At 36.8% G+C, this 123,071-nt stretch overlaps 5 protein-coding genes, 1 long non-coding RNA gene and 1 other non-coding gene across 20 annotated transcripts; 3 read left to right on the top strand and 4 right to left on the bottom strand.

The window, feature by feature from the left end:
• Positions 1-1,759: 1,759 nt before the first annotated feature.
• Positions 1,760-26,049, bottom strand: LOC149650704 (bromodomain adjacent to zinc finger domain protein 2B-like). 7 transcript variants are annotated; one of them, XM_089847314.1, is made up of 30 exons: positions 25,890-26,049; positions 22,191-22,261; positions 20,886-20,994; positions 20,635-20,709; positions 19,964-20,066; positions 19,629-19,884; positions 19,288-19,554; positions 18,658-19,221; positions 18,071-18,584; positions 16,391-16,510; positions 16,038-16,324; positions 15,720-15,975; positions 15,481-15,564; positions 15,015-15,148; positions 14,847-14,891; positions 13,806-13,913; positions 13,597-13,737; positions 13,366-13,477; positions 13,132-13,274; positions 12,457-13,041; positions 9,121-11,038; positions 8,870-9,048; positions 7,649-7,924; positions 6,455-6,880; positions 6,000-6,146; positions 5,803-5,915; positions 5,678-5,720; positions 5,347-5,618; positions 4,299-4,442; positions 1,760-4,198 (listed from the first exon to the last, which is right to left on the bottom strand). In XM_089847314.1, the coding sequence occupies exons 3-30, from the start codon at positions 20,956-20,958 to the stop codon at positions 4,048-4,050; spliced, it is 7,536 nt and encodes a 2,511-aa protein (XP_089703440.1). In that variant the 5' UTR covers positions 20,959-20,994; positions 22,191-22,261; positions 25,890-26,049; the 3' UTR covers positions 1,760-4,047. The 7 variants fall into 7 exon arrangements, with proteins under 7 accessions (XP_089703440.1, XP_089703445.1, XP_089703443.1 ...); XM_089847319.1 differs by having other exon boundaries at positions 7,649-7,897; XM_089847317.1 differs by having other exon boundaries at positions 15,015-15,130; positions 25,890-26,048.
• A 1,442-nt stretch (positions 26,050-27,491) lies between these two features.
• LOC149650703 (dymeclin) lies at positions 27,492-31,713 on the bottom strand. The gene is made up of 13 exons (XM_089847309.1): positions 31,391-31,713; positions 31,166-31,312; positions 30,964-31,094; positions 30,824-30,896; positions 30,619-30,744; positions 30,221-30,327; positions 29,957-30,145; positions 29,589-29,893; positions 29,412-29,525; positions 29,120-29,320; positions 28,623-28,805; positions 27,979-28,092; positions 27,492-27,905 (listed from the first exon to the last, which is right to left on the bottom strand). Exons 1-13 carry the CDS (start codon positions 31,528-31,530, stop codon positions 27,750-27,752), a joined length of 1,986 nt encoding a protein of 661 aa, XP_089703435.1. The 5' UTR covers positions 31,531-31,713; the 3' UTR covers positions 27,492-27,749.
• A 51-nt stretch (positions 31,714-31,764) lies between these two features.
• Positions 31,765-79,677, top strand: MCU (mitochondrial calcium uniporter). Of its 2 annotated transcripts, none has more exons than XM_089847313.1 (8): positions 31,765-31,852; positions 32,398-32,908; positions 75,152-75,251; positions 75,527-75,697; positions 75,770-75,874; positions 75,942-76,102; positions 76,349-76,552; positions 76,633-79,677. In XM_089847313.1, exons 2-8 carry the CDS (start codon positions 32,837-32,839, stop codon positions 76,846-76,848), a joined length of 1,029 nt encoding a protein of 342 aa, XP_089703439.1. In that variant the 5' UTR covers positions 31,765-31,852; positions 32,398-32,836; the 3' UTR covers positions 76,849-79,677. The 2 variants fall into 2 exon arrangements, with proteins under 2 accessions (XP_089703439.1, XP_089703438.1); XM_089847312.1 differs by lacking the exon at positions 31,765-31,852 and adding an exon at positions 31,927-32,048.
• Positions 31,893-32,056, bottom strand: LOC149650702 (U1 spliceosomal RNA). Its single transcript, XR_016371392.1, has one exon. It is a non-coding gene; the product is annotated as a U1 spliceosomal RNA (small nuclear RNA).
• On the top strand, positions 45,874-49,371 carry LOC149650701 (uncharacterized). Its single transcript, XR_016370937.1, has 2 exons — positions 45,874-49,038; positions 49,129-49,371. It is a non-coding gene; the product is annotated as an uncharacterized LOC149650701 (long non-coding RNA).
• An 851-nt stretch (positions 79,678-80,528) lies between the features above and the next one.
• On the top strand, positions 80,529-94,164 carry garz (Sec7 domain-containing protein garz). 6 transcript variants are annotated; one of them, XM_089847293.1, is made up of 26 exons: positions 80,529-80,776; positions 82,708-82,768; positions 84,625-84,789; positions 84,863-85,061; positions 85,823-86,050; positions 86,123-86,229; positions 86,294-86,629; positions 86,698-86,784; positions 87,595-87,772; positions 87,923-88,143; positions 88,214-88,312; positions 88,378-88,572; positions 88,640-89,223; positions 89,281-89,404; positions 89,480-89,688; positions 89,753-89,816; positions 90,038-90,484; positions 90,550-90,813; positions 90,882-90,997; positions 91,055-91,652; positions 91,728-91,953; positions 92,007-92,345; positions 92,522-92,754; positions 92,826-92,939; positions 93,007-93,630; positions 93,783-94,164. In XM_089847293.1, exons 3-26 carry the CDS (start codon positions 84,688-84,690, stop codon positions 93,822-93,824), a joined length of 5,736 nt encoding a protein of 1,911 aa, XP_089703419.1. In that variant the 5' UTR covers positions 80,529-80,776; positions 82,708-82,768; positions 84,625-84,687; the 3' UTR covers positions 93,825-94,164. The 6 variants fall into 6 exon arrangements, with proteins under 6 accessions (XP_089703419.1, XP_089703417.1, XP_089703420.1 ...); XM_089847291.1 differs by having other exon boundaries at positions 82,708-82,830; XM_089847294.1 differs by lacking the exons at positions 80,529-80,776; positions 82,708-82,768 and adding an exon at positions 84,061-84,208 and having other exon boundaries at positions 91,055-91,625.
• Positions 81,004-83,907, bottom strand: Mppe (Metallophosphoesterase). Of its 2 annotated transcripts, none has more exons than XM_089847310.1 (8): positions 83,718-83,907; positions 83,376-83,630; positions 83,154-83,316; positions 82,963-83,094; positions 82,464-82,580; positions 82,343-82,393; positions 82,088-82,268; positions 81,004-81,977 (listed from the first exon to the last, which is right to left on the bottom strand). In XM_089847310.1, the coding sequence occupies exons 1-8, from the start codon at positions 83,762-83,764 to the stop codon at positions 81,802-81,804; spliced, it is 1,122 nt and encodes a 373-aa protein (XP_089703436.1). In that variant the 5' UTR covers positions 83,765-83,907; the 3' UTR covers positions 81,004-81,801. The 2 variants fall into 2 exon arrangements, with proteins under 2 accessions (XP_089703436.1, XP_089703437.1); XM_089847311.1 differs by having other exon boundaries at positions 83,376-83,591.
• Positions 94,165-123,071: the final 28,907 nt, after the last annotated feature.

The following is a 123,071-nucleotide window of genomic DNA, read 5'->3' as shown; positions in this document are numbered from 1 at the left end:
TTAGGTTAGGTTAGGTTAGGTTTGGTTAGGTTAGGTTAGGTTAGGTTAGGTTTGGTTAGGTTAGGTGTGGTTAGGTTAGGTTAGGTTAGGTTAGGTTAGGTGTGGTTAGGTTAGGTGTGGTTAGGTTAGGTTAGGTTAGGTTAGGTTAGGTTTGGTTAGGTTAGGTTAGGTGTGGTTAGGTTAGGTTAGGTTAGGTTAGGTTAGGTGTGGTTAGGTTAGGTGTGGTTAGGTTAGGTTAGGTTAGGTGTGGTTAGGTTAGGTTAGGTTCGGTTGGGTTAGGTTAGGTTAGGTTAGGTTAGGTTAGGTTAGGTTTAGCCGAAAATAAGCAGTCGACATTTTTTATAGCATAAATTGTGCCATCTTCTACCCAGGGCAATTAAAATTAAAACTAGCTCTATCTTCCTTAATAATTGTTTGCCCCAAAAAATTTTTGCACCATAATTTTTGTCGCATTTTTCTCTTTCAGAAGAAAAAAAAATTTTTAAAATCCGTCACCGGGAGCTATTCTTGAAAACTCCCGGTGTTAATTTCGTCAAATTACTGATGAATAAATTATAACAAAAAACTTAATTTAGACTAATCACAGCAGTTAAACTCCGGTATCGTGTGATTCGTTGCAAATGAAATAGGCGATTTTAAAAAATTACCGTTGACATTTCATCAGATGGGCGCGCAAAAACGAGGGATGGGAAAACGGTTCAATCTCTGCTTTTTTAAGTTCCCGCCCCCCTACATATTTTGTATAGGCCGGGGAAAGGTCACGTGTCACCGGCGCTGGTGAATCAGAGTATTTATGAACCGAGTAAGCGATAGAGGTAGAGAGGTAGAAACTTGTAATTACGGTGTAAGAAGAAGCCCGTGACACCCAAGAAAAATCACAGAACATCTTTATCAAATACTAGCTGTTACCCGCGGCGTCGCTCGCGTGTAATAAGAACTTCCATCAAAATGATATAAAGAATGGGTAGATTTTACTGATGACTGATATTTTTGTAGCACCCTAGGAGCGAAGGCACTCGGCGTTGCCCGTCAGCCCGTCAGGACAATTTTTATTACTTTTCATGCGGATGTTATTCCATAAAGAGGGGTTTTAAGTTTCTGCCCGCCATTTAAAAAAATGGCAACAAATCGAACCCGAAAAACCATTCAGCCCGTCGGTTGAAACGCGCGGACTCTGTTGCTTAGACAAGATTTTTACTTTTCTGGGCGCCATTTTTTAAGATGGCGGCGGATTGGAAAAATCTTTCTTAGTACGCGCCTACTACTTATGAGTAACGTTCCTGCAAATTTTCAGCCTCCTAGGGCAAACGGTTTGGGCTGGGCGTTGATTATCAGTCAGTCTGTCAGTCAGTCAGTCAATCAGTCAGTCAGGACTTTGATTTATATAGATATAGATTTTTATGAGGGATCGAGTACCCGGTTATGCCTACTTGAAGTTTTTTGTTATAATTTTTATCCCTGGCTTACTAGGGAGTAGGGACTCGGGAGCCCCGGGGCGGGGTACCCAAGAAAACTGTGATTCGGAGAGGTTGGGAGCCCCGGGGGGCGGGTACCCAGTCTAGTATACTTAATTCTTTCTGTTAGTATTAATATGTTCAAAGTTTATTCAGTTGCCACAGCCGCCCCACCCGTCCTACTTGATCAGCGTTCTGATCGCTCTAAGGCGGGAATCGAAACCAAGGAGAACTGGACTACTGGAGACTGGAGTGGAAACGGCCTATAAACTTCATATGGCGGAAATTAAGAAAGCAAACGTATATAACAGAGCTAATGGCTGTTTTTATTGCAAGTAGCAAACCTGTACATTTCAATTTAATGTTGTGGCACTGCCCTATTCATATTTTTATCCACCTGAAAGCAAATTAAACAATTTTTTTTTTTTTTTTTTCCAAATAATCTCAAATTACACTTGTCTACAATTCCGGATATTTCCAAAAAAAAAAAAAAAAAGTAAAAATGGCAGAGATATTTCAGTTTTCATGTACGGCTGACTGACCTGGCTAGCAAAACAGACTGGCCACAGTTAAAAAGTTTTATTTTACTAATAAATAACCGGGGTATAAACCCCGCGTCTTTTGTTTTTGTTTTTTATTTCATTCAAATGTTATTTAATGATTAATATACCAAAAAAAGTTGGTACGAATTACACGTATCTACACGAGTGCTGTACACCATCCATAGTTACAACGTTATCCCCTGAAAATATTGAAATACACGACGGGCAATACGGGCGAAAAGTTTATCAATTGATAGGTTGTTATACATCGTCCAAAAAGTTATTTTAATTAAATAATTTTACGAACGTAACGTAAAACCGTCTTCGTCCGTTGTTCCGTTAATTTCACAACGTTACATATAAATACACTTACTATTAAGAGATTTATTTTATATATATATATATATATATATATATATATATATATTGTTCATTCAAGTACAAAACCGTTAAGTCGTCAATTTTTAGTTGTTTTTTTATGTTTATTTTGGTCCACTAATAAAAAAACAATTTTAAACACTAATAATAATAATAATAATTATTAATAAAAAAAAAATGACACCTACCGATGTTTAAATAAGTAGGCCTATATCTTACAATAAAATTACTGTACTGAAGAAAAACGGTGAAATGAGAAGAGTATTGTATTGTATTATATTAAAAAAAATAGGTCAGGGCTATGTTTGTTTGTTAGTTTGTTTGTTTTTTTTTCTTTACTTATTTCATTGTTTTTTACGTTAGTTTTTGTACTGAGGTAACGCAAACGCAAACCCACCGTGTAATGTTGTTTTTTAAGTTATTTGTTCGAAAAAAAAAGGGGGGGGGGAAACGCGGTATGTTTCTTTCTGTGAAAAATGTAATGTCACCTTGATTATCACTATATTCAACCGTTTGTTTGTTTGTTTGTTTGTTTGTTTACGGCGAATAGACCAAAAAAAATTATTTTAAATATTATTATGATTTATGGAAAACCCTAAAAAAAATTAATTAAATTAGAGAAAAAAAATAATAATAATAAACGTCCAATAATTCATTAATTTACAATTAAAAAAATTTAATGGGAATATTTTAATAAAGAAAATTCATATGGGAAGTTCAATTACGGGCAAGAATCAAAATGAAAATTTTTTTGTCTATTTGGTTTTGAGCACGATGAAAAATTTTTGTCGCAAAAAAAAAAATAAAAAATTTTTCGCAAAAAAAAAAAAAAATAAAAAATTTTTCGCAAAAAAAAAAAAAAAAAAAAAAAAATTCGCAAAAAAAAAAATTTTTAACCGTAATTTTTTTTCTTTACCACCTCAAATAAAACACAAAAATAATTAAATTATCGACCATTTAATGGTCCATTATGATGAAGTAACATGATTGATTGATTGATTGTGTAAATGCAAATAAAAAAAAACCAAAATTTCGATTTTTTTTTTTTTTTTTTAACGAAGAATATGTGACACTATCGAAAAAAATAATTAATCAAAGACTAAGTCTGAGTTAAAACTAAAAAAACGAACGAACGAAAGAAACGAACGTAGTTTTAAATAATTTACACACCTGGTCAAATTCGCGCACGCGCAGTCCATCAATAAATATGAATTAAAAAATGACCAGATTCAGAAGAATAACCATTTTTTGTTTTTTTACTCTAAGTTTGAAAGCTTTAATACGAAATATTCTTGTTTGTTTGTTTGTTTTTTTTTTTTTTCAAAGCCAGGCACTTAATCAGGCTGAAATTTAGCCGTTTATTATATCTTCCACCATCCACGTTTATTTATTTATTTATTTTAAAACACTGCGCAAATTACCCAAGTTCTAATGCGCGAAAAACATTCTTTTTACACATTTCGCATATCGGTTAAATAGTCCTACTCGCTAATCTCTAACTACAACATCAGTTCAGTTCAGTTACCGGTAGTTAAGAAAAAACGAAACGAAACCGATAATTTTTTTGTTTTTTATTTTCCCCGAGGACTAGTTCGTTACTAATATAGACGGATTAATTTAATTCTATTCATCGTGAATAAATTATAGCTCAGCGTTTTTTTTTTTTTTAATTTTTAAATCGCGCATAATTCCGCCCATCGGCATTCGAAAAATGATCGCATATTATGTCCAGCAATACCGACGGGAGAATCATCTTCGTTAAACGTTTCGCAATTATCAAATATCAATCGCGCGTCCGTCGCAAATTCTTCTCTTACCTTGTAACTGCGTGAACATATCCCCGAAGAAATATTTTATTTTATTGAAAACTTGACTTAACCATCTTACATCGTTAATTAATTAATTAATTAATTTAATTACTTACCCTCCTGATTCTAATTTGCTTTTCATTGTGCTGAGATCCATGGATTTCTTGATGAATTTGCGATAGGTGGGGAATTGTTTAACGTTAACCGGTAGCAAGAAAGGCCAAGCATCCTCGTGGCATTCTAGCTCCTCAATGATTATCCTAATGGTAATGTAAAATTTAATACCTCTTACCAATTACCATCACAAGGCCCATGCGGTCGCCATTTTTTTTTCCCGGACCTTCTAAATCGCCACGATTCTCCGCTAGAGGCGCGTTTAAGTCTAAAAAATTTACGTAAACCTCAAAGTGACCAGGTGCCCGTTCTAAGTTTCGAACCTCGAGCGAAGGAGACGGGATTTCGTGTGAATTAAGACAAGTGTATTAAAAAGACTAAAAAGCGCCATCTATCAACCACACAAGTCAAATATATATGGGTGGGGGTACAGTGACCAGGTGCCCGCTCTAAGTTTCGAACCTCGAGCGAAGGAGACGGGATTTCATGTGAATTAAGCAAAGTGCATTAAAAAGACTAAAAAGCGCCATCTATCAACCACACAAGTCAAATATATATGGGTGAGGGACCCCCTTCGAAGTGAGGTGACCAGGTGCCCGCTCTAAGTTTCGAACCTCGAGCGAAGGAGACGGGATTTCGTGTGAATTAAGCCAAGTGTATTAAAAAGACTAAAAAGCGCCATCTATCAACCACACAAGTCAAATATATATGGGTGGGGGTACAGTGACCAGGTGCCCGCTTTAAGTTTCGAACCTCGAGCGAAGGAGACGGGATTTCATGTGAATTAAGCCAAGTGTATTAAAAAGACTAAAAAGCGCCATCTATCAACCACACAAGTCAAATATATATGGGTGGGGGTACAGTGACCAGGTGCCCGCTCTAAGTTTCGAACCTCGAGCGAAGGAGACGGGATTTCGTGTGAATTAAGCCAAGTGTATTTAAAAGACTAAAAAGCGCCATCTATCGGGTGAGGGACCCCCCCCCCTTCGAAGTAAGCGTGCGTAGGCCTTGTATGTCGTTGGTAGTGATTAGTGAACCATCGCAACTTACTTGCAAGCGGCGAGATCCTTATTTCCCTGCGGTTTGGAACTCTTTTCTTTCTTCTCTTTGGAACTGGACGATTTAGTTGAGGTGGAAGTTGACGGTGTTGAGTTTGCCGATGTATCGGCGTTATTATTATTATTGTTGTTATTACTGTTGTTGTTGTTGTTGTTGTTGTTGTTGGAAGATTTTTTAGAAGATTCTTTTTCGGCAGTAGATTCCTTTTTCTCTTTGTCTGATTTGGATTTCGATTTACTACCGGAACTCTTCTTACTTGGTGACTAAAATTCCAAAATAAACGATAAGATTTTGTAAATAACGTAAAGAATAATAATAATACCTTGTGACTACAATTGGGACACGCCCATCTTCCTTTAGGGGCCCTGAAAATGACATGACCAAAAAAAAATCAGTAATGTTTCGTCACAATGTCAATTGAAAACGACTACAACTACAACTACATACTTTGTGACTGGAGGTTCTAAACAACTCATGTGAAATGTTTTGGGACATCCTTCACATTCTAACATTTTGTTGCCCTTCTTTCCACACATAATACAAACTTTATCACCAGTTGCCTGAAGAACAAAAAATGCAATTGCTTAATTCTTAAAACCGCAGTTTCTTTTAAGTTTTAACCTTCGTTCGTTGGAAGTACTTACTTTATTGAGACATTCGTAACAGTACCAATCGCCATCTGGTATAGTTTCCATTTTTGGTTTGAAACAATAAGTATGGTAACCTTTGTCACAACCGTCACAAAGAAGTAACATTTCTTCATTATCACCGCTATGACAAAACTGGCAGCTCTGAAAAACGCAAAAAACCCGGTTCGGAATTAGCCTTATTCCTGATCAGCGCCACCTACCCATAGCGGCGACTTTGAGAACTACTGTAAGCGGCAAGCCAATCAGATGCTGCTAAAATCTGGTGACGTCACTGAGGAGCACTCTCGGGGTCTTACCAAAAATGACGTCACCAGATTTTAGCGACATCTGATTGGCTTGCCGTTTACAGTAGTTCTCAAAGTCGCCGCTATGGATAGGTGGCGCTGATCAGGAATAAGCTACGCTAATTCGCTAAAAATTGCGCCGCAAGTAGTCTTAAAAAAACTTACCGCTCTCATGATTGACTTGTCCCACGCGATGCAATTTTCCAGCATATTAATACACAGCGCCAACTGCGCCGACGTGGTGCAATTTTGAACGGCTCTCCTCCATTTTATCAAACCAGGCGTGATTTCATCCGAATTGTAATTACTTTGAGAGGATGTCGTCGCGCTTAGATTAAGTTCAGTGCTGGTGCCAAGAGGTGGTCTAATGTAGCGCCTCTCAATGACGGATTCAACCTTCAGTAGACGAGTTTGGGCTACCTCAACCGGATTTAACGGAGCCCGCGCTTCGTAGTTTTCTTCCTCATCTTCAAGATCAACATCCATATCTTCATCATTTTCATTTTCATTCTTTTCCGAATCTTTAACGGAAGATGGGTTTTCAACATCATCCACATCAGCTTCCACGTCACCGTCAGCGTCAATGGTATCCTGCAAAAATTGTCTTCCGAAGTCTATAACTGGTCGAAATCATTAAGGAAGTAATTGGCCTTATTCCTGATCAACGCCACCGAGGCGTAGCAGCGACTTTTGGAACTATAATAATACGGTAGCCAATTACAGGTGGCGCTGGAGTCGATGTACTCTGATGGAGATCTGTTATTTTCTATGTATTGATTATTACCGCTTCAACTTCAAAAACCATGTTTTAACTAATTATTATTAACCGAATAATCTCCAAATAGACCAAAATCGAATGAAAACTTACTCCGAAAGTCTTATTTCATAATATTAGACAGAATAAGAAAGGTAAAATCAACTTTTAATACTTTTGAAACCATATCGCTTGTTAAGCCTTGGCTATTCACGTGATTCAGAAAGATCAACAAAACATAGAAAATAACAGATCTCCATCAGAGTCCATCGACTCCACCGCCACCTGTAATTAGCCTTATTTCTGATCAGCGCCATCTACCCATAGCGGTGACTTTGAGAACTACTGTAAGCGGCAAGCCAATCAGATATCGCTAAAATCTGGTGACGTCATTTTTGGTAAGACCCGAGAGTGCCAGTCAGTGACGTCACCAGATTTTAGCGACATCTGATTGGCTTGCCGCTTACAGTAGTTCTCAAAGTCGCCGCTATGGGTAGGTGGCGCTGATCAGGAATAAGGCTAATTGGCTACCGTATTATTATAGTTCCAAAAGTCGCCGCTACTTCTCGGTGGCGTTGATCAGGAATAAGGCCAATTGTACTTACATCCTCGCCATTTTTAATGCTTTCTTTCTCCTTCTCAGCTTCTTCGGCAGCTGCAGCAGCCGCCGCGGCCGCCACCGCGTTACTTCTCTCTAATTTTTTAGCCAACTCCAATTCTTTGGCGGCTGCTTTGGCCGAGAGATTAGATCGTTTATTATCGGGTTTTTCTTTGGGCGGTTTTGGCGTAAAAGTACAACCGGCGTTGAAGAGATGAGCTTTCTCCGATGTAAGTTTGGGTGGAACTTTCCAACCCTGTTCGGGGTGATTAAGAAGGTCCCTCTGATCAAGGGAATATAAAAAAAAGAAAGAGCGCAGGAGGAGAAGAAGAAGAAAAAGGAACCCAAGGAGGAAGAAGAAGATTTGGTCCACGGGAATGGCAATGTACCAGGAAATGGATGAAAAGGATATTTTTTTTCTAATTAATGTTACAACTCATGCAAAACCAAAAATATTAATAATAAAAAATAAAAAATATACTACGTCATGAAATAAAAATCAATATATAAAACAATAATATACATATAAACTTAAAAACATTATTAAGGTTAGCGACTATAGTTCTAGCTTTACGAAGCTTCATTAATTTTACCTTAGAGCCAACCAAGACAAGAGGTTAAGGAAAATTAAAATTTTTAATGCGGAAGGTCGTATTAAAGGGAGGGTGAAGTAGAAAATCAAGTGATTTTTAATCGATTCTTCTACCAATTTTAAGACCAGTCTGCAAATAGTGAAACATTCAGGAAATACCAGCTCCGAATGATTTTAAAATTATTTCAAATTAGGTTCAGATTTTAAGGATAATTTTAAATAAGCCCCTCCGACCAATCACGTAACGCCCTGCCTTTTTGTTAACAAAATTCTCGTGGCACGTTCCGTGTCGAATGAAATTTATCACGAGATTTGATAAAATTCGCGCGCGACGTGATAATCGTGGCGCGAGACATGGAGCATGCGTGCCACGAGAATTTTGTTAACAAAAAGGCAGGGCGTTACGTGATTGGTCGGAGGTCCCTATTTAAAATTATCCTTAAAATCTGAACCTAATTTGAAATAATTTTAAAATCATTCGGAGCTGATATTTCCTGAATGTTTCACTATGCGCAGACTGGTCTTATAATTAGTAGAAGAATCGATAAAAAACCACTTGATTTTCTACTTTACCCTCCCTTTAACAGCTGTTAGATCGAAATTTAATTTCAAATAAATGAAAGAAAAAAATCTTACCTTGATTTGCATACTAGCTCCGGCAATCTTATCCTCCAAACTCTCAACCTGTTCCAAGATAGCCAGATCTACTCGTAAAGCCACTTCGGGAAGCCAATAATCGGCAGGATCAGGGTCCGGGGCTGCTCCTATTTTCGCTGATATTTCGCGATCTAAATCCGTCAGTTCTAAATCTGTGACTAAGAAAAAGGTACGGGAAAATAAGTAATTACGTGACGTATCGTTTCGGGTGGCGTTAGTCGGACTCTTACTCATCAATTGGTTTGTATAACAAACGGAGGTAGCGTAGTTGTAGTACTTTTCTAATTGTTTATGAAAGATCTTTTCCCTAATTCCTCGACTATGTAGAGCGTCAAAGACTTCTTTTAATTGATTAACATCGGTAATACGCCACCAGCCATGTTGCATTTCTAATGGAATCGGTTTAGGTGCGTCATATTGCATCCTTTCAACCATGGCTCTCTTGGGATGATCGAGTTGCGTCGTGGCGAGATCGGCCTCCATTTGAATACTGTTAGGGGTGTTACACCCAGACGGTTTCTCCAAGATTAAACTACCACTGACGACATCTTCATTATTAGCAACCGCCGAAGGTAAAGACGAGTTCATCACCGGCGGTTGATTGGAAGGAGTGATTTGAGTGTTATTTCCAGCACCAGATTGATAAAGAGGTCCGATACCGTGAGCCGCCATGAAAGAATGCATTAAAATATTTGGAGGAATGCCGTTTAAAAGTCCCAATTGTAAATTAGCCAATGCCGAGGCGGTAATTTTATTCGTAACTTCGGGTGGTAAGATACCGAGCGGACCCAAATTCTTAAGAGCTCCTTCGTGAGCGGCGGCATTAGCGGTGGCTTCTTTTTTGGACAAACTCTTAGAAGATGATGGTGTGGACTGCTGCGATTTTGTTTTAGGGGGTTCGGTTATTGCGCTTGTGGATGGTGTGGCAGTTGCGCTTGTAACAACGGCGGTTGCCGCTGTTTCGGTGGGTACAATCGCGGAGGCGGAGGCAGCAGCGGCGGCAGCCAATTTAGCCTTTTGTCCCGGTAACAATGTCAGTGAGGAATCATCACAGGCAATCTTGGGTAAAATACTAAACCAATTTCTTTGAGGCGGTTGCGTATTTCCCGAATCGGTAAAATGTTTCATGATTTGTTCGGCAGTAATAAAATCCGGAGGTAATCCCATAAAGGGGTTGAAAGTAGCTTCAGAGGTGGCCGCGGCTGCTGCGGCGGCCGCTGCCGCTGCGTGTGACTGCGTTGAGGTGGAAGCTCCTTTAATGGGAGCGTGAATTCCACCAATGTAGCTGCCGTTTATTTCCCTTCCATGCATTAAAGGACTGTTCATTAAGAGACTACCGGTAAGAATGGACGCGAATAACGGAGAATGAAGCAACCAATTATTTTTATCATCAGGTGGAATTTCCGACGCCGCCGCGGAGTCTTTTTGATCGGGTAAAACCATAGCGGATTCCGCTTTAACACTTTTAGAAACTTTTTTACTCGAGGGAAGTGAAACTTCCTCGCGTTTTTCAGCTTCTTGCTTAATTTCCTTAACTTCCTTTTCCTTTACAACTACAACATCTGGTTTAGGTATATCATCTTCAACCACTTTCTCATCAGGAATGTCTTCCTCCTTAACAGGCGGCGGCGGCGGCGGCGGCGGCACATCTACGTCATCATCTTTCTTTAAATCCTCTTTAGGAGGTTCGGCGCTTTTCCTCTTGTTCTTCGTTTTTGTTTCATTTTGTTCAATTTTCACAACCGTATTTTCTTCCTCAACTTTCTCTTTGGTTTCCGGTTTCTCTTCCGTTTCTTCCTCCTTAACGGGTAACGGCGGTTCGTCATTTTTCTCTTCATCAACAGCTTTGTTCTTTTCCTCCTCTTCTTTGAGTTTCGCTTCTTCTTCCTCTTTTTCCGCTCTCATCTCCAACGTTTCCAACTGAAATATTTCCGTTTTCAAAATCTCCGCCGATTCTAAGCTTTCTACAAATATGCCGCCAGCTTTGGGTAAGATCCAATAGCGCCTGCGATATCTATCTTGACCCATTGTTGTGGCCCTTAACGAGTTATTCGTTTTTTGAAGCTTATTCGTTAACTGATTTTGCATCTTCGTCAATTTATCAATCTTCTTATCGAGTTCTTCGTTAGTAACCTCTGGTTCATCATCCTTTCAAAATGATAATGAAAAAAACCATTTAATCAGTCAAAAAATGAAGAAAACCCATTTACTCAGTTAAAAAATGAAGAAAACCCATTTAATCAGTCAAAAAATGAAGAAAACCCATTTACTCAGTCAAAAAATGAAGAAAACCCATTTACTCAGTCAAAAAATGAAAAATAACCATTTACTCCGTCAAAAAATGAAAAATAACCATTTACTCCGTCAAAAAATGAAAAAAAAACCCATTCACTCCGTCAAAAAATGAAAAAAAAAACCCCCATTTACTCAGTCAAAAAATGAAAAAAAAAAAAACCATTTACTCAGTCAAAAAATGAAAAAAACCCATTTACTCAGTCAAAAAATGAAAAAACCCCATTTACTCAGTCAAAAAATGAAAAAACCCATTTACTCGGTCAAAAAATGAAAAAACCCCATTTACTCAGTCAAAAAATGAAAAAACCCATTTACTCGGTCAAAAAATGAAAAAAACCCATTTACTCAGTCAAAAAATGAAAAAAAAACCATTTACTCAGTCAAAAAATGAAAAATACCCATTTACTCAGTCAAAAGATGAAAAAAAAACCATTTACTCAGTCAAAAAATGAAAAATAACCATTTACTCCGTCAAAAAATGAAAAAAAAACCCATTTACTCCGTCAAAAAATGAAAAAAAAAACCATTTACTCAGTCAAAAAATGAAAAAAAAAACCATTTACTCAGTCAAAAAATGAAAAAAACCCATTTACTCAGTCAAAAAATGAAAAAACCCCATTTACTCAGTCAAAAAATGAAAAAACCCATTTACTCGGTCAAAAAATGAAAAAAACCCATTTACTCAGTCAAAAAATGAAAAAAAAAAAACCATTTACTAAGTCAAAAAATGAAAAATACCCATTTACTCAGTCAAAAGATGAAAAAAAAACCATTTACTCAGTCAAAAAATGAAAAATAACCATTTACTCAGTCAAAAAATGAAAAAAAACCATTTACTCAGTCAAAAAAAAAAACCATTTACTCAGTCAAAAAATGAAAAAAAAACCATTTACTCAGTCAAAAAAAAAACCATTTACTCAGTCAAAAAAAAAACCATTTACTCAGTCAAAAAAAACCATTTACTCAGTCAAATAAAAAAAAACCATTTACTCAGTCAAAAAAAAGACCATTTCCATTTACTCAGTCAAAAAAAAAAAGCCATTTACTCAGTCAAAAAAAAAAACCATTTACTCAGTCAAAAAAAAAACCATTTACTCAGTCAAAAAAAAAAAACCATTTACTCAGTCAAAAATGAAAAAAAAAACCATTTACTCAGTCAAAAAATAAAAAAAAACCATTTACTCAGTCAAAAAATTAAAAAAAAAACCATTTACTCAGTCAAAAAAATATGAAAAAAATGAAACCAAAATTACAAAATTGATCTTTCTTACCTCAGCTTCGGATGGTTGTCCCGTTTCTTGAGTCTCATCACTTTCATTTCCGCTGTCAATAACTAAATCATCTAAATCGTCATCATCTTCCGTCTCTTTCGGTATAACTAACGCCGATTTCTTGGCGGCACTTTTACTCCTACCACTTGGCGTACTCTTCCCATCAGTTTCCTCGGTATTGGTACAATTACCATTATTCCCATCTTCATGGTTAGCCGCGGCTTCTTTAGCTAAATTCTCCGTAATCTGCGCTAACGCCGCCTGATTTTTGCGTTTCAATTGAATCCCCTTTAACCTTCTCAATTGCCCTTCAACAACCCATTTCTCCCTTTTCAAATTATTAACAGAGTCTATGCTCAGATCAACTTGTCGTACGACGATTTTGCTACACAACAGTTCGTGACACAGAAAAGCCAAAACTCCGGCTTTTTTCGTTGGATTGAGCGAAAGAAACGGTCTCTCAGTTAACCATCGCGCAACCTCGCAATGCCGATCAACGGCATTAACGTACAGCCTCAAAACCTCGGAAATATTGTTATTCGTGATATCAACTTCACGGAGAGTCTGTCCTAATACCGTTAAAGCCTGCGTGTAATTAATTAAGATTATTTTTAATTACAATTAAGTAGAAAATATTGTATAAATTGCGAAGAAATTTTAATTTCATGATCTTACGCTTCTTGGATGAGGAACACCGGGATCATCGATAGCGCAAACTAAAAGATGATGGACAACGGACAAAAGTTCTTCCTCGTTCTTTTCATCGTGATTGAGCAAAGCTAATTGAAATGTACTTAGCGAAGGTAAGTTTTCCATATCTAGAAAAAAGATTAATTAACATTAACGCGTCTCATCATTAAAAAACATCAAACAATAAAAGCCGACTGAAAAGGAATATAATATAATTACCAAATCCCAAAGTTTCTCCAAAATTATGCAGAAATTCAAAAACCATCAGCAAATCTCCGAAAGCTTTCGCAGAGATCTTTAAGCCGGGTATTCGATTGAGAACAGGTAATGGCTATGAAAATAATTAAGAAAGAAACAAACAAACAAACAACAGTTAACAACAAATAAATAAATAAATAAATAAATAATTAATGAATTTATTAAAATATAAATATAAATATAAATATATACAGTGGCATCTTTAAGCATCATATCGTCAACTGGTTTCTTTATTTCACGAATCAGTTGCATCTCTAATCTCCTTTGTTCCATTTTCTTCAACCTCTGAATTTCCTTTTCCTGAATTATTTCCTTTGCCTTTTTGTCTCGTTCCTTCGATACAAACAGTACAAGTTTACAACAAAGTCATTTCAGGAGAAGAAAAAACTAAATTTCAGTACCTCAATTTTCTTTCTGGTCTCGAGAGCTCTAACGAGCATCATATGTTGTCTCCGCCTTTCCCTTTCTAAATCAACCATCAGAAGCATATCGCGACGTTTTTGTAGTTCCTAACAAATTAATATTAAACGAACCACGTTAGGTCTAACACCTTTTTAAACATTTCAGAACAACAAAGCCCGATAACAGGGCTCCCACCAAAATCTCAAAAATAAATAGGGGAAAAAGGGGACTTTTCACGATAAAAATAGGGTAAAATAGGGACCTTAATTCTAAAAGTAGGAACCAAAAAGGGACCACTGGTAAAACAAAATGATATCTATTCTGTTAAAATATCACAAACAGTTAGGAACCTATTACTCTTTTCTATTTTTTCGACAAAATAGGATATTATTTCTGACTTTCTTTTGTTTATATTCTTATTCTAAGTAAGACTTGACACTGGCTCTAATGTATAAGGAAGGTTTTTTTGATTAGAAGTAACTATTTTCGTATCATGTTTACTGTTTTTGAAAAAATCCACTGAACTAGAATTTGGACCTTTACAGGGTTCGTACAAAATTTTTGGAATGAAATTCCCTGACTTTTCCAGGTTTTCCCTGACTAAATTCCACAAATTTCCCTGACCATTTGCAATAACGTACATGGCGATCATATATGAAAACCAATCTAAAACCACTCGAATAATTTTTGCACAAATTATTGTTATTGTTATAAAAATATGTCAACTATTTCGTTTAAATTTAACAGTAAGTAAATCATAAATAACCGGAGCGAGCGAAGCGAGCTCCGCGAATTTGGGGCTCTGGTCAAATCTCAGACAAGACATTTTCAGGTCACCCTTTTACTTTTTCTGAGGTTTATAAAAATAGGGTGATTTAAGGACCGAATACCAATTTTAGGGTAGATTAAGGACCTTGTAGGAAAATAGGGACTTTAGGGACTTTTAGGGACCTGGTGGGAGCCCTGCGATAACACTAATCAACTTCAGAATAAGAGAAAGGGGGCGGGGACATGAACATGCGAAGCTACATCAATCCCACCTGTTCCCTGAGAATAGCGGCTTGCTGACGTTTCAATTCTCGTTCCTGATTTGCATTTGCATTGCGTGTTAGTTTATTAAACAAAAAAATAAATAAAATCAAAGCACCCTATTGTTAATTAATCTAAAAGGCCCAAGAAACATCGAAGAAAATGACACGACACGTTACCTCTAAGAGTTGCTGATTCCGGATTTCCTTCTCCATTCTCTGTTGTTCCATCTTATCCATTTTTTCCTGTTGCTTGACTAACTTCTGATGTTCCTTTTGCCGACGTATATCCTCGACTGCGAAAAAAGAAAACTCTACTTACAATTTATTAGTTTCGTCGTTCAAATTTAAAATAATTTGGAATAAATGTATAAAGAGTATAGGGATGCAATTAGCCTTATTCCTGATCAGCGCCACCTACCCATAGCGGCGACTTTGAGAACTACTGTAAGCGGCAAGCCAATCAGATGTCGCTAAAATCTGGTGACGTCACTAACTGGCACTCTCGGGTCTTACTAAAAATGACGTCACCAGATTTTAGCGACATCTGATTGGCTTGACGATTACAGTAGTTCTCAAAGTCACCGCTATGGGTAGATGGCGCTGATCAGGAATAAGGCTAATTATGAAATTAGTTAATAAGTACCTTTTCTTCGTTTAGACTCTTTGGCAGCGTTATTCTGTTCGGCTCGCCTCAAAGCTCGCAATTTTTGATTTTGACGCGCAATTGCTACCACCACAATCACAACATTCATACAGCAAAACAATATTCGATATCATAAAGAAAAAAACGAAAAAATAAACGACAAAATTTCATGCAATGAAATGAAAATATGAAAAAACGTAAAACATCATTAAGTAATTAAATAAATGAATAATTCTTACCTTGTTGCTCTATTCTTCTTTGCATTTGAATTTCTTCCCATTTTTTCTGTTTCTCTTCAGCCTCTAAGTCTCTCTTAATGGCGGATGCGGCTTGCGCGTGCGCGGAATGAGCGTGAGCGGCGGGAATTGAGCTTATAGTAACACCCGTAAGTTTGCTAACAGTCGATGCGGCTAATTGCGCGTTTTGAAGATGTTTTCTGGCGCGTAACTCTTCAATTCGAGCCGCTACTTCTTGTTCATTCAACATAATGTTGCTCTGAAAAAAAATAACATGAGTAATAAGTTCCAGAAACCGCGGAGAAGTGAAATGATTCTTACTTCCGGTCCATTTCCAGGTAACCTTTCGTTATACTCCCCTACTATCACTTTGGGATTGAAACTAAAGTTTTCTCTGGCAATATCGTTAATGCCATTCTTTTGAAGATACTTAATAACTTCCGAGTAGCTGCGTAATTTTTTCCCGCACGGAGAATAATAACAAACTTCTCCTTTAACCCCTGATCGACTGATACAACGTATTCTCGTTTGTCGCCTCCATCCATATTCGAGCGGAATCCTGATTTCCTTATCATCAGGAAGCATTTTCTTTCTCTTCGCTCTTGATTCTAAATAATTTCAATATAACATTGAATTGCTCTTTCAGGCAATCCAAATGTTTCGATAAATTTTACCGGATCTGTCTGTTCGGTGCCTTTTAACACCAGTTTGATTGCTACTCGCTGTGCTGGATTTTCCCGTGCTGTTACTTTCACTTCCCGAATCCATGGATGATTCCGAATCGCTACTTGAATCTGAAATTCACACACACACTCAACAGTGTTATACACACACTCAACAGTGTTATACACACACTCTCAACAGTGTTATACACACACTCTCAACAGTGTTATACACACACTCTCAACAGTGTTATACACACACTCTCAACAGTGTTATACACACACTCTCAACAGTGTTATACACACACTCTCAACAGTGTTATACACACACTCTCAACAGTGTTATACACACACTCTCAACAGTGTTATACACACACTCTCAACAGTGTTATACACACACTCTCAACAGTGTTATACACACACTCTCAACAGTGTTATACACACATTCAACAGTGTTATACCAAAAACGGATTTATGGGATAAGAACGTCGGAGTTAGCGAATTCACTCCTCATCCTCGCATACTTTATTGAGAAACTTCGTCTGCTTATATTTTGACTCCACCCACAAATTCTGTATATAGCTACTTCTAGAGATCGAATTTGTGGGTGGAGTCAAAATATAAGCAGACGAAGTTTCTCAATAAAGTATGCGAGGATGGTACTAGAGGCTAAAGCTACGATCCGACGTTCTTATCCCATAAATACGTTTTTGGTGTTATACACACACTCAACAGTGTCATACACACACTCAACAGTGTCATACACACACTCAACAGTGTCATACACACACTCAACAGTGTCATACACACACTCAACAGTGTCATACACACACTCAACAGTGTCATACACACACTCAACAGTGTCATACACACACTCAACAGTGTCATACACACACTCAACAGTGTCATACACACACTCAACAGTGTCATACACACACTCAACAGTGTCATACACACACTCAACAGTGTCATACACACACTCAACAGTGTCATACACACACTCAACAGTGTTATACACACACTCAACAGTGTTATACACACACTCAACAGTGTTATACACACACTCAACAGTGTTATACACACACTCAACAGTGTCATACACACACTCAACAGTGTCATACACACACTCAACAGTGTCATACACACAATCAACAGTGTCATACACACAATCAACAGTGTCATACACACACTCAGTGTGAAACACACACTCAACAGTGTGAAACACACAATCAACAGTGTGAAACACACAATCAACAGTGTGAAACACACACTCAACAGTGTGAAACACACACTCTCAACAGTGTTATACACACACTCTCAACAGTGTTATACACACACTCTCAACAGTGTTATACACACACTCTCAACAGTGTTATACACACACTCTCAACAGTGTTATACACACACTCTCAACAGTGTTATACACACACTCTCAACAGTGTTATACACACACTCTCAACAGTGTTATACACACACTCTCAACAGTGTTATACACACACTCTCAACAGTGTTATACACACACACTCAACAGTGTCATACACACACTCAACAGTGTCATACACACACTCAACAGTGTCATACACACACTCAACAGTGTCATACACACACTCAACAGTGTCATACACACAATCAACAGTGTCATACACACAAATCAGCACAACAAACAAACGAACAACAACACTCCAAACTTACAACTGTCGCCTCCGATTCTTTCATCTTCGCGTTTACGATGATGTTCACTCGCTTGTAAAATCGCGTGATTAATAGCATCACTATGATGATCGACAACGTATCGTTTATCGAGTGTCCGACTATTACTGGCCGCACCGCTACTACTAGCGACTGAGGAGTTATCGCTCGTTTTATTTAAGGTCCTGTTATCGTTTCCGTAACTGTTTTTACTCGAAGAATTATTCACGTCTTTGTAATCGACAATCCGACTTGGCATCACTTTACAGCGTCTTTTTCGCCCGGTTGCCGCCGCGCTTGAGGAAGATGAGGAGGCGGCGGCGGCGGCTGCGGAGGCGGCGCTACTAATTCTATTCGATAAATCAGGTATCTTTAACCCTTCAATCGTACTAAACGGAGATGGTAAAATTAATTGGTGATGAGATCCCCGAGAAGCTAACGCTGATAAATTGGCAATATCTAGCGTCGGTAAACTAAAAGATTCTCCACGAGAGGAATGAGATGAATTTAAATATATCTGCGGGTGAAATGAAAAGACGCTCGTTTTCAACATATCATCTTACACCGGAAGTAAGATTAATGAACCTTACATCAGTTGTTGGTCTTCCTCTAGGAGTAGAGTGTCCCGAATGATTCGTGATCGCACCGGGTAAAGGTTTGGGTTTCCTTCCACGTTTCTTTGACGACTGGCTATTATTAATGCCGGACAAATTCAACTGAGTAGAATTGGCCAGTCCAGCGGCGTTAAAATGTAAGGGAGTACTTGTAACGGCGGAACCGCTATCGTACATTGTGAGGGACAAGGGTTGAGAATCATCTTTTCGTGTGGGAGAAGGGTCCGATTTTTTCACGCACAAATCCAAGGGCATGGAAGAGTCTAAGCTCTCTTGTTGCATGGTGACGGGTGTTGTTGTCGTCTTTTTCGTCGTTAACGCCAAAGGGACTGGTGAAATTGATGGTGGTGGTGGCGGAGGAGGTACGACGAGGGGAATAGCCGAATGGGCTAGACTAGGGATCGGTAGAGGGACTGGATTCGGTGTAATACTTTTATTATCGATATTATTATTTGATACGACAACAATACTGTCAGTGTTGTTGCTGGGTTGAAGATTCCCAGTAGTTTTTGGCAGTGTCATGGGCTGATCACCTTTGCTCTATAACAGTCACGAGAATTAAACAATCCCTTCGAAGAAACCGCCGAAAGTTAAGTGACTGACTACCTGTTTAGCAGTTGCCGCTTCGTGGTTAGCGTGTTTAAGTTTCCTAACTTCTTTCCTAAGTTCCTTGCGCTTTTCTTTCAATTGAGCAATCTGAAGCTGTCGGTCAGCTTCTTCGGCCTGTTCCTTTTTATTCAACTCTCCTTCGCTATCAACTGAGCTAGTCTCGCTGGTTGCGGTACAACCACTACTATCGCTTTCGCTACCTTCCTCTCCACTTTCGCCCTCAGAAGAGCTTGATAATTTGGATTTTTCCGTTTGATTCGAACCCTACAATTGTGTTCAATCCTTCGTTCATAAAAAGCTAACTAAGTCGAAAGAATAATATAACGCGCGACTCTTACAGGTTCTTTTTTCTTCAGTTTGGATCCATGATGGCTGGATCGTTTTTTACCATTATCTAAGTTTGACGACCTATTAGTAGTAGTAGTGGACAGCGCGACATTGCCCGTGGCATTTTGCGTATCTACGTTAGTACCATCAGGCTGTGACTTTTTAGAATTTTCCGATATGGACGACTCGGACTTTCTTTTGGCACTATCGTTTTTGCATAGCGTTTCCGACGCCCCCGAAATACTACTTTCAATTAAATCAGTATCTCTACGAAGAAGTAGTCAAAAAACCAACCGAATCAAGCCACTATAAACCAATCAACGCGAGCGGTTTTTAAAATACCTACAATCTTGGTGCCGATTTTTGTTTTAAAACGGAAAGATCATTCAAATGAAAGCTAGGATGTAATACAGTTCCTTTCGCATTATTTGAGGCAGTACCGTTAATACCTTAAAAAAACCCGTCGCGCATTACGAATAAGATTAGTTAAAAAATATATAGATAACAAACGATGAAACACTTAATTTTTAACTGATAACGGTACGCGTAATGTATAACCAGAAGTATATAATACTTCTCTTCGAGAGAAGTGTACAAGCACAAAGCTGGGTAAGTGTAACGTCATTTTTCCCAACATCGGAACACTTAGAGCAAGGTTACTAAACCGAATCACATACACGATAAATAATTCCCTCATCATTACTCTATTAGCGCTTAAATATTTGGCAAAACGCGCTTGCGCATTTTTGTCCCACGTCAAGACAATCAAGGTTTGTGGGATGATTGCTGGGGATTTAGTGCCAAACAATTATAGAATTCACCTTACGGTGCGATGCCCATTTGTAGTTTGATGAGCGGGAAAGCAAACTAAAAGGGGGAGCCTGGGAAGAATGACGTTACATAACTAAAGCATTAAAAGGATACAGAGTGTCATCCTTCTTCTATTATCCCCTTCTGGTATAACTTATTAAAATAATACTTCTAGAATTACATCTATACGCTTTAATTAGGGCCTACCTGAGATTTGAAACTCTGTGGAAGATTCAACTGTGGAGGGTTTGGCGTATAAATGAGCTAGCGTATCAGCAATGGCTATTGGGGAAAAAGGAACCCCTCGTATGATTATTCAGATTATTGATTTTAAGAAAAAAGGGAAGACAGAGACGAGGAAATAAATCTAGGAACTTTGTACCGAAGTTAAACATAGATACAAATTATCAACGACTATTTAGGCTAACAAACAGATTATTAAAACGGCACCAACGTACAATTAGTTACTCCAGCTCCATCCAATATGGTTCTGGGTAATCCTCCTTTGACCGTTTGTTCGTCTTCGTTCATGATAAACAAAGTTTACCAATGCCTACTTCTAATACTCTAAATAAAATTACATTCCAATGTAATTTAAATTCACCACGTGATTACTGCAATCTTTACGGATTTTATATTTGATTTCATAAAAGTTCAACACTCTCGAGTCGATATGAAGATAATTTAATTTAAAGCAGTACAAATCGAGTTTCAATTTAATTAAAATTAGTGGTGACCACATCACTAGTTAGGGAAGACTTACTGACCACATAACGCGCTCCTCTATAACCAGTTAGCCACCCGCGTTTTAGAATTTGGTAAACACATATGAAGGGACAAGGTAAGTGACCAAAGACGGACGGACCCGTGTAAATCTAGTTTAATTTTAATTAAAATCACTGTTGACCACACCGTGAGTAAGGGAAGACTTACTGACCACTTAACGCGCTTCTCTATAACCAGTTAGCCACCCGCGGTTTACACCTCTGTGAACACATACGAAGGGACAACGTAAGTGACCAAAGACGGACGGACCCGTGTAAATCTAGTTTAATTTTAATTAAAATCACTGTTGACCACACCGTGAGTTAGGGAAGACTTACTGACCACTTAAGGCGCTCCTCTATAACCAGTTAGCCACCCGCGTTTTACAACCCGGTGAACACATATGCAAGGACAAAGTAAGTGACCAAAGACGGACGGACCCGTGTAGATCGTGTTTAAATTTAATTAAAATCACTGGTGACCACACCATGAGTTAGGGAAGACTTACTGACCACTTAACGCGCTCCTCTATAACCAGATAGTAACCCGCGTTTAACAACTAGTTGAACACATACGAAGGAACAAGGTTAAGTGACCAAAGATGGACGGACCCGATTTTTTACTTCAGTTAATGACCTTCTCGATCAGTTATATAGTATTGTGATAAACTTTTCTATGGAATTTTTAGCAGCCTCAAATTCAAAAGAAAGTAACGTATTTAAAAGCAACAAAACTATAGGGGCCCCTTTGAATACTTCACTGTTTCTAAGTGAAGTTTAAAATACTATGGGGTGGCACACTTGACAAGAAAAAAAAAGGATTATAAAAAGATATCGGAATCGGAGTTAATTCCTCTGAGAGGAATTTAAAACGTTTCGGAATTTTTTAGATAAAATCATTAAACTATACTTGACTATACTAGAATAATACTAAACACGAACTCAACCACTTTATATCAAATATAAAATCCAAATAAATAATTGCGATTTTTAATATACCTGTGAACACATTGAGAATGTTCAAATCGTCCAAAGAATATTTATCCAAATATTTTTTTTTCACATTTTGACTAAAAATACCAGAATACCAAAATGGGGTAAACATAATTACTATAAACGCCCATTTTTAGCCACATCGTAGTATACGATGAGGCTCTTAGTTTGACCCTAGCCGTAGTAGTAATAGTAGTAGTCGTAGTTTTCGTTATCGTTATTTTTTAGCTTAAAAGGAACTCTATATTACCACATTTTAATTAGAAAAATTTTTCAGATCGCAGCCGGGAATCGAACCCGGGTCGCTCACGCAGTAGTCAGACATTCTACCATTGAGCCAGTCTTGATGGAAATCGCGGGTTTTTATAGTTTAGTTTTATCTCTAAAATGTCGGGGTGATGTGGGGTGGGGTAATTCTTAATCTGTGGGGTCGGATACTTCAGAATTTGTATGTTTGGAGTTCTTATATTTATTTTCTTTTTATTTATGTGCTAATTAAATAGATAACGATGTGGCTACTATTAAGGCCCTTGGGCCATCTTGTTTAACTATACGGTTAATACTGATAGTAATGTAAATAAAAAATTAAAAAGGAGTCTAGAATTATTTACCAACGCAAAGTGCACACACATGATACGACTAATCACTTAAGTTTATCGGTATTATTTTATTTATTAATATCGGTACAGTACTAACTCGTTTACGCTCTAAATAAATATATAGTCGTTCTAACATCTTATAGCCAAAAACTAATTGGTTTTAGGCTTCTATAGTAGTACGTTTGAAAAATAATTCAGTGTTTTCTGGAGGTTGAAATTCCAATAAAACTGGTTTTAAACGCGAAGCCCAGTCCATTTCAATATGCCAAACACCATGCATTTTAAGTTTTATTTTTATTCTACTCTATCCTAGAATATTTCTCGGTGGCTGTACGGACATTGGTCAGAAAGAAACTACTACGGGTCAGCTTTGCTCGGACCGGTGACTGCCCGGTACTGGTGGTCCCCGGGGGATCAGGAGGCCCCAAACTGTTATTTGTCGACTTTGAGTTTTGAAAATTTAGGAAAAAAATAAAGCGGGGGGTCCGAGCGAGAAATCTTGGTAGAAACCTTAGCAACAACTGGTATGGATGGGAAAAATGGAAAAAGAAGAGAGGTTCACTAAAGGATCAATAAACAGATAATGCCAGCGTGTGTAGGCAGTGGGTCCCGAAGTTAAGTTAAGCTAGGAACCCGAGAAAGACACAAGAGAGACGGGGACGGAGGGTAAGGAACGGTAGTAGTGGCTGTGGTACCAACCGAACTAATGGGTCCCCCCATAGCGAAAGAGTGCCGCGCGCCTTCCCGAGATCTCACCAAAACCTTAAAGCCGAAGCCGGCCCTCGCTTTATAATAAAGAGGAGCTTTAATGCATGCATTCGGCTGGTAGTTCCAATCGGCTACAACTTTTCAAAATGGCAGCCCTTATTTCCTTTCCTCTCTCTCTCTCATTCGAGAGTCTAGTATTTCTGCCTCATGCACCCCAGTTTCAATAATTATACTTCGCAGGTACCTTCGCGTATTTTGTTTTAAAAAAAGGCTAGCCAACAGCTTCCCTTAAGACTCTCAAAGCAGCCGTAATCGGGGAGCCGTGCAAAAAAATAACACACAGACTACTAGACCGTCGTCGCGTCTACGTACATTTTCTTATTCTTTGGTTTTATATTTGCTACGTCAAAATAAAATGATTTTGGGATAGATTTACCTTTAAAAACGGTACCAATATTGCTCGTAATTGCCTCAAAACTACTATTGGAAATTTTCAAAGGGTGGTGGTGGTCTCACGTACTTTTCAAGCAATTAATACAGTGTCACCTTTTAGGTTAGGTTAGGTTAGGTTAGGGAGAACGGGGTCACGTACTCTTTGTTAGTGAGTGGTCCTACGTGACAGTAATTTCAAGGTTGTCAATAATAATTCTGCCTTTCTTTGACCATTTTTGATCAATTGGAACTATTCTCCCTATAAAATCTAAGCTTATACAAAATTCCCCGACCTTCCCGGGTTTTCCCTGACCTGTGATATTAAGGATTAATCACGTAATGACGTCAGTATGGTGTCAAAGACCCTAAAGGTCGGACACTTCCCAAAAATCAGCTAACCAAAAACTGTTTATTCATGGGCAGATAACCAAAAAAAAAATATATCGGAGTACGAGTATATTATTTGCAATCAATCAATTTTTAGGTCAATTATACATTTACCCTTTCCTAACCCTAAACTACGGAACTACGGAAATTTTAATTTTATATATATAATTTTAAGTCTGATACTAAATTGAGTCATTAATGAAGCTCATATTTGCGCGTCTATATTACATTGGAATCATACGCGTAAAATTACGATTTAACCAAGAATTAATCCAACCAACTGCGATGCGATAAATACGTTTACAATTTTTATATTATAAGGGGGTACCGGTATGGCGTTGTTGGGGTAATTTGCCGAGACTCTCGAATATGAATTTTAAACTGGTTTTTCTATCTTTGAAAAATATACGACATTGTATATACACATCCTTTTTTCTCTTTATGTATAAGACTATCTATATATCTACGCGGCGTTGAATTTCTTATAAAAAAATATTTTACTGGGGGAACTAAAAGTAAAAATGATTGTTCCCCGAACTAACATTAAATTAACAATCGAGTTTTTTTAACTTTTATAAATGCCAACTCATATTCTTCATTATTTGAAGGAAATTTACGCGTGTTTTTATTGAGATTAGTTTGACGAAGGCTTATCAAAACTTATATTTGCTTTTCTTATTTCAATAAGATCACGCAAATAGGTCGAACTGTCAACTTTGACCCGCGGAATTTTAACCTAATCGCAAGAACAAACACTAACTAAACCGAGTTAACCCCTATAATTGCGATTTAAGTTATAATTATAGACATACGCGTACACTTACACCTGTTGCTAAATTATTTATATAATATGAGCGTAGAAACGCCTCGTGTTAAGATAATTACGGGGGTTATTTGTGTCAGATGATTTTAAAAATTAATACTTAACCGATTGAATATTACTTTCGAGTATAATTAGACAAACTAAGTAATTAAAACGGCTAGCTTACGTTAGGGAGGTGATCCGGGGGTTGAAGGCTTCAAAAACGTGATTGTTAATGCTAATTTTAAGCGTGATTTTAATTATAAAATTGAGCGTTATAAAATGTCGGCGGCGACAATGAAGAAAGCTAGCGCGGCGAGGCAAAAGGAAAGGGAGCGCCTATGTCCTAATGGTCTATAGCCGCGGCTCAACGAAAATCATCATGGCCCAAAAATCAAAGGGGAAGCCCCCCAAAATAATTTTAGATTTTGACAAGAGTGTAGCTACCCTAGGAGGAGACCCGGGGGATGCTTAAGCCTAACCCCGGCTAATTTTTGGCGTCTACGAAAGACGCGACTGGCAACTTTTCTATATTACTAACAGCGAGTTTGTAAGAAATTAAAGATTTCGGGCGTCGCTGAAACATGTCGAAATCGCTCGATTTCTAGATCTAGAAACCACGTACAACGGCATTAACACAAAACCCTAACGTTAGGCCCGGATCTAGGGGGAAAATCATCAACACAAATAACTCGCTTCGAGATCGAACTGATAACCCTATATATTGATTTTACGACCCTAATTAAGAATCTCGATAATTAATGAAAATTCACTTACGGTTTTAGACGTCCAAACCGTGATTAAAAATCCGAAAAAACTCTATTATATCGCGAAGAAATATCACAGCTAAGAGAAAACAAGTCGTCTTTGTCCCTCACCGGCTATTCGAAAATGGAGTATGTACGTTAACTGCAGGGAGGTAACAAGGAGCCTATATCTACTAGAGTGGCAGAAGGAATATTTCTCTTCAATAGGATTTACGCAATGTTTTTTTATTGATTACGATATCACACCTCGCTTTATGTCTCCACGTAAGGAGCGCATGGGGGTTTGTGACGCGTGACGTCACTCGCTTTGTATTATTATTATACACGTTTAATTCGGGGCTCCCAAAACCTACGATTTTAGGTCCATTCGTTCCCTCTCTTCGAAAACGTTTCCGCGCGTTTTAGGGCGATAATCTCATTTATATCTTAACGAAATACGAAGCGACATAATTATAAAACTGCCTTTCAAATACTTCATTCCGCCATATTTTCAAAATTAGCGCTTTTTTCCCGTAATTGGGTCCCATCCATAACTCATAATCACCCTATATGACACTTAATGAGTCTATTAATTAACGATGACGTTGAATGTAGGTATATACCATATAAAATAAATTAAATTTTTATATTTAATTTCGGAATTGAATTTTTTGACAATATGACGCGTGTGACAACAATATATACGCGTCATCTGTTTTGTTTTGGCCCCTTTAATGAAAAGGAGGAAGTCGAAAATGAAAATACGCGCGGCTTTAGTAGGCTTCATTTTAAATATTGAAAACGAACGAGAGATAATCGAGCAAACGCCATTTTGTTAAAAATCGAGATTTTAGTCTTTACTTTGCCGAGAGCATTTTTAGGGGATATATTATTCGATATTTTGTGCTAATATCATTTTCAGTTGGATGCCGCATTGGGGAAAAAAACTAAAAAAGGGGAAAGAGGGGAAGACAATATATATACATCCCTATATACAAAATCGAACCTAAACAGAAAACTAGCGGCATCTATCCAAAATGTTTTTATCTTATAAGCCACCAGATGTCGCCATTCGATAAGCCCACAACAGGGATGCCATATTGGGCTGGAAAGCCGCCAATTGGGCTTCTTCTAAAAAATATTGGCTGGAAATAAACGGGTTGGCTGTTGGCTGGAAATTGGGCTTGTCGGGGTTTTTCTTTGGCTTTCTGTACTTAAAATACCGCCAATAGGGGAAGATAATTAGAATGCCCAAAAAACTGACAAATGGTGCTGTCAAACCTTTTGAGCGGTTTATAATTCATGATTAAAAAAAATGATTTCATTTTGTTTTGCGTTTTAAAAATGGTGTCAGTATAGAATTTGCATTAAAATTTCTAAAAAACTAATTTCAAATTTTCACGATAAATTTTTGGCTTGTTTTTGGGCTGGATAGTTTAGATCTTAGGCAATTTTTGGGCTTCTTTTCGAAACACCGATTGGCGGTTTTTTGGGCTTGTTTCCAATTTCATATTGGCGGGTTGAAGGTTTTCAATCTGGCATCCCTGGCCCACAAAGATGACGTAGGCCTAGGCCTAGTTTCCCCAAAACATATGAATTAATAATTTAATTTTCAAAATCTTTTATCCAGTGCGATCATATTAAAATTATTTATTTTTTATTATCTTACCATTTTTTTTATAATTTACCAAACAATAATACAAAAAAAACACAAAAATTTACATAAAAAACGCAATTTTAAATAAAACAGTAATTTTTTTTTTCAACTCTATATAATTAATATTTATTTTTTTGTTTGTTTAATATTTAATTCTGAAAAATTTAAATAATTTCTTATATTTAATAAGAAGAGGATTATTGGTGTTTAATTAATTTCGCATCTCATTTTAATTCAGGAAGCCGAAGTTTTATTGGGATTAAATAAAATGATATTTTGAGAGCTCCAATAAAGATTAGACGAATTATAGACCAAAGACCAGATATAAGGAATAAAAAATTCCTCCGGTTGTTCTTCTTCCACGTATTTGAACTTCAACTCGGGAAATTTCTATATTCATAAGATTATTAACGAGTTCATAGCAGTTTTGTCTAATTTTGACCTACTGATGATATTCACTTACCCTTAGCCTATCTTGAGGCCAATGTAACGCCGCTTGTTGTATGATACACGAAACTTCTGATACAGAAAGATTTTTATCCGCAGCTTCCAAATGACCCGAAAAATAGGCCAATACCTTAAAATTCATTTAAAAATTAATTACGCCTAAAATAAAGTGTTAAAGTTAAACTAATTGGCCTTATTCCTGATCAGCGCCACCGAGGCGTAGCGGCGACTTTTGGAACTATAATAATACGGTAGCCAATCAGAGGTGGCGCTGGAGTCGATGGACTCTGATGGAGATCCGTTATTTTCTCTATTTTGAATCATCATCATGTGAATAGCCAAGGCTTAACAAGCGATATGGTTTCAAAAGTATTAAAAGTTGATTTTACCTTTCTTATTCTGTCTAATATTATGAAATAAGACTTTCGGAGTAAGTTTTCATTCGATTTTGGTCTATTTGGAGATTATTCGGTTAATAATAATTAGTTAAAACATGTTTTTTGAAGTTGAAGCGGTAATAATAATCAAAACATAGAAAATAACAGATCTCCATCAGAGTCCATCGACTCCACCGCCACCTCTGATTGGCTACCGTATTATTATAGTTCCAAAAGTCTCCGCTACGCCTCGGTGGCGCTGATCAGGAATAAGGCCAATTACCATATCTAAGTTTTGAATAATGTCTTGAAAAGTTGGATGTGTTCTAAAGGCTTCGAAAACGTGTCTCTTGTACAACAAAGTGTATAGAAGATTAGGATTATGTTGTAGTTGAGTCGTTAAAGTCGAATTTAGAATCTCTAAAACCATCCGTAGAACTTCTTCCAAAACAGACAGATCGTACATCTTAATTAAGATTTAATTAATTACAATTAAGTTGTGTTAATTAGCCTTATTCCTGATCAGCGCCATCTACCCATAGCGGTGACTTTGAGAACTACAGTAAGCGGCAAGCCAATCAGATGTCGCTAAAATCTGGTGACGTCATTTTTGGTAAGACCCGAGAGTGCCAGTCAGTGACGTCACCAGATTTTAGCGACATCTGATTGGCTTGCCGCTTACAGTAGTTCTCAAAGTCGCCGCTATGGGTAGGTGGCGCTGATCAGGAATAAGGCTAATTAATTCTCATTTAACGGGAAGGGGGGGGCGGAAAACTTTACAAGATCTGTCGAAAAATCCTCGTCACTATCAGATCTCGCGGCTTCGGTATTATTTCTTAACTGATCAACGATTCTCGTTAGTCTTTTGGCCAAATTTTCAAATAAACTAACGAATCTCTGACAAACGTAAGGATGAAGATTCTTAAAGTGACTGGACATATTCGCTAATGCAGCCAAACAATTTGTATGAAGATATTTATCCTATCAATCAAATTAATTAATTAATTAATTAATTAAGAATAATTAGTTTTACGGTCCCAAACAGATCTTAATTAAAAAAATGTTACCACACCCTCATTCGTGTCATATTATATTGAATGGTACGGATTACGACTAAAACTAAGAGACCACCGAGTGATATTTCACTAATCATTCGTTCGGTATACCACGTAACGTTTTTCAACATCTGAAAGTATACTTTTTTACGTAACTTTCAAATTTGACGTAGAATAAATTACTTTCTCCTTACAATATCGTGTACACCTTCGTTGTACAAATCATCTTCGCTTAGTATAAGCAAAATAATTAAGGTCATGTATATTAAGTGAGAACTTTTCTCTTGAGCTTGATAAAGCACTTTTAAAATTGGTACAACCAACGCTTCGATGTCCATTCTGGACAAAATAAAGTTTTTAAAGTAAAGATTGCGATGCAATAAGAGGTAAAATAATAGCGTCGTTTGATCATCTTGAAGAGTTGTACATAACGCTTCGTATAATTTCTGGTAATCAAGTTTAAATGCCGGTATCGCGTCAGCCGGAGTCATACTTGGGTCTGTAAACGTAAAAATCACGTCATTCCAACTGCTAAATCAAACTCTCTTCATTCAAAAGCAACCTTGAATATTCCCAAATGAGAATAACGCTTCTCTATAAGGATTGGGAATAATTTTTTCATTAGTGCAGTGATTGACTAATATGAGCAACATTAACAACGATTGCTTGGCTAATGTCATTTCTGTCGAAGGATCCGTTACATTGGCGCCTTTTTGGCCATATCCCAATGTTAAAACGCTCCAAAGCCCAGCTGAAAATGTTTAAAGTAACTTTATAACATAAGTTCCAATTTTAGACGTAAAGTAAATTTTGATCGGTTGCTTACAAGCAATTCCTAAAATAATGCTTCCACCCCTATCGTTAGTCGGAGGTTTTTCTTGCTTTATAAAATGATTTAGTAGTGTCTTAGTCAAAAGGAAGGCGTGTATCGAGCTTCGAAGGAAATAAATGTACGTTAATTAGCCTTATTCCTGATCAGCGCCACCTACCCATAGCGGCGACTTTGAGAACTACTGTAAGCGGCAAGCCAATCAGATGTCGCTAAAATCTGGTGACGTCACTGACTGGCACTCTCGGGCCTTACCAAAAATGACGTCACCAGATTTTAGCGACATCTGATTGGCTTGCCGCTTACAGTAGTTCTCAAAGTCACCGCTATGGGTAGATGGCGCTGATCAGGAATAAGGCTAATTTCAGATTTTTTTGGGAATTTTTATTGACTACCATTTTCCGTGCATAAAGCTGCGATAAATGGTTGATTTGGTTGGCGATCTCATAGAAAACATTTGAATGGAGAGAAGAACTAACAGCGAGTTAATAGACTCTAAATGGACAGCGTAAGTGAAGTTGCTACGAAATAAGAATATGTTTTACGGTATTTGATTATTTTTTTAGATTTGGGATTGAAGACAGTGAATTTATGTCTTACATAACAGGCACGTCGACTAATATTTCAACTAATGTAGTAATCAATAGCTCTAACAGATTGGAAGGTTCCGAATCTAAAATATATACGTTTTAAAAGTATTAAGATCAAGTAGAATGCAGCAATTACTGCCATGTACATGCCATTTTGGCTTTCTGGAGCTCTGGCCGATAAATGTTTAACTAGCCCTTCTTCCGAGACAGTCTGTACAATGTATTTGATAACGCTTCGTAGAATAAATAGGGCATTGTAAGTCTGCCAAGTGAAGATGCTACTATAGGTGTTGAAACAATAACCATAAATATAGACTTATGATTCTGGGCTATATAGTATTCTAAAATTTACTTTTCACATTGAGCAGAAGCTTTCAGTTCAACGGCTCTTGTTAAAAAAACCTTAACTAAGGAGGCTAAGTTCCCAGTTTGTGGGTTGTTTAAGAGAAATGTATCTAAAAGAGGTTTGATACTCTCTTCTAACAGACGGTAATCAGCGCTAAGTTGACGGAATAAGTGGTATCATGATTGTATTTAAAATTACATACAGTATTAAAATTGGGGTTTTAAACCTTACCACGTTTTAGGTGGAGAAAATGTAAACGACAAAAGTTGATTCCAAAAAGGATCATTGTGACTAATCGGTTCTTTACTTACAAACCGCTGCAAATAATCATTTTTTGGTAGCTCGACCAAACTGCTGCTAGCAGTTCCCATACTTGCTGGTGATTTATTGAGGGGAAACTGTGCAGAAAATTAATGTTTTTCTGGAGAAACTATATTAACTACTACCACTTATAGTCGTTACTTGATAATATAACTCAATTAATTATTTGAATTCTAAAATTCCTATGATAATCTTATAAAAATGCGGACAAACGTGTAGCCGATAGTCCTACCTACATAAGCTGAGAGCAGACGACGCTAAACTGCAACTAATAACAAGCGGCCGGGGGGAAGCGTGCTAACTATGGCAACGTATTTATCCTCAGTTGTACTTTGACATAGACATAAAATGAACCGCACTCATCTCATACGTGTATGTTTCAAATAATGTGTATTAATTTTATATTATTGTGAAGGGGTTTGCGCGAACGCAGAACCCCCGCTACCAGAAATTATACGCCCCATCTATATCAGTTTGATAAAGTGGTAAGGGTCAACCTGATCGGAGTGCAATGATCAAGTCTCACCTCAGCCCGCCTCCTACAAGATCAAGGCCGCAGCGACGCCAGGTAAGTATGATTTAAGAAGAGTTGTCATAAGCTATATATCTATGTTGCGATAGATAAATATTCCATAAGTTTCTAAATATATAGTAAATTATAATAATTTTAACGAAATAATTTAACTATACTATCTGTCAATCAAATTCAAGTATTTAAATATAGAATACTGTTGAAGAATATTGGCGAATTAATGTACTAAATTTAAAATATTAGTGATGGTAATGTACAAGACATCGAGGGGTATATTTTTGTAAAAACTCCCTCAAAACATAGCCTACTCGATAAAAACTACTAATAGAGGTCAGCAGCAGTCTTAAGACCGCGTCAATAACGGGCGTTCATATCTTTTAACCAGTTTGACCGGTCTGTTATCAGAACGGGTCACGTTCAAGTCAATGCGACGAAGCCGCACGCAACCATCTCCGGAGCGGTGTCTCCCACCAACCAGTGGGCTGTGCACCAACAGAAGGCCGAAGGCGGGAAGTTTACCCCCCTCGTGGCTGTGTTTGGCATTGCATCAGAGAGAGATTGTAGTCGTCCTCCGTTACCACTCGCCGCGCATTTCGTTCGGAGCTTTGGGACTCCGTTTTGTCGGGTTTTGTGCCGGTTGAAAAGGGAGTTTAGTTATAACCTAAAACGGAATTAAATCGCGATTTAAAAGAGTGAGTTTCAATCAACGTTCAACTTTCTAAAACGTTATTAAGGTAATCTAAAGTGAAAAAACTAAAAAACGCGAGCTACCCATGAGAATCGAAAGCTAAGAAAGCTAACGGCGCGCCACTATCTTTTGACCGATGGCTAACGTTAGCAGAAGATTGTGCTCATTTGGATTGTCTTTTTGTCACAGGAGGACGAAACAATGGCAGGTATGTTGAGCCTTTTTTTTCTGCATTTAGTCGCATTACGCGCGGTACCGTTTGACATCGAGTATGCACTATGCAGTCGGGAAGAAATCGTTAGCCAAGGCTTAAGTGTTTGACAGTCTGACAGTTACAAACCGCGCTTTATATACGGGGTGAAGTATAGCTACCGATCCGTCGGAATAGTTGCAACACATAACGGTATATTAGAACTGACAGTTCTCTCAACACACCGAGGTAGTTCTTCGCGTCTTTATTAAAAAGTATTTTAAACAGCTCTTCGTTATTATATTATAGAACACCATGCAAATTTGATACTTTAAAAAGAAGCGCGTATTTTTGACAGTGATGTCATAAACACGTTTTACATAAATTCTTAAGTTCCCTACAGAGGTGTCGGATAGTATATTTTTATTTTCAAATCTTCAACCTCTGTATCTGAAATACGATCTGAATCTTCGTGAAAATAGAAAGTATCCAACCAAATGTCACCCACGCGTAGTTTTCCGCTTTACGCCTCTCTTAATCCCTCCCCTAGTAGGAAAACCGGATTTTCCCAAAAGCCAACAGTCATGTGTAAAGGCTTTTCTATTCCTCGTTTCTTTTATTAGGGATTTAATAAAGAACCAACCGGAAATCAACTAATTAGTAGTTAGTTCCTCTCCTCTATAGCTGTAAAAAAACGTACGCCCCAATTGTTTAGACAGATAACTCTCAAATTGTTTGATTTGAAATCGATTTTTAAAACGAAAAACTCAATTCAATCAAAACATTTAATACGCTGTTTTCACAGACCAAGGTCATATTATAAAATAGCGATGTATAATTTAGTGTACGGGTATTAGTAGTAATTTGAATACGAAAAAGCCAAAACTCATAAACCTTGACATCCATTTTATTTTGAAATACACTTAAGGAATTTGTACAATTATCACCGGGCTACGTCATGCAAACGAAACTGGTTAATACACCACACCGGCACACTATTTCATAAATATTTTACTTCGTTTCGAAATTAGTACAGGCATTACAGAATCATTATTATATTAAGTTAGGTTACATTTTGTTGTCTTAAAAGGGGTCAGATACCTGCATGGCAAATTGCGGAATTTCAGTCTGCAATATTTAGAGTTAGAGAGAGGCGCAACTCTGCGTAGAAACCTTCGGAATTCTCGTTTAATTAGCCATTAATTATTTCCGGTATCTATCTGTACCAACTGAAATTTGAGTTGTAGTACACTAATTATTTATCATAAGACAAACTAAGTACATTAATTATGGAATGACATTAAGCAGATATATCTGTTAAAACGAAACTTAGGATTACTTAAAATCCAATCCAGGTGGGAGGGGGGGGGCTATGTCCCCGTCCTCAATATGACACACCTTGATTATACAAATACATAGTATCGTTTTAATTGTTCCGAATAAGTCCTATAAGGAGAAAAGAGGTCTCGGTTTCATTTTGACTGACCAAATTACGATAGGACGCGGGGTTGGTTAGGTTGCGCCGGGATATAACACGAGTAAGTTCCGGGGAAGAGAAGGGAAAGCCAGGTCTTTTGCCCACGCTAGCAGTCCATGTATTGATCTTACTCATTTACTTCCCTGGACTCCCCTTATCCTAAGTTCCCTTTACTTTTCCGTTCAGCTTCCTGCCTCAAAATTGCAGCGCTCGTTCGTAATTCGCGTCGAGTTTACGTGTCCCTATCGCGGGCTGTAGCTTCATGAGATCATAATGTAGAGTATATCTCTTCTATACGTTTAGCTGAGCTCAGCGAACATTAATATAGCTTAACCATACATTTTTAACGCGGACTTTGTTAAAGGGGACTTGTACCTTGACCCGCAGCCTAACCCGACCTCTTTCTTTCTACTGTTCTTACCCCATTGCAAAGGCAGCTATTATAGTTGGCGCCAAAAATGATCCATATATAGGGTGCGGATAGTCATTTGTGAGTGCAATTCAACCGTTAACTGAAAAGCAATTGTAGTTCTGTTCGATTCAGATCACCTGAGATGCTCTCACGATTTACTGGCAACCCTGAGGGGGAAGAAATTTCTCTAGCACGCTACGTATCGTCGTTGTCCATTTTACACGTTTCTTAAGTATGTGAATTGCGAGTTTATACAATAAACAGTGAAGTAAAAATATTGAATGTTGTGAGTCTAGAGCGTCACAATCAAGTCTTTGTTTTGCCACTGTTCTAGTTTCGAGTCACCAACTCTTTCTTATCTACTGTCGCTATAAATGTCTTCTTTACAAACACTGAGACCGTGTAACATTCGTTAGTTTTAATCGTCTAAAAGCACCGGTAAAGGAAGAATTTTTAATTACTTTCTCTCTCTATCTCTCTCTGCATGGCTCGCTCGGATCTCTAAATTGACTAGCGTGGTACAACCCTTCGGAAGGAATGTAACGTGTGGTTTTAGGGTTGTTAATTTTAAGTACACGTCAGTGCTTGTCAAGTATCGTGTTTATATTAGGATCGTCTGTAATTTTAGAAGTTTGTTACGTTTTTGTTTAATTTGTAGTGGGACAATTTAACTGTCTTCCAACCAGTAAATAACACGTTTGTTTTGAATTTGAATGTCGTACGAACGGTTTTAATAACAAATTAAAATTAAAATTGAAGTTGGTGTTGACGACGTCACGATATGCTTTTAGTAGATGCAAGAAGCGATATTTAGTTTACTAGGGAGAAGGTATAAGATTCCTATAAGTATTCGCGCGCCATAGTCCCAGCCCCCCTTTCAAAATACAAAGGGGGGGACGTAAAAGGAGGAGACCGGGCTATTTCGTTTCGCCTCTCCTCAGTCGGAAAATATGACTGTAATATTCCCGTCATTCGCGTCGTCGCGCTGACGTGAGTTTTCAAGAACCAATGAGATGCATGCTGGTTGTAATTTAGGGGCGGGGATTAACTCCGGACAGGCTACGTTTGGACTGGAGATAAAGCTAGATTATAAATGTGGCGAATTTATACCTTCTCCCTAGTAAACTAGATATTGCTTCTTAAGAAGGTAGATGTAAAAATAAGTTTAGCTTTTTTTTAAATTTCTTTATTGTCAATCAGGTGTAAGGATCTTTTTTATTTCTCTTTCTCTCTCTCGCTTGGAGTTTGACGTTGAATTTTAAACAAAGAATCTATCCTGAAAATATATAGCAACGTCGAGGCCTTATGTTAAAATTGCACACTTGTCACTAATGAGTCCATTTCCTTTCCGGTAATAAATGAAAAGAAAATTTAAAAGAAAAGATTTTGGCGGGAACGTCTCTTAGAAGTTTTGGAATAGCTGCCAAGAACGCGTGCGTTCAGTTTAAAGAACCCTAGCTCTTAAGTAGACCTTCCCCTATCTCGAAATATCTAAGCTCTGAGCAATTCAACAAATGAGCACTCTATATACTTATTGCGCGCTGCAAGCTAATTTGGGCGATTTATCCAAAGGTAGAGGGAGCGACTTCAGGAAGTTCAGGTGAGAAATTGAGGATCTCACGAGTCGTTAGGCGTTATATCACCTATCTTATACTCCGTTGCGTATTTTTCGAGTTTGTAAGTTCTATATTAATTTACAAATACGCAATACGCAAATAGAGACTATTTGAATTCATGGCAGAATTCTCGCTCTATTTAAATGCTACCGAGAAACACTTTGAAGCTCTGATAGATGCAATTTTCTTCTATAAAACGGTGCCAAAGTCAACCACAGCTCGAGTAAATAAGGTTTTAGAACAAACCTTTTCTGTAACAGTGGTTCGAATATAGACAATAGATCATTTCGATGTAACACGGAGTTAAACCTATGCCTTCCATCTCGCTTTTTGGAGCCTGCGCTGTAGTATTTTTGTATCATGAGAGTGCCTTGCAGAGACAACAATGTATCAACCCCCTTGCCTATCCCCTTTTTTACGTCGAAAAAGGTCTATTTTGGGGTCTCTGGGTAATTTTAAAGCTTAGTCGAAACCCTTCTTGGGGCTCCCTCTTGCTGGGGGTCCGGACGTAGACCTTAATTGGGGCTTCAGGTCCCTTACAATTAATATTCTAAGTCGAAATATCTTGAGGATGTTTTAAATAAAGTTAAATTGCAATTTAGATATTTGTTGTTCCTAATAACGACAAACAGCGTCTAAAAAATCCAATTTGCCATGGAGAGTGGTTCGGCTTACGTGTAAAATTATCGGTTATGGCGCCAGCTGTTTGCCGTAACGTTTTTATTATTAATTCTTCAATAGTCTGTCAAAAACACGGCAGTACCGTTGCTTTTCAAGTTATATCCCTCTAGCTCATATAACTTTCTATAAAGATACATATTGTTCTCAGCTGTTCAGCTGCGGCCGTGTGAGAGGAATACAGAAAATATATACTTCAAAACCCGCCTATACCGACCTTATATACTATCGTTGCTGGGGGGATTCGAGTGCTGTGTATATATGTATATAGGAAACGCTAAAGCGACATTTTTTAGCACGCACCCTTTTGTAGTATAACCACGCCTAAGTACTTAAGAATTTTACCACGAATTATTTTATATTCCTATATGAATTTAGTGATAAAATGGGGTGTGTTCATAATTGGGTTATGTGATCCACGCGGGGCTTCGTTTTGCCTTATAAGCAGTAACGATTTCTGTTTGATTTTTTGATAGTTTCAGCGGTTTCGGGTCATTTAGGCCATTGATTGTCAACTTTCTCCTAGCCTATAATAAGTAAAAATTTTTCACAACCTATGGTTCACCACTGTTCACGAAGAGCCCATGCATTTTCTTCCGAGAACTATCATAACACACCAATAATAACTTGTTCCTTCGACTCAAAATTGCCCAAAGAACACCCGCCATATTATCCGAAACACCCTGTAGATTTATTTTCCCTCAAGCTTGACTCTTGCACGTCGTGCTCATTTTCATAAAATCAGTATTCAAATAGAAATTTTGAGTTCATTTACTTTCATTATATAGTCATTGGTTAATTAGTTATTCGGCAATTAACCCATTTAACCTTCGCTTTATTTCGAGAATCGAGAGTGCTTGAAGCAACCCTAGTTCTAATTAATTAATTCGAAGCAATTTGGCCTAATTTAGGTCGTCCGTCCCCTTTCTTCCTTCTAAAAGATTAGGGGATGAGCCTCGAGTTTAGTTTTCAACGCAGCCCCGACATTCTCAGTGAACCGTAAAAGCGGATGGCCAGTTCCGAACAACAATGCATCTCTTTAATTTCTAAAGGCAGGATCTTCTCTCCCGCTCTCTCTCGAGGAGTCTCTCGTGAATTAACCTCGGATGACCTTTTCGAGTCTTTGAGGGAACTTTTCCACTTAGGGCCGACTATCCTATTTCTTGTTGGACATCCATGTGTCCGATAAAAAGGGGGTTAACTAAAGCGTAAGGAGTGAGTGGACGTCGCCAGAGACGACGACGGGTTGTTCTAGTTTCAGATCAGAGTTAGAATGAATACATACAGCTATTGGAATCATTTCGTAGCCATTTTTAAAACGTATCTAGGCGGGTTTTGAGAGAAGAACTGTAGACTAATCTGTCTAGGTGTTTGGTGAACTTCGCGTTAATTGCTATACCAATCACAGAAAGACGTTAGAATTATGACGCCCACAATAGCAGCTAGCGTAGAAATTAACATGGGAGGAGCGCAATGATTCCGGTTATCTGTATGAATTCCTGAGACAAGGAGTGCGTCTTGTTTATTTATTATGAGGATGGGAATGGAGTTGATGTCACAAATTAAATTTCGAGGATTTTAATTTATAAAAGAGGCTTAGGAATTTAATGTTTCCCTGGCCTATCCCCCCAATATGGCGTAGAACTTTATAAACGAAGCATGGTACTGACATTTAATAGAACCATCAATTTAATTTCGCGCAAATTTTAGTTTAGTTGCCAGCCAATTACTTATCAAGATTTTATTTGGCTTCCATAAATGAGAAGTACCTCGTTATTTCGTCTCCATTAACGTGATACTCCTTCGGATGCTTGGCACGCAGTTATCCGTCGTTTTGGGACTCTTGTCCGCAAGCTGAATTCAGCATCCAGCAGCGAGCACGGCACGGCTTGCCTATAACGTGTGCATGGTGGAAGAGTTTTCTGGCGAGCTGGCCTGGCCGCTTTGGAATAATAGATCGGGGTCAACCCTTTACAAGTCGATACGGGAAATTCCGCCCTCGCTATATATATATGGACCCTCGCTACTAAGAGCTCAACCTGCGAGCTCTTCGTTTTTTTTTTTTTTTGCTCAGGCGGTTATCCTTTTTTTAGAACAGGGTGACTGATGCTGACTGAAAAACGAGCTGGCACAAATGACGATCCACCATTTTGTTTCATCCAAAACTTTTGCATGGAGCTTGAGCTTCCTTCTGTAGGTCCAAGAGCAGTTTGCAATATAGAACAAGCTCATGCAGCTAGGCGCAGTCTGATACTATATGGAGTGCAGTTCGCTAATATAGTTTCTATCGAAACCTTTTGTAAGGAGATGACATTAATTTCACAAGCTTTCTAGACCTACTTACCAAATTTTTGGGAATGGTCCAACTCTATTCGATAAAAGAACGTGTACAGGGTGTTTCTGATAAGTCTGGTATAAATTAAGGGGGTTGTTTTTTCGATTTTGTCGTCCGGACCACTGTTTTCAAGTTAAGAGTGCCTTGAGAGAGAGAGTATCGTAACTAGAAAACAGTGGTCCGAACGCCAAAATGGAGATAGAAGTTACATTTTTGACTTGAAATCGCCCAAAGAACATTCCCCTAAATTTATGACGGACTTGTCAGAAACACCCTGTATATTTTAAGGACGAAAGGGTATAATGCGAAATTCGGTCGCCGTTTCCGAAGTTGTTAAAGATATCGTATATCTTGGTTGGTTTCTAGCGTGAACTTTTCAACTTAACAATGCCTACGCGTTTCAGAAGGTCGTCCTTAATATATGATGTAATCTTGGTAGTCTGACATCAGTTTTTAGAGTCATGTGCTGCCATATTGCTTAAGGATTGGCTTCAATAGTTTTGGCGCCAGAAAAACCACATTTACTGAAATTTTGGGATTTGAAAAAAGGATGTTATAAGTGTCAAGAGGAAGTCAGGAAATTCTAAAGTTTTCTTTTGAATCGTATTGGTTCTTTACTTTTTAAATATTTTGTACAATATTTTTGTGATGAGTATGCCATAAATAATTTAGGGATGACCCCTGAATTAAATTAGAAATCATTGTCTTAATCAGTTTCTTAATTAATTAAATTTAAGGGGTCATCCGTAAAATACTCCTTGAAACATAGAAGTTACATTTTGGACTCAAAATCGCCTAAAAAACCTCCCCCTTAATTTATTATGGCAAACTTATCAGTAACACCCTGAGCTAATATACTTTGATCGAACACTCGCTCAATTTATATATAGAAACTGTTTACGTTGCTTGTTTACTACCATTGAAATTAAGTATATATGCCATAAACTTTATCTACAGCAATTTATCTTATTGGTGGAGCCAGCCAGAACTCTCTGAAGTATCTGACATGAAAGGGAGACAAAAAAAAAACTTGTCAAATGAATTTTTTTTGTCCATAGTAATTTATTATGAATGTTTAAATAAGCCGAAACCTGAATTACTCTAGAGTCTGTATTTCTTTTCTTCTGCTGGAACTTCGTGTTTTTTCTTTTCCCCCTTTTCTTATCTGGTTACGTATAGGTGTCTACCCGTCTGACAGTAATACTGGGAGACCTCTTGGACAGATAGCCTTTACACCTGTCAATTTATTTCATCGGATATAAAGAAATTTTGTTATCCAAGAGGCGCTTCTAGCTTCTATCTTCCCTAACGCATTACTCTCCATTTTTATCAAAGGCAAATACAAAATAACAGAAAGTAAGGAGAGTGTAGCCCTGAAAGAATTATTTACCGTCTCCCCCCCCCGTGGTGTACTGGAGTAAAACTAGCAGGAATGCATACAGCTTATTGGAATAATTGTTTAAGCGCTTTTTTTAAACGTATCTAGGCGAATTTTGTGAGAGGAGATAGTCTAGGGTAATCCTTAAAGCAATTTGAATTCATGCTTACTGTTATTTCTATTTGCCTTTGATATTACGCATTGTATAAAAACGAACCAGAGAGAGAGAGGGGACCAAGAAGATCCCTGACCCACTTTGCCTTGGAAAACCAGTCTTGAAAGAATTTCGATATCAAAAGAATGGATATATTATTTTATTTTTTATTTTTTTGAATCGTTGGAAAGTAAAAGTTTTTCTTTTATTTACACTTTTCCTTTGAAGTTCAATTCAACGTTGTTGCAGAAATATTCTTCAGGAATTGGTATTTTGATGTACATGTACTTACCATAATTCTTTAGTTAGTTTTGGAGCGGTGTTTTTGCATGTCTGAAACGAACGTAGGCCTAACCGAAACTTTTAACAAGTTTTTCCATACGTTAATTAATGTTTGTGTATTGTAAACCTGTTTCGCTTTGATAACGCCGACAGACATACTGTAAGAATAATTTCATTTGTTAACGCTTCCTTGCCTTGGAAAATTGCGAATTGCAAATGCGCCTCGTATTATTTTAAAACCAATGAGGATTTAAACTTCCAACGAAAATTTAAGCATGCTTTCTATTTTGATAATACTTACTGTCAGAAATAAATCAAGTAACTGTAAGTTTGTGATATAAAAGGTCAAAAACTTTGGAGGGTCATAAGTCTGGTTTTTTAAGGGTTAGAAGGTAATCCTTTGAGCATGTCATAGCCCCATTTTTTAATTGCCTTTCCAAAGATATTAATTAATTGGGGTTACAACAATCGTAGTTCGAGTAATTGAGAAAAATTATCAAAATCCTATCAATGAACTAAAAGAAATTTTGGGAAAATTGAAACCGATTGATACAAAGTATTTTATAAACTAATCCATACCCCTTTTTTAATGGAATATCCAATTACATTTCAGATTTAATCTTTCGTTTTACATTCAACTATACGAACTTGAATCTTTTATTTCTCAATATATATTTTTTAAAGGCTCTTAAGCTTGGGGTTTTTCTTTTCTTGTGTTTTTTTTTACGATTCAGTTATTTGAGATTACGAAACTGCCTCTAAAATAAACAATTTCCTCTCAGGAAACTCTGTCTCTATACGGATCTTTTATTCTCTACTATACCGAAATAAGAGACTTGTACAAATTTGGTCCAGGACTAAAACTAAAACGGGTAATTTGAAGATGACAAAAACCCGTTTTCTTTGCCTCCCTGAGTCAAAGAGCGGAATTAAATTTCAATTTTGTTCAAGAAAGAGACAGTAATTACAGACTTGAATAGTTTCTTTATTGGGGATTTGAGACGGAATTTAAGTCTTTTAATGGTGAATTTAAATAGAACGCGAATATTGAATTGATAAAGAAGATTAACTGTTTCCTCCTCGGTTTTGTTTAGTTATAGGGACGCAGCAGTACAGGAGAAGCCCCTCCTATCCAACGTCATGCCCACGCTTACCCAATCAGCTTTACTCCCCCACTAGCGTTCCACTTAAACAAATTCTCCCCCATGTAGATGTAAAAGGGAGGAGCCTTCTTCAAGCCCAGCCTTTTTGTTGTTTCCTTGTATAGTACGTTAAAATAGGTGAATAGGGTTTTGCCATAGTACCTTGGAAATCTGGAAAGTAAGGAAATTTTGAAATAAAAAATCCGACGTGGTGAACATTAATTAGGATTAATATTTTTAAAAGTTCAAAGGTTACGCCAACCATCTAAAAGTCTATCCAGACACTCAAAAAAAGAGAAAAATGTTAGCGTACAAAGTTTGATCAGGATATTTTCCAGGAGTTTCTGCGGGCGCCAATTTTAGCTCTGCGCTCAAAGTGATAAGAGAAAACACATTTCTTCAAGGTGGTACCCTCGCTAAAGGTCCCTGAAGCAATGCTCCCAGGATGTTCAGGCCGCGGGGCTAACATTTTATCTGGATGAGGAGGAAAATCCGTTATTACTGGCTATTATTTATTGCGGTTAGAAATGTTCCTTAGCCGGGGTTTTCGCTACCATATTTTTTTATCCACGACCTAAGCCTTTTTCTTATATAAGCAGTTTCTCGCGCAATTGAATCTAGATGGGTATTTTTATTATTATTCTCTCTCCCGTTTGGGTCATCTACTTTTCTTTTCCCGCTCTAGTTTTTTGGTAGCGCATTGATCTGGGATAGTGATTGCTTACGAGTCGATGAAGAGGGTGTTAGGACCACCGCGTAACTGCCAAAAAGCGGGAAAAGGCGACACATACAACATCTCATTTGCTGTTAGGGTTAGGGTAAAAGTTTTTCTTTTTTTTTTTGCACTTTTATTCTTGGGTGATAAGCCTTGTCGAGGAAGACTCTGGATCTTTCCTGTTTCCTTCCGCTTTTCCTCATACGCTAAGAGTATTATCTTCAGGGTTACCATAGTTCCTGGAAGTCCTGGATTTATACCTGGGAAGTCAGGTACTATGAAAATCAATGTCAGGGAGTTTCGTATTGGTGTCCTGTTAGTACATTAAATTTAAAGCAAAACATACTGATTTTTCTAGAAACAGTTAGAAGCTGAAATTAAAATTTGCCAGGAAACTATGCTAAAAGTTGAGAATTTTGATTCAAAATTCTGTATCAACCCTGATTTTCTTTTCGCACAGACTAGTTGTTAAAAGCTCTCTACCAACCTGACTTGGTTTAACCTAGAAAATAAGCCTTCAACACTGATTTGTTGAACAATCAGTAAGTTTCCAATAATGAAGAATTAATTGCACCTCTCTGAGACTGCATCCAATTGTGTCTGTGAACGTCTTTCAAGTCATCTTGTAGTATTTGTTTTGAGAAATGTTTTTCTTATCACTTCTTCAGCAACACCACGCTGAATTTTATGTTATAGGTAGGACACGAGTAAGTGCATGGAAGTTAGTAAAAATAAAAGACCCCCATCAAGTATTCCTTTTTGGCGAGATGCTTTTTGGGTTAGGGAAGTGTTGCGGCCATCTCCACTCTTATCAATAGTGCATGGTCTGATAAAAGATCTCGGCCCTTCTGAACGGATTTTGTGGCCTTCCCATCTCCCGCTTCTTATTTCCTCGACTGACTTCTTGGGCTTTTTCGTTTTCGTTCGGGAATATTGCTCCAGGCTATTACTAGTCAGGAAAGTCCTCTTAAAGGACCAGTTTCATGTCGCCAACGTTTTAATGATAGAGGTTGAAGTTCATAGCTATGACGCAACTGCTAAATATAAAAAACCCAATAAAACCCCGTGGACTGACTAAAGTTTTAATCTGATTATCGTAACATTAAATTACATGCTTTTATGCAAATATGACGTTGTTTTCAAAGGAATTAAGATTTATCTGTGAGACTATCCCTTCATTTTCGCTTCCTTTCCTGGGGTCGAAATTTTGGGATTCCTTGGCTATGTTTCTCTTCGTTAAAGCGATCGGCCTGTAAGGTTGTGTTGGCATCGTGCCAAAAGAAACGGTTTTACTGTATGTACTAAGAGTTCAAAACGCCTTTCCTGGATGGACATTATATTATCTACAGTGCATGCACCTTAAAAATCAATGAATACTATACATACTCGGTCAGTCAGTTTCGGCATGCCTTATTTTAGGACTAGAACATTGTCACACGCGCATTAAGTACGTCCTTAGCATTGCGGTACAATTTGTACGATACGATTGACGGTGTATCAAATCGTTATTCTATTACGTAACCTCCAATAACCAACCATCAATTTTCATTTTTAAAGAAACTGGCTTGAAACTTTATAAAATATAAATCAAAAGTTTCGATTTTCCGATATGAAATTCTAGGAGAGCGATAGCTCTCTTAGATAAGACCTCATACCGACTTTAATGTATAAGGATGGTTCTTTGATTGGTTATAACTTTTTTTGTATCGTATTAACTGCTTTGAAAAAATTCCAGAGAACTACAATTCGGGCCCTCAATATGTGGTTAAAATTTCAAAAAGATCCACTCATTAGTTTATTTTATAAAAAATAAAGTTGCTAAGGGTGGTTTTCATTTGCATAAAATGATTCAGCCCTTTTGGTGAAAAAGTTAAATTTTCCCATAGAAATAACATGGAGTTTTTTTCAAATTTAGCCATTTTGTCGCAACCCTTTTGAAATGAAATATTCGTTTGTTACGTTTGGGAACGGTTTTATATCAAAATTTAAACCTTTTTCTAGGACCATTTTTAAGGTTTTTGAGAAAAATTAATTTTAAGTATGTTTAATTTTAAATTTTAAAAACTACCCCAATCTGCGATATTTTAGCATGGATACGCTGTTTTATTGGTAAATATCAGCGAGACCAATATTGGCCTTTTTTTACGTATAGTTGCGTCTTAATAATCCGATTGTTTTTTCTTAATGCCTTTTGGTTGAAATGGCCTATCGATAGTGAGATAAGACTGCTTTAATATTGCCGCCGTGACAAATTACCCCGTTTGTGGCCGCCATTTTTTAAGGGGAAAAAAATTTGAGAGTGGGTCCTTTTTCGTTGCCATTTTCATATTTTTTGAGGATTTGCTCATGGATGGATTTTAAATATAATTTAAAGTAGGTTTCAAGCTTTAATATAAGCCTAATTTCATAATTTTCCACCTTTTGATTGTCCCACAATCTATTTCTAAACTAGGCACTTTTTTTAAGGCGGTGAAATTGCGCTAAGCCTTGGCTTAACGTTCATTTTTGCCGTTTAAAAAAATGTTTACCTCTCTTTGCCCTTTACTACTTCGCCTTCTCGTATCGTCGTACTTTTAATTAAAGTTTAGACTTTGAAAGTAGTGCTTTGTTTTCTTAAATATTACTTAATTGTATAAAATTTCAATATTATAATTGCATAAAACGAATTCAATTTTGTTTGTTGATGGGACGCGCCTTGCATTTGAATTTCGTTCCCTCGAAACTACCCCCCCCGAAGAATTTTTATTTATCGCCGTCTTTCGGTCGCTTCAGCCCGAAAACAGCTGTAGTGAGAATTTAGAAATGTTATTTATTAAAAATGTATGCGCTCAGTGTGTTGTTGTGTTTGCATTTTAATGCTTCTAGAAAATCGTGGTGCGCGTCGAGGTTTACGAATCCAACGTGTGTTGCGAAATGAAAATCAAGGGTGGATACTACATGATCTATGCTTTAAAAGGAATTTGACCGCGCCATGCAGTCAAGCAAAACGGTATTAGGCCTTGCCAAAACTTGACTGAGCCTTGTCAGATTATCTTGTCTATCTATCAATGATATAATAAATTCACCCTCGGATATCCTGTGACGAGGAGATGGTTTTAAAGTTACTAACACTCGATTTTGGAGGTAGATACTGTCTTGTGACACTTGATGTAACGATTTTATCTTATAAACAGACTATTATCATAAGCCCATATCGTAAATTAACCGCTGTTGATATCAAAGCTTAATTGAAATACTGATACCAATTTTTTAACTCAATGAATCATCAAAAATTATCTACTAAAAGAGATATCTACTTATATTCCATTCAAATTTCTCGCAACATTTCTAATTAACGAGTAGAAATGTGCAAATGAAGTTCAAACTGATTAATTGGGCAAATTGCTATTTTGGTCACCATTACCGATCACAGATAGATTTGCGCCCTTCAGTAGTGTTTATTATGCTTGTGAAATGGATAGCGAAATCTGTGATTAAAGTTTAAAATAGACATGAGCAAAAACGGCTTTATTCATATCAACTCGATTACCGAATATCTAAATTTGACTAAAATTAACAAAATATTCTATTCATGGTTAAAAATCTTGTTTGAAGCAGCAAGCCATCTAATCCTTATTTACCTTCTTTTGAAAAAAAATAATAGGTTGATACCTCTTTCAGTAGATTATTCATTCATATTTCAGTTTCATTGAGTTTAAAAAAAATTAGTTCCACCATTGGTTGATTTTCAATATTGACCAATCGATAATCACAAATTTTAATAACTAAATTATTAAAACCGGTTCAAAACCATATTAGTTTTGAAACGATTAAATTATAATTTTAAACATATATACTAGTTAATTCCTCGTAGGTAATTAGTTAATTGTCTTAGTCAAATTAATGCTGAATATTACATACAAAAAGTAAATAATAAATTCAACTTCTAAAATTTAAATGTAAAGTGTGTGCATTATTTCCCAATTAATAAAAGATATCCACCTATTTTCATTCAAATTAATTACTAATTTGTGGATAATGGATAGAAAATGTCGAGCTCTAATTGCGATATAGCTAAAATCAATCCCACTGGCTATTTATAATACAATATAACCTTTGCCCTATGTTTACTGTTTTGAATTTTATTTGTGAAATTTAAAACATAAAATAGTATTACAATTTTTTTAATTAAATAATTATTAATAAATTTCAATAAAATAAATTCTGGTTAAATACATAACACTACTTTTTACTAAGTTTCTGAAATTATCAGAGCTAAATATCAAAGACACATATTTAATTGCTCTCATTTCGACATAACTGCAACCGTATAGATTCATTCATTTAATAACATTTTTAAAGGGATGTATTAACTTTTAAAGGTGAAAACCCAGCTGACTTAGAACTTTAGAAGCAGGCTGGGAAATGGCACACTTCCTCTGGTCCAAAACCAGTTTATTAATTGCTTGGACTAGTTTTTTAATTCAAGAAGTGGGGGTTACTGGTCCTCGGGACCAGTTTATTAATTGCAAATCTATTGGAGAGCAAAGGCTGGGACCAGTCCGGAGACCAGTAAATAATTTCAGACACTAGGGGGTCACTGGTCCAAAGGACTAGTTTAAAAAATATCCTTATTTCCCAGCCTGTTTAGAAGTAAAAAAATACCAGGCTGCCAGGCTGTCTCTAACACAACAGAGTTGGCCATTCTCGCTTATGAGAAATGAATCCTTGTCATATGCATCTCTGGACTTTAGGAGCTCCAGGAGTCAGACTCCCAACTGAAGCAGGGTGGGAAATAGGGATTTTTTTAAAACTAGACATTGGGCCAGCGACCCCCTGCCCAGGAATAAATGAACTGGTCCATGACCATTGACCAGGGCGCGGCGTCTGCTAAACTAAAGAAGTGGGTAATTAAAATAGTTGAGATAATGTCTGGACCCTGGTTACCCTAGAATTTCCTTAGTGGTCCTGTGGTCCACTGCTCCCCCTCCGATTTAATTTTTAAACTGGTCATTTTCCCTGTGCCACCGCCTTATTTACAACGCTGAACCAAGAAGTTATATCAGTATCTCAGAGAGAAGATATAAATTCGCCAGATTTCCAGCTTTATTTCCAGTCCTAACGTAGGTCCGCAGTCAATCCCCGTCTCTAAATTACAACCAGCATCTCATTGGTTCTTGAAAACTCACGTCAGCGCGACGACGCGAGTGAGGAAAATTTCCGACTGACTAGAGCGAAATAGCCCGGCGCCTCCTTTTACGTCCCCCCTTGTATTTTGAAAGGGGGACTGGGACTATGGCGCGCGAATACAAAGGCATCTTATATCTTCTCTCTGAGATACTGATATAACTTCTTGGCTGAACTGAAGATTTCTTTTGACCGGACCATAGCCTACTCGATCACGCGCAACACGTCGCAAGCTGCTTGCCCTATAGCGCGAGTCAGGGTGGGAAATAAGGATTTTTTTAAACTGGACATTAGACCAGAGACCCTCCTGACTTGGAATAAATAAACTGGTCCGTGACCATTGGCCAGAGCACGTCGTCTGCTAAGCTAAGGAAGTGGATAATTAAAATATTAGAATTTTAATGTGTGGACTCTGGTTACCCTTGAATTTTTTAGTAGTCTCGTGGACCACTGACCCCCCCCCCCTCCGATTTAATTTTTGAACTGTACCAGGCGATTTTTAAACTCGTCATTTGCCCTGTGTTACCGCCTTATTTCCCACGCTGGCACGAGCTGCTTTGCGTTGTCGAGTGCGTGATGGAGCGGGCTATGCCTGGAGTCCCAACCCCCGTTACTTACTACCAAAATACCCACTAGCATAGCCCACTCGATCACGCTCTCTTTTCCCCGGCTACATATTTTGAAGAGGGCACTTTTTAGGCGTATTTATTAACAATCTTGGATCACCTTTGTGGACTTTTAGGGTAGCCCTTAAAAATTGAGTCGGCATTGCCCTGACTATATTGTGTTTAAGGTTTATAAGCTTAATATCAAACAGACGTTAGTTAATGCTACAAAAAAGTTCGAAATTGAAAATCTCGGATCGTCGTTGAGAAGTTTTAAGGACATCCGAATTTCATATTGGGCTTATGAAAAGTTTGAGCTAAAGGTTAAACAGACATAGGCTAAATCAGCGTTTTAAAAAATTGTGTAAAACTGTCAATTTGGTCCTATTTGTGGAATTTTTAGGGGAGCGCCTCGCGTTTCAATAAAGGGTTGTAAAAAATTGTATTATGTTAATTACAATAAGAATACAAACTTTCAATGAGTTACGTTTTTATTTTTTGGAGTATCATTATAAATAAATGACTGATTGAGCAAAAGTTACGGTCCCATTTTTATATGTTTCTGCTTAGTGTAGATTTTGAAAATGTAAAACAGTTTCTTAACAATCTTAATTAAAATGAAGACTGAAGGAGCAGATATTAATCAAAAATGTCTTGATTAGAATCAAGTCCTAAAAAGTATCGATAAGACTGAGGTTATCACTTGACTGAAGGATCAGATATTAACTTTTCTTTTTAATTGAAACTTAAAGGCATGCTTAAGAAAAAACAACGTTCCATTACCGTTTTCCGTTGAAATAACTTATTTTACAGGTAATCAATTTCAAAAATTTACTTATCTCGGGTTTTCGGGCACAATTCCATTCCCCCAAAACATTTTATCATTACATTAATCACTTTTGAGAGATAACGTGTCAAAATAAGCTTTAAAACAATAGAAAACTGAATGAGCGGTCTGTTTAGCCATGACCAAAACCTTCAAATCAGTGTTGCTAATGTTAGAAAGTGGATTTTCCCACTTCCATTTTAAAAATTTGCCGCATTTCCCACACCCCCTTTTTTACAGTCATATTTATCTGGACTATTTTATCATACTAAGTTTAATATGGAATATCACTCCGCATGGCTTTGACAATATGTACAAATGCTATAAAGCTTTAAAATTCTCAAAATATGCTTTCTTTTTTTTCAGTGCCAAACTTAAAATCACCGAATTTATTTCAAAATGTCGCTTGAAATTATTAAACCGGATAAAATTTTGAAAATTTCGCACTATTAACCCTTGAACAGGAAAATTCCGACATTTCATTGATTTCGGAAAAATATTACTTTTTCCCCACAGAGCCTAAAACCAAACCTAAATCTCCCACGATGTGGGAAATTACCCACACATTTGCAACACTGCTTTAAAAACTTACAACAAGCACACTTTCGAGACATGTTCTGAACAAATTAGTGCTTAACCCGCTAATAGTACGACCACGGAGAATTGATGTAAACTGTAGTTGAAATATATTCATGTGCGACCCGCGGCACTGAATGGTCTCTAACCATTGTTTGAAACTAGAGAGAAAAATAGTGAGCAGCATTAATCATGTCCTGAGCTATGAGAATGAACAGTATGACTGTTGACTGAAGTACACTAGACATTACATCATTTTTCATAACCACGAGTAAAAATCTAACTGTCCCTACTTAATTTTCCGCCATTGTTTTAAAACGTATCCACTGCGAAGCATGCCGGGCACAAATGAGGGAATGTCATACACGTACTCTCTCAAAAGTGATTAATGTAATGATAAAATGTTTTGGGGGAATGGAATTGTGCCCGAAAACCCGAGATAAGTAAATTTTTGAAATTGATTACCTGTAAAATAAGTTATTTCAACGGAAAACGGTAATGGAACGTTGTTTTTTCTTAAGCATGCCTTTAAGTTTCAATTAAAAAGAAAAGTTAATATCTGATCCTTCAGTCAAGTGATAACCTCAGTCTTATCGATACTTTTTAGGACTTGATTCTAATCAAGACATTTTTGATTAATTTAGAAGGGAATCGATACTGAAATCGATTTATGTAAAGGGTAGGGTGTTTTTGATAAGTCTGCTATAAATTGAAGGGGATGTTCTTTCACGATATTGACTCCTATAAATATTCTATCATGACATTTAAATTATAATATCGGTTTCATGGTTATTTAACTTTTGCTATTTTGATTTCAGTGTCCGTATTATTTGTGAATGTTATGGTGTAGAGAAAAGGTCAACAATGAGGCCCTGAAAATGTCTTATTACGTATTTAATAGCTCGTTCAAACCAGGTTTAATTTGTTATCCCCTTTTTTTACTTAAATAAATAGCCAATCGTTAGGGTTAACGAGCGACTGAAGCAGTCTGCAATAAATTTCTCTGTGGGAATCCCGAACCCAACCATAGGTCGCTGGGGAATGCCCTTAACCAAGTCGTTTGTCACGTGGAAACCGCGAAGAGAATTCCTCCAGATTCGGATAAATTTAAAACGTGAATTTGAAAAACTTTTTTAATTAAAAGTAATATCCTACTAGGTGTTCCAACAGCAAGGGACATCATTTACGAGTGGGATTAGATTTTTTTTACCCCTTAACTAAATTTGCCTCGTCTTTCATTTTCTTAGTTAATTTTACGGGGTCATCCGTGAAAACCCTTGTGAAGGTTGACCCTTGGGTCAAAATGTTACATTTTCGACTCAAAATCGACCATACAACCCATTCTATGTACTTGCATGGTTCCCACCAACCATTCTGGAAGACAATGTATTTTTGACTTCGAGATGATTGGGTCACATGATCAGTTGAAATTGTTTGAACCATTGGACCATGAAAGGGCATGGACTAATATATTTCAGAAGCACGTAAATACAACTGTTTACATTCAACAATTGTGTAGTCTGCTTAGAGCAAAGGATAACCTCGAATACCCTCGCGTGACAAAAGATCATTACCAAGCATGGACCTATACCACTTACTGTACGTTATGGGAAGATCAGTACGTTACAAATGGACGGTCTGTCCACTGCCTACGCCTTTCTATCGTATTTACCTGTGGATTACTTAGAGGTATCGATGTCTATTGATTTATTTCATACCTCACTTTTCCCTGTAGCAAGTTCTCTGACTCTGGGAAAAGATTTGAAATGATACAGTCATTAAATGTATAAATAGTACTCAATATAATAATCTAAGTATCTGACTGAATCATGTTCACGAATAGTTTATCAATTTATGCGGCTTTGCTGTTTGTTTGGGTACGTCTGTGGCTAAAAATACGTATCTCTAGACGAAGATCTTTCAAGGTTAGATTACTCGGGAAGATTTCTCGTGCTTTTAAATTAGGCTTAACAATTACAACTTTTCGTGAGATATTTAAACTTAACAACGAAATTAAAGTGCAAAACGTCTAGGCTACCCAGTGTTTTTAGCATTTACAATGGAAGGTTAGAGGAGAAACACTCAATACACCTATAGTAGGCCTAGTAACCTTTGGGCAAATCATAAACGTGACTTCTGAATCGCGTATAGTGACATACGAAACACAGTCTCTGTGTATACTCGATGCGCGTATGCCTCTCTTACTACGTGAATAATAAATGTACTTGCTAACGTTAGGTATATAGCCTCCAGAGACTAAGGTATATGGAACGGAAGCTATAAGGGCTGGACGCGTTAACCTGAACCGGAAATTGCGTCACGTACTACTGATCCTTCGCTTTTCGATACGATACTTACCACGTGAGATCCATCCCTGAGTTGAGTTTATCGTTATCGGTAGTTATTTTCTGAAGTTGATTTCAGGAAGTATGTAACATTTTCCTGAGCAGGCACGAATAGACCGTTGTATTAATTACTTTGCGGGAAACCTACTCACAATTCTGGAATACGCCCTCTTAGGTTTTTCCCTCGCACCAAGAGGCAACGCCAGACGGAACCAGAATGAAGTCTTGTAGCCTCGAATTGGTATATTTTTACTTCTGGAAATCAACATATGATACCACTTGATCCGTGCTCTTCGTTTTTTCCAATAGGTTCTTTCCCGGGACTAGAATTATTTAGTTATAGGCCTAGTCGAGTTTTCGGCCTCGTAGGACCCCCTTAAAGGACTGACTGCTTAGTATGGAACCCTTTTCCCCAATGCATTTAGTATTCCATGTAGAAGTCCTTCCTCACTTATACATACATCCTGCAGTCCGTCCGTACCGGCGTACCACTTCGCATAAAGACACCCGATTTTTTTTTATTACAACGAATATAGCGGGTAGTAACCATTCAGAAGAGCAAAGGTTTTGTCAACTTGACTGAAATGTTAGAGTTATTGAATAAATCTTTTTCAAAAGCCCAAAAATTTCCCGTGCTCAAATAAAAATTAGCCCAAAAATTGCCTGGGCTCAAATAAAAAATAGCCCAAAAATTGCCCGGGCTCAAATAAAAATCGCCCAGAAAATGCCCGGGCTCAAAAAAAATAGCCCAAAAATGGCCCGGGCTCAAATAAAAATAGCCCAAAAATGGCCCGGGCTCAAATAAAAATAGCCCAAAAATGGCCCGGGCTCAAATAAAAATAGCCCAAAAATGGCCCGGGCTCAAATGAAAAGTAGCCCAAAAATGGCCCGGGCTCAAATGAAAAGTAGCCCAAAAATGGCCCGGACTCAAATGAAAAGTAGCCCAAAAATTCCTCATATATTGTTACACATAAGGACGTATTGTAGACCTACAGTCCGAAGAAACGCTCCTTTGACATAAAATAATACTTAGTACATTCGCCTCTATCGATTACTTAAAAATAAGTCTCTCAATTCCAGCTTCTTGTTCTTTATTGATTATTTAGGCTTATTACGTACGTCCAAGAATAATTATTTTAGACAGGCGACATGGTTTGCGTTTATGGAAAATAGCGGTATCAAAATTAGAATAGAAGGAAATTAAAATTATCGTCTAGGTACTATACATTAAACAAATGGCCATAAGCCTCGTCGATGTAAAAGAAAAAGGGTAGGCAACCCGCAGTATCGGAACATAGAAGGGGTTGACCCATAGCCGCCTCTGCGCACTCTCATGATACAAAATGCCTACAGCGCAGGCGTCGAAAAGCGAGATGGAAGGTAGAGGTAGGTGATCCTAACAAATGTTTTTGTATTTGTACTTCCTTTAATGGTGTTTTTTTAAACAAGCCGCTGAGAAAGCATGTAGTTCTCTAATTTGAGAGGCATTCCTTGTTAAATTTATTTATTACCTTTCTCAAACATCTCCCCTTATAAACAAATCACCTTAATTTATCGATTTTTCCGGCCGGGTAGGATAAATTTCCCCCGACACTTAATTGAGATTTCATGTAAATCCAGTCTGGGCCAGTCGAAGAAGGTCCTTATCTCAGTATGTAGGTTTCGGGTCACGCTATCTTATTATATTCTTAAATATCGGGAATGCATACAACTACTGGGAATTATTCTGTATCCATGGATCCCATGTTAATTTCTACGCGAGTTTTGTGGGCCGGGCTTGAGAACTTACTGTACGTCATACCTCGTAATTCTGATGGCGTCTTTCTAACTGTTGTTTCATTGATTGTAAGCAAGACATGGTAAAGGTTGAACGCAAGGAGAGATAAGTCGGCTGTGAGGTAAAATTCGACATACATAATTATTAGTCTAGCTCCTTCCACAAAATCCGATTAGATACGTTGATAAAATTGGTACACAAAGATTCCAATTAGCTTTATGTATTCCTGTTAATATATACATAATTAACGGTTCAACAACAAAGCTACCGGCTGTCAATGAAAGTAACTGATGTGTAAAAATATACGATACTCTAAATTGATTATTTCTAATCTCAGGAAATGTCATTTACGATTACGACTTAAGCGTAATTACGTTAAAGATAAGTAATCTTCTAGAATTTTATAATTAGATAACGGTATTTCCGGATTTTATAAGTATGTGCTGTGATCAGAAGTGAATTAAACCTGAATTTAAACTCTATTGAGTATTTAACTTAGACGTAATTCAATTCAGCAACATCCGAAAATGTGGTTCATTTCAAACAAGGACCCATCCATCGATCCCCTTAACATTTATGTTAGAAAATCGTTAAGCCTTTGCTTGTTTTTCTCCCTTAATTTGAAAATAATGCTTCAAGAAATCCATGCAGCTTATGAAAAAGGAGTTTAAGCATAAGTTTATAAGATGTGTTTACCACAAGTTTGTCACTAATTACTCAGAGCTTTTCGTGAAATGCATGACGTAGGTAGGCGCTGTCAAAGTAATGCTGACTAAATAGGAAGATAGACTGCTAAATTAACCGAGTGTAGTCTGCAATTCTCGCTTGTCGTTCTCGAACTAGCTATCAGTAAGTCTGTAGCATTACGAAGCATAGGCAGTGTCATACTTATGGAACATATCTTATAAACTTAAGGTTGGCTAAAAAACCTGTACGAAAATGTCTCCCGTCCTAGACATAAAACCATAAAAAAAATCTTTTCATTATTGCACGAGATAAATCAATTTAAAGTTCTCAAATTAGGCTTAGCACGTACACGTTTTAGAAGATCCAGGCGCATGGTCCTTTGTTAAATTTGTTCACTTTGTAATTCCCGTCTTAAAATAGCTCTGCTGGTCATTAATAAATATTTTAATTACGCACTTTCTAAATTAGCAATTCAACGTCATCCCCTTTTCGTTGAACCCAATGGGGGCAACGGACAAATCCGTTCGGAATGCGAAAATCCTTAAAGGATGTCGCGCATAAAAGCAAGCTGATTAAATTTCCGAAAATAGCGAATATTGGCAATGAGTCAAAATGAGGAAATAGTTCGTAATAAGGTTGCGTCGTTGCGCAATCTCCTTAAGGCTTGGTTCGGTTGAAATTGAAAAGATAGCGCCGTGCATTTCCCTATTCGCATGAAATCATTTTTTTATTTTTTTCTCCAAAGTGAAAAGTTTTATTAGTTTTCTGGTAATTCGGAAGTTCCTTCCGCGGAAACGAATAACTACGCCGGGAATAACGGATGAATAGGTTGATGCCCGCCCGCCCGGGGTGGTAGGCCCAAAACAGCGGGTTCTTCCCAGTCGTAACCACGTTTACTTTCCGGCTCTCATTAGGTAGACCATCAAAAGGGCATTAGTCCACTGCGCACGCGCCGCAAATCCCGAGTTATAGGATTGAAATTCGTTCGTTTCGTAATTCTCTTTGTACAGGGTGCTTGTATTAAGTCTGTTCTTGGGTATACCCTAAAAGAAAGCAAAGTTGCAATAGTAACATATTTGTTGGTAAAAAAAATCATTGAATGCTAGTCCCCTAAAATAGATCTGTGACCCTTGGAATCTAACCCCTGTTGCGATAGGTCAAAATAGTACCTTCCCTGCAATTATACTTGTTTCAAAAATTTAGATACGAACGATGCCTTGTCATCGACTCACGTTTTCCTTTGTCGATAAAATGATCGCCTAAAGCACTAAAGGACAAAGACAAACTGTCGAATTAACGAAATTTTCGCTTTTAAAACGAACCTTCGTTAAAATGGCGTAAAATTGAATTTAGTTTGCCTTGAAAATTCCCCGACTCGCGTGCCTCTCTAGTCCACTTCCGAGGCGTTCACCTTTGACCCTGTTTTCACTCCATTTATCAAACACCCGTTAAAACAAAGAGAGCTTTGTGTTTATTATAATTATAAACTTTCTCTGACGAAGGGATAGTTTCAGTTTAAAATTCAAGCGATTTGAGAATAATAAGAGAAATTTGTCTCCTATTTTTCTTTTTATATAGAGAAAGGCCAGAGGGGTCTAGTTTAATATGGCTCCTCCCCTTTCCACCAAAATGGCGGCCAACTTTACAGAGTGGAATCCTTGTGGAGGAATGTATCTGATTGGCTAAGCAGAGGCATGACGTTGAATGGGGGATATTTTCACCCCTTTGTCCACTCTCTATTTAGAAAAAGATCGTGTAGAACCAGAATCTTTACCTTTAATGTTTAAAAAAAACTGTGTCTTAATTTCTTCCAACATCAAGGAAATATAATAATTAATATTTTAGAAGCGTCTTAGTTAATTGCATTTGAACAAAAGAGAACCAACCAGACGTACATAAACAAACTCCTTCTATTTTAATGATATTGATCGAAAGAAAGAATAACTATAGCTTCTACTTCCTGAAAGTCGACCTATTCTCGTAATGTTGTTGTTTCAGTGTGTTTATATTAAACTCGCCAAGAATGAACGCGGACCATAGCGAGGAATCGGATAGTTTCTTGAATCTAGTAAATTTTGCGATTACCCATGGGACTCTTATTGTCCGAGTTTCAACTAAATCATGCGGAGTTATTTTTATCGTTCCGTGAAATTTGTGTCGGTGAAAACCAGCCTTTATACGGAGCCAAGCTGTAAAAAAGATTTACCGACTTTTCATTTTCTATTACATTTTTTCTTCAGAGACATCCAATCTGTCATAATAAAGATAAAAATGATATAATTTGACAAAATAAACTAAAAAAGAAAAATAAATCCATTACTTTAGTTAATGAGGTACAGTACCCCCAAATTTGCATATCTTGACAAGTTACTGTCTACAATACATCTCGCTTAGTAAGTATAGTACAACAAGTAATTTTCCGACCTCTCGCTTTTCCAAAAACGAGATACAAATAGGAGAAAACGGACGGCGACTAGGGGATCAAGTTTTGTGTCTCGAGATGAAAGACGATTTTAGATAGTGTTTTTCCCGCAAATAGCAGCTATAGGGCGTCTTCGTTTCCATTATGTTCTTAGTGGGGAAAGGCGCTCTTTTCTAATTTTCTGCTTCTTTGGTGTTATACTGTTTTGTTCATCATTCCTTCACACTCTTCTTTTGGTTCGATACCCTTATCTGCGAAATGCGAGAATTCGGCAGCTGCCATATAAATAAAGAGGAATCGAAAGGCCGGATTCCGTGGAAGGATCTGTGCAAAAAATAATAAAAATAAAATGGGTGAAAAAAAAGAGGAAAACGATCGATTTTTCTCTTATCGGGATTGAATGGAGAACAAGGTGTGTACTCAAAGACACACTGCGTTCTTTAGAGGCAGTGCGAATTGGCTTGCCTCCCTACGCGTGTATTGAACTAGGGCTCCGTCTGGCGTTGCCTCTCGGTTGAAGGGAGAATACCCCAATGGCGGACACGCCCCTTTGCGTTACTATCACTGCCATGTCCGTCCGAAGTTGCTTGGACAGAAATTAGCCGCGTATAAGGTATGGTCAACCCCTGTTGTCATTATAGAATGCTTATATTGTAGGGTGAATGGTTTTTCAGCCCCTTTATGACGTAGTATTGTCCTGCAGCCTTAATCTTCTAAATAATCTTTGTCCTGGCATCCCGACCATTTTAGTGTCCCTTCGAATCTTTGGGGGTAGATTGTGGTATGGCTTCTGAATCTGGGATTGGTGAACGTTTCTCCTAGGTTACTTGTCGATTTGAAATTCGTTCTTCCGAGGAAATAGATGCTGGAACAAGAAAGGATTTTTTGATAACTATGGAAAAAACTGCCCATTCTTCTTCGTTTTCCTTATTTTTTTTTTGGGGTTTTTTTTTACATTTTTTGCTTTCGCTTGGAATTTTTCGTAGAAGAATTCTAGAAATAGCAACGACTAGGTATAGTCTTCAATTCATTCCGTTTCATTTAAGGAATGTTGCGGTGATTGATATCTTGCAGGAAAATAGATAAAGTAATTTCTAATTTGTCTGTTAGTTTCTGCTACTAATTTATATTTAGTTTTAAAGTATTTTACCAGTTTTAAAACCCTTATTCTTTAAGTGCTGTTAAAAGTTTCGAGTATAAATCTTCTAGATATAGGTTTTTTGTAAAGAAAAGTGTCAAACTTATGGCAGAATTCTCCGCGTCATTCCTTTTTTTTTACACCTTAAGAAGAAAAAATTGGGCCGAAACTTCATATTTTATGTCGTAAAATAGATATGGTGGCGGGGTCGAGACGGTGAACACTTGGAAGGCCCAGCATGCAGTTCTCCTAATGTATGATCGACAACTAGGGCAAAGAAAAATATATTATAATAGTCCATTCTGGAAGTTCTTCCAAGAGCCTGTGTGTAACTTCTTCTATTACCATAATATTTCAAAATAAACCTTGGCAGACAGAAGCTGTTTCAAGTCTATATTTTATACTTTTGACATCGTGCTGTATCTAATATTCCTCTAGTTTCGTTTAAAAGTATAGTTTGTGATATGTTAAGTCGCAAAACACTATACAACGTTCAAAACATAACACTGGTAATTGACTTGTTTATAAACAATAATATTGTCATTCCATGGACAAGTCAATGCGAAGAGAGAGGGGGTAGACACTTGAGAACTGAGGTGAACAATATGTACTGTCAAAGCTGAACTCTTGTGAACTCAGGTGTACACAGAGATCCAGAGCGTCTACCCTCTCGGCGAAGAGTTGACATTGACAAGGTTTGGACTAAAAAATAATTAGGAAAAACCACAGGAATTGTCAGGGAATTTGAATCTGAAGTATCTGTGCTTGCAACTCGTCTCCTTCGATTAATCCTCAATGTTCTTAAAATCACACACACTCTGAGTCTTGAGATCTTGCCAACGGAACAAATTGCCCGCATTGCGATCGTCGAAGACTGAAAAGCCAGCCGAAGGATATCCTAAGCCCTCTTAGCTTCCACGGATAGTTGGATCACTATCTTATTTACGTGCGTAGGTCGAAATCCCGCGTGTTCTCCAGGCTGTGAATGAAGCTGCTTTAGGCCCAAGATAGTCTACGATCGATATATCGAGTTTAATTTTGCATGAAACTCCTTCGAGTCTTTCTTCTTTAACGTTTACTCTATTAAACTGTACCAAGCTGAGCATCCTTAAGCCTTCATTAAATAAACTATTGTTCTGTGCAGAACCTAATCGATATAAACACTGCTGCAGAGCCGTTCGTGCATAAGACATGATGTTGTTCATACCTGAATTAAGGTACCGCTACGTTGGTTTCAATTATTGAAATCATAACTTGTGTGTACCGTGAACGCAAAGGGTTATGTAATGTTCTTCAGTTCAAACTGAGTAGAAAGTATCATAGATTACAACATTTATTTTCGGGGATATGGGCTCCCAAACATTGGAAATATACCCCTTTGATGTATGGCAGACTTATCAGTAATACATTGCTGTTTTGGGTCACATAAAGCCAAAATATTTGGATTTTTCAATCATTTAAATTCGACAGAGAAATTTTATTTCTAACCGTAAATATTTTTTTTATCCTTTTCGTTTTGAGTGCCTATAAGAAATATCGTCCCCTATAAAGCAGATAACGGGAAATTTATTCAAAATACTCGAGTATTGTGGGTTTTCTTATAGAATGTGATTTTTTTCCTCTCTCTACGAATCTTGAGGTTATAGAAATGTGAAAAGGTATCTCTGAAATTTATACAAAAAAATATTGATTTTTTTTATCTGGTTGCATACTGCATCGCTAGCAAAACGTTTTTCTTTTTGTCTTGTCTTAAAACTTTCAATAAACCTTAATCAAATTTTATACGTTTCGTCTGTGATTAGATTAAATTTTTGTTCAAATAATTTTTCTTCTAAATTCTCCGGAGAGGTTGTTTTGCATCGCATCACGGATTTAGTTTAACAATTTATATTTTAGTTTTAATTAGCGATGCTAGGAACAAACCAATATGGTATCGGTATGGTACTTCGAGCTTAATTTGCCGATTAAATGGTTCGAAGTTAATGCATCGATTAATCGGTTAATCATCAGTAAAAATTGGTTAATTATTGGTTAATAATCGGTAAACATCGGTTGATTATAATAATTTTAATCCCATTATTTTTTTAATTAATTCTTTGTTCCTCAAACAAGTACTATTGACAGATATTTTAATTATCGTCATTTATTTAATTGGTGGTATTTAAGTATCCCGTTAATCTGACGTTTTAATTACAAGTCATGGAATACCTTATCATATGCCGTTGGGGAACACAATGGGCATCGGTAAAGGAATGCTTTTATCTCTGTAAAATACCCCGTTGGCTTTTGGGTGATCCGCATGCTTGGAATCCATTATCATATTCCGCGGATTGCAGTCAGCAAGATGTAGGTCATTTTACGGACGTCCAGCTCTGCCGAGCGCGATTATTCACCTAGACGCGAGCGTTCATAGATAACTCATCAGTCTCTCGAAATGAAAACGTCCAACGGGGGGGGGAGGGGTTGAGCGAGGACCTTGTTGTAATGAATATATATCTGACCAGGGCTTTATTCCCGGAGGAGCTCAATTCATCAAGCTATTGATAAAAACGGGGTTACCCATAAACGGTTCAGATTCCTCAGATACCGTCCGTAAAGGGGATCTTTAGGTTCCCTAGGGAAGATCGGACTTGGGGAAGTTTGCCATCAACGTCTGCCAACGATATAAGCCTTTCCTTGATGCGGCGGCTCTTTGTTGATGAGCACTGTTTTTTTTTTATAAAAGGGATAGTGATAACAGGGTTTCCACAACTTCAAAAATGGACCAGGAATGCCATTGAATTTTATTTTATTTTATTCGGGAAACTTTGTTGGGTTTACAAAAATTCCAAAGTTGTACGTTACAATAGATACATTCTGATATGTGGCACGAATAGTTGGTTTCGAAAAATAATTAGAATTGTCAGGGAAAATCACAGAACATAGGAAAAACCTATGTCAGGGAAAACCTTGAAAGTCAGGGACAGTCACAGAATATAGTCAGGGTAAGCCTTGAAATGTCAGGGAAAATCTTGAAAAATCAGGGAATTTATACCTCTTATTTTACAAACCTTATTTCTTGCCATTACTTCACCTTATCTCACAGTATCTCTCATTTCATTTATCTGTATTCCGTATCTTCGCTCTGAATGACCAATCTGGTCTACTGCATCTCATAAATACCTATTCTACCCCTCAATACGCTTCCTGGACTTCTAAAGTTTGTAGTATACCTCAAACTTATCGAAATTCACTTCACGCTTTGCATCTAGCTCAATGTACAATATGATCCAATTTACAAGGTCTGGAGAGCCCCATTCCCCCCCCCCTAAAACGAATCTTCTGAATTCAAATAACTCTTCCCAAATAAAACCTTAAGTATTTTTTTTTTTTTTTTTTTTTGAAAAAGATTCATCCAATTTCCACTCATCAATTACTTTCTGGCAAAAATACGGTTTTTCTTGGCAGGCAGTTTTCGTATAATAACGTAATTTTGTTAACCTAAACGAGCTGACCAGCTCCGGATATTAACGGTTAAAGTAAACCCCGGTTTTAAAAAGGTTTCGAAGATTTATCCCAAATTGAAACATCCATTTTAATATCCTGTTTTGCGGAACGTGATGCATCGTTTTAATACCGCTACGTCGTCTTTTATAATATTACTTGGCAGAAAAAGTACCCGGCGTCGATACATTGTTATTACTTTTCGGCCCTCCATTTTAAAAGATGGCGGAGTTCAAATCGAACCCCAAAAGCTTACCATAAAGCCCGTCTATATGATATAGTAAACCAGTGTACTAAATAATAGTTATATAATGTTTTTGTATTTTTTTAAGAGAAGCCAGCTTCCAGGGGTAATTGGGATAATGTATTTCCTATGAGCCCCTGTAAAGATGTTCGACCGCATTACATTGGTGTATATATAAGATTTTTATTGAAATAGATTTATACAGCATTTTTTTTAACTTGTTTAGAAGGAAATTCTTTCGGCCCCGCCAGCTTTTTAAGGAAGATTGTGTTGAAGGTTAGAGGTTAAAACTGACTGGGATTTCTTTAAGGAAACCGTGTGCTCTTTTACGCTTACGCAGCGGTTGACCTCTCTGAACGCATTCTTGAGATATCGATTACTAAAGCGCTGTTGAGGGTTTTTTACGCAACGTTGACTGACAAAAATAAAAATAGAGAAAATGAAAGGGTTGGGAAAATACACCAGTCTCATTCATAAATGGATGGGAGTAAAAATATTTTAGTTTAACAAATGCAAAATAAACATTTTGACTGACGTCCACGCCCAAAGCTAAAATGTATTCAATCCGTTTCCATCTTGGAATATGCCGGCTATTAACCGCTTGGTTGTAGAATCTGAATTTATTGGCTAAACTTAAATCTAACCAACTTCTCTAAGGTTTATAACGACGGTAATTTGAATCTGACATTAATAATTAACTAGGTCATCTAGACCAATTTAGGGGCCGTAAAAGTTAGGGGGTGCACTATTTTTTAGGGCGCATTAACTTGGCCAAAAATGATCGCGTCATTAGGCTGACTTTATGGTAATGAATCTATTTTAAGCCACATTACCTTCGGGGAAAAATTCGGGTGCTTTTTTGAACACACTCGATTACTCTTCTTCTTAATTTCTTTAATAGCTTAACTGGTTACCAAAACGAACGGACGGAACTAGCTTTTGCTGAGTATGGCCTATTTTTCAAGTGTATTTCTATAAATTTATACTGCTTAGTGGTTAGCTATAACCACCACTGTATATTTAATTATTAACGGTGACTTAATTGCCAAGGAACACGTATATTCCCGGTGACTAATGACTCTTGTGGATCTCTACTTTAAATGGGTAAGGCTTACCTTCGTGGAGAATTATCGTATCTTTATGCCTTTGCTTAAGGAAGTTACGATATTTAGGCCTTTACCGATCCCAAAGTTCCGAGTACAGTTTGATACCGTATAATAATGTCTATTAGTTTGTAAGGTTCCCTGAATTCTAAGCCATTCTTTTCGTAAAAGTGAGAACTAATTTCTACTGGTCTTCTCGACTAAATTTATTAAGGTTAATTTATCTTATTGGATATGGTCTATGGAACAGAGTTTCAAAATTTTTCACGCACCTCAAACTGTTGAACATGCAAAAGCTGTAGTTACACTTATATTGAGATTTTTTTTTTAAATTCATGTGTCATTATATAGTTAAAAAAATGTTGACCACCACACATGGCAATGTTGATTGTTTTTATCAAACGACATCCTAGTTGAACTTTGACCCTATTTTCTATTTTTCAAGTTAATATATTTTCTAATTTTTTTCCTATAATTTCTCGATTTCATACAGAATGTAATACAAACATTTACTTACAAAGTTGTAAAAATGTTCTTTTTTCTGCGGTACTAATCCATGACTTTAGGCACAAGTACTAATTGAAAAATAACGCCGCTAGTCATTAGCAAAGTAATTACGTTTTGAAGAGGATTATCCCTTTTAAAAGATCCTTAATTAAGAAGGGGGCACGTGAATCGTAGCCACTGAACTCTACTGTTACGTTATGCCTCAAGGGTCTTAATTTCGTCGCCTCGATTGGCAAAACCCTCGACATTTGACGCAACAACGGCCCTTATATTATTTTAAGCAACCCACAATCGCAAATTGCAATTACGCTTTACTCGCTGTTATCAGAAAATTTCTTTCATTTGTTATCAATTAATAATAACAAAGCCAAAAGAGTGAAAATATTTTTTCAAGGACGTTATATACTATGAATAAGTTACTATAAAAACCTTTTAATACGTCATTAATCCATCTTGGAAAATGGCTGCCAGAAATATAACGAAAAACTAAAACATTCTCTTATCCTCTTATTATTATTATTTTACTTAATATTCTCTTTCTAAAGAGAACTGGAAAAAAACCCATTTCCTTTATATTACTGCTTAGTAATATTGCTTTATCGGCTTTTGCCCTTTCTTTTAAAACTGCTTTCTAACGGTCCACCCTTTTCTTGTTATCCGCCTCAATAATAGGTATAATAATTTGAATTTCTCACGCCTTACCTTACCTTATTTTCTTCTCTTACGCATCGTTAACCCTTTCATTTCTTAAATAAATGGGAAACCATTCAATTTTGGCAATTTCAGAAAGGTTCAATCATAGAGTTTCGTCTTGAGTTTGAAAGAGGTTATATGAAATACAATTAATACAACAAAGTTATTATATATTAGGCCTAGTGTTCAGCGTACACATGCAGGTTTCTTGGTATTGAACTGTTTTAATAGTTTAAGCCCAAGTCATTATATAACTGATACAATATTTGCATTTTTTAAGGCATTTTCATAATATGTATATTCTGTATTTCTTGAAACAGCACCCTTTGTGTTAGACTTTGCTAAAGTAAATGTGAGCTTAGAAAAAGTACACCTCGATTACTCTCTCTGTTTAACGAGTCTTGTTTGCTTGCCATTTTTCATTAGCACTTTTCGCAAAAGCGTATAACGCGCGAGCTAGTAAATGCATTCTGGGTATTCTCCCAGCGTGCAATTCATTTTCGTCCCTATACAGCGTCGCGGCAACCCCGCGTGCGTTTACATAAAAGCCTCGCTTGCTCTCTCTCTCATTTGCGCTCAAAATGAAGCCCAACTATATAGAATGATGATGGCAAGAAAAAAATTCTTATCCCCCCCCCCCCAAAAAAATACGTAAGATTTTGTTTCGCCACAAAGTACTCCTGAAATTTGAAGAATCAGAAGTAAATTAAGTTGGGAGAAAAGAAGTAAGATGGTATGGAAATTATGAGTCTCCCGCAGCATACCTTGCACACGCCCCTAGGCGGTTGTTAAGTGATGCCACGTAGCGCCATTGTATTTGTATGAGTCTGACTTAGCTTACTTACTTCGGGTTAATCGACTTCTGATAGACGAATTGCCCGCGTTTTCTCGCTTTTGTCTTATTCCAAAGAGTAGAGTAAATTAATTTATTTTTGTTGAAGTTGAATTTCATTTTACGCTCAGTGTAAATATCAAAGAGCCCAACACCAACGTACCAGCGTTAGAGGTAATTCCGTCACCGTCGTGAGTTTGAAGCGAGTCCCCAAGGATAAGTGTTAGAAAGTTCGCTTCATTGCGGATAAATCACGAACGCACCGGTGCGTTCAAATCGTCGAAGGGACCACCAAATAATTTATTATAGAGAAGGGAGGGAGGCTTTACGTTATAGGCAATTGGGGTTTAATTCCTTCAGAAATTATGTCACATAATAACAAAAATCGTACACATTTCTTTAGAAACTATTAATTTTCAGAAGTTCTTTCTTTTCATTGAAGAGAACTAAGTTTTGTCAAATCTCCATGACCAATCAATACCAGGGAGAAATGAGGTAAGATGGAGTGGAAATAATGATTGGCGACCTACTAGTGTACTTCGAAAGATCCTCCTTGGTTTGAACCAAAAGAAAATTTTGGCTTGGGCTCCGTGAAATTTCACGAGTAAATATAAAATTCCGGTCCCCTTGCAGCAGCAGACGTAACGAGGTGGTCTACCTTTCGTCTACAAATATTTGTAGAAGTTATTACGAGTTCTATTGAAGATACGAAAAACTCTATTTTTACGTTGGATCCTTTTCCCGTTTTTCCGTTTTCTAAAGCGGACGCCAACAAGCCTGGGATTTTCGCTATAAATAAATCGAAAGTTTTCCTTCGCGGTTGTTTTTGGTCGCTGCATCTTGGGCACTTGTTTTTTTCTCTCTCTCTCTCTCTCGCTCTTTCTCTCAAATGTGCTTTTCGGAATTCCAAATGTCATTTTTGCTTCATCGCAAGTGGAAGATATTCGAGCTCCTTCGGTGTTGTTTTTCTTTTCAAACACATCTCTAGATTTTTGACCATTTTGTGTTGGTGTTTTATTTTCCGAGAGTCTAGAAAAGCTCTTGTTGTTTTGTAGCGCCTAGGAATGCGGTTTCTGGACAATGTATTGGAAAAATAGAGCTAATTTTATAGCTGTAGTAGAAACCGTGAGAAAAATTAATCAATAAAAATTACCATATTTAATTTTTTTTCCTCCTCATTCCGATTCGAAGAAAGTTCAAAAGGTCATATTCAATCCTTATCATTTTTAAAAATACGATATTGAAACTGGATTAAATTGGCGCGTGCACTGTACATTAGGTAACCTGCATGCGCGTAGGGGTATTTTCATTTACGTCACAAGTTACGTCATTGTAAATATATACGTACTATTTTTCCAAGGATTTACTTTAATCTCGAGATATATTTGCATATTATAGTCAAAGAGCTTGTATTACGTTCTTGGTTTATTTTTAAATTATTCGGCGTAGACGTGCCTTTTAAAACGCGAATTAGCTTCGGTGCTTTTAAAATTTTGGAAAATTTCCAGCGTTGTGATTGGCTAAGAATATACCCCGTATCCATTTGCGAAGCAAGATACATCTTTAAAGTATGCTAGAATTCTACCCATTTATCCGAGTACATCCAATGGGCTTTGTTGTTAAAAATTTATATCAGACTATATAGCTATCTAGCTTAATATTTTATGCCTTAAAAAAACTTCGTTTTTATAGGGCCTTGGTCCCATAGCGTTAGGGTTAAATGTACCGTGTCTACAGCTAGATTTAGGCTTAAGGTTTTAGGAAAAAATATACTATTTACAGAAGGATTTAGGGCTCATTTTTTTGGACGAAAAAAGTGTTGATTGATGCTTTATTTTCTACATAAACATCTATAGGTGATATCTATTTATTCCTTCTATGTATTCCTGGTGATATTATAGAGGTACTGCACTCTGTAGACGTGAAAATTACTTAGACTGTTAGATTGGATGGCTATTAAAACTAATAGCGGTTTCCTAAGCTATTAAAGAAGCTCTCTACGTGATACGAGAGGTAATAAACGTCGATCTAATAGGGGGTAAAAGTAGTTTTAAATTACAAATTAAAAGGCAATTTTATGGCGATTCGGCGGTTAAAGATTAAGAGGGGAAAAAATTTCAAGTAGTTTAACATAATGGAAGCTTACTTGCCGGGGCCTTTCGCACTTTATTAATATTCAGGTAGACAAATCTAGTTTTACTAATAGAGTAGTTGATGAATTCTAATCCACGTTCTTTTCAAAATTTGCTGAAAAAGGCCTTCGCCCCGTTTTTTTTTTTTTTTTTTTTTTTCAAAGAGTGTATGCATGGCCAGACCAAGAAATATGTAAATTATTATACGGCGAGGGGTATGGCATTAATTTCGCAACACACCTGTTCATAAGGTCCACGCAGAAACCGCTTGAAAAGGCTTAGTATAACTTAAACCACACATGCACGGATAAACTTTGCTTGCACCTTTCTCAGTAAGAAGTAAATAAAATTAATTATATTATCATTAACATGGGAGGGGGGGGCTTATATCCAATCCCTCGACCAAGCCATTATTTGAGGTGTGAAGAAAAAAATGTTTAAAACCTCATCCAACTTTTTGTGCAGAAAAGAAAATTTTCACGCAATCTCGCGTATTCAGATGCACAATTAATTTACTGTCAAAAAGGACCCCCGATCTTTGTTGCTTCGAGGGGTTTTAATGCTTCTACGCTTTACATAAATGCACTTGCATAGCGAACTTGACAGATTGTAATTTTTCCTTATATACCCCAGCATCCCATGCGTCTTTTCAACTGAATAAGAACCTCGACATACAAGAATTTAATTAAAGTTTCTCTTGGTTGGTCCGGCCTCTCTTTATATAGTCTTTATATATAAGAAATATAAAGAAAAGTGAATATCTGAGTATATAGAATCAACCAAACCATACACCCTCTAGCCAACTTTTATGATTTTCGGTGTCGTTTCGGCCCACTTACAGACTGTCCTCTTATATTCGCTTTACCTGTCTGTCATTATGTAAGAGAGTAGACAAATTTTCTCGCGTCAATCAAGCTGGACCGTTTGGTTTGTCAAAGGTCAATAAATTAAAAAATTTTGTTTGTAAAATACTTTGGAGAAATTGGTTGTTGGACAAATTACGATTAAGCGAACAAACTAGCTAGACCAAATGCATTGCTTCAATAAACTAATTCAGTTCAAATTTGTCTTATACGTCTGTCTAGTCGGAATGCTTGTATGTTAGGTTAAAGGTCACGTAGTTATGTATGAGAAAAAAAAACCTGGAAATGTCAGGGAAATCGGTTTTCATCAAGTTGTACGAACCCAACTCTTGAATTTTTTTTTTAAACTACGTACATTACTTTATGGCAACTACTTGTTTCCGAAGCTTTCACCCCATGGCCTAATATCCGAGTTCCTCCGCTTCCTCTAGTTGGTTTTCTCATTTTTATAAACGAATCTAGAAGTAATATTGCCTACCTACAGTCTGTCTCCCTTGGCCCCCATACCCCGAAACCTTTCGTGCTTGGTAACCCCGGCTTGTTGAAGTTCGCGTGCACTTTCAACGTTCACCTGCACAAAATGTCTTTAGAGAATACTATACTATTGAGAAAAGCGAAGCCCGTAGAGATTTTTCAATTTCTTCGTGACCTTTCCAAGGAAGGATGTTAACCTTTCAACGCCCCCATGATCCTAAGATGTATATACAGGCTGTTTATGATAAGTCTGCCATAAATTTAGGAGGATGTTCTTTGGGCGATTGTAACTTCTCTCTCCATTTTGCCGTTCGGGTCAAGTACTGTTTTCGAGTTATGATTTGAGTGTTTTAGGGATGACCCCTTGTCTTAATCAGTTTCTTAATTAAATTTAAGGGGGTCATCCCTATAATACTCTGGATGCAATCTTAACTTGAAAACAGTGTCCCTTAGGGCAAACAAAATGGTGATAGAAGTTACATTTTCAACTCGAAATCGAACAAAAAAAAACATTCCCCTTAATTTATGGCAGACTTATCATAAACACCCTGTATAAGATACACCTTCATCGTAAATAGTTCTATTCGATTGACGAATGTCTATCCACGCTTTTAAGGTGAATAGTGTTAAACCTCGGTGGATTTCTGAGGACCCTAGTACATCTCTCCTTCACCCATTCTATCTCTACCCTCATAGGTCAGAGACAGAGCATAACGGAAGAGCAAAACTTGAAATAAAACCGTGCCAAAATGAAGAAGCTCTGTATAGTTTTGCCTGGTATTCGTCCCATTATCGTTTGTTTTACTTCAGGTTATAAACGTCCGATTGGTGACTGCCCCTTCATTGCTATACCAAAGCCGTTTATCCCAGATTACTGAAATAGATATAGAGTAAGCTCCCCATCCCCCTTAGTTTATATTAGGGATTTTCGAAGATATAATGCCCTAATGGAAGTTTTGATACCGTTTTTTGATGGTTCTAAAAATTCGTTTAAAAAATATATACTTGTGTGGGGATGCTATTACTGTGTGGAAAGGTTAAGTCCAGCATTACGAGGTTTGAAAACAAAAATCAAGCAAACTGGGAACAATGACTCTAATGAAGTTTATTAGCAATTTCGATGTAGCCTTAAATTAGCTGTTAATCTTGAATACTTATATATATGTATAAAATATATATTATAAGTTATGGGAAAACACGCAATAAATCTTCATATAACCATAAGTTTATAAGATATGTTCCATAAGTATGACACTTCCTTTACTTCGTAATGCTAGAGACTTACTAAGAGCACGGTTTTGCAGTCCATCTTCCGATTTAGTCTGTACTAAGCCTTTGACACCGCCTCACCAGGCGTCGCTTTACCTCGAATCTATGACCTACCTCATTCACTTCATGACAAGCTCCAGTTTGTAACCAGTGTAACAAACTTATGGAATATATCTTATAAACTTATAGTGTAACAAATATATAACGTCAAAATTATAATCCATAAAAGCGGCCAAGGCCTAGCTAGCATAGGCCCAAAGTGACAAAAGCTTCGAAAAGATAAATAGAAATTTATGAGCTAAATGTATTTGGCTGGGTGATAAATGAAAGCGTTGGTCGACGCCAAAACGAGGCCAAAACTTGGTTGGGTTGGCTCGGACGTACGCTTCTACACGATTCTTTAATCCATGACGCGTCTGCATGGTATCTCCCGCTTATACGAGTTATGTAACGCCATATCTCTACAACGCTTCAAATACCGAAAAGAACTCATCTTCCAACCATCAACGACAATTCTAGCGTTAATGTTACGCGATATCTCCTTTTTATTGCCTTGTTTTTTTTCGTCGACTAGCGAAATCGCTAAGCTAATCTGAAAATAAGCCTTTCGTATATAAGATATTCGCGAATTTTTCTAGATATATGCCTAGTTTAATATTTTTGCCTCTAACTTTTGAAAGCTTCGAAATTATAACGCTGGAAATTGGATTTAATTTTGAAATTTTGTTATAATATTTAACTGAACCTTTTCCTTTCCAATATCGGCCTTACCAAATTCTTTTAAGGACTGTTTTACTGAAATCAAAGAGGTTTTATTTTTTTTTATTTTTGGCTCTGAAAATAATGCAATTTTCTTAAAAACCGTAGTTTTTTACCTCTCCGTGTGACGTAGTCCAGGAGAGGTTCTGTAACGGCCGTGTCTGTCTGTGTGTCTGTGTGTGTGTCTGTCTGTCTGTCTGTCCGTTGTTACACCCACGTGACCGCGTTCGCAGTTTGCGTATCGGAGCAAACGTGTTCGCCATTTCCGAACTGCTTTCACAGTCACGGAAATGGCTCCTCTACTTGAGTTCTCACACCACCATCTCCTGGTCTTTGTCCATCCCACACGGACACCAGTCTGTTCTTACTGACTTCTAATCACCCACCACCATCTTCTGTTCTTTGTCAATCCCACATTGACACCAGTCTGCACTTACACTGGCTTCTAACACCACCACCATCTTCTGTTCTTTGTCAATCCCACATTGACACCAGTCTGCACTTACACTGGCTTCTAACACCACCATCCACTGGTCTTCCGTCTATTCCACATAGACACCAATCTGTATCATTGGCTTCTACTCCATTATCATCGTTTGGTTTTAGGATATACGCGGCGATCAGCTAGGGTTACGAGAAACGTCTAGCCTCCCTAAGGTGGGATCGCCACCAAAGGTTTTCGCAATTGCGCTTTTTCCTTATTATTATAATGGAAACGAATCGTATATATACCCCAAATTTGAAAAAAGCGGGCAAGAGGGGTACCCTTCACTTTAAACGTCAATATTAGCAAAGTTTGAGAAGATAATAGGTATAACTTTATTTTAAACGATTTAACTATTATTAATGTTAATTATTGAAGATTAAAATAATTAAAAATAATTATATTTATTTAAATATTAAAGATAAACCTCTCGTGCAAAGAGAGAGATTATCATTGCCTCCTATATCTACCAAGGCCCGTGCATGCGATATATTTCCTTCATTGCCTCCTATATCTATCAAGGCCCGTGCATTGTGATATATTTCATTCATTGCATAAACATAGGCGAGATTGTTTTGGGAAAAAAATACTGCTTCCACTAATGGGTTTATACTCCTTGTTACTGTTGTATAGAGCAATCATGAGAAAAGCTTTAAAAATTACGAGAGGATAGACCTTTTTTATCCTCATTCAAAAATATTTTTTGGTGCCAAGATTGCTTTAAAAAATCCAAACGGTTAGGCATTGGTAAAAAAGACAAATGATATTTTTCAAATCTAATGAGATAACGCCCACCTAGTTGAAAATTGCCGTTTTTTTACCGCGGGAGCCATTCTTAATGAGAATTTCGATGCTAGTAGGTTGTCAATTAAACTACCGGTATATTATTGTTGTTGGAAATTGGATATTAAGTCAAATTAAGTGGTTGTAAAGAGCCAGCAGGTTTTTGCCACTTCTTTTTGTGAGTATTTGATTTTTATATGTAAAATGGAGGAAGATAATGTTGAGAGTAAGGATGAAATGCGGAAGCGCAAAATGCGGGAAAGGATGAGGGCATAAAGGTCGACGTTTTCATTGGATACTTAAGGTTATATAATCTTCTCGACACGGAGAGGTAATATTTTGGTTTTCCCGACTTGTTCTTTCATTTTCTGTCCCCTTTTTTCTTCTTATTTCGGAATTTTTTCTCTTTCTCTGATCCACTCTTCCGAGAAAGAAGTATTGCCTGAAAGAATAGAAAAAAAATATTTGAAACAAAGAGATTTCCAGATGAGGGGAGTTAAACTTCGGGGTCTCAAGTTGTCTGTAGGTCGAAGGGCAAAAGTCGGAATATTTCTTACTCCTTACTCTGTCGAGGCTGGATAAATCCACTTCCTCAGGATCTTTCAGATCAGTGGGGCACAAACCTGACGTTCAAAAGAGAAGACGTTTATACGAATACGCGATACCAGTAAACTTCAAACGCTTTTTGGTGTTAGATTTCTTTAGAATAAAGAGTTTATTACGCCTTGCCAAGCAATCACGCGCATCGGACAAGTCACGACATAAGTTCATAAGATATGTTCCATAAGTTTGTACTCACTGGTTACAAACTGGACCTTGTCATGAAGTGACGTAGGTCATAGACGCCTGGTGAGGTGCTGTCAAAGACTTAGTAATGCAGACTAAATAGGAAGAATGACTGCAAAACCGAGTGTAGTACTGTAGTCAATCCTCGCTTGTAGTGCTCGAGCTGTAAGTCTGTCTTTAACATTACGCAGCATAGGTAGTGTCATACTTATTATGGAACGTAGCTTATAAACTTATGTCACGAGCAACTGCCAACTTCAAAAGCCAACCGAGGTATTGCTTTTTTTACCATATTAGATTTTTAACGATTTTATATTTTATAGTAAGGAAATGGTTTGGTTTTGTGGCTGTTGTCCAATAGAGAAACGTAGTATACAATATAAACCGTATAAACTTGGAAAATGCGATATCTCTTCATTATAAACGATTAAATCTCGCGATGCGTAGCGGTATGCGTGGAAATTATTCCAAAGATCTGCCAAAAGAGAAAACAAGAAAATATGAGACTGGCTTATTGGTTCGTTGAATTCCGCATTTTCATTTCCACACCATTTAAGATTTTGTTACTACGTCTAACTCAGCGCTTTCTTGGAGAAAATAACATCGAATATATACACCGCTAGGCATTATTTGAAAACTTGTAGATATTCCAGTAATTAACTGTAATTATTCACCGGATTACGCAAAGCTCGCTTGTTAATTCATTTTGCTTTTAATGGAAATTTTCTCACGTGCTAGAATCACCTTGCACGTGTTAACAGGGGGTGAGGGGTCATAGTTCATTCAGTACATTTTAGACAAAATGACTGCATTGGGACGAATAACATAAATGAGGTTTTGTGTATTTCTTTCAAGACTTAATTAGGTTATATTGATTATTTCTTGGCATGATAATGGACATTGGTCTTGTTTAGAAATCGATATATGACGCGATTGCGAGCGTTGTATCCGTATGCTGTTTATTTGTTTATATAGTACAGACTAAAGTAATGCAAACTACCTTATCCGCGCTAGAACGGTTAATTTAATTTCATCCGCTCTTCGTGGGATTACGATATCGCGGAGTATCATTAATCAGCTTAATTACTGACGAATGGCCATACAAAATTAATACCCCGTTCTCTCTCGACGTGAAGTCGCAAACACTATATCCTTTGTTTGAGCAGTGCTAGGATTAAACCGGAAATCCATGGCTAGATCGCGATATACTGTAGGTTCAAAGGTTATATTGTTTTAAAGGGATTATAATTCAAAATGAACCGCGGTACTAAATATTTTTAAGGGGGTCATAGTTCACTCTTGACCAAATGACTGTATGGGGCGTGTAACAATTTTTGAGGTACTGAAAAATTCAGTAATTGAATAGAGATCTCAAGATAAGGTATGACTATGCCCCAGGTTGTTTGGTTAATCAAGAATTTGTAACTTTTTTGTCACAGAGCCAATAATTAGAGTTGGGTTAGGCATTAAGGGTTTTTATTTGTCAAGTTTAATTACTATCCCCTAAAGACTGAAGCAAAAAGAAAAAATGTCCCCAGACATTTCGGGTCTTTTTTTCTTTTTTTAGACTGTGTAATTAAGAGTTGCCTCAGTGTATTCGGCGACATTTTTTTCAGTCTTTTTCCATTGGATGAGCTCGGCTAAAATGCCTCGAAGCAAGAAGTTAGTTAGGTCGTGCTTTAACTGACCTCTTAATGTAGAAAGGAAACATATTCATCTTGTATACTATATACTTCTGAACTGACGTTATGTAGAGATAAAAAACCAGAAAGAAACTGTGCTCCATTTTACAAGGAGTAAAACTAAGGGACTTTACCATGCATCGTTATACCGAAGGTCATTAAGATGACCGACGATTAAAATAAAAATATATCCTGCTCTGCGATTAAATATTATGAAAGAGGTTGAAATAGTAATTTTCAGAAGCCCTTTTCCGAATTGACCACTAAGTTATTTTGAATCCTTTATGGTTTAGACCTTGAGGTCATAACGATAACGTCATGAATAACCAATTTTGACTAAACTTAGTAACTTAAATATCCTACTACATAAACATGAAAAAAAAATGAAATTTTTCTATTAAGGTTTTTCAAGCGAAGATTTTATTTTTACTTTCAGTGTCAAAAATCTCGAGTATTCCTGGTGACAACGTGTCAGCTGCCTCAAGTCGCTGCCAGGGGTTTCTCAACCACCTCCCCTGTAACGCCAATGAGGGACGGTAAGCTATAACATTTCCATAAGCACCGAAAATAGCTTAAATGTAACAACATCAACTCAAAGAGTCAAAGGCAGTCGTTCGTTTAAAAAAGGTTAACGTAATATTACATACGCGGTGGCGGCGACGGCAAAATGGTATCGCGTGATTCAATTTTACGTTTGACACGGGTCACGTTTTCGCCAAATGTTGTCACTTATATTTTAACACGTATTAAAGTGGTTTTCTTTTACGATTATTTCGTTGGTAAAAATGGTTTTCTTTCGGACAACTTGTAGAGGTGACTGTGGTCTACCAAAGAGGATTGCCTGTGATAACATTACCGCTGCCTTCGCGACGGGAGAAATGTCGTTTCACTTTAAGGCCAGTCAGTAGCACTGTAGGAAATTTTATAGCCGATGTACAGAGAGAAGATAGGGGAATTGATAGGATCATTGTAGAAACTACTGGTACGAAATGAATAATAACGTTTTTAATTCCAGTATCATATTTCTAATTCAGTTTATCGTTTGAACACGCAGACGGTGTTAGAATCGCGTCATCGACAAACATCGAGAGTCTAATGCAGGAAGATTTTCATCTTGTTATTAACAATTTAACTTATTTAGTTAGCCCACCCGAAACAGGTACCAAATAATTAGTTAACTTCGATTGGCAATATTTTAATTTCAACTTGAATCGTACGTAATTCAGGAAGAATTACTTCCGAAGAGTTACAAAAGTTATCGGACGTGAAAGCCCACGTTGCCAAATTGTTCGAAGTATTACAAGTAGGGGATTACCAATTGGAGCAGGAAAGACAACTCCATACCGAACTAGAAGAGTTAAAAAAGAAACTGGAACCGATGGAAAAGGTTCATTTCGACCCCCATTAATTCCGGAAGTGAAACAAAAACACCACAGGGGCGGGGGAGGTCACCTTCCTGGGGTTATTTCCCTCGCTCATGCATGCACTGCTCTGTTTGGCGTTGCATCTTCGCCCGAAGAGAAATAACCCAAGATGGCGACCTCCCGCCCCTGTGCGTTGGTTTCTCTGCAAGAATTCAATGGATTATGGTCTATTTCGATACTTTTTCGAAGAAATTGTGGTTTTTGTTTAGAAACGAGAGTCGTTGATGGAAGCGGCCAATAAGAGGACGACATACATGATATGGGTAGGCCTGACAATGATGGGTGTTCAGTTTGGCGTACTGGCTCGATTAACATGGTGGGAATACTCCTGGGATATTATGGAGCCAGTCACTTACTTCATTACATACGGAACAACGATGGCGATGTACGCCTACTACGTTCTCACTCGTCAGGTAAGTGACCACTAACCCAACCATAGATAGATAGGACCCTCTCTCGTGTTATTCATTCCGATTCTGTTGTCGATGCGTAGGAATATTATCTACCAGCCGTTAGGGATCGTCAATTCCTTTTTGCCTTTCACAAACGTGCCCAAAAAGGTGGTTTGAATGTCCAAGAATACAATCAATTAAAAGATGAAGTTGCGCGGGTTGAATCGGAATTAAAAAGATTAAGAGACCCGTTGCAACTGCATTTGCCAATCAAAGAGCTAAACCAAGACTGTAAATCGCAGTCTACAACAACGTAGCCTATTTTACAATCTCTAATTAATTAATTAATTAATGAAAAACAAACACGCAAAACAAAATGCTAAAATCATGGTTTGTCTTTTCTTTCTTTCTTTAAATTCTATAATTAATTTTAATTATTATAAATAATTAATAAACGTCGCCCCCTCCCCCTCTCCTATAATTAAATATTTTTCCGTATCTTTAAGGAATGTTTTTTACCGATATTCGGTAAAGGTTTAAACTGTATTATTATTATTATTATTATTATTATTATTATTTAAACCCCCGTTGTTATTTTGTTTTAATTACAAATATATATATAAATAGTTTACGAATTATGTCAATTAAATTAAAGTAATCCAGGGGTATTAGGAATTAAAAAAAACCGAATATGCGGCTCATAATTGTACAGATAAACAAATTTTATATAAACAAAAAGATTTTCGGCATTTTTTAATGCTACCTACGGTAAAAGCAGATATAATAACAATTAGAAAAGATATTAATTAGTCATCCAAGAACTTCAATTAAATTCAAAAATAGCTTCTCAGGGCTAGAATTGAAGAGCTTTATTTAATACTATCAAAAAAAAAAACATTTTCAGTGTAATTAAAAATCATTAATTTACGCCAATTTTCTACAAATTTTAGGCCTAGCGCGCGATATATACTAATTAACAACACTTAATTAATATATTATCTTTCCACCCCTTTTTAAAATCGCACCCTCCCTCCTACAATATCTAATTTATAATATTGGTCAGTACTTAAAAAAATCTTTTAATTACTAATTATTTCTTCCGAAACTTATAGTAATTAAGTTTCAAGAAGAGATTTACGCTACAAAAAGGAAAGTGCAATATTAATTCATTAAAATCTAATTAGTGGTGAATTTAATTAACTATTACACTAACTAATTTTTTATTTTTTTTTACTAACGCACAGTTTATTTATAAAAGCCAATTTTGAAAAACTTAATTATTTACAATTAAAAAAAAAATAAATGAAGGTTTCGAAAACTGTAGTTGATGTCCAATATTTTCAATCCTCGAATCTCATCGTAACTTAACCTAACCTAACCTAACTTTAAACCCAATAAACCAATCGTGTGCATCTATTAATTAAATTACGATAAAATATTTCCATAATTCCTATATATATATATTTGGGTATGTATTAAATTAAATTAACCTCGTTAGGTTAGGTTAAGTATAACTTTTAATTAGATATATAAGTACCCAATTAGTCAAGAGAAATATTGGACAATCGGCTATAATCGAATATAATAAACAAATTTATTCTTAACCAAACACACGCGTACACAAATAAATGATTATTCATGGGAAAAAAACGGAATTGTCTTCCTTGTAATAATCGTGTTAATTAGTCCTTAATCCACCTTATTCCCATTCGCGGGAAGTTAGGCTTATCTCGGAATTCGCGGAGAAATTCGTCTGTCGTCTGCTACAGTACATATTTTTGGCCTTTGTAGCAGACGACAGACGATTTTCTTCCCGAGATAAGCCTAACTTCCGGAGAATGGGAATAAGGTGTATTAAGGACTAATACACCTTATTCCCATTCTCCGGAAGTTAGGCTTATCTCGGAATTCGCGGAGAAATTCGTCTGTCGTCTGCTACAGTACATATTTTTGGCCTTTGTAGCAGACGACAGACGATTTTCTTCCCGAGATAAGCCTAACTTCCGGCGAATGGGAATAAGGTGTATTAGTCCTTAATACACCTTATTCCCATTCTCCGGAAGTTAGGCTTATCTCGGAATTCGCGGAGAAATTCGTCTGTCGTCTGCTACAGTACATATTTTTGGCCTTTATAGCAGACGACAGACGATTTTCTTCCCGAGATAAGCCTAACTTCCGGCGAATGGGAATAAGGGTGGATTAGTCATTAGTGTAAAATTTAAAACAACTTTTATTTCTTTAAGTTTCTACTAAAATGTGCCTTGTTATTTTGAGAGCAAGTGTACGATAGTGTAGTGTTCTTAACGCTTGTAATACGCATTTTAGGAAATTTAAGCTATAATGAGCTTTGTATTTATAAGTTATATAATATATTAAGAAAAATAGACTGTAGGCTTTAAATTTCATCAATTTTTAGTCAAATTAAAAAAATTTAAAAATTGATAGATAAAAATAAATTACACACGATAAAACGTAAACGTTGAGGCCAAAAGTATCAAATATTTAAAAACAAAATAACGACGTTAATTGATACTGAAAATATTGAGGCATATCTAAATAACAATGAAACAACAACAACAACCCAAACAACAATAACAACAACAAGAGAAAAAAACAAAATTGCAAAAATAATTAAACCTAATCTTCATTAATATATTCTTCAAAAAAAAAAAAAAATATCATCACCCCCTTTAAATTCCTCGTATCCTGTCTCTCTAAAAAAAAAAGGAATTAATAAAATTAAATTAAAAATAATTAAAAGGTATAATATATCTTCCATTTCTATACAAGTATTAGGCCAAAGTCTTTTGGAAAGTAATATTAAGACTCGGATCATTTTGAATGGATTGTATGTATAAAATATCTAAGAAAAAATTTAAATAAAAAAAAAAGTGTTACGTTTTTTCTTTAGAGATACTAACAATTAATAGGCCAGTTGGTCTATTTTTTTAATTTTATTTTATCTCGAAAAAAATAAAATATTTGTCGTTAATGTTTGGATGATATTAAGTTTCAATATAAATTAACGATTTCATTTGCTTGTTTTTAACCAATTTACCCATTTATAAATAACAATTAAATGGAATCGGTTTGTTAACTATATATAGTTAGCTTTTTTGAATCAATGCGAGAGGGCGTTTGAAAAATGTTTAAAAAAAAAAAAACCTAATATCTTGTTAAACCTTCGAAATGTTTTAAAGCCAAAATGCTAATAAAACTGTAATCTACCAACAAAATTACTTCATAAAGGTAACATTACTTATTTACTAATAAAATTATAAGAAAAAAAAAGTGTTTTTGTTGCGTTAGTAATAAGAAAAAAAAATATGTAATCGAATTTTCAAATTTGTTCGTGCTTCCGGACTCCGGAGCAATTGAACTTGGAGCTTGGATGAGATGTGAGACGGAGTAATAATATCCATACCTGCTATGTCGCCTCTGTACGGCCTTTTAGTTGGGCCGTACGGTACGAAAACCTCGACAATGCCCCCTGTGTCTAAAAATAGAAGCTAATTCATGAGAACTAGCTTCTATTTTTAAATGGATGAGGCAGCACTTAACAAATTCAATCACCTACTAAAGGTAGGAAGCGGTACTCTGAAAGACTCATTACCGCTCCATCTCAACTCTCTCCTCCAAGCTTGAAGCAGCCGTTAAAAAAATCCACCATTGCGATATCTAGTCAGAAATTTCAAGAAGGCGCTTGCGTGATCGAGTGCGCTATGATCACCGGAGCAAGTGCCCAATTGATTTAGAAAATTAATTTACTGGAGGTTAGAGTCGAGTCTAGACTTTGTCATTTTTATGTAAAAGAGTGTTAAAACTGAACCCACAAATGAAAACTGAAAGAACCAGGGGACCTCAGATGCTACGTAGTTTAAGATTCACTCTTTACTCGGTCTTCGCCAACTCTGACCTGCTCTGACCACGGCACAATGGGAGCGAAGTGCGCATTAAGTTACGCAACGGTTGGGTCTTTTGTTCAGTAACTTCATGGTGACAGCAACGTGTTTTATCGCAGATGAACGATTATGTGAGCACGGATACTTTAATCGGCAATTAAATTCGCGTAATAATTAAGTAGTTAATTTATTTGGGACTAAATTTGACCATTGCCTTATTCTCGAATTTATACAAATGGTCATTTAATGCCTGGCGGGTCTCGTATATAACCGAGGCTTAATAGAAACTTCAATTTAAGTTGCAACATCATTTCCTGAATGGATTCATTTCGCATATTTCCAGGTAATTATTATAAGCCATACTAGAGCTGTATTAAGTATTTTAATCTTAATGTACTTAAATAATATTTGCCTAAATGATAAATAATGAATTTCGCTATTTTAACGGGATGAAGTGAGGTTAGGTGACGTCACGTCACGGGTGAATTTTTAGGCCTTGGCATACGCATGCTAAATAAATTGCGAATCCTCGATTCCTCATTGAGATTAGGTTTAAAGAAATTTACAAACTTAATATTTATTGTATTTAATACTGTTAAGAGTTACAAAGAGTTATCTTTTTAATTTTATTCCAAAATGAATGAGATACGTTTAGTGGGACTTTGCAAATAGTGTTCTTAGCTGACTTCTACCATAGAAGTCCCAGCTACTTGTATATTTTCTAGCATTAGTGGAAGTTAACATGTCGTTACATGACATAATACTGCCAAGTCCCTATCATATAGGTGCCTAGGTGCAAATATAATCTTAACTATTTAGTACTAGCTTTCTTGGAGATTCATTTATAGGTGCATTAGCACGAATATTTTGATTTAGATTCTACTCCCGATTAATATATCACTATAACTATACTCTACCCATATATACATGGAATGCTAAAGTGCGAGAAATATAAGTAATAATTATAAAAGATAGATGTATTTGTAGTTGTGTGCTTGAACAGCATGATTTCTAATACCGTAAAATTTACCCGAAATGTGCAAAGTATATTAATATGAAAGGTTTTATAATATATATATTAACATTGTATATACTGATAAAAATTTATGCCAAAGGCACTGGCTGGTTATAAATTGTGCATTAAGACCGGTATAATAACATTTTTTACGCGCAGACGCGGACGTAGCTTATAAATAACAAAAAAGTACCTTATTATAACAAAGTAACGATGTTTAGCCGCGCCATAAAACATTGTGTGAACAATTTTGGTATATATATACCAAGTATATATAATATATATTCAATTCTTAAAAAACTAAACTAATATTAAGTTTCCATAACAAAAATATTGCATTGGTCAAAAAGATTCTAGACTCTGGTTCGACTGGGAACGCCCCCTTTAGTGGCTATTAGTTTAGGTAGAAAATCTATCAGGCTCGTATTGAGTATGAAGAATACTAATATTCCTAATATTATGTAACTGAAGAGTTGCTTGAGCCTCGAAGGTAGCCAGTAAACGGTGTAGTGAATGGTTCCATCTGGTTCTGTTGGGACAAAAAATAAGTTATAATATTGCATGAGAACAGTCTGTCGCTCAGGAATATATAAAAGTGGATACATAGAATTAGAGGTTACACTTGAACTGCTCAATTACCTATTAGAAGGGCACCGTATCCCATTTTTTCCGTGCCCATACGATAGGAGCAAGTGGGTACCATTATTTCGTGAACAAAACCATCACTGATGTTCAACTTGATCACTTTAAAATTTTCCGTGAATGCTTGTTGATATAATTTAAGTTCGATCAAAACTGGATCGACGCAAAAGTAATTTGACTGTGTCAAAATCGAAATTCACATGTTATAAATTATTATCAGTACTTGTGAATTATAGTGTACAGTACACTTACTGTGTGTTCGTGTCCTGACAGAATGAGATGAGGGAGTAATTCTTCCATGCTCTTAAATTAAATTGAAATTGTACGAATCGTTGGATATGATGAAAGTAGATCATGACGTGTTACTACTCACTTTTTTAGCTAAAGGTAGCATAGTTGGCATTAATGGAATGTGTGATAGGAGTAATCTAATGTTTTTTGAACGTGGAAAGGCTGTCTTGTACATTCTTCTCATTGTCATCACATTAACCTGTAAATAAATTTTGGGGATTTTAACTGAAGTGTGCCATACTGTGAAGTCATATCATATTTGGCCACCAGGGGGGGGGGCGAAAATTTAAGGTTAGATAGTAATAGAGAATATTTAATTGTTTTAGATGGTTTCAACGTACATCATTTATCAAACTAACGATAAAATTTGTGGGATATTCAACGTTGGTAAGGAACGCTTTCGAAATTTTAAAAAGGTACCGCGAGTAATCAACTAGAACTTCCATTGGGTGAGTAGTTACAATTTTTAGTTATCGCCGCAATTGCGCAGCGCCATCTACTATTAAGACCGCGAACTGGGGGTGTGCTCTCATCTGGAGAATCCCTTTAAAAATGCACCATTAATATGGTTTAGCACTTACTTTAAAAATTTCGAGGTACTTATACTGAATGTACCCATCTGGTCTGAAATAATTATCAAATCTGCGTACAAAACTGTTGATTGGATAAGATTGTTCCCCTCCAATATCATTATCACCGGGAACAAAGACCGCCTATTGGTTAAATTTACTCAAACACTTGTGTATATATTGATAAGATAACAATATATTACCGATGTTAGATTAGATGTATAGAATATATCAGTGAATCTTTCAAAATAACCATCAAATTCTAAGTCAGTCGCGCTCTCCCCTTCATCAAATATATCACCCAAAAATACTGAGAAGTCTGGTTTGAAGTGTTTGTGCGCCATAGAGTGTGTCTTGCGTATGAATCTAATGTGTTTTACATGATAATGTAACATAGGCTGGTGTTTATTATCAATGTTACATACCTATCCGCATCGCTACGGACTATACGTCCTAATACCCCAGGTAGGGTATTTTGATACCCAAGTAATTGGGGGTCAGCCGATACCAATATTCTTAAACCATCTTTGTTGGGGTCTCCTTTAATATTAGGCCAAAAAATAGGCCAAATACTGTAGACCATAATCTCCGTTGTGAATACCCATATTCCGATAATAGCTGCCGAGTATTTCAACTTCGTTCTTTGACGCGCAAAAGATAAGATTATGTTGTAACGATATCTTGGATTAGAAAATTAATCAAAAGTCGGGAAAATTGAGGATTCTTTTAAAATTGTTTAAAAGTAAACAATTAAGTTCATTTTGTACCTTATATTTTGTTTGAGCCCTTTTAGTAAATATTGGTGTATCGACATTATATTGGAATGTACGTGAAGTACTTATTCGCATTGTTTTACAATTACCGGCTACATTTTTGTCTGTTTAAGTGACATCGTACGTAAACAAACACACAACACCCAAATTTATTTACATCTGATGTTGCTTTTTAAAAGGGTGTGGTATTTACAAATAACCCGCATTCCGGCATTTTCCGGTAACCATGCAAACGGGGAAATATTATAATAATGCCAAGAATTTATCGATTTTTCAACGCCGAGAATGAACAACTTTCGCTTAAAAATCTCATAGGTGGCGATAAGAAAATATATATCTCTCTCTCTCTTATCCATATGTTTTTTGCCACTCTGGAAATATGTAAATTATTATACGGCTTTTAAATCGTAGTCTAAATACTTTAATTAATTAAGTGGGTTAAATTTAAGGATATGTTTCACTAATCAAGGGAGGTTTTTATTGATGTGAGTATTCTTGCAACCGAGGGTAAGACGTTGCAAGGTCTTATTATAATTTTATTGGGAGTAATATCTACGTTAAGCCTAGAAGATTTCATCATTATGTTGTTTTAGAAGGCATAACCTTGTAGATTACTATTGTAAGAAATCTCGTCTGATCTTGAAATGATTAGTTATTGGGTTTATATTTGATTATCTTGCTTTCGTATTGATTTGATTTAACGTGTAGGTAAAGGTAGTACATCTACGTAACGTTACCTGTATTTGCTTTCACGTTGTTTACTGTGAAAATTAGGGCATTGGGACTTATGTGAATTTTACGATGTATTATTTAGAACTGCTGTGACGTGTTTCGCTTTGAATTATGATTAAAGTATTCAGTAAAACGCGTGGGTGTTGAAGGTGAACTTGATAAATTTCAGATTGATTCTTCGGCATAAGTACTTTAGCGTGGTTCAGTTCCTTCACGAACTTTTTCCACCAAAATGCCGTCACCAGAAAATGGGATGTATATTGTGATGGGTGAAATGAGCGTCGTTGTGACTGCTATGAGAAGAGGCACTAGATGGTCCTCTCATACCAATCAAGTGAATAAATAATCTTGGGTGTTTGTTCTTAATTTTGGTGAAATAACTAAAATGCGCCCGTCATTTATTTAAGGACGAGGAACAAGACTCTCTTTTAAGAAATTTCACAAATTTACGGGAAATTTTAAATCATGTCAATCATTTGGATGATATTGAGCCAACAACGTTTTTGGCTCCATTTCTTGACGTAATTAGATCTCAGGATACAACTGGACCCGTGACTGGTTTTGCCCTATCATCAGTTAACAAATTTTTATCTTACGATCTAATTGGTGGGTAATTAGTTTCAAATACAAGCCGGTTACAACAAGCCTTAGAAGGTTTCAACAAACATTGCCAAACCATGAAGTTTTCCCATTTTGAGGATTAAATCATTTTGGCCATAATAGATGGCGTTACTGTCTCAGTGGGCGTATTTGAAACCATTAAAGGGACAGTAAACTGGGAGCGCTTGTAATTTTAAATAATTTTCACCTTGAGAGATGTAGCCACTATCGTAGTGGGCGTACCTGAAACCCTTAAAGGGACTAGGTACGTTTGTAATATAAATAATTTTCTCCCCGAGAGATGGCACCACTCTCGGTGGGCGTACCTGAAACCCTTAAAGGGACTAGGTACGTTTGTAATATAAATAATTTTCTCCCCGAGAGATGGCACCACTCTCGGTGGGCGTACCTGAAACCCTTAAAGGGACTAGGTACGTTTGTAATATAAATAATTTTCTCCCCGAGAGATGGCACCACTCTCGGTGGGCGTACCTGAAACCCTTAAAGGGACAGTAAACTGGGTGCGCTTGTAATTTAATTAGTTTTCTCCTTGAGAGATGGCGCCACTATCGTAATGGGCGTACCTGAAACCCTTAAAGGGACACTAAACTGCGTGCATTTGTAATATAAATAATTTTCTCCTTTAGAGATGGCACCACTTTCGTAGTGGGCGTATATGTTTAGACCCTTTGAAAGCTTCTTGTAAACGGCTTTGTCATAGAAATGGTGTTAGTATATTGTAAGTCTCATTCTGTTGACCTATTCAGGTCATAAAAGTGAAAACGCGCCTACCGCAGTTGAGAATATAGCGGACGCTGTAACTCACGCGAGATTTGTAGGCACTGATCCGGCTTCGGATGAAGTTGTTTTAATGAAAATCTTACAAGTTTTGAGAACTTTACTGCTTACACAACCTGGAACTTTGCTTACCAATGATTCTGTTTGCGAGATTATGCAGTCGTGTTTTCGAATTTGTTTTGAAATTAGATTAAGCGGTAGGTTTATTGGGATGACGTAGCCACGTACATTTCGGCACCGTTTTGATAATATTATATAAAAATTTAAAGAATTACTACGCAAATCGGCTGAACACGCCGTTGTTGATATGGTTCAACTCCTATTTTGCCGGTTGCCAACGTTTTCTGAGGATTTGAAATACATTTCTTTTAGAAAAGTAATATTTCAGTGCGATATAAAATCTGATGTTAGCGGATTTAGTACAATTTTAAATTAATTAGTTTAAGATGAAAGCCGGTGGAATGGAAACAGGCAAATCGTCTCGTAAAAAGAGATCTCCCCGTACCAAACATAAAAAAATCGTTGATTCGTCAAAAACGGATGTTCCTACAATTCCTACGCCACCACCGTCGATTGTCGCAAGCCCGGATGACAGTATAAGAGATAGTGATCAAATTGAAATTAGCGTACCCCTTTCCAATGATGCTAGTCTCGAACAGTCCGAGAATTCCAGGGAACCAAGCGAGGTTCGTACTGTCGAGTTGGACAGTTCCTCTAACGCTGAACAACCGGAATCAGTCTCACTGCATTTGGCTTTAACTGATAATTTTACCAGCGTATGTGTATATTATTTATCACGAAGATTTGATGGGGTTGTAATTAAAAGTGCTTGGTCTCGCGATAGAATGAGACTCAATTAGAAACGCCCTCATCTCTGACGTCACTGACTGAATTGAACGAGAGAGATCAAGGGGATGAAAATCCCTCCCTTGTAAGATTATCTTTACATTAAGATCCAGGTTGGACAAGTATCTTTCTATAATCATCTGTGCCGATTTTATTTTGGGCTTTTGCAACGATCATCTGTGCCGATTTTATTTTGGGCTTTTGCAACGATCATCTGTGCCGATTTTTGTTTTGGGCTTTTGCAACGATCATCTGTGCCGATTTTTGTTCTGGGCTTTTGCAATGATCATCTGTGCCGATTTTTGTTTTGGGCTTTTGCAATGATCATCTGTGCCGACTTTTGTTTTGGGCTTTTGCAATGATCATCTGTGCCGATTTTTGTTTTGGGCTTTTGCAATGATCATCTGTGCCGATTTTTGTTTTGGGCTTTTGCAATGATCATCTGTGCCGATTTTTGCTTTGGGCTTTTGAAATGATCATCTGTGCCGATTTTTGCTTTGGGCTTTTGAAATGATCATCTGTGCCGATTTTTGCTTTGGGCTTTTGAAATGATCATCTGTGCCGATTTTTGCTTTGGGCTTTTGAAATGATCATCTGTGCCGATTTTGTTTTGGGCTTTTTGCAATGATCATCTGTGCCGATTTTGTTTTGCATGTTACCATAAATCACCTGTTGTAGTTGTGTGTTGCACTTTTTAGTAAATATCCGTTGTTGTGGTGTGGTGTTGCACGTTTTCCTCAAATTTTTTTGTCGCGATGGTATTGCGCACTTTTGGAAAATCATCTACCGCAATTCTCTTTCCAATTTCATGACGCTGCGTGTCCAGCCTGGATCCCGTTAATAATCCAACTCGTACGCTTCTAATATCAATTTTGATTTTTAATAAAAAAAAAAGGAGAAACGATGGGATGGAATATATGGTAGTCAAGAATTTGGTAGTTCCTTAACGGTGGACGAAGTTGATCCAACAACTGTTTCAGTCGGAGATCTTTCAAGTCTTTCCAGTGAAAAAGAAGGTGACTACATTAACCCTAGAGGGGTCAGGTTCACTGCTCAGCAGCTACCTAAAGAAGGTGCTTTTAAAACACTTTCTTCTCTTTTAAAAGCGCTTCAAAATAGCGCTTTGCTTCTTTCTTTATCATTTTCTCCGCGAGTTTCTTACATTAAGCGCATAAGTTACGGGATTTCATTCGAGTTAAGAATACACTTATTAATTAATGTAGGTGTCGGACCACTTGTTCCGTATGGTCTACCTTGCGTACGGGAACTCTTCCGGTTCCTCGTTACCTTAATAAACCCGTTAGATAGTCAGAATAACGAAGTTATGATGCAGATTGGTCTGAGTTTATTAACGGTGGCTCTCGAATCTGGTGCCGATAGTATTGGCAATTATAATTGCCTAATGGTTTTGGTTAAAGATGAATTGTGTAGAAATTTGTTCTCAGTAAGTTAAAAAAACTCCCCCACTTCATTTGGTGGTCAGCAAGGTCAAGTTACTATGTTTGTGGTTTTAGCTGTTGAATTCTGACCGTATGGCCATTTTTGGGGCAGCCCAAAGAGTTTGTTTCCTATTATTCGAGTCTTTGAGGACTCATTTGAAGTTTCAACTTGAGGTAAAGGTTTTGAACCTCGTTAAGTCTGAATTGAATTAAATTTAATTCAATTAAATTTTAATTAGACTTATATGACCAAATTAATGGATATAATTATATCGGAAGCGCCTCGAATATCGTACGAACATCGCGAAATTGCTTTAGACTCTATTGTACAATTATGGTGTATACCTGGTCTTGTTACTGAACTATACTTGAACTACGACTGTGATTTGTACTGTTCAAATTTGTTTGAGGATCTAACCAAATTACTTTCAAAGGTTTGAGAAATTTAAAATAGAATCAAAATGGCTCTTGAACGATAATTTAATGTTTTACCGCGTCTAGAACGCGTTCCCCGTCTCCGGACTCTTCAACACGCATTTGCTATCACTAGACGCGTTACTTACCGTCGTTGATAGCATCGAAGCCCATTGTCATTATAGAATACTAAGTGAAAGTCAAATTGGTAAAGATGACGAAGAAAAAGTCATTGATGAGAAAGGGAATGCAAATGATATCAAAGATGTTGATGATAATAAACCAGTCTTAACTTTGGCCGCGTCTGGCTTCATTATGAATGCAAATTTATCCATACAAGAACCGGAAGTAAATAATTCCAACGGGAAAGGCGATAAAAAGGTTCCGCAGATAAAACCGAATCGTATGAAAGTGTCTAATTCACTTCCGACACACGAGGAAATTATGGCTATTAAACATAAAAAGAAGCTACTGGCCACTGGAACCGAGCATTTTAACAGCAAACCAGTTAAGGGTATCGCGTTCCTGCAAGAACACGGGTTACTGAAAGATCCGTTAGACGCGCAAGAAGTTGGGTCGTTCTTGAGAGATAATCCTAGACTGGAGAAGAAAATGATTGGAGAATACATAAGTAATAGGAAAAACCTCAAAGTTCTCGAAGCATTTGTCAAGTAAGAAGGTTCCACCGTCTTTAATTACAATTATGCTAAAATTAAATGGGATTTTAGTTCATTTTCGTTTGATGATACGCGTATTGATGAAGCGCTTCGTATGTACTTGGAGTCGTTTCGACTACCAGGGGAGGCTCCGTTAATTTCTCTGTTATTAGAACATTTTGCCGAACATTGGCATGTATGTTTGTTTATTGCAATTTTAACTTGCTTTTTGTCTTTTGTTGGGATATACTAAGCAATCAATGTATTGCAGAAAAGTAACGGTGAACCGTTCGCTAATAGCGACGCGGCTTTTACCTTGGCCTATGCCGTAATAATGTTAAATGTCGATCAACATAACCATAATGTGAAACGTCAAAACATTCCCATGACCATTGAGGAATTTAAAAAGAATTTAAAGAAAGTTAACGGGAATAAGGATTTTGAGGAAGAGATGTTGGAAGAAATATATATTTCTATTAAGTAATATAACAAATGTGTGATTTTCTCTTACGATATGATGTAATATTGTTTCGTTTTTACAAAGAGGTGAAGAGATAGTTATGCCTGCGGAGCAGGTTGGGTTGGTTAAGGAAAATTACCTCTGGAAGGTATGTTTTGAATGTTCCGTGGACTTAGTGCAGGGAGCCCAGTTGTCCTACATTTTTGGTGTTATTTTGGGACCGTTTTTCGCACTTGTTCGTTAATTAGAAGAGGATTAGTTGGTTATAGTTTAAAATCCTATGAAGCAGACTCTTTTTTTTGACTGGGCTTCCTCTTAGTGTGATTACGTAGTATCCAATTGTTAATTTAACACTACGTTGAAATGAAGGTATTATTGAGAAGAGGAAGTAGCAAAGAAGGCCAATTTTCTCACGCCCCTAATGGTCTATTTGACCACGATCTCTTCTCATTATCATGGGGTCCAACTGTCGCGGCCTTATCCTACGTTTTCGATAAAACCTCAGATGGATTAATAATCCAAAAATCCATCGCTGGATTTAGAAAATGCGCTATGATATCGGCGCATTACGGAATGAGCGACGTTTTTGACTATCTTGTCATATCTTTGTGCAAATACACGGCGTTGAGTGCTAGTGAGGTACAGGAGAATCTACCAGTTGCATTTGGTTCCAACAGTAAAGCGCAGTTAGCTGCTAGTACGGTTTTTAATTTGGCACACCGACACGGTGACATCCTTAGAGAGGGTTGGAAAAATTTGTTGGATTGCGTCTTGCAGTTGTTTAAGGCTAAACTTTTACCGAAAGTTATGGTTGAAGTACGTTTACTTGGCCATGTTTATAAGGTTAAGTGAGTTTTATTATAAAGTCGCTTCAACCGTAGGCGGAGGATTTCATTGCTCCCAATGGAGTTGTTTCACTAATACGAGAAGACATTCCAGTCATGCCTAGAATTGAATCGGGGCTTCTTAGTTCGTTTTATTCCTATATTACTCTGACTTCCGACTCTCAAGTCACTAAGTCACCGACGGTTGAGGAAGAGGCCATGAAAGAAGCCGCTACTATCTGTATCTTAGATTGTCACCCGGAACAATTGATAACTGAGAGTAAATTCCTAAGAATTGATTCGTTACAAGAAATGATGAAGGTATAGACGTCTTGATTTTGGGTAATTGAATTCGCGGATGAATACAATACCCCGGTGTGTATTTTTAGGCACTTATCTATCAGAGTCAGGGCCCGGATAGTACCAATTCGTTAAGTGGAACATTTGACGAGGATTCGACTGTGTTTATGCTAGAGTTACTAGTGTCTCTTGTTCTACAAAACAGGTACAACCGTTGATTATTAAACGGTGGTTTGAGTTATGAGCGTATTTGAATTTAAAGGGATCGTATAAACTTCATATGGCCGGCTGTACAAGATCATTTATATAGTTTAATGATGACGGCCGCCAATAAGGACTTCTTTTACTTATTGGAAAGAGCGGTTATTGGCTTACTTCGGATATGCATTCGTATGATGAGAAAGGAAGAAATGGGCGCCCAAGTATTACAATCCCTCAGAATGTTGCTTCATCTTAAAGCCAGCATCTTACACCAAGTCTCGCGTCAAGTTTCCTTCGCCATTTACGAACTACTGCGAACGAGCGCCGCTAATATCCACGCGTCATCCGATTGGATTACCATCTTTACCTTAATTGAATCAGTCGGAGCCGGAGCCAAACCTCCGGAAAGTTACTGTATTCAACAAGTCTCTAATAACGCCATCGATGACACCGCGTCTGACCCTGGTGCCCAGTCGGACAGCGAATTAAGCGTGGGCAGAAATACGTTAGATTCCGGACAAGGTTCGGACAGAGGATATACTTCGGACGGAGAGCTTTACGAAGCGTCAAATACGAGTCCCAGTCATCAACCGACAAGATTTCATCGCGGTCATAGAGGAAGTTTGGATAGTGTAAGCAGCAATAGTGGTTGGATTTTGGTATGATAATCTAACTTGTCATATCTAATGTTTTTGGTACGTATCATGATTTGTACGTGCGTACCCTGGTTTTAGGTTGGAAAGGAAGGCGATATTGAAGGGATACAATTTAAGCCCTTACCAGTTAACCAATTTAATATCATACTCGAGTTGGAGTTGCAAGCGCATGATCCGTGTTCTTTCGTTAAATGTTGCGAATCGCTGGCGTTTTTAGTTAGGGACGTCGCGCATATTACTCCGCATAACTTTGAAAGTTGCGTGCATTGTATTCGAACCTTTGTGGAAGCCAGTTTAGACGGAGGTATGAATGGCATTGTTGTACCATTTCCGGTTGTCTTGACGCCCATTTTGTAGGTTTCAACGTCAACAACAAGAACTTGAAGGCGTCCAAAGAGTTAAAGGAAAAGAAAAGCCCTAGGCTTGCCACTAAAAAAAGGGATAATCAGACCAGAGCTACTAATAGGCAATCTCGGATGAGTCCCAGTCATAATTTTCAAGGCTACGAAGCCGATGATGAGGATAGAATGGAGAAATTACCATCAGGGTATCAGGAGGGATCGATACAGTTATTAGATTTGATGCATACATTGCATACTAGAGCTTCTTCCATATTTAAGTCCTGGGCTAGTGAGGACGAAGATATTCAAAAGGGACAGAATCTCTGGGCTAATTGTTGGTGTCCTTTACTTCAAGGTATTGTTTGTTTCATTTGTTCAAGACTTAACCATCGCTTCCGGTGCCATGTTGTCCAGTTTAGACTGATTTGAGTAGAAGTGTAAGATACTGGTCCATAACAATCTGGCACTGAGTTGTTGCATGGGGATGAATTGTGTGGTCCACAATGTCCTTTCCTCCATTACTTCCTGTAGGTATCGCGAGACTTTGTTGTGATAAACGTAGAAACGTCCGCACATCTGCGTTGACGTACTTGCAAAGGGCTTTGTTGGTTCATGACCTCCAAGCCCTATCCGCTATGGAATGGGAGGCTTGTTTCAATCAAGTACTCTTTCCATTATTAGCAAAATTACTAGAACCAATTAACTTCCAAGACCCAAGTGGTATGGAAGAGACGCGTGTTAGGGGTGCGACTCTCCTATGCAAGGTAATTAATTAGTTAAATCCCCTTTTTCTTACGATGAATGCATATAAATTGCTACCATAACACTCTGAAAGGTGTTTCTACAACATCTAAATCCCCTGTTGACATTGTCAACATTCACCGCATTATGGTTGACCATCCTGGATTTTATGGATAAGTACATGCATGCCGAGAAAGGCGACCTTTTGGTACGATTAAAAAAATAAATTTAATCGATTATTAATTATCCGATCTGATTGGTAATTAAATTGTTAGAAGGAAGCCATTCCAGAATTACTAAAAAATATGTTACTTGTAATGGAAACTGCCGGAATAATTCACCATCCCGATGATGGTGCCAGTGTTGAGGATCAACAATTATGGCATATTACTTGGGATCGTATTGATTCCTTTCTACCAAAGTTAAAGGATGAGTTATTCAAACCGGTTTCTAATAGCCAACAACCGGAAATCGCCTCTAAAATTGACGTGGTATCTCCGACACTTCCTAATGTCGCTGCTGCTACACCGGAACCAATTTTACAATCAAGTGGTGGTGATTACGTCTTGCAAATGCCCTATGAGGACGCGGCTCAACCTGAAGTACCCGATAAGGTTAATTCCCCACCACAACGACCATCATCCCCGCTACCACCGATCGTCTCCTCGTATCAACATCTACCAGTGTCCTTAAGTAGCGTCAATTCATCTCCTGGTAATCCAATTACTTCGACATCCGTTACCGGATCACCTTCCGTTATTCTACACCCTCCAATGGCACCTCAGGGTACTGGTATGGTACCTTCGTGGCAGTATCAACAAAGATCTCCTGGATCAGTACCTCTCTTTATCGATCCTTCTATTGTCAGACCGAATTCGCCTGTGCCAATTTTCACTCAGGTACCGTAGAATTGAAATCCTTTGCTTTTGGGTTTTGGGTTCTTGGTTTTTGGGTACTGGCATGTGGAACATGATGTTTCTTGGGCGTAGTACTTGTTCCAATTTTTTGAAAAGGTAAAATTTTCGGTGTTTGTTTGTTTTTTTGTTTGTAGATACCACCTGTTACCGGTCCCAGACCAACGGGACCAAGGTAATAAATAAACGAAATAAAATCTTGGAAATTAATGTGTTAATTTACTATTTCCTTTCCTACGAAATTAAAAGTGATTAATCGCCTACGATTTTAACTAGTCAGGCGAGGGATAAACTGTTAATTTTAAATCTAATCTAACGAAATGTAAAATTCCAGTTTAAACATAAACATAATTATAATTATTATTCGTTAAGAAAATTAAGGTAACTTTGATGTAAATGTTTCGTACGTCTTTAAAGTAAAAGATAATCAAATTATTATACATATTATTAAATTTTAATCTTATCTGTATTTCTATATAAAACAAAAATATTAAATTTATTTCTATTTATAATTATTTATACTCTGTGATTTTATTTATTTATTTATTTATGGAACGTGAGCGCTGCTCAGATTTTCCTGATTTGGAAGCATACTCTGATTTTGTGTATTTGCTTATAATAACCCGTAGCGAAACTGAACTGATTTGCCTTGTTTACTTTTAACCAAATTTCTTAACCAACTTTTTCTGAAAAACTCGCGTCATTTCATTTCACTATACTGAAGCTTAATTTAATTTATCTTCGAGATTGCGATGTAGGTAGGCCTATATAAGCTTAAGCTAAACTAGACTGGTCGTAGTATTTTATAGAAAAATTGCCTGCAGTGTTGAAAATCCACTTAGCGAAGGTTTCTCCGTGGATTAGTTGATAATTTTGCCTGGCAGCGGTTTGGGGGGAAGACTCTAGGCCAAGCCAAACTTATTCCACGCCTTTTAAATCAATAAAAACCGTGCCTAAATAAATTTTACCTTCATATAAAGGTTGTTATTGAGTTGGACGTTTTAATGGCAATGTGTCATGATGTAAATTCAGTTAAAACTTTTTCTAACTTCTGGTTTTGTCTGCACTTTACCTCTATACTACCAGCCAGAAGGGGATAATAGGAGAAGGATGACACTCTGTATCCTCTAAATACTTAAGTTTCGTGATTCTTCCCGGGCTAACCCTTTTTGGTTTGTTTCTGTGCTGATCTAACTTCAGATGGGAATCTCACTGTGCTGGGGTGAATTCTATAGCTATTTGGTACTAATTCACAAACCTCGTCTTGGTGTGGACAATAAAGCACAAGCGCATGCGCCTTGGCAAATAGTTAAGCGCTAATAGAGTAATGATGAGGGAATTATTTATCGCGTATGTGATGCGGTTTAGTAACCTTGCTATAATAAATGTAAAATGATGTTGGGAAGAATCTTGGTACAATTACTCCGCTTTGTGCTGTACACTTCTCTCGTACAGAAGGATTATTTACTTCTGGATCTAAGCCATATGTTAATACTTTCTGTACAGGTTTTTAGTTTAGTAATACCGTAACAGCAATGACAAGGGAAGTTTCAAACTCCTTGGGTTACCTCGATTACGTCGCGGTGGGCTTAATTATGTTGGGAACACTCGCTATTGGTTTATACCATCGTAGAGGTCGCGGAACCATGTCCAGTTATGTTTTGGCTGACCGCGGAATGTCATTTGTAAAGGCAGGGATTTCAGAAATGGCAACTTTGATTTCGGGAATTGGTATGAGTGGACAGTTCAGTGAAATGTTTTTGTTTGGCTTTCAGTCTGTGATGATTATGGATTTCAATATTATTGGAAAAATGGTGCTGGTTAATGCCATTTTACCGGTGTATCACAGATTCGAGTTTATAAGTGTGTACGAAGTAAGTACTCTTGTATTGGTACGTCACGAATATAGTTAGTGGAGAGTTGGGCGTAAAATTTACCATCGAAACCAATCCTTTAACATCTGTCATGAAGTATAAAATATTGGTGTCAAAAATACCTTTGGCTTGTGTTGAACTAAACGTGTTGCGTTACGTTGAAATAGTTTGTTAGTTCTAGGTTCAGTATTGCTTTCTATTTTACATTATTAGTCGCTGTGCAATGACGCGGGAAAATTCCAGCCATTCTTTTGGTTACGTGGATTACCTGACTTTAGTTGCGATTATGTTAGGAACGCTCTTAATTGGTATCTTCGTTGATAGAGGCCAAAAACACGTCACCATGTCCAGTTATTTTTTGGCCGAACGTGGGATGTCGGTTACAATGATCGGATTTTCTGCAATGGCCACTATGTTCTCCGGAATTGGTATGAGCGGAGAATTTGGCGAAATGTTCTTGTCAGGCTTTCAACTTCAGATGTTGAATGTTTCTTGCGCCATTGCTCTTATGGGATGTGTCGGCTTGTTTTCACCGGTGTACCACCGATTCCAGTTCATTAGTGTATACGAAGTGAGTATGAATGGTTCAGTCCTTTGTAACTGTACTTTCATTACAAAGGCGTTCACATCTGGCTCGAACGGCGGTTTAGTAATTATACTTCTACAAAATGTTTACAATGGTAAAACTTCAAAACGCCCCTTATTTTGAAATTATGAAATTCTACTTGTATGAAACATTTTTTCGTTAGTGCATGTAATATTTCAAACTTTTACAAAATATTGTGACAGCTTGAATTGGAGACTATACAATTATGCGGTGGGTTAAAAAGTTATTGTACAGTTGCTTTCGACTCGGCGAAATTTGTTGTTCATAATATTCAGTCACTTCGCAATGACGCCTGAAGTTTTCAGCCATTCTTTGAGTTCCTTTAATTGTGTCTCTTTAGTCGCTGTAATGTTAGGAACACTCGCAGTTGGTGTCCTCGCTAACAGAGGTAAAAAAAAACGTCACCATGTCTAGTTATTTCTTGTCCGAACGCGGGATGTCCGTGGTTAAAGTCGGCTTTTCTATGATGGCCACACTTTTCTCCGGAATTGCTATGAGCGGAGAATTTGGTGAGATGTCCTTGTATGGCTTTCTACTTCAGTTAATGAACGTCTGTACCGCCATTGCTCTCATGGGTTGCGTTTTCTTGTTTTCACCGGTGTATCACAGATTCGAGTTCATAAGCGTATACGAAGTGAGTATAATTGTTTAGTTCTTTGTAACTGTACTTTAATTACATCGTTGACATTTTTCGAAAACAATACAACGACCGCGAATGGCGCTTTAGAAAATTTTACTTCTACAAAATGTATAAAAGTGCTTGTAAAGTTGGTATAGTTGCTTTTGACTCAGCGAGATTTGTTGTTCATAATATTCAGTTACTCCGCAATGACGCCTGAAATTTTCAGCCATTCTTTGAGTTCCTTGGATTATGTCTCTTTAGTCGCTGTAATGCTAGTAACACTCGCAGTTGGTGTCCTCGCTAACAGAGGTCAAAAAAACGTCACCATGTCCAGCTATTTCTTGTCCGAACGGGGGATGTCCGTGGTTAAAGTCGGCTTTTCTATGATGGCCACACTTTACTCCGGAGTTGGTATGAGCGGAGAATTTGGTGAAATGTTCTTGTATGGCTTTCCACTCGAGTTGATGAACGTCTGTACCGCCATTGCTTTCATGGGATTAGTTTTCTTGTTTTCACCGGTTTATCACAGATTCGAGTTCATAAGTGTATACGAAGTGAGTATGAATGGTTTAGTGTAATTTTTCCGGTACTTGTTGAATGTTGTAAACATTTAGCAAAAGTGCAAAAAGCTTTGGGAAGCCTGCTTCTGTAAATTTTTTTTAAAAAGTACCGGTAGGAAAAAGCAGGTGTTTTGTGGTGTTGACTAAAGTTAAAAGTTCGTCTGTCTTGCTTTTTGACACCGTTGAAGTGTTGTTGTTCAAAAGTTTCAGTCGCTTTGCAATGACGCTTAAACATGTTCGCCATTCATTGGGTTACTTGGATTATGTCTCGATTGGCGTAGTTATGTTAGCGACGCTCGCAGTTGGTATCTTTGTTGATAGGGGTCGTAGAAGCGTGACAATGTCCAGTTATTTTTTGGACGATCGCGGAATGTCAGTGGTTAAGGCCGGATTTTCTATTATGGCTACGATTTTCTCCGGTATCGCTATGAGTGGACAATTCGGTGAGATGCACGTAATTGGCTTTCAGCAACAGAATATGGGCCTTTTTCTGTCGATTTTTATTATGGGAAGTGTTGGCTGGTTTTTACCGGTGTTTCACCGATTTCAATTCATAAGCGTGTTTGAGGTAATTAGTGTGGTCTTCAGTTTTATTTGTTAATTTTCTACGATGCACCTTAAGTTCCGTTGTACATTGGGATGTTAGTCAAATCTCCCTACTTAGCGCGCAAGCCTCTTATCGAGCACCCTTTTAACCTTTGTATCGTTTCAAATATACTTTATAGTATTTGGAAAAACGATTCGATGTTAGTTTACGACTAGGTTTTTCAATTGTCTATCAACTCACTAACGTAAGTCAATTACTCATCATTACACAACACAAATTATAATTTGTGCAAAATTTCATGTATAGTTCATATACATTGGAATTGTACTATACATCCCTTGCGTTTCATTCACCGCAGTCTCTGGTATTCCATATTACCTGTCGTGTTGCGTTGTAGGTTTGTGCTGTACAACATACTGCGTTGTGGTAAGGGCCCCGTCATAATCATCTGATTGACGTAACCTCACGCGAACTGAATTTTAGGGAGGATACAGAGCTGTAGTGTGGACGGACATACTACAAGCGTGTCTTATGCTCTTGTGTTTCCTAATGATTGTCGTTAACGGTTCATTTTTTGGTGTTGGAATAGTCCAAGCCGTTACAGATTCCATTGAGGGACACAGATTTCATACTCTGTACGTGTTTATCATTAATTTTTTGCAATTTTGAAACGGTTTATAAAGTGTGTAACTCGTAGGTGGGTCGAAGATACGCGGTATCGTTACTCTTTTTGGAGTACCGCCTTTAGCGGCATTACTATTGCCTTACACACACTAACTATCAATCAATCAACTGTACAGAGACTTATAAGCGTTAAAAATTACGAAGCCTCCAAAAAGTAGGTGTTTGCTTAAAACTCAACTAATACATCAGCTTGGATTTTTTTTCTGTTTTAATTATTAAAATTAAAAACAAATTCCAGGGCGGTGTATCCATTTTAAACTAAGGTTAATTTTAAGTGTCAGTTCGAAACATTTAATTTTTCAGAGCCGTATACGTCAGCGGATTCCTAATACTTCTATTTTCGGCTTTGCTGACACTCAGTTCTTGTTTCTCCTACTCTTTATTCAAAAAGTGTGATCCTCTTAGTGTGCCACAGTATTCTGGCGTGCAACGTCTGGATCAGGTACAGCAATACCTCAAATAGTACTTATCCAAACGTAATTTTTCGCTTGATCGCTACGTGAAGTTGTTGATGTACTATCTCTTCACCACTTTTCGATCCGTGCCTGGACTTACTGGTTTGGCATTTTCGGGTGTTGTTAGTGGATCCTTGAGTACCATATCGTCTCTCCTTAATTCCTTCGCTGCCATAACAGTTCAAGACATACTTAAACCTCATTTTCCGAATTTCACCAAAAATGAAGACGGAAACCTGAAAATTTGCAAAATCTTAAGTACGCTTTGTTACTGACTTTCTAGACTCTTCGTCATGGTGTTTGACACTTTAATTAATTGAATTAAAGCTGCCGTCTACGGATTGCTGGCAATTTCAATGAGCTTCATTGTTCCTTATCTTGGCGGGGCTTTTAAAATATATACCTCTGTTATTGTGGCTATTAATGGTCCTTTAACGGCCATTATGTTATTGGGAATTTTTGTACCAAGATCTACTGCAAGGGTAATAATTATTAACCCTAATTTTCATTCGGATTACTAAAGGTTTTTCGCAGATTGTTAAGGTAACGCTCGCTTGCGGTTTAGCCTTTGTGTTATGGCTTGCCATAGGAATGCTACTTTCACCCGTTAACCATATTACTATGCCAGTATCGGTCGAGGATTGCCCTTACCCTTTAGAATCAAATTTTACATCTATTGTTAATAGCAGTAATGTAACATCTGCAAATGAAAGGTCGGTTTACTCTTTTCTAGTTTTACAAGTGTTTTTTGCACTTCACATCATAAATAACACCTTAAACATTACGTTTCACAATTGACACAAATTTCAGCGAAAAATTTTCAATTTACAAAATTTCACACGTATGGACTGGTCCTATTGGATTATCGCTAACTTTTTTGATTGGAATAATTTTAAGTTTTATTTTTGGTAAGTTTCTACGTCGTAACTGACCTTTGAACTTTTCATATATAAGACAACTTATAAATAGGCGATAAAAATCATAATGTGGATCCACGTTTACTAAGTCCAATAGTATGCAAATCAGACTCTATAAAAAAGTACGTTCGTTTTCCCATCAGTTTTAATTTAGAAACATAAATTTATCTAAAAATAATTGATGCTTTGAAGGTATGCCTTAGAAGGTGTTGAACTTCAACAACTAAATACGTAAAAAAAATTTCTTCACGCCTACATTTAATTAGCTGATTTTGTTAATCATTATTTCATTTATTAATAAATTTAAAAAATGCTGATTGAATAATTCGATCGAAGGGATTCGTTCGATTATAAAATCTACAGACTTTGCTTGCTTCAGAAACTATCTTGGTTTGGTTTGGTAATCGATGTTACGAAGAAAAACCAAAACCGCATAGAATGAAAAAAAGAGAAGAAAATTTCTTGGTGTATGTAAGATTCGAGTGGTTTTTTGGAGGGGGGGGGGGAACGTAGAAAGTTTGGCTTATGATAACATCCCGGAGATATGTTCTTAAGCTTGGGGATCTTACCCTAACTTTAAGGATGGGCAGTTTCCACCCAAAAGAGCGTCTACAGCAGCCTGGGTTGGTTCTAGACTCTCTTTCGCTAACCACGACACGTTCCGTAAACAATGGGAGCCCACGCTCCCCGGGCCCGTAAGTCAGAAAGTTGGAAGTTGGGATTTCGTCAAAAGTTAAAATTTAATAGCCGCTGGCGAAAATATATAAAGGTAATTAAACCACCAACTCCTGGTGGCTATATTCTAGCCCTGTTTACATAAGAGTCTTTTAGCCAAAAGCTAAAGAAGAATAAACATGACTTTAATGTCTTACGGCAATTTTATTAAGGGCGTACTTAAGGTGATACATTAGAAAGTCTATGAAAATTATGCTAAGGTAGTTAAATCGGGCTCCGTCTGGCGTTGCCTCTTGGTTCGAGCTAAATAACCTCCCCTACTGTGTGTTGGTTTATCTGCAAGTAATTAATGGAATAATCCATTCTCCCTGTTAATTTTTATAATTTCATTGTTAATTTAATATAACGTTCATTATATACTCTTCTATCCAATTTTTCAATTGGGGAAATTCAGTCTCTTCTTTTGATTAGTAAATCAGAACTTTCCTGATTGTTCTCTCATAGAAGAAGGGGCCAATCAGCGCATAATGGACTCTAACAGAATGACCTTTTTATCAGTCATTGATTGGCTTTCACCTTGTTACTCGGGAGCCCCCTACGACATACCTTAATTTAGGACCCTTTCAAGGAAGACTCAAAATTAACTTGGAAGGAACTTAAAATTTCACGAGTGTCGATACGGCCTTTTGTTTACTGAACGTGTCAAGGCTAACAAAAAGGAAAGAGCGTGCGGAATTCCCTTCCTTGGCGTCAAAGTTACGACAAACCCTGCAGGAGAAGGAATGAACATCAGACCCAGGCCCCTTTCCTAAGAACATCCATCGATTTTTCCTTTTCTACGACCACGATTCGTTCGCATTACGTAATAATCATTGCCCAGAAAGGACAAATTCGATCTTGGTTGATATTTCATCATTTTATCCGCCAGAAGACAATTGCCCATTCAATTTAAATGACAATTTGGTGTAGGCCTATTTTTAAGAGCTTAAGTAGTAGTAGACCAAGTACAGAGTTAAAGTATAATTAAATTAAAACCACGTGCGAAACCGTGGTCTTAACGCGCCAAACACGAGATAAATCGATTTTTCCGCGAAAAAAATCGCCCACGTGCTTCTCAATTTGAATTTTTAAATTAACCTTAAGTTAATTTTTATTATTAGTGGGAACAGCTTAGCGACTTACACTCGCCCAACCGTAAAATCAACTAAACTTTCTTTCTCTTGAAAATTCGAGTGATTCATTCATTCTGTTTCCCTTAAACGCTTAAAAGTTAAGTGGTGTTACCCTTCTTCCAAATTATTAAACACGCGATACTTTTAACAACTGTTTTCTATTTCATTAATTCGGTACGTTCCCGAAAACCGTCCCAAAAACAAGTAGAAGTACATCATTTTAAATCCTAGGTAATGATCCTTTTAAAACGTTTTACGCGTTGTTTTTTCCCAAGGATTCTCCCTTTCAACTTAACCTTTCAAGTGTTTCTTCGTTCTTTCTTTCTTTATTTTGTTCCGAAGTAGATTCAACAAACGTTATCACGAAAATGCTTAACGGTGTGTGGGAAAGGCAGTGTTTTGGGGAATCTCGTAACTGTAACTTCGTAGGTTTATTCACTGTTTTCAAGTTTTAGTTTTCTTCTGTCCATTTATATACTGTGCGAGCGGAAGAGCATGGACTGAGAAGGAACTTTTGTCTGTGATTCTCCCTTGGGGTCCATGTCCCTTTTTCCTATTTTTGGTAGCTGCGGGGTGGTACGTAGTCTTCGAAGTTTTTCCCAGGCTATTCTCTTTTTTATCTTTTGCTCGGTTGACCACAAATATTAAACTGGAAACGGAATTTTAGTTTTATCGTCTCAAAAACGTTTTCTCCGAGTATAAAACGTGCTAGGAATTCTTTTACAATAGCCGCGCTACTTCTCGGACCGTTTTGCGGCGCAAAGTTTTTATCTTCTTTATACAGGTACAGTCGGTACTTTTGCTGTGTATGGTGCGGGAATGAAATATCTAGAATATAAGAATGTTTGAAAGAAATGTATTTCAAGGGATGGTCAAATGTCGGAACCTGTGGCACTACTTCCTAACATTCTGGCTAATCTACTACACGGTGACGGGTCTACGACGATTGGGAGCGCGACAGTTGTCTTGTACCAATTTTATCTTGCCAAAGGCAGGAACCAATTGGAATTAATTCTCGAGGGCGGAGCTGAAACTAGCCTTTGCTAAGCATAGCGGGTCAGTCAACTCCACCCCTCGACTATGGGAGCATCTAGTGACATTTGTTTAAGCTAAACCACAGCCGAGTCTCCATAATTGGCGCGATGCATTTCGCACTTCTATTTGTCGTTTGTAACCCACCCTTTAAGCGGGGAATCCAATATGGCACGCTATTAAATACAAAAATGAAACTCTATTGGGCCTTGGTGGTTTCGAGATAGTGTCGGGCCTGTATATACGATATCATTTCTAAGCAGGCAACGATGTTAGCGGTTTAATTCAACATTTTTTAAAGACCAGTAAAATAAACGTGAGACGAATTCCGTATACCTCTTCGTTTATCATATTTACTCTCTTAGGAACAAAATGAGTTTTGGGAATTTACAACCAACGCGAGATGGATACGAGTATAAGCTTACTAGCGCCCTGGGAAACATTTTACAATAAAAAGTAGTTTATGTATACCGTTGCGGTTTTCCTTCCAACCTTTCTGGAATTCAAATGGTTTTGCTCAAGCGCACTGTTTAATAGGAAACTCCGTAGGAAAAATATGTTTGGAATTTCTCATATTTCTACGCGATATTAGTTTATGTTTGACTGTGGTTACACGGATAAGATATAGTCACGGTCCCAGTCATAGATTCTAGCATAAGTTTATGAGTAATGCTAGAGACTTGCTGAGCTAGACGCAAGAATTGCAAACTACACTCGGTGGTTTTTTTGCGGGACTTCCATCTTCCTATTTAGTCTGTACTAAGCCTATTTAGTCTGTACTAAGCCTTTGACACCAGGCATCGCTTTACCTCGAATCTATGACCTACCTCATTCACTTCGTGTCAAACTCCAGTTTGTAACCAGTGACAAACTTAAGTATAGAACATATCTTATAAACTTATGATTCTAGTAAGGACAAGAAAACCATATCCCTCTTTCCTACATCATTTAAGTTCTCAGTAAATTACAAAATGTGATATTTATGAAACTTATATTGCAAGGTTTGAAATCATTTTTGTAACGTAGGAAAAATTTAACCGACTATTTTATAATGCAAGTTGCATCGTCTCTCAGAGCATGGAGGAAAGTTAGGAGAGGGAAAGAGCACCTATCCAACATTCCTTCCACCCGCATTAAATGCTTGCGCTCTGTTGGGCGTTTGTCCATTTAAAATTAAAAATACTTATTTCCCAGCCTGATTTGCTTTGCCTTTAAGCTAAGTGGAAAAACCAAATACGAACTATCGTGTTTATCTCGAAGATTGAACACATCTTTGACTTCCTCAGCCTCATAATGCCATGCAACGAGGAAGTGTAAGATACAGCCATTTGAAAGTAACACCATATTTTTCCGCTGAAATAAAAAACAGGCTGGTATTTTGGAAGGAGAGAGTGTAAGAATACTGAAAAAAATAAATGTTGGGGTTGAATAATCTGCTATACATGACTTGAGTGATGACGAGGGGATAATTGCCTTTTTCCGGGGCACTGGTCTATTTAAAGTCAAGGGCCCCGCATCCAGAGGAAAGGGACTTCGCTGTAGACCCTAGATAGCCAAACCTCGCTAGCGCTGCTGCTGTTAAAATCCAGAACAATTAATGATATGGAAACAAATCTGAAAGATATCTTCCAAGAGAGCATCGAAATGGAGTCGGAAAGTTTAATTTGGAGACTTGGTATAGCTGTTTAAAAATAGCCATCCTGCTTTTCAAGGGTTGGGCATCATTAAGTAAGCTGAAGCGATCTCTACTGATTTTCATTATGATTCCATTCCATGTAGTAATTGACCCTAGTCGGAATAAGGTTATGCCTTATAGCCGGCCGGGTCTGTTTGATGGATGAATTGCCATCGCTTGAAAAGAGATAAACAGTTGAGTGGTCATTACTTCGTGTTGTTCGCTGTTTTCGTTATTTTAATGCTAAACCAGTCCACCGGCTAGGATTGATCGGCCGAGTTTACTTGATTTATTTCTAAAAAGTTTCGATTCTTTGTAGCCGAAGTAATTCGTTCTTACAAAAACGACCAGACTGAAGAATAGCCCTCGCGGTTTCTTAGAATCCTACCCTATATACCTATATATGAAATGGAGTGTCTTTTTTAATACGGTTCATCCCCAACTTAAAGATCAGTAGCACTAAGCTATGGGCCTTGTATTAACTCCGAGTATAAGTTGGGTAGTTTGTTATTGACTTCTGAAATCTAGGATGGGTTATCTTTAGAAGTTTAATCGAATCTAAGAATCGAGTATTTGTGATATTGTTTTAAAGAGGTTTTTTTTTTCTTAATGCGATATTGAAGTGGTAATAAATTTAAGCGTCTGTTCGATTGGGTATTTAATTATACTGAAGAATCGGTGACAATATAATGTCCGGACCATGTTCGAAATCGATTCATATCCATCGATGAATTTCACTTATTTAAAGGGAGAGTGAAATGGCCGATTATTTTATAATCAGTTTGTATTGATAAAATAAATAATAAATTAATTTATAAATCTTGTATGCCTTGGGACAAAAGGTCATATAACTTTTGAGACTCAAAATGCCCATGGAAACAATCCAATCGTTCTTGGGTCATACCACCTTTTTTGGTGCTACAATTTTAATCAAAGGCTGGGAGATAAAACGTTAAGCTTCTTTGATGTTTTCTTGGTAGTCTTAGATTCGGTATTATTCTTTATGTCGCTCTATATTTAACAGAGAACTTGCCATTGTTTCCTATACTTCATAACAAATTCCATTGTACCCTGCAGGTTACTTCAATCTATTATTCCCTTTATGTAACTAGAGATGTTAAAATATTTAAAATTAGTTCCTTTACGTTACGTACTTTACTATGAATGAATCAATTTTATTCACCAAAGAATATTAATAATAAATTCAAATTTTTACTGAAGGTGAAGGGGAAAGTTTAAGCCAAAATGGTGTTGGCTCAATCAAACCTGTAAGCTATTTAAGGGTAAATGAAATAAATTCATGAATATCGCTGCGGCGGATTTGTTTCCTAGGGCCAATACGGTTATATTATAAACATTACAGATCATGCGATTCTCTTGAAACGCATTAAAAATTGAATCATTCTAGTAAAAGAAGTCAACCGCGAACCTTTACAATCTCGATAAAATACATTTTATGTATGAAGGAACCCATTGAAAAATTAACTAGCTTTTAATTAGTATAAACCAAGAATACACCAATACCATAGTGCACTTGTCAAATATTCCGCTTATACAAAAATAATAAGATAAAGGCACTTAAACTTTTGACTGGCTTATGAGAGCGATACTAATTTGGAAAATTAGAACCGTCCCCCCCCCTTCCAATCAAGAACTAATTCACCAAACTGAGAACGTTGAAAAAATGTTCTTTATTGGAATAATTTTTCTTAAAAATATTAATTTTATACTAGTATTATAAAGAGGTAAAATTTGTTGATTAAAATTATTGTTCATGTATATATGTAGGAGGTGATCTCTAGAACTACTTTCCTGAGTACTATATGTTATATACAGGGTGTATAAATACTATAAAGCAATAACATCAAGTCTTTTCTTATCCAAGTCGCGGAGTCTTGAATGTTTTTCAACATTCTTAGTGTACCAATATTAGTTCTTCATATTTGCTCGAACTTTTACATAAATTCAGCTTCTCTCCGATATGGCAAATGGCGGGCGAGAAGGGAGTGTCCATTTATATTGTACGCGCCAGTTAACTCGGCACGCGGCGAACCGTGAATTACTCGTGAAAGGTACACTACGCTAGTTGCGATTAGCCGCTTATTTCATTCCCAAGTTTTCGACCTTATGTTTATTTTCAGGCTTAATATATACAGAAATAGCATGCAGAGAGAAATCGGAAAATGATTTCTCTTTAACCAATTGAATATGGAGCCGATGCTCGTGTTAGCATAAGTTAATATGATATGTTTCATATGATAAGTTTGTCATTGGTTACAAACTGGAGCTTGTCATGAAGTGACGTGGGTCATAGATTCAGGGTGAGGCTCTGTCAAAGGCTTAATACCGACTAAATAGGAAGATGGAAGTCCTGCAAAATTAACCAAGTGTTAATTTTCTCTAGCATTACCGAGTATAGGTAGTGACATAATTACGGAACATATCTTATAAACTTATGGTATTAGTTATTGTGAAAGTTCTCGTGTAAGACTTGATAAGTAACTATGTATAGTTTTGTAGCTTGTTTTAAGTTGCCGAAGATTCCCCTCGCTTTAACGATTGCAATTTCTGCTTTTGAATCATTACCAAATTAGCACCCGAAAACATTTTCCACAGCGTGTAGTATAACAACTCTATACATACATTAATTTACTAAATTGCAACTCTGCAGTGTATTAACTTTAGGAAACTCTTTGGCGACCATTTAATATTTCGGACCTTGAACGCAAGAATTTTGAAAGGATGTTTACTACCAAACAGGCAAACAGCAAGGTTTAATATATTACCTTTCTGGGAAGAAGTAAAGCGTAAATTTAGCACGATACGAAAAGGTCTAGGCCTACTTTGAATATTTAAGTTAAACTAAATGCGCAGTAAAGAAGTTTACTAATTGACATAATAAGCTTGTCGTCTTAAACTTAATAAATATTTAAGTTTAAATTCCTACGAAACAGAAAGGATTAGATCACTTTGGTAAACATATCAGCTTGTTCTTTAACTTGACTTTGAGATGAGCTTGGTGATGTTTTTCGTTTTTCGGTCAAAGAGTTGTTGTTGTTGTGTAAGCTCTATTGAGATGATAATTAAGTTCCTCGAACATTTCCCCCGCTATACTGAATTATAGCGGATCCACAGGACTAAACGCGCAGCAACGTCAATAAGCAATGCGGCAACGGCAATGTCTTGCAAGGATCAACGCTCCCGTCGAGTGTTATCGAATACAAGCCAGGGGTCTCTGAAATAAATTTGCATTTTAATTACATTAGCATTTTCAGACACAACACAAAGTAGAATATATCTATAGGACCTGACCACTGAGTCTTTTCTTTTTTAAACTTAAGCCGAATCAAAAGGAGTGGAGTTAATCTTGGCCTAGAATTGAATTATTTGGTTTTTTTGTGAGTGTATGAGTATTAACACCTAAAATGATTTGGCTAATTAAATATTATGAGATCTGTTTCATTTCACCAGAAAGATCTCACGTGTCTTCCCTTACTTTCTTACAGGCCTTTTTAGAAGTAATTAAGTATCTTTGCTTTCCACAAAACTTTAGGGTAAATACACAACTTGATGCCATAGATTTATTTTCATTTAAGATTTATGGCTTTTGCTAAAAGATTTTGCGTTTATAATTATCAGCGTTTTTTAAGTTTTAAGTTTATACAAACCTTAACATTACTCGGCTTTTCCTCGAATCGGTCTTCGCAGTAAGCCTTTAAAATTGCGATATAAGAACCATAAGTTTATAAGGTATGTTCCTTAAGTATGACGCTACATATGCTGGAGACTTACAGCTCGAGCTATAGTTCGAGCACGACAAGGGAGAATTGGCTATGTACACTCGGTTAATTTTGCAGGACTTCCATCTTCCTATTCAGTCTGCATTACTAAGCCTTTGACAGTGAGCGTCTCACCAGGCGTCGCTTTACCCTGAATCTATGACCTACCTCATTCACTTCAAAATTACAAGCTCCAGTTTCTAAGTTACCAGTGACAAACTTAATGAAGGAACATATGAACTTATGAAGAGGCTTCATATTCTACTTCGCCGTTAGCGACTATTGTTTAGAATTTTTAGAAACCTTGGTTGGTTCTCTCAAATAATAATGAAAAGCGTAGTGGTTTCTAACGTTATATTCAGTTTCCGCCGCTTTCAGGTGGGTATACGTATAGAGATGGGATGCGAGTTTACTGTTTACACTGGAGACTATGGCTAGAGACAATGGGGTTACGTTCAGTAGACGGAGGATTTGGTGGTGGTCGTGGTCGTAGGAGGGAGGGTCAACTTGATCCTTTAGAAAATGGAATTTTATATAGTATTTTTATTACCTCGATTGCTTTGGCGAACTAACTTTTGGGGAGTTGCGGGATTTATCTTTATTTTCTAAGGAAGACATTTCGAGGCGGAAATAAAGAATCCCTTTTTCTTTTTGTGACTTGGAGAAATTATTTCTAGAAATTTCACTTCCTTTTATAAATTGACCTATAGGGAAAGAGTATAGTATTGTCTATTTTTCCCAGACCGTTAATGCCTTCTTTAGTTATTTACTCCAATGTGACGGTTAGCTGGAAACCTCAGTCTCTAAGCTTAAGGGATGATATTGTTTTAAAAGACAGAAACAGTTTTTTTTTGGATTTTTTTACTATTTTTCTTTTTGGTTTTTATTATTGTTGGTGAAAAACAAAAAAAAAATGTTTTTTCTTTTTCAATTATTTTTTATTGCCAATAACTTTTTGGCTTACTTAAAAATTCACAGATAAAACCTTCAGGCACAAATATGCAAATTTAATTGAAAATTTAACTAAATATTTCTAAGTTCTTTGGAAATAAAGATTAATAGTTTGAATGAGAAACTCTGTAGAGAATGTAGAAAAATTAGGTGAGAATTTTTGTTAAATTATATGTTTTTCACTCAAGCCTCATTTAAAAATGAAATGAGTGTGTTTTTCTCGCTCCAAATTCTAGGGCTCTAGACGTTTTTGAACGTAACATCGGTACCGTTTTAAGATGTGTAATAACAATGTATCTGTTCACTTTTAAAACCAAAAATTTAACTAATTAATTCCAAAAGAAATAACAGTTAAATTCAAAGAAATCAAAAAGTTTTTCCTTTTTTTTTTTTTTTTCAAATAAAAGCGGTCGTGCGGAAAAATCAGATTTCTTCTTTGAACTCTTGTTTCATTTTTGCTTCGTTTATTTCTAATTGGATATTCGGTCGCTCTTGGAGGACAGAGGTGAGATGGAGTAGTAGTAGTATCCATACCTATACCCATCTAAGGCAACGAACTCCTCCCAATATCCTTGGAGTTTTATGAACACGTTGGTAAATGGTAATGCTTCAAATCCGTATGGACTAGGCTACTAGCTTCTGTTTTTAAATGGCGCTACGCGGCAGGACTTAACAATCCCCTACCAAAATTAAGAATGTACGCAAGGTAGCTTTCATTGCCATGGGACGTAGCTACTCCGTGTCAACTCTATGCTCCAAGGGGGGGGGGTGCTCAGAACGTAATCATTTCCCGCGGTGGTGAGAGAGTCATATGTGCGGTGATGGAGGCGCTTTCGGTTTTAATCTTTCGCAACGACTTTTACTCTTTTTAACCCCCGACGTCGCGAGCAGGGGGGGGGAGAAGAATATTCAGATATTTGTTCGGTATTCGAAAAAGGTCACGCAAACTCTCCCTATCTTGTTTATGAGATCGAAAGACTAATAAGCGGAGAGACCAGCCGTTCAATTTAAAGGAACAGTATTACAGGTATACCCTGCGAAAATTATTTCTTAATTTTAATCGAAAGAGCTATATTAATTGGAACCATGTTTCTAATCTGCAATGTTAAAGAAGATACAAGCAGCAAAGGTTCCGTAACGGGACACTACGCGTTAGGCTACTCCGCGAAGCACACGCCAGATGGGGTGACTAGGTGGAACTATCCCCTTGGACAACGGATTAAAATAAAATAGAAATATGATAAGGTTCCTTTGAAAGTCATCGGTCGTTGCCCAGTCCAATGGAGTGAAAACGCAAAGCGCGTATCAAAGAGATCCCAACCCTAATTAAAATTTTAATAACTCGGAAACTAATTAACGTAGTCACCCCCAAACCCCATCCCCCACCCCGGTTGACTCCAACTCCGCTCTGAAGAATGTAATTCCAATTTTTTACGTAAATGTTTTGTTTACGCAATGCATGCTAGGAACGTAGAATCATTGATGGGATTCGTTTTTTTTTTGCTGCGCGTTTTCGTTGCTTCAATTAGCGTATACAATTTTAATGCTTCAGTAATAATAGAAATAATTAGAAGGGAGAATGAAATGGACGGACAACCATTTTTTTAATCGATTTATATTGATAAAATAACATAGAAATTATAAATAAAACCTTTCAGAGCAATTTATGTAGTTCTTCAAAGTTTCAAAAGATGACTCGCCAACTAAGCCTAACTCTCATTTTAGACGAACGAAAACTATTTTAATAACATATTAATAATATTATGTAGCCAATTAAAAGCGTCACCTCACGAGATTTATTTCCTAGGCAAGTTTGAAAAATTATATGAAATTTACATAAATGTTTTGATAAGTTTTCATTCTCCCTTTAAAGGGTTAGTTGCACGTGATTTTAGAGATGACACGTGTGCTCGTGAACTTCGATTTATTTACGAAAATTAGGCCTATCTTCATATTTATCATCACGTGTTTCAAATGTATCTGTTTGGCAAGTTTACCGTTTATACTAAATAAATTGTTCGCTACCTCAATAAAGAATTCCTAAAGAAACTTACTTCTCCATTATGTATCATAGTTTTATGGCATCTCATAAAATTTGATATTTCTTGCTTCTGTGCTCATTTCTTTTTCAAAGAATGATCGTCTCTGGCGAGCCAACCTTATGACTTTCGTACGTGTTAGAAATCTATTGAATATTGTATTACGTAAAAACCTTCTAAACTGTTTTCGCCATTATAGGTTTTAGGCTGTTTACTATCGTAAACAATAAAATATCCATCGATTTTTAAAAATATGATTGCGGTCTTATATTGACTTACCACACCCCAAATGGGTTAAGAACTAAATGACTTTGCGGAGAAACTGTACAAGGTGTTCCTGATTAGTCTGGTATAAATTAAGGGGGATGTTCTTTGGACTATTTTGGGTCAAAAATTTTCTATGACATTTTGCCGTCCGGGCCACTGTTTTCGGGAAATTCTTTTAACACAATTACTGTTTATTTTAGTGAAAAATACTAAAGCCTCTTTCATACTATTTTTATATGCACTCTTAATTTATCTTCTTTGTTAACAAATCCAATTACCAGGCCTGATAATTAGCAACTCCGCTAATAAATTGAAATCTTTTCATAGTTTTAATTGAATTCAACTACGCAAATATTTTGTTTTAAACTTAATTGAAGTTCGATGCAGCTGTATTGGATAATGAGTGTTGATTTTATTTAAAGGAATAATTAAATGATTCAATAAATATATTACCAACGTTATATTAATTATAAATTACACTCTGTCCTTTAAATAACCAAGACTCGACGCAGGAGTATATGAATTAATTATTCATAAACGATACTCGGCTCTGATTGGTCAGGAAAATTCATCTCGCGTGAAGATAAAACTTTATATAAAGTGATTTCGTTTAAATTTTAATTTTCCCAATTTGAGTATCGCTTTATTAAATTCTTCCTCGTGCAGCCAGTCACAAGGAATGTGCTTGTAATCTCCAAGGAGACGCGAAAATGGGAATGTTCCTTCTACAAATATAAGAACTTGAAGATAATTGGAACGTTATGTTATGAAGGGGGAGAGATTTCCGTTGTGCGGAATGAAAAGTTGAAATTAAATTTTTAATGAGAAATTCGCCTTGTCGGAGTGTGGTTTTGGAGAAATAACATCTCTCGGCAGCTCGGCTTGGTTTTTAAAAGATTCAGTGCCATTTTCAAAATAGAATTGTTACCTCTCTATAGATACTCAAGAGATTTCCTTTAATTTTTCACCGTTTAATATAATTTTTAAGTATGACCTTTGAAACCTATTTTCATCAGTTTTCTTAACTGAGGTTTTTGGAACTAAATCTAATTTTCATTTAAATCTAGAGGTCAGTTTTTGTATAATGATCTTTATTTAACATTATAAAATTAACATCCAACTGAAATTTGAGATGAACTGCATAACCCGAAGGTTAGGGATTTCAATTCTCCAGGTGTGATGAAGTGTGAGTTGTGGTAAACACCTTTTTGGCAAAATTTAGCCAGGGATAAACATAAACTTCAATATGATATCGTCCGAACCCTGAAGTCTGTAGACATTCCTTCATTTAGTACTCTTTGCTTTAAATTCCCTCGAATCGGAGTTTCTAAGGCAAAACGAGCAAAAAATTTTAAAAGCAACAAAAATTCTGAGATTTCAAATCTGTTCCTTCAGCTTTACCGTAATTAAATTGTACCATGATTCGACTGTCAAAAATACTTCTAAATCGAACCCTTAAGTCTACCGAAGTTTCCTATATCTCCTTCCTACGTTTAATATATGCTGTCTGCCCAATTTTTATAAGGGTTTGTCAAGAGTTCTGACGGTTTTCGTGTTCGTGCCAATATGTTACCCATTTACATGCATAATAAAATAGTCATTTGAAAGTAAAATTCAAAGTATACACATACGAGATGATGATTCGAACTCCAATATTAAGAACGTATATACACATAGCCTTTCTAATGGTTTCGGTAATAGTGTTTTTGAACAAACGTAAATACCTTTCGTCGACTTCCTTATTTCCTGTTTGAAATGGATGGGATCTTTTAAGCGATTGTAAACACACTTAAAACCTATTCAGACGATAGAACTTTTTGACTCATTTAGTTTACTAAACTTGAGTTGAGTAAACTAATTGGTAGGTGCGAACGGAAGTTAGAAAAGTTGAACCACAAAATTAAGGATTGATTACAGACCAATTTTTGCTGAGTAAATTTTTTGACCCATCCAGTTGAGTCAAAAGTTTTGTCGTCTGAAAAGGCCTTAACTTCTAAAATGTCGTAAGGGACGTAATTTTAATAATAAATAAATTAACATTTCCTTTGATCTTAAACGGGCCAAAATGAATAAAAAAAATTTCCATTTTTGGTTAATAATTTATATATTTAAGAAATCAAGTTATAACAGTATACAGGGTGTTTTTGATAAGTCTGGCTTAAATTAAAACGTTCTTGGGGTCATATCCCCGTAACTAAATGTTGTAGATCCCTGAATGTTCCTTGACACATTCCATTCAGTTTAACCTAATGAACACACCCTTTTAATTAATTTATAGCCGACTTATCAGAAGCACCCTGTATATTCGGCCCTTTTATTCAACGTGTTTTCTATATCTTGTTACTAGAGAACGCTACTATCCCTATAAATACTCAGAAAGTACCATTGTGGTCGATAAATTTTCGCGGCTAAACAATCTTACCTGGACAATTTTTAGACAAATTTCTTAAGCCTTTGTTTTCTTTTTAAATTCACGTGTTTTAAAAGTTCATCGTATTGTCACGTGGTTAATGAATATATTAAATTTTTTATTAAGCCTTTGATTTGTGGGATTTGTAAGAATATCCGACCCTGGAGGGCCCTGACTTAAGTGATGTAACTAGATTTAGCACGAGATTTAGTGTTGATGGTTGGTTAGACCGGATATGGAAGTCTCCTAATATTCTCGTGTCACGTCTGAACTCGAATCTCCGGAAAGGAAAAAGCGAAGCTCGTTCCGATCTATTAATCTAATGTCGAATCACCCAATGCGACGTTTATGGTCAAGGGGTCAACGTAGTAACTCGAAACTCTTTGCCTCTTTATTTGTTCCAAGGAATAAACAGACTAAACAACCAAGCGACCCATTTCCAAAATAAGATCTAGAAAAGGGTATGATGGAAGTGACCTTTTTGGCTAAAACCCGTTTTGAAGGAAATAATTTTGTTTTTATTATTCGTATTGTTTCTATCTTGAGGTAATAAAAATTCAGAAACTATAATAAATTAATGCCTATATAATAATAATAATAATAATAAATTAATAATGAAAATTTGATCTAAGATATCTATTTTTGACCTTCTGTTCGATAAGAAAAAACCAAACCAAAAACAAAGTTTTATCGAATATTAGATGTATTTTCAAACATCTGTATTATTTCACCTTTTTGCACAGTTCTCTTTATTTTAAAAACTCCAAACTGCACGAGTAAAAAGAAATAAGTTCGTATTTGATATCTTAATAGTTTTTCTTTTTCTGACGAAAAGAAAAATTCCTTTGGGGGAAAATAGTTATTGATTTGTTAGCGAGGGGCTTTATTCGAAACATTACCTATAGGGGAAGAAGCCAGGCCTATAAGATAAGAACCAACCCTACTCGATGGTTTCACTCTTTTTCAAGCTCTTGCAATTTTTTTTTTCAACTGCTAAATAAAAGTTTTCGTGTCTGGCAATAGGATAAACCTTTAAATCCCTTTGGTAGACGGTCACGTGACTCTGCAGGTTTAGTTTTGTTTTCTATCCAAAATTCCATAAATATATATAATTAATTATTTCGTGAATTTTAAAATATAACAGTTTAATTTTAATGAAAATTATTTAATTTAAGTACGTAGCTTCTCCCACAAAATCCGCCTTTATACGTTGAGAAAATTACTATACTTAAGAACCGTACTGTAAAGAAGTGATATCTAGTTTATTAGGGAGAAGGTATAAGTTTCCTAAGTATTCGCGCGCCATAGTCCCAGTCCCCCTTTCAAAATACAAGGGGGGGGGACGTAAAAGGAGGCCCCGGGCTATTTCGCCTCGCGCTGACGTGAGTTTTCAAGAACCAATGAGATGCTGGCTGGTTGTAATTTAGAGGCGGGGATTAACTCCTGACCTACGTACGTTTGGACTGGAGATAAAGCTAGATTATAAATGTGGCGAATTTAAACCTTCTCCCTAATAAACTAGATATCACTTCTTGCTGGTATATACAGTAAACAGATTGATTTTTCCATAAAATATCCCGGTTTGTTTACCAGGCACGTTGTAAACTATCTATTTGCGTACACGTTGCGTGATATAGTTCAACTATACCAAACGAGCTTATTTAAAAACGAAATAGGAAAAATTGATATCAGGTTTATTATACCTTAGGGTCACTATATTTTCTTGTGGAAAAATTCCGAGTTAATATTTTGTAATGGGCTCCAGGGAAATGAGAGAACTTGTCCCTATAAGCTCTTTTGCTGCTAAAAAGTAAAGACTATATACGATCAATAGTACGCTGTTTTTTCTCTTCCTTCCGAAATGACATGTTCCCTTCCGTTTTGGACGTGATTATTCGGTCAAATGGTATCATGTTACGTAAACAGTGGCTCCCTAATGACACCCCTTTGAACGAGGCACACGTACTTGGTGCACGGGTTATTATTACGTTTCCTATTTTTCCATATTCCTTGTTGGATATTATCATATTTATAATTCTTAATCATAAGTTAACATATCGGGGGCTAGATTTACCCTAGGTTTTTAAAAATAATGAAAAATTTTGAAATTAGAATTTTTTTTTTGTTTTTCGGTCTGATTTAAATATTTTTTAAAACGCTACCTAATCTAGACGCTGGTTTATATTAAATGAAGTTGCACTGGGTTTCTTATCTTTAGTAACAAACGTACATATTCCTAGTAGTGTGGATGGTTGTATTTAGGCACGCGTATCTGAAATTTCTTGCAGGTGTTCTTTGAAAATATGCAGAGGGGCTTTTTTAGATTACATTTTATAACCAAATCTTTTTCAAGAGAATTTTAGTTTAAGATTAGATTTGAATATATAAAAGGTATAAAATATGTTCGAGTGGATTATGGTTTATCTATTGGAGTTAGTCGGAAGGAAATAGTCAGGGAAAACCTGAAGAATTCAGGGAATTTCAATTTCGAAAAATTGTTGACAACCCTGAGTGAGGATAATCCGCGAATTTTTTTTTCCCAAAACTTGGTAACTTTTTGGTCTATTTATCGTTGCTAAAGGGCATTAGGCCAATTTTAGGGGTTTGTCTTATGTTAGGGAGCGATGTTTGAAAGGGGTGACATTGTACAAGGCGTATGTTTTCCGTTTCAATTTAGATCTTGTAGCCTTTCGACCGGAAATGTTTCGGTGTGAACGCTAGAGAGCATCTCGACGTTTTGGTGAGCCTCGTACAAGCGGAATGAACTGCTGTACTAGACCTAAAGAGTTTTATAAAAACTTTCCCCTTTTTCTCGATCTACGCCATGTACCTAGTAAGCGGAGAGAATAAGGCATTGTAAGGCCCGAGCCTGAAGTTGCTAAAGTATTGATTATACGAAGGAAGCCTTTACAAAAATTCACTGGTTTTGGGAAAAGATCGGGGCTGTATCTCTCTCTACTATACTATAAGTATATTCACCGTAAGTTCAGAACCCCAAATACGACATAAGACCAAACCAGCAATCTGACGCTGTATCAGCAATCCGATTCAAACGAAATTTCGTTTAGGTGTTCGTTACATGCTGTAGCAGATTCGCCATGATTTTAATTGAAATCCGCGGCCATTTTGAAAAATGGCGGTCAGAATAGTAATAAGACAATCACAAAACCTTTCTTTCCCTCTTCACGTTTATAGATGGTTACAAAAACCTGACTAGTGTAATGATAGGCGATGTTAACTTACGGTGACTTTGTATTTAGGCTTATGACTATATACCATTTGCTGGCTTTAACCACGTGGTGGAAGGAAAAGTCCAGCCGATGGAAGATGTTACTTAATGTCAGAGAGGCTGCGTACAGTTACGTGGCTCGGGTAGACCAAACCAATTCGTCTTTCCAGGCTGCGAGCCAGCCGAGAGCGGCAGCTTGTCTGGCCAAGAATGTACATTGCCTCTTTTATACTCGTCGACTTTCATCAGCCTCAAGCTTTCTTACCGTGGCTTGTACCAAATATAAAGAGTATAGGATGAGCCAAGAAACCGGGGGGATCTGATAAGATAAAAGGCTCTATAGTGAATCTACCAAAATCTTCCCGCGCTTTTATATTGCTTGCATTTGGTTAAAGCCAAATTTAAAGTTTAACTTCGAATCGAATTGGATGAAATTTCAGTGCCTTTCACGTTTGTACATCGCCCGGTTTTATAATACAGTTCTTTAGTAGAGGAGTCAGTAACTTGTGGCCAGTAGTCGATGGCGTATAAATGAAGCCCTTGGTTCTTTGTCACGTGTTCTGTCAATACGATATTCGATAAGCCTACTTTTCATTTTGGAAATGTCTCGCGCTTTAACAATTGAGAGTAATGTCACATGATAAGTGAGTACAGTCGGACGTGCGGAAGAACATTTAAGTAGATTATGCTATATATATATTGAGAGACAAAACATGTTGACATCGGCTAATACTTCCATTAAATTTCCCTGTCTCTGCGTAGGATGTTTTCTTTCTTACTTAACTGCGGCAGGCGGCCTGGGGTTCATCGCCTTTGACTAAACTTAAAGAAATTACGATTCCTTCTAGTGAAAGTAACGTTTAAGCGTATTGGTGATATTAGCGGAGGTTAATGGTCGAATTGGGTCTATTTCCGTGTTGGTTTCTAAAAGGAAACTGAACGTAAAATAGCCATTACTTTTGGGCACGCGATGAAAACCAGACATTTTGTAGTTGCGGGATATTGGCCCTATCCCTCTCCTAGCTATAGCTATTCTTTATTTCCTTTTTTTTTCTTTTTAAATAGCCGAGGCAATCATTTTATTGAGTTTTTATTGGGGCTTCCCTCTCGTGGGAGATGCCCTCTAGAACTAGCTAGGCTTTCTTATAAATTGCGAAATTTATTTTGTGAAAGTGTCAATTGCCGTTTGTTAATGGAACAAAGTGAAGAAAATCGATACCCATTGCTCCCGTGTTTTTTTTCTATTTCTTTACGTTTTACCTTAAGAAAATCTTGCTTCGAGAAAGATATTTCGTGAGCTCAGTTCTGAGAATTTTAATTGGTTAACGATCATAATAACGAAGGTCCGAATTAGGCCTTTTGAAAAACTCAAATGAAATTGCGCTTAAATACCTAGTTTCAACTCGAAAGGGAAAGTACTATCGTTTTCGCGAAACTTGAAAGCTGATGTAGAAAATGATGGGATGAATTTAAATAATTCCCTAGTATGTACTTGTATTATCCGAAGCGATCTTGTTACATTAAAAAAGCGGATCATTTTGAGTTTTTCCTTCTGCTTGATTACCCTAAACCTTAAAAATACAATTTAATCTGAGGGTATTTCCAATGCTAATCTTCTGGGTGCGTATTTATGGTAATTTTTGCCTTCGCCAATATACTAGGGCCGGTAGTCGGTACCTTTACTAAAGTAAATTCTTTAGCTCCGGTAACGTCGTTTGAATTTCCATATTGGGAAAAATGTACAATCCGGTTCGAGAGAATTACAAGTATACGATATTTCCACTCTTGCTTGCAAAGGGAGTTCAGTTTTTTTTTTTCATTTCCCTAAATTTTACTCGGCATTTTTGTTAAAGACGATTCGGGACTTACATTAACAATAAAGATTGGTGAAATAAACTACAGGAATATTATCAGATGAGTAAGTACTTGAGCTCTTTTTATGTAAAGTTAAATATTTAACTGAAAAAGACCTTTATTCGGTGTTAACTCTATAGCTAGCCATAGGTGAAATTTTGCGTTTTAATGGGTGTGTACTTCATCCTTAGTTAATTTCTCTAAGACGGAAGTACATTTCTTCTGTTTCGTTAATGATGATGCCCCTGCTGATATAAGTGTTCCAATTACAAAGACTTGATGTTCCCTGCAAAATTCTCTCTGAAATTTCTCATTTTTTCCCACTGAAAAACCGAGCATTAAGATAGTTTACTGATGTTGTTACTTGTTTAAAACTCAAAATCTAGTTTCCATTTGTTGGATGATTTTTTTTATATATAAACTCTGCGTGTACTTTTTCATATCATTTATATTTCAAGAGGTTTTATTTGAAATATTTTTCCGAGGCTTGAATGTTTTACGTGTTTTCGTTTAATTCATTTATTTTTCATTTTGCAGAAAGGACTTAAAGTTAGGCCTAGTAGTACATATTTTTAAAAATGTTATTTTTTGAGTAAAAAACGCACCGTGCTGGTTGGTTTAATAATAAATAAAAAATAGGTCTACTGTAAAAGACGAATTATTTGCTGTAGGCCTAGAATAATTTTAGCACGTTAATTCATTTATGGTTAGTTTGAATTTAAAGGGTTAGAGCCAGAAAAAAGAGTTGCAAAAGTTGTACTTCAAGAAGAACGAAATGAGTGCTTCTAATTTCTTGACCACTTTCAAAACCTTACTATGCCTAAATCAGGACCACAAAAAATTAGGCATATGTACCCTAAATACGGTTAGGTATCTCTCTTTTTTCTGTCCGAATATAAATTATTTAATAATCCTAAAACCTAAAATATAATTACACCTTTTCATCCCCCCCCCAGGCACTATAATAAAATATTTTTGTACAAACAAATAACCCAAGTGGGGGAACAGAAATCAATAACTCGTTTAAAAAATAGCCAGTCAGACTAGCACGAAATCACCTAAACATATTTGTTTTGAAAACGAATCTCGAATATGGCGAAAAGCGAGACCGAAAAAAAAAAGAAATAAAATAAAATGGATCTCTTTTTATGAATTAGTAAAGAGATCGTTTTCCATTTCACTTAAATAATTAATATCGTGTAAATATAAAAGGGACACGCTCACTTGGCGTCCTTTTCAAAGACACCAGAAGCCCCTAAATTGAAAAAAGGTCAATAGATAGGTTTTCACTAAAATAGCTATAGAAAGGTTTTCCACCGCCTTATTTCTGCTTAAACTTCAGCTCAGTGTTGTCTGTGAGTCAAGTTGGTCAAGTACTGATTCAAATTGAACTGCTAGCCTTTCTCTTTGCAATCTCTGACCTCATCAATGGTCTGGCAACACTGTGGGAACGGCAAAAAATGGGTATGTCGCATCTAAGTCTTTCTGAAAATTTAAGTGTTTTTTTGACCAGTCTGAAGCCGAGAAAATACGTAATGCTGGGCCTTCTGTTTCAATGAGCTTTAACACAGACCTACTTTTATCCTACACTTCTTACCATAGGGTATATGGCGCCATGGCCATTCCAAGTAGTAAAGGTATTAATTCCTGGTATAACTGCCGATATCAGAATGTTTTACTTCAAGTGTTATGAGCTTCTGATTGTACAATACACGGAGCACGTTCTATAATTTATTTTCTGGGTCGATTTTTTCGATTCGATTTTGTCACCATTATTAGAGTAGGGAGCGTGAAAGGCGTTCTTATTTGAACAAAGTATACAGTGCACTGTTATACCGTTGTCGGGGTTGAGCCAGGGGGGTCAAACTGAAACTTTTGTGTGTGTTTCGCGTGTAACAAACCAGACACTCACTGTCTTTGTTGGACAAAGGCTTGTCGTGCGTCGTTTTGCACGTTACTATGAAATTAAAGACGATTAGGCGTTGATATATTTTCTCAATTTACCCGCGTGTACACGCTTCTTCATTACAGTCTGTGAAATAGGTTTTGGCGGGAAATTATACAGTTGGGAGGTGACGTGGGAATCCCCTCCATGTTGGGAAAGAACTTATATATCTTTTATTTCATGAGTTGGAACTTTCTCGCGAGTAATTGAAATTTTACTCCAATACCATTTGGATCTAATCCTTAAATTTTAAATTTTAAAGTTTTCAATTTCAAAATGAAAGTTTTTTTTTTCAAATCGTAAAAAAAGATTTAAAAATTTTTTAAAAATAAATGTCAAAGGGTATCTTCCACGAAATAAAATTCCTTTAAATAACTACTATTGATTTTTCTTTAATCTAGTTTCCTTTTTTTGAGTAAATTTCGAATCTCATTTTCTCGAAAAGCTCTTTTAAAATCAACTTAATAGAATTTCTTTACAATCATTGCGTAAGAGAGCTTTATATACCTTCCCGGATATTGAATTTAAAACTCAAATAAATTCATTTAAAAAGAAAAAGTGATATTTTTTGAAAGTTATTTATAGAATTTTCTAACAATAATTGAATTCCTAATTATGTTATTGTTATAGGGCAAAGCTTATAAAAGGAACCAGTGTACTAAATATGATTTAAATCGGTGGAAACGCGCAATCAACTTTATTCCATAAAGGTTTTTTTTTTTTACATTTCTGGCCGCCATTTTTCAAGATGACGGCAAATTTGAAAAATCTAATCTAATGTTATTATTCCGGCTAATATATATTATATGCTGTATTTTTATCAGACAAAAATTACCACCGATAATTCATAAAAATCGGAATTTATTTTGGACATATTTCCTAAAATTTCCTATAGTAAATCTTAAATTTTATTATTCTTGTAGCTTGACTAAACTTTAAAATTACCCTAATTTAAAAGTTTCATAATGTACTTTAAATATTAGCAGTGAAAAGTTTCATTTTTATGGATAGCTATTAGACGCAGGCACGTATAGTTCAAACTTTTTAAAACAAACATAAAATTCGTCAGTTTCAAGGACTCATTTAAAAGCCGATATCTGTCTTGCTTTTCCATATTTATCCCTAAAAAAAGGTTTGCTTAGCATCGAAGTTTTATCGATCATAGAATTAAATAAATGGGCAGCGAGAATTGACACCGTATCAGAAATTAATTACGTGTAGTAAACACTCGAATTAGCGCCTAGAATCAGAAGTACTACTCGATAAGTGAAAATGAGTATACTTCAATTGATCGACTTCTATTATTTTATAAATATATATATCACAGTATACCGTCGGCATCACTGTATGAACCTTTTTCGTCAAGTTACTGGCAATGTTAAACGCTGCCTTTCACAATGCTGTTATTTTTAAAACACCTTCTTATAGCTAAGGTTGGGCGATCTTATTCCCTAGTCTTTAATCGAATTAGTCTATGTGGGGAAAGGTTTTCCGCGTGGCGTAGCAGGGAGATTACATTTTTATCTCATAAATTTTAATAGGCGCTTGTTATCTTTATGGCTCGTTAAAACAACAAATTCCATAAAGTCAAACACGTCCGATAGCGAGTTCTGCGGGTTTTCCGAGTCCAGCCAAAGGGGACAGGGGAAAAGTAAAAGTTCTCTGTCCCCGGTAACGACTGCTAATACCCTTATCACACCACGTTTTATCGGTCTAACGCCTGTCGAAAGAGAGGCACCGGATAAAAACCAACCATCGTAGTGGCGCTTTGCCCACACTGCGTCCGTCCATCCCTTCGTCCACGCAAAATTACCTCATCGAGAGAACTAATAAAACGAATTGGTAAAGACTTTTAATCAACTCTGCCGACCCCCCTGTTTTCCGATGACCCCCGCCCACTGTCCCTCCCTTCTACTAATAAGCCGATTTCTATTTTGGGAGAGCTAACTCTAATATAAATCGAGATTTGAATTATTGACAATAAGGGTTAAGAAAATTACTGTTAATTACAATTAAGTTGTATAAGTAGGTACTTATTAATTCTAAGGGAGCAGTACACTGAAGGACGAAGACTAGTAGAAAGTCTTTAGATAAGGAAACAAAATGGAATGACTGAAGTCCAGATATTAAAA

This window comes from Phalangium opilio, unplaced genomic scaffold (genome assembly GCF_054372755.1).
Source record: "Phalangium opilio isolate 3A_F unplaced genomic scaffold, DU_Popi_V2 ptg000082l_1, whole genome shotgun sequence".
In the NCBI taxonomy this organism is placed as follows: Eukaryota; Metazoa; Arthropoda; class Arachnida; order Opiliones; family Phalangiidae; genus Phalangium; species Phalangium opilio.
The sequence above is the reverse complement of the archived record's forward strand: the minus strand, read 5'-3'. Positions and strand labels throughout refer to the sequence as shown.

Excerpts from the sequence above, each read along its gene's own strand:
- garz (XM_089847293.1), top strand. The coding sequence starts at position 84,688 with ATGCCGTCACCAGAAAATGGGATGTATATTGTGATGGGTGAAATGAGC. Across the intron at positions 85,062-85,822 it reads TTTATCTTACGATCTAATTG|GTCATAAAAGTGAAAACGCG; the intron begins GTGGGTAATTAG and ends TGACCTATTCAG. Across the intron at positions 88,313-88,377 it reads ATTTGAAGTTTCAACTTGAG|ACTTATATGACCAAATTAAT; the intron begins GTAAAGGTTTTG and ends AATTTTAATTAG.
- MCU (XM_089847313.1), top strand. The coding sequence starts at position 32,837 with ATGGCTAACGTTAGCAGAAGATTGTGCTCATTTGGATTGTCTTTTTGT. Across the intron at positions 75,252-75,526 it reads TGTAACGCCAATGAGGGACG|AGGTGACTGTGGTCTACCAA; the intron begins GTAAGCTATAAC and ends GACAACTTGTAG. Across the intron at positions 75,698-75,769 it reads GATCATTGTAGAAACTACTG|ACGGTGTTAGAATCGCGTCA; the intron begins GTACGAAATGAA and ends TTGAACACGCAG.
- LOC149650703 (XM_089847309.1), bottom strand. The coding sequence starts at position 31,530 with ATGGGAACTGCTAGCAGCAGTTTGGTCGAGCTACCAAAAAATGATTAT. Across the intron at positions 30,328-30,618 it reads AGCTTTATGCACGGAAAATG|CTCGATACACGCCTTCCTTT; the intron begins GTAGTCAATAAA and ends TTTCCTTCGAAG. Across the intron at positions 29,894-29,956 it reads CTCATTTGGGAATATTCAAG|ACCCAAGTATGACTCCGGCT; the intron begins GTTGCTTTTGAA and ends TTACGTTTACAG.
- Mppe (XM_089847310.1), bottom strand. The coding sequence starts at position 83,764 with ATGTCGATACACCAATATTTACTAAAAGGGCTCAAACAAAATATAAG. Across the intron at positions 83,631-83,717 it reads GGGCTCAAACAAAATATAAG|ATATCGTTACAACATAATCT; the intron begins GTACAAAATGAA and ends TTCTAATCCAAG. Across the intron at positions 82,394-82,463 it reads TGCTACCTTTAGCTAAAAAA|AGCATGGAAGAATTACTCCC; the intron begins GTGAGTAGTAAC and ends ATTTAATTTAAG.
- LOC149650704 (XM_089847314.1), bottom strand. The coding sequence starts at position 20,958 with ATGAACGAAGACGAACAAACGGTCAAAGGAGGATTACCCAGAACCATA. Across the intron at positions 13,042-13,131 it reads GTGTTCCTCATCCAAGAAGC|GCTTTAACGGTATTAGGACA; the intron begins GTAAGATCATGA and ends AATTACACGCAG. Across the intron at positions 6,147-6,454 it reads ACAAGTCAATCATGAGAGCG|AGCTGCCAGTTTTGTCATAG; the intron begins GTAAGTTTTTTT and ends TGCGTTTTTCAG.